General features: G+C 43.4%; 1 protein-coding gene across 1 annotated transcript; it reads right to left on the bottom strand.

Moving 5' to 3' along the window:
- Positions 1–68,078: 68,078 nt before the first annotated feature.
- BLVRB (biliverdin reductase B) lies at positions 68,079–124,020 on the bottom strand. Its single transcript, XM_069207219.1, has 5 exons — positions 123,787–124,020; positions 115,246–115,407; positions 95,932–96,021; positions 94,610–94,741; positions 68,079–68,433 (listed from the first exon to the last, which is right to left on the bottom strand). Exons 1-5 carry the CDS (start codon positions 123,869–123,871, stop codon positions 68,282–68,284), a joined length of 621 nt encoding a protein of 206 aa, XP_069063320.1. The 5' UTR covers positions 123,872–124,020; the 3' UTR covers positions 68,079–68,281.
- Between the last annotated feature and the right edge of the window lie 20,159 nt (positions 124,021–144,179).

The raw sequence follows: 144,179 nt of genomic DNA, 5'->3' as shown, positions 1-144,179 counted from the left end.
TTCGGGTTCTGTGTATCCAGAAGAGTGCCTGCTGCCCCCGTCGCCAAAAATGAAGTGAATAAACACTGTTCCTTGGTATTAAGATTAACGTTAGTTTATTGTTGCTGTTAACTTCATGCGTGGTGCTCTCGTCCTCGTCAAACGGCCACTGCCGATTCCGAGAACGTCTCTCGGTAGGCATTCCAGACTAGAATGACAACAAGCGTAGCAACACAGAGGAAGATTACAACATTCTCCTTTGTACATCACTTGGAAAATTACATAATCCTCATCTAACTGAACACACTGTAAACATCAACCAGTTGTCTAATGTATTATCATGACTTTACTTAAGATATACCTACCATACCAGTAGTTCATCCTCTACTACACAGATTTATTATAGTTTTTCTTTTTCATAACTTATGCATCCTTTCCATTGTACTATTGGCAGCTGCTCTTGTACATAAAGCTCACCAACGTCCACACTATGGGAAAACTTAGATAAATAAACAGAACCACACAGGAGGGCTGCCTTTTTCAGCAGATTTCTTCACTGCGAAGCACAGGATCAACTCTTTGATGATTGCAATAGATTGAGGAAAGCATGACAGGTTATGTAGGTCATGACTGGCCGACTGTTGCGGCTTCGGGAAGTTTTGATATGAAGCCACCATAGCTCCTTGTTGAGAAGCATGATGTGAGTAGTCCTACTTCCTCCCCAGGTGTGTCTCCCTTAGCATAATGGCAAGCATTTGGTACCCATTACTCTTCTAAGACGGATGCACAAGTCACCACAAAAAACTATTTAAAACAAATTTAGTTCAGCGCAGTCAGCCTCTCAGTGGGTATTAAATCCTTTATAACCATACCATCAGTGGAGTTAGGAGAGGGCTGGGGAAGTCAGTGACCCTGCTCCCCACTGCGGTTCTGTGTCATTCTAGCAGTGCCCTTTTTAAATCTCTTGATAATAAAAGCATTAAGCAAAATTAATTATATGGCGGGAGTGGCTTGTGGCCCAACGGGTAAAACTTCTTGCTGCATGGGTGGTTTTCCTTGATTCTGCCTGTTGTTTTCTACTCCAGAGGGAGAATCTAACGACTGATTTTATGGCCTTCATCAGCCCTGTTTTGTTATTTATTTACATAAAGAGCTTCCCTGGGTCTCAGCGCCCGTCCTCAGAGAGAAAGGCTACAATGGATTGTTCCTGCCTTCTTTTCACTCTCAACTGAAGCTTTAATTTGACGTTTATTCAGCTAGTATCAGTAAGTTCTCCTCAACACCCACTCTCTTACCTCTTAAGGTTTTATACCCATAAATGACATTTTGCCTGCAATTTAGCCTAACTGAAACGTTGCAATGAAAAGTCTGCAAGGAAAAGGCCCTGCCTTTAATATGGTCATTGCGGAGGTGTCATCCTGTTGTTTTTCAGCGTTTGAAATAAAGTCTTCTCCTCGGCTTATCCTTTGATATCAATACTGGACTTTAATTTTATAACTAGCATTAAACCTGCAATTCAGAGCAACTGAAAACTACAGCAGAACATCTTCAGTGCGCCATTTTGTCCTGCTAACTGTTGTATGGGCAGACTAAGAAGACTTCAACTGAACTCAAAAGCATTATCTGGCTTTCCTAGTTCATCTGATAGTCCATCTACTTCTCAGTCATCACATTTGGAGATGCATGACGCATCTTCCTTGGCCACTTGAGGTTCTTCCTCATCTACATCCTCTGGTGACATCCCTCCATTGCACGAAGCAGGAAAAACTTTGACAAAAAGGTTAAAAAAGGACCCTCCTTCTCCTACTGAATCTATTTCTTCAGTTTCTTTGGAGCTTATTTTGGAAGTGAGCAAAACTTCAAAGTCTAGATGAGGTGGTCTATGCTGGAGGAGAGAATGGTGTTATCTGAACAACACATTTCTCACCTCACTGATACTGTTTATGTAGTCCCTCTTCTTCAATCTCAGATCTCCTTCTTTTTAAAACAGGTTGGTGGATTTAGAAAACAGGAATAGCCGGAATAACTTACGCATCTACGGTTTACCGGAAGGAACATGGGGCTCTGATCATATGCCAAAATCACCTCCTTTTACCATAGAACATGCACATAGACTTGGCCATGTACCTCATTTAGTATCCACTTCCAAAAGGCCTTGGTGTGTTATACTTTATTTTCTTGAGTACACAGTATTGCTTGAAGTTTTGTCAGCTGCTTGATCCAGGAAACAGATTTTACGGACTGACAATAACATATTTTTCCCAGGACTACGCCAAAAATATGGCAGACAGATGCAAATCATTTCTTTTCATGAGACCAGCACTTTGGTTCCTTGGAGTCCAATTTGGTTTGTTTCTTCCATGCCTGTTCAAAGTCACCCTAAATAACAAAACCTGCACCTATGATGAATCAGCTCGTCTGAAGGATTTTCTTCAGAAGCACAACATAGAGTTCATAGATACTTCCAAGTCCACCAAGATTTGAGTTTGTTTTGTTTTATTTTGTTTCATTATTGTTGTAGCCTAACAACCTGCTTTGAGGCAATGTTTGGGTTTAATATACATACCATGGTACGTTTCACCTTTTCACTTTGCTTTAATCCTCACATCTAAGTGGTTTTGTTATACTTATCTTACCTTTCTCTTTGCAGGTTTGTGTTTCCCACCATTATCTTATGATTACCCTAGTGTGTCTTCCTCCATCATCAACTTTCTGCACCTTGTCTCTCCCTGTGATTTCACAAAGTGCATTGATAGACGCTTGGAGACTTTCCAATCGGACTTTGCGTGAATGCACTTACTACTCTCCTACACATGACTCTCAATCAAGAATCGATTATATATTTATTTTACACTCTCTATCACAAAACCTACATTCTGCTGACATAGGCTCTTTCTAATTCATATCAATGCCCCTGTATCCATTCACTTGGTCATTTGACTCAACAATGCTAAGTTTAATAGATGGAGATTCAACAATGCACTACTTCTGGACAGATCTTTCACTTCTGCTTTACCATCTTTCTCTCATGAATTCTTTGAACTGAATCATACAGACGGACTTTATTTTCATTCATTTCGGATGCATTCAAAGCCCCCGCCCGTGATTTTATTCTCAGATATGTTTCAAAAATGAAAAAACCCTGATCATACTCCCTCCGACTTTGTCTCTACTAATTACCTCTCTTATTCACACAAAGAGTTTTGAAAAAACTCTAGATTTCATGGACCTATAAAAGGATATTAACTTGGCTGAATTCCGTACTTGCTTATCTTCCCTTAAATTGGACAAAGCGCCAGGACCTGATAGTTTCACTGCTGAAGTTTTCATACATTTCTCCAAATTACTTGTTCCTCAATATCTCTTCTTATCACATCCTTCCTCCAATCAAGCAAATGATCTGGCTCTTGCCCAGATGCCCCTATTTGCCTCATTCCAAAGGAAGGCACAGATTTACATCAATGCAAACATTACAGGCCAATTTCCCTTGTCAACATTGATTATAAAATATTTTCTAAAACTTCAGCTCTTTGTCTGGAATCCCTTTTACCTAAATTACTTGGAAAAGAACAATCTGGATTTGTCAAGGGACGTTGTATAACTGATAACACTCATTATTTTTTGATGTTCTTTTCAAATCTCAACAATCACTTCATTCTTTAGCAACTACTACACTAACAGGCATACTTCCCCCTATTTGAATTTGGGTAGAGGTGTTCGCCAAGGCTTCCTCTTTCACCTTTTCTCCTTAATCTGGCTCTTGACCCTTTCCTCTCCAGAATCAGACACAATTCAATTATAGATGGTTTCTCGTGGATTATGCAACAATTGATAAAAGCAGTATCTTGCCCTTAAACAAATTCACTATCCGACACCTAGTTTTCCTGGAACACGTCCAAACTTAAATATCTAGGGTTATGGTTCTCCCACTTGCTTAAAACCTCAATTTCTCTGAGTCTGGAGGTGTGCAAATTAAAAATAACTACCCTGGTCATTCGTTGGCATCCGTTATTATCTTTCCTGGTCAGGTCGGTTAGACACCATTAAAATGATGATTGTACCTATTGTTCTGTACACTATTTCTAACATTCCCATTTCTATTCCTTTAAAAACATTTAAGCAAATGAATTCCATGCTTTCATCTTTCTTATGAAATGGGAAGAAATCTTGTATTTCTGATGGATACAACTACCTGTGGATTCCTCACCTAATGAATTCTCCCATGGCGCCAGCATTCGACGGAAATCTTCTTCCTAGCTTCTGCACGTCGACGAGGACGTCACATTAGCCCACGCGACGCCGTCTGACGTCATACAGGCAATAAGAGGTCCTCGCCGACGTCAGTTCCCTTTTTTCCGTGCATTCGAAACGGTTATCTTCGAGGGAGCTACTGTTACTTTCGTAGTTACAGTGTATTTTTATGCTGTGTGAATTTTCTCTGCGGTTATTATGTCTCAGAGGAAGTCGGGTTTCAAGCCCTGTCGGGAGTGTGGGGGCAAGATGTCCGTTACTGACCCTCACTCCGACTGTTTATGGTGCTTAAGCTCCGACCACGACGTTGCAACATGTGATTCATGTCAACACATGAATCCGAAAGCCCTAAAAGAACGAGAGGCTAAACTCTTCATGGCGAAGTCAAAAAGGAAGGAGAAAAAGCATCATAGGAAGTCCTCCTCGCCGAGGTCTCATCAGCGTCATCGAGACTCCCGGCGCCGTAGGGATTCACGGCGCCATTCCAGCAAGGAGTCTCGTTCGAGGTCGCCTTCGGCTCGGCGTCGAAAGACTTGGGAGGTCAGTCCCACAGTTACACCACATCCGTCGACGCCGTTTCCTTCTCCAGCTTCGCCGACTTCGCTTGGACAGACTTCTTCAGTGATTGAAGTGACGCAGCCTCAGGTGTTTTCTCCGGCGTCGCAGACGTCGAGGCTGTCGTCGGGGTCGCCTTCGATCCAGGCAACCCAGTATCCGGCTTTTCCTGCCCCTGGAGCCGATAATACCGCATTTTTTAATGCGATGTATACCATCTTTCAGAAGATGGCTCCAGGCGGCGCTCCAACGGGTCCTTCGGGGCCGTTGGCTTTTACCTTGGGTGCTCCGGCGCCGTTATGGCCGGCACCCTTTATGCCCTTTCTCCATTTAGGGAATGTAAGCTCGGCGCCGGTGTCGACTCCGGTGTCCGCTCCGGTGGTTCCAGAGGTTTCGGCCCCGGAGGTTTCCATCCCGTCGACTTCGGGATTTCGGCCAGTGACTCCGGCAGGACCATCGGAGACTCCAAGACGCGACTCTCTTCGTCCGGCTCCTACCTCGAAGCTGCCTGTGGCGCCGGACATGGCGTCGGATGGATCCGGAGATCGGCGCCGATCCTCGACCTCGGGGATGCCATGTCGACGCCGCGTCTCGAAGAAAGGCTGCATTCTAGAAGACTCGCTCTCCGTCTTTTGGAGGAGCAGGAATACCAACGAGTCTTGGAGGAAGGAGAGATTGAGGACTCTGGCGAGGGTCTTCATGGTCTGGATACAGCCAGTGGGTTGGATACTTCCCCTGAGTGGGACCTGTCATCTCCAGGGGAGTATACGGAGGAGGCAGCTACCTTTCACGCTGTGGTAAGAAAGGCAGCTAACTTTCTGGAACTGCCTTTGCCGGTGGCGGAGGCGAAACAGAATTTGTTGACTGAGGTTCTACATCCGGCCTCTTCTGCAGCGGAGCCTCTTTTACCATTCAATGAGGCTTTGCTTGATCCGGTATTGGAGGTGTGGAAGAAACCATTATCTTCCTCGGCTGTTCATAGGGCTGTGGCCAGGAGGTATCGGGCTGCGCCATCTGACCCTGGCTTTCTGTCCAGACACCCTACGCCGGAGAGCTTGGTGGTCCAGGCCTCCTGTTCTTCTAGATCTGCGCCTGGATCTTTTCCGACGGTGCTGGGGGACAGAGACTCCAAGAAGTTAGATTCACAATCCAAGAAGTTATTCTCGTTAAAGTCCACCAACCCGACTTGTATCTTGGGGAGGTACATTTATGCTCTTATGGACGACATAACATCATCATATACGGAGCTTCCCCAAGGACTTTTGAACATTGTTTCGGATGCCCAAGCTGCGGCAACCCAGATTATCCAATCTGGGTTGGATACGACTGACTCAGTGGCTAGGGCGATGGGCACGGCTGTGGTGGCGAGGAGGCAGGCTTGGCTCCGCAACTCAGGGTTCTCTGCGGACGTGCAGTCGACCCTGTTGGACCTCCCGTTTGATGGGGACAAACTGTTTGGAGCCAAAGCGGATTCGGCCTTGGAAAGGTTTAAAGAAAGCAGGGCCACAGCCAAGTCACTAGGACTGCAAGCCCCTTCTTCTGCCTCCTCCAGATTTTTTAGGAGGTTTCGTGGATTTGGACGTGGCTCTTCCTCCTCTTCCTTTCGGGGGAGATTCCAGCAACCTGCCTCTTCTCTCACCTTTAGATCAATTAGAGGGAGGGGTAGAGTCCGCACCAGGGGAGCCTCTCAGCAGCAGTCTGCCTCTTCCTCGTCCTCTGGAGGGGTGCAGCAGGGGAAGCAGCCTTAGGCTTCCACCAATCCCCACTCACTCCTCTCCTGTAGGGGGAAGGTTACGGCACTTTCTTCACAAGTGTCAGACTATTACATCGGACACTTGGGTTATCAGCGTTGTGGGGAAAGGCTACACCCTTCCCTTTCGGGAGTTTCCGCCCCCATCCCGCCCCGCCCATCGTATTGTTCAAAAGAACACCTCCTGTTGCTAGAACAGGAAGTTCAAGTCCTCCTATTAAAGGGCGCGGTGGAGTTGGTCCCAGAGCAGGGAAGGGGTCGAGGTTGTTACTCGAGGTACTTCCTGATTCCCAAGAAGGATGGTCGGTTAAGACCAATTCTGGACCTGAGGATCTTGAATTGGTTCCTCAAGCAGGAAAAGTTCAAGATGCTGACCCTAGCTCAGGTGCTTTTGGCGTTGAACAATGGAGATTGGATGGTGTCTGTCGACTTGCAGGATGCTTATTTTCTTATCCCGATACTCAAGTCGCACAGGAGGTATCTCCGGTTTGTGGTGGGGTCGCAGCACTATCAGTTTGCGGTCCTCCCGTTCGGTCTTACTTCAGCACCCCGAGTCTTCACAAAGGTGATGTCGGTGGTTGCGGCAGAGCTCAGAAGGAAGGGGATAGCAGTATTCCCTTACCTGGACGACTGGTTGATCAAAGCCAAGTCCCCGGAGCTTGTGTCGCATCATCTGCAGTCAACAACCCAGTTGTTGTTCGACCTGGGCTTTTCGGTGAACGTGCCCAAATCTCACCTGGAGCCCTCTCAACACCTCCTGTTCATAGGGGCAGTACTGGATACAACACTGAATCGAGCCTTTCCTCCGCCTCAGCGGATTCAAGATATTCAGGAGTTGGTTCCAATGTTTCGAAATGGAGCGGTCATTCCAGTCCTCAAGGTCCTTCGTCTGCTCGGTCTGTTTGCCTCCTGCATACTGTTGGTCACGCATGCTCGCTGGCACATGAGGGCTCTTCAGTGGTGCCTCCGAAGGCATTGGTCTCAACACAAAGGAGATCTCGAAGGTTCTGTCAAAATCTACAGAGATGCTGCTGCGGACTTGAAGTGGTGGATTGCGGGCAACGATCTTTCACAAGGAAAGCCGTTCGCGCAGTCACCACCAGTGACCACTGTCATAACGGATGCTTCCACTCTAGGGTGGGGAGCTCATCTGGGGGATCTGGAGATCAAAGGGCTTTGGTCTCCAGAGGAACAGATTTTTCATATCAATCTGTTGGAGTTGCGGGCTGTACGTCTGGCTCTCAAGGCCTTCCTCCCATCCCTTCGCGGTCAGTCTGTTCAGGTCCTAACAGACAATACTACCGCGATGTGGTATATAAACAAACAGGGTGGAGTGGGGTCGTACCTTCTCTGCAGAGAAGCTCTTCGACTATGGTCCTGGGCAAAGGACCATCAGATTTGCTTGGTAGCGAATCGTCTGGCCGGAGTCTTGAATGTACGTGCGGACAGTCTCAGTCGCCATTTCTCGGCCGACCACGAGTGGCGTCTCCATCCAGATCAAGTTCGTTTGATCTTCCAGATGTGGGGGTTTCCTCGAATAGATCTGTTTGCCACTCGGGAGAACGCGCATTGTCCGTTATACTGCAGTCTCCAGTATCCAGTGCAGGGGGCTTTGGGGGACGGGTTTCAGAGAAGCTGGTGCGACCAGTTGCTTTACGCGTTTCCCCCCCATACCCTTGATTCCTCGAGTATTGTGGAAGATTTGCCAAGACCGGGCCCTAGTAGTTTTAATAGCTCCGGATTGGCCAAGGAGGGTGTGGTATTCCGATCTTCTCCAACTCTCAATGTGCCCTCCGCTCCGTCTCCCTCTCAGGGCAGACCTCCTCTCGCAGTCGAAGGGGCAGGTTTTACACCCCAACCTCCAGAGCCTGCACCTTCATGCCTGGAGATTGAACGGGGCAACCTGAGTTCCTTCTCTCTCCCACCTGATGTAGTGGATGTTATCTTAGCGGCCAGGCGACACTCCACTAAAACTATCTACGCTAATAGGTGGTCTAAATTTGTGGTATGGTGTGGAGAGAGACAGATTGATCCCTTACGTGCTCATTTGTCAGATGTTTTATCTTTTGCTTTGTCTCTAGCGCAGAAAGGTTGTGCAGTGGCTACTATTAAAGGTTACTTGTCTGCCTTGTCAGCCTTCGTTTGTTTGCCAGACCAACCATCGCTGTTTAAATCTCCTATTGTTCTTAGATTCTTGAAGGGTCTTCTAAATAAATATCCTCCAAAACCATTTGTTATGCCTCAATGGGATTTGTCCTTGGTCCTGACTTTCCTTATGGGGTCCCCTTTTGAACCTATGCATTCTTGCCCCTTAAGGTACTTAGGGCCAGATGTACAAAAAAAGCAATTTGCGACTTGCAAATTGCGAGTCCCTGCGACTCGCAATTTGCAAGTCGCAAATTGCTATGCAGTACGGTGTCTGAGACACCGACTGCAACTCGCAATGGGGTCGCAATGACCCACCTCATGAATATTCATGAGGTGGGTCGCAAATTGCGGCCCCATTGCGAGTATAGGCACTAGCTAACATGGAGGCCTGCTGACGTAAGCAGGCCTCCATGTTAGCGACCTGCCTTTTAAATAAAGCATTTTTTTTTTTTTGAAGTGCAGCCCGTTTTCCTCACAGGAAAACGAGCTGCATTTCAAAAAAATCCGAAACCTTTAGTTTCGGATTTTTCAGGGCAGGGAGTGGTCCCTTGGACCACTCCCTGCCCTGAAAAAATAATATGGGGTCCAGTCACAAAGGGGAAGGGGTCCCATGGGGACCCCTTCCCGTTTGCGAGTGGGTTACCATCCACTTCAAGTGGATGGTAACTGCGACTCCATTTGCGACCAATGGAGTTGCATACCACTCCGACTCGCAAATAGGAAGGGAACACCCCTTCCTATTTGCGAGTCGCAAATGCATATTGCGAGTCGGTAACGACTCGCAATATGCATTTGTGCATTGCAAACCCACGTTTGCGAGTCGCAAACGGCGATTTTCACCGTTTGCGACTCGCAAAAGGGTTGCTACATCTGGCCCTTAGTTATTAAAACAGTTTTCCTGGTGGCCATAACATCTGCAAGGAGAGTGAGTGAGTTGCAGGCTTTATCAGTAAAACCCCCTTATACAACTTTTTATGCGGATAAGGTGGTGTTGAGGACCAAGGCTGCTTTCCTTCCGAAGGTTGTTTCACCCTTCCATTTGGCCCAGACAATCACTTTGTCCACGTTCTATCCTCCGCCTCATCCTTCAAAGGAGGAAGAAAGACTACATCGCTTGGACCCAAAGAGAGCGTTAAGCTTCTACATTGACAGAATGAAGGATTTCAGGCTGGAGGATCAGCTGTTTATCGGATACGTGGGCAAGAGGAGAGGAAAGGCAGTCCACAAGAGAACACTCTCCAGGTGGGTTGTTCTTTGCATTAAAATCTGTTACTCTTTAGCAAAGAAGGATCCTCCTGATGGTATTAGAGCTCATTTCACCAGGGCTAAGTCGGCCACTTCGGCTTTGGCTAGGGGTGTTCCTGTGGTCGACATCTGCAAGGCCGCAACTTGGTCGTCCCTTCACACTTTTGTGAAGCACTACTGCTTGGACTCTGAGGTCAGAAGGGACGGCCATTTTGCACGGTCAGTGCTGCAGGATTTCTTGGTTTGACCATACAGGCACCCACCACCGAGTGCGGTACTGCTTTGGGACTCTATTCATTAGGTGAGGAATCCACAGGTAGTTGTATCCATCAGAAGAACGAGTTACTTACCTTCGGTAACGACTTTTCTGGTGGATACATTAGCTACCTGTGGATTCCTCACGGTACCACCCGCCTCCCCGTTGCCTTTTTGGTCTCACCAAGTAATCCTTGAGTGTGCTCCTCTTGGTCCTTAGGACTGCAATAGATTTTGTAATATGGATATTTGCATATGTATATATTTCTTTGTGTATTTACATATTTGGTATATATAAATGTTTTGTTTTTAAAAAGATACAAAAGTTATATTAAATTGATAGCCATTTTATTGAAATGTTGTGTACTTTACAATGTTATGAGATGTTGCCTTGATCTTTCATTGCATAGGGTTATTGTTCTCATGCACGTAAAAAATGTTGGTACTGACGTCGGCAAGTCGGCGAGGACCTCTTATTGCATGTATGACGTCAGACGGCGTCGCGTGGGCTAATGTGACGTCCTCGTCGACGTGCAGAAGCTAGGAAGAAGATTTCCGTCGAATGCTGGCGCCATGGGAGAATTCATTAGGTGAGGAATCCACAGGTCGCTAATGTATCCACCAGAAAAGTCGTTACCGAAGGTAAGTAACTCGTTCTTCTTTAACAAAACTAAAAGGTCCTAAATCAGATGGTAGTGTTAATTTCCCTCATTTCCAGAAATATCATTCAGCCTTAATACTGAAATAATCTGTTCACTTGACCCAAGAGTTCAACAACTACTCTCCTTTATTGAAGAAATCTTTTCTTTCTCCCTTTTCCTTCTGTGAATATTTGGCCCTCTCCAAAAAACCTCAAAACATGTACTCACCATTTTTTAAACACCTTCGATCCCTATTAAAACCTTTAATGCTATATAACCCTAGTTGTGTTCTCTCTTTCCTTAATGTTCCCATATGGCACAATAGCTCCATATTGCATAGTAATTGATCCATTTATTGGAGGAAATCTAGACTAATCTGGGCCAGTCAACTTTTTATTATTACTGTTTTCTTACTTTTTCTCAGGTTCAATCTCTGTTTCATTTTCCATCATCTTTTCAGCATAACGTTCACCTTTTGCAATCCTTTACACAATAAAACTAAAGCACATGCCATGTATCATGTTTTGTGCCAACCTTCCAGCAAGAGATTTAAATCAGATATCTTTGGGATCAGATTGAACTGTTTCCTTTTGGAGATGAATTTGGACAAAAATATGGTCCTTCTCCAGTGCCACCAATACCACTCAATCAATATTCTATATCTACAATAGGTTTCTCTTTTCTCCCGTTTCTGTGCATCACATTTATCCAGATCACTCTGATAGTTGTTGGTCATGTCACTCACAACAAACAGATCTACAACACATGGTTTTACACTTGTACATTCTTTCTGGACACATGTATGGAATCAAATCAACATCATTTGTAACACCTCTGTACCTTTGTCACCCACTAACATCTTTTAGTTTATCTACTGATTGGGAACATCTCATCTCATATAAAAATCATTGCCCTTCTATTAGTAGTCGGATATCAACAACTCACTAAAAATTTGAAAGATTTTTCTAAACTGTCCTTCCAAGCCTGGTGGTATGGGTTTTGTTATCACCACAGACTTGGCACAACATACATTCACCCTATTTCACTTGCTATTAAACGTTCTATTTTATGAAGTCCCATTATACATTTTATAAATAGTCATGCAAATCTTTGCTTCACTGTCATCCTATTAGAGATGGGGTTTCTAATCCCCCTTGATGTTAACTTTTTGCTTTCACAACTAATGTGTCAGGTTTTGTTACCTTATATTGTTTTAATTATTTATAAGCATGCATTTTATTATTGTTATATTTATTTCACATTGGATCTTGTATGTTTTTATCACAAGATTGTCCTTTTACTCCTTTTCCCTGCCTCTCCCCATACACTTTTAACCTCTGTATTAATTTTAATGAATTATTATATATGTATTTGTTTCAACCTAATAAAGTTATTCTAAACTAAAATTTATTGTACACTTTTATAAAAACTGCACACTCAGTAACTACTACAACTGTAAAAGAATTGGTGGCCCTGCAAAGTGATAAGTGCACCAGTTGAAGGTTCAATGTGGTCTTGCAATGCAACCTTCCATCCTGCCTAACCAAGTCCCACATGTGCTTATTAGTTTTAAATAACATACCGAAAGACTCACATTCCTGTTGACTAGGTTTGCATCTGATCAGACCCTTGACAATGCAATAAAAGCACAATATGACACGATTTTTATTGTGTACTTGAAAACTGAAAAAGACACGCAACAATATACCAGCGAAGTCGGAATATCACAACAGTGATCACTTACCAATTTGAATCAATACCTCAGATTGACAAAGCCCATTTATTATCTTTGGCCGTGTGCATAGACATTGCTGTAATGGAACATTCTTAGGGTTCTCAAAATGTACATCAGTTTTGATTTGCATCAAGCATTGTGTAATGTCATTGGGCCCTAGGACCACATGCTTAATGAAAAGGAAACACAGACAATAGTTAGGTGCACACAACTGGCTATGAGTACATGCGCCCAGCCTCTCCTATTGGCAGGGTTACCCGATTTATGTTGCCTCTGATGGATGGGTGTGGAGTGCGTGTAAATGCAGCCCCATAAGAGGGGCTGCTTCAATAAGCATTCAGCAGGACACTACATTCCTAAACACAATCCAAACAAAAGAACAACAAATTAAACTTGTAGCAACAAAATAACATCAACTAGACACCGCTGAGCCTGTAGATCCATAGAGCCAATCAACAGGATGGCACTGGCTACAATAGGACACATTTAGTTGCCTTCTTAATTTAACCTGTATGAGACAGGACACAAATTCTGGTTTAAAGAAGTCCAAGACCATCTGGGAGCATACCGGCTGAAGTCAGGTGCATGATATAGAGCTGATGCACTCTTCTGATGCTTATATGATTTGTGGTTGGTGTCAACAGATCAACAGGAGTGTTGTTGGAGTCCATTTCAAAGCTTGCCTGGTAGTGTTGCTTGCCTCACTAAGAACAGTCTTTTGTCTATGAAAACAGTCCAGAAATTGTTGAGGCTGCGCTCTGAGGCCCCACTTCCTCCTGATATCCATTGGTGGGGCAGTGTCAAGTCAATATCTCGCACTTGTGGAGTCTCATCGGATCGATTACCACAGAACTGCATGTGGTACGTGCAGGGGCTATGTGAGGGCGTTGCATGACTGCTGAGGAGCCACTTCCTAGTCACTCATGCAACCACAGGGGTAGATGGATCATGGTGAAGGACTAGCCAACAGGGCCTTTCAGTGGTCAGCTATCTCTGTAGTCCAACCACTGGCTGCGGGTGTTGGGCTCTGACTTGGTGATGATCAGGACGGTTGCTGATGCAATTCTCCTTGTCTTGTCAAGGGCTGTGTGGCATCCGGCCACGTCTCGCATGTTCCTTCTTCTGTGACCTTCTTGGAGCTCCTAGTCCATGGTCTTCCCTCTTTGGTGACCATCTTCTGTGGGCAGTAGTGAGCTGTGGATCTGCCTCCTTTCTCAGGGTGATGCAGGACTTGCGCCTTGAGTTGTCGCTGCCATCAGGCATAGTTAGTTGGGTGTGGCAGGGTGTGCCTTTAGGGTGTGGCATTGTGTGCTTCTATCCACTTTCTGCTCTGGCCCTGCTTTCATTAGACCTTTTCCTGCCTGGGGCTGTTTCCTGCTTGCAGGCGTGGATGACCAATGTGGTGTCTCTGAGGTTCTCAGTCTCTTTAAGGGGGGCACTCAATGGGTTGCTACTCGCGCTCCAGGTGTCCTCCTGTGATGCCTTCACTCTGTCATGCGGAGGCCATGGAAGGAGAGGTCACCTCCCTTTCGCTGCTCAGTTTCTCTGGTTCTCTCTTCACCTTAGAGGTGCAAGGCTTGGGCAGAGTTATGGCAGGGCCAACAAGGACTGTTTGGTACTGTGGAGCTTCAGTTGCATGGCATCCGTGTTGTGCCACCTATCCATGTCTGAGCACACTCTTGCGGTGCATCTTTCCCTCAGGCAGAATGGTTTCTGTTCCAGTTGCGACCTGGTTGGACCGAAAGGCTCTTTCTTCTCTTACTCTCCTGGGTCTCTGTTGGCCGCTAGTCAAGCCTTTTGTCTTGGGCCTTTCACTGCCACGTCTTGTGCAGAGCTGTGCCCATCTGTGCTAAGGACTGTGTCAGTGCAGAGCCTCCCCTTTTTCAGTCTGTAGGCTCTGTGTCGGACAGACTGGTCCTGTAGCTCAGTTTAGAAGCTGTTCGCAAGTGGAAAATCGGTGCAGTACCTCTTCATTCTTGTGTTGGAGGCAACCTCCCAGGCCTTACAGTAGCTGATGGGTTGTGCAGAGTGCTGCGTGGCAATAAGGACATCTGTATAGCTCCCTTAGTAGGGGACTGGCCACAGCAACTGGAGCTGGGTTTTGGCCTCCTGTAAGTCAGCCTCTCATGTGTCACTTTTGCTGCTGGGCAGTAGGGAGTGTACTGTAAGTGATCCAATACCTATTGTCTTCTAAGTCTGTGATTGCTGCCTGTGACCAGATAAAACAGTACTGCCTCTTGCTTCGAGTGGGTAGCAAAACAATCAGCATGTCATTCATCCGGAACCAGCAAGAGGCATGTCCATGAATAGCTGCAGAGAGTGCATTGGGCGCACTTGCAGAACAGTGCAGGAACACACTTTCCAGCTGACAGTCTCCTTAGCAACTCCTGTGAGCCTCTGACTGTATTGTGAAAGTTATATGTCTTTTCCCTCCCTCTGCCTGCTATCTTGCTGCATGCAGGGTGATAGGTGGTTTAAGAACAGCTACTGACTGGGCTGGATCTCCAACCGCCTGGGATTACAGCTATGAGGCCGTTCTGTGAAATCTCTGTACTCTGGGGAACACTGGCAAAAGTAAAGTACAGAAGCGATCTCCATACAGTCTATTGTGCACAGCACCTCGAGGTCTCCTGCTTGCTGTGCATCTCGGCTGACCTGCAGGCGCACCTCACTGCTGGCTGTACACAGGGCCTGGTGTTTCTGGCAGCTGGCCCTCTAATCAGACTCGGAGGCCATATTCCAGGTGATGGCGCAGCACTGTTTGTCCAAAATGGACTGGTGCCAGCAATCTTCAGCATCGCCGGTTAGGCCCTGTAGGCTCCTCATCCTTTTCTCCTGAGGTGAGAGGGGTGCAGCACAAACCACTGACAACATAATTTTGTGGGAAAAAGGCCACTTTATTAAAACAAGAGCACATAACAATACTTTTTCCTAGTCACTTAGCCCTACAAACCCAAAGCCTCACTACACAAAACATCAAGGCCCGTATTTATACTTTTTTAGCGCCGCATTTGCGCCGCTTTTTGACGCAAAAGCGGCGCAAACTTACAAAATACAATTGGATTTCGTAAATTTGCGCCGCTTTTGCGTCAAAAAACCGCGCAAATGCGGCGCTAAAAAAGTATAAATACGGGCCTTCAAATATATATTGGCCTACCCCCACCCCAAGATGTCCTGCCCTCCGACATAACGTAACCCTGCAATTATCTGCTTCCCAACGTGCTGCAGGTCTGCAATTTGTAACCTTTAACTTCTACAGACTATGACTGCATCTATTAACAACAAATCAACTTAACTTCCTATAGCGTAATGTTTAACTTCCTGCCTTGTCCAGGTGTGAGGTTGTTCCCCTCCTCCCCTTCAGCATGGTTTGCCAATGGCAACAACAATAAAATGTACGTAAACCCATGAAAATTTTCCAGCCTAATGCTAAGCACTCGTTTTAAGTGATAAAAAAAACTTGTACAACGGATCCCTATGCACCTGTCCCAACAGAATCACCCTCTAACAAAATGCCAAACTCATGACTGAAACCTCTCAACTAGCTGAAATAAGGAGCGGGTGGGTAGGACAACAATTCTCTGCCCTACTTATCCTGCAAGCTAATCACCAGGTCAGCTACTCCAAAATGGTGTTGAAGAAGCCCAAACCAACCAAGCTATAGCCCCTGGGCTATTTCCTATAATGGAAAGCAGCCCAATATAAAAATGGCAGTCACCCGGACTTTACCTCCCTCCCAATATTTCTGGGAGGCATACCTCCCTCTGGTCAGCTGTCCCCCAGACCCCAAATCTGATACAGAAACATCAGTTAGCTTAGCAGGCTGTTGGAGCCTGGGGAGGCAGCTCATGGTTTCCTCAGCTTGACTGCTGGGTTTCCTAGTTGTTTTTGTTGATTTTCCTATGAGGTATGCATCTCCTCTAGTGGGCAGCTTCTGCCATATCACTGCCCATTTTCCAACATATTGCGATCGTCCGTTCCTCTGTTTGTGGGGGGCTGACCTGTACTGCCAGTCTTTCGCTGGGCTGTTGGCACCGCGTGCCTTGGGGCTCACTCCTCTGGGCTTACTCTGGTTCTCTCTGAGTTTTCCTTACTGGAGCGTGGTCTCGGGGAGCTCTGCCACCTCTTTACCAGGCTGGGCAGCTCATTCAGCAGTGCATCTCCTCACCTTGAGGGGCCAAGAAAGCGCTTCTTTTGCTCAATAAAGCCCCAATATTTCTCCACTCAGCAGGGCTAAAATACTGTGCAGTGTCTCCTGGCGGGCTGGCAGTCTTGTCAGGTAGGGCCCTATTAGGCGTATCCTTAGTCTGTGGTTGAGGAGCAGGAAGGAAAAATGGTGTCAGGGCACAGTGTGGGCAACGGTTCTCATCGCCAATGTAATCTTGTTGGGTTCTAGGCCCACAGGTTCAGATAAAAGACGACATTAATACTAGTGAGGTGGTACATAACTGGCCATGAGAATGTGCGCCTGGCACCTTTTATTGACAGGGTCACCAGATTAGTGACACCTGTGATGGATTGGTGTGGAGTGGGTGTTAGTGCAGCTGCGGGGAAGGGGCGGCATCAATATATGTCCAGCAGGACACTACACTGTGCTGTCCAGTGTTAAGGCAATCACAATCCTAACAATGTATTGCTTTGCTCTTCTGCACAGATAATCCAGGTACACAATATGTTTTTATACCACTAGTGTTCTAAACTTGCGTATTTGAATGTGCTTTCATAAGTGATAGTGAAGAAAAAAGAGGTTGGTGATATAAAATATTTGACTAAGATCACACAATTTGGTTAAGCAGGAGGATACAATTAACCCAGGCTTTCTGGTTTCTCTTTTTGAAAATCAGCCACTAAATGGATATCTATTTGTCTGTCATTTTTATTTCAAATGATAATGCTTCGTTTTTACGAGGATTGCAGGCAGAAGCCATTTGAAAGCTTGGCTCTTTAGGGGCTCAAGGTTTCAACGGTGAGACCCCAAACGTCACACAGCTACCTCATCTCAGGAAAACCTTCAAACGCCAGATCTAAACCTAAAAGTTAAATATATGACAACAAGCATTGGCAAAGCCAATAGGTGTCGACTACGTGAAATCTATTGGTTTTGTCAACGTTTTTTACATGTGTTCTTCATCACATAAACATTATGATGGGGGAAAGAATTGTTAATGAAAATAGCTGACAACTAAGAAGGATAACGTGGAGGAACAATGAAAGTATGCATAATCATCTTTAAAAAAGTCATTAACAAAGCCAAATAGCGCTGCGCAAGTTAACTGTCTTTGTTAATGTTTTTTTTAAAGATGTACACAAACATCACCTTTCCATCCTGAAGCTAAACTAAAATTGCAACTTTTTTAAAATTCCATGGTCAAAATTGTTACAAAACTTGTATTCAGATAAAGTCCACATTCTGAGGAAAGCAATTCAATTGCTGAGTTTGACTTTTTATGGGCGAGCACAAAGTGCTCCGTCCATTCTGAAATCTCTCTTTAGGCTTGAAACCACGCCCATGCCACGCCAGTCACTTACATTGGTTCGTGGACTTGCCTTTTAAAATCCGCTTGCTTTCATTTGTGAAAGGCATGCATACGTCATGCCTTTTCCGGTGTTTAGCCCACCTACACAGCACCGGTAAAGTACCAAAAACATACGAGGCTCGATGTTTTCAGCCTGGAGTCCGGACTATTTTATCTGTTTATTTTCCATATTACACAGCGCGATCGCGCTGCGTTTTATTTTGCTTTACAACGCTAATAGCTCTAACTAGAATAAATGCGAGACCCGTTGCATTGAAAATGCTTGTTTAAAGAAGCAAATAGACACACACACCACTCATGCACACTTGTGCATATGTTCCATTTCAGACAGACATGCACAAGTACTTTAAATAACGGCATGACCTAATATCCAGTGGAACACTAAAGTTTTTAGTAAGGCAGAAGGCATTGTACAGACATAGTACATAAAATGTGCGGCTGCAGGATTGTATGCTAATAGCGAGCTGGAAAAGGCTGCACGAGTCGCGTGAAATGCGCTCTTTCTCTGTGATTAATGGGGTTGTGAGCCAGGGCGAAAGGCCAGCCCTCAGTCACAACAAGCTGGCAAAGTGAAATTACAGAACAACAGAACGATGTTCGGAGCCAACTTCCAACCCCTCCCCGACACACTGGCCAAGGACAACCTAAAAAGGACAGCGCAGCGCACTGACATCATCTGTTGGTAGCACTATTTATATGTGCAATAAATAAGGATATCGCTACGTTTCAGACTGCAGGTCAGAGCACTGAAGGTAAATAAGACAGGAAGTTCAGTGCACAAATAGCTCTACACTTCCTGTCTGTCTTGGTCAGCCTAGACTACTGACATCTGTTAGAAACAGGGTCTCTAGTTGGCAGTCGATTTGCATCTGTCCTCGTCAGAGTAAGAGAGATACCCAGCTCAGATAACCCCTGCTCACCCCCCTTGGTAGCTTGGCATGAGTAGTCAGGTTTATCACAGAAGCAATATGTGAAGCATTTGCACATAACACACAGTAATACAGTGAAAACACTACAAAAGGACAAAAAACACACACATTTTGCAAGAATTAACTTAAAAAAACAGTTCCTACACGTCAATAGCTCTGTCTGGGGCTATCACGGCGTCGTGAACAACAAATCCAACAGTTCAGGCCAGTTGCAGTGTCGCAGGCCAGCTAGGGAGTTGGGAAGACCCACAAACAGTACCTTTGAAATGTAGGGCATAGTGATCCTCGCATTGAGATACAAAATGCGGCTTCCTGGCATTGGTTCCGGAGGTGGGTGCGGGGGTCGTCAGGCCCTTAAAGTCACATGTATTGCAGATCCATCTCCGGACTGATGACGAAGTCAGAAGCGCTGTCATAGATGGTGTCATTGTCGGGGATGCCAAGGCTACGGTGTGAGCAAGGTGATGCCGAGTGCAGGGCCCACAGGTCACGGTGCAAGCAGCGGCTCGGTGACGGCATCAGGTGGCGGTGGCGGTGAGACCAGGGTTGCGGTGCAATGTGGGACACAGCTTTGTGTGGCGTCATCAGGTCAGGGTGCAGTCAGCGGCGTTGTTGATGGCATTGCAGTGGTTTTTCTTCTGTTGCAGCACAAAACACACAGTTCCCAGTACTGTAGGCAGATGAAGCTCAAGCCTTATATACCCCTAAGACTTCCAACAGGAGGCAAGCTCTTCTCCAAGCCCTTGGAGAAACTTCCAAGCAGGATACTCAGCAATGTCCAGTCTTTGCCCTCTTTAAGGTAGAAGCAGCACCTGCAGGTCAACCCAGTGCTTAATTTGTGCTTGTTGTTTCCAGTGCAGAGCACCAGCACTTATTTTTAAGGGCCAGCGCTTATTCTTCTCCCTCAAGCATTTGCTGTGAGCAAAAGACACATGTGAAAGACAGAGGAAGTGAAAAACGAAAAAGCGTCACAATTGGAGAGAGCTGCAAGAGTGACCTGAAGGGGCAGGGAGTGGCTTTAAATGGATTGAAGAGGCCTGAGATGGCTTCAGGATTACGCTGCCTCAGTATTCCGTGTTCCCACACTTAACTGCAGCAGCCGCATGTTTAAATGGAAGACTTTGGGCACCTTCACGTTTTTATTTACAAATTAAGCACTGGGCCAACCCAGTAAAGCACATACAGCAAAGGAGCAGTACCCCTCCTCCAGCTCTTCAGCTCTTCAGCTCTTCGCCTTGGCAGAGGTTCTTCTTGATCCAGAAGTGCTCCAAATGTCTGGCGTTTTGGGCCCATTACTTCTACCCAGTCCTGCCTTTGAAGTAGGCAAACATCAAAGGAAAGTCTCTGTTATTGACAAGATCCTACCTTGCCCAGGCCTGGCCCCAGACACACACCAGGGGGTCAGAAACTGCATTGTGTGAGGGAAGGCACATCCCTTTGAGGTGTAAGTGACCACTCCTCCCTCTACTCAAACCTAGATGGCCCATCAGGTTATGCAGGCTACACCAAAATCACACAAGAAAGTATGGGGTTCAAAGGGAGCTCTAAGCTGTGGAAATTTTCCTAGTACCTCTCCATTTCTGTTGCTCCTCCTCTTTCTTCTTTTTGGTTTGATTTTGGTTTTGTATTTAGGGAGATCAGTACTGTGTTTTTCCCTTTGGATATATATATTTTTTATATCCTCAACTCTCCCTTACTCTCCAGTTGTGTTACGGTATGCAGGCTACACCCCAGCTCCCTTTGTGTCACTGTCTAGTGGAGATTCACAAACAGCCCAACTCTCAGTCTGACCCAGACATGGAATAAACCCACAGGCAGAGGCACAGAATAGTTAAGCAAAAAAATGCCAACTTTCTAAAAGTGGCATTTTTAAACTGTCAATCTAAAAACCAACTTTACCAAAATATGTATTTTTAAATTGTGAGTTCAGAGACCCCAAACTCCATATCTCCATCTGCTCCCAATAGGAAACTACACTTAAAAGTTATTGAAAGGCAGTCCCCATGTTAACCTAAGAGGGAGATAGGCCTTGCAACAGTGAAAACCGAATTTGGCAGTATTTCACTGTCAGGACATGTAAAACACATCAGTGCATGTCCTACCTTTAACATACACTGCACCCTGCACTTGGGGCTACCTAGGGCCTACCCTAGGGGTGCCTTACAGGTACAAAAAGGGAAGGTTTGGGCCTGGCAAGTGGGTACACTTGCCAGGTCGAATTGGCAGTTTACAACTGCACACACACACACTGCAGTGGCAGGTCTGAGACATGTTCACAGGGCTACTCATGTGGGTGGCACAATCAGTGCTGCAGGCCCACTAGTGGCATTTGATTTACAGGCCCTGGGCATACGTTGTGCACTTTAATAGGGATGTATGAGTAAATCAAATAAGTCAGTCATGGATAAACCAATCAACAATACAATTTACATAGAAAGCACTTGCACTTTAGCACTGATTGGCAGTGGTAAAGTGTGCAGAGACAATAAACCAACCAAAAGCAGAGTCCAGCATACCATAAAAACAGGAGGTCAGAAGGCAAAAAAACAGGGGAAACACATCAAAAGATGCCAGGTCTAACAACATCCCTGTGCCTAATCCTCTTCATTGAGCTGTCTAACTGCTTCTTGCTGCGGATGTGACCTGAGCAGGCACAGTGCTGCAGTCTGGCTACTAATGCTTGGCAAACTCTGAGCACCTTTTAAAATGTGTGCAGAAAGCTTCTTCTGGTTGAAAACCTTTCAGTGGGAGTGCGGCTTCCACGCCGAATAAGATGGCGATGGACCTCTAAACTCCGACAAGACTTGGAGCTAGTAACAAACAAATGAGAAGTTTATAGCTTACGCTCAGCTTAGCGAGGCACATTTCTGGAATCCTTATTCCTTGTGCCACTTCAGGATTGTTGTAAGAGCCTGCATGGAAACATTAACTTTCACCTGGGTTGCAGCGGTGAATCCCCCATCTACACGGCAACCATTTTAGATGCATGTTGCCCAGAGCTTTCCTTTCCTGAGCTGCATTTACGATAGGCTTACTTCAGATACCCTCATACATCACACTATTATAATTGCATCAAAGGTGAATACAAAGTCATATTAATTTTCACCTGGTCGCAGCGGTGACTCGCTCCTCTACATTTTCCAGCTCAACATGCTGACGTTCTGCTTTCTTGTCTTTCTCCACCTGTTACCTCTATTTACTTCAAAATACGATGAAGGTAAGCTGAATGTAACAGCCTTCATGCGTTTTTTGCTCACAGGGAAGCCTGAATTGTGCCCTTTTCTCATGGAACCAGTGGTATATTGATAATTCTATTGTTTCATGACTGACTATCTACAGGTCAAATATAATGTTATGATGGCCATATGACTTTTTAATTACAAAATATCACACAACCAGTCAAGAAAGCATTTCATTTATGGTTCACATAACTATGCAATTAGATTGATCTGCAACTTGTATACTACCACTGAAAATGAATACTGAGCTACAAGTCGTCAAATGGAGGTCACACTTTTTGATGTCTCCTTGCTTTTTGGTTTGCATTTACTTTTACAGTATAGGGGAAGGACTAGATGAAATCAGAAACATCGTCACTCTGTTTGTTTACTCCAAATGGTGTATGATCCACACACATCCGCTAAGGCCACTTTTTCTATCATTAAGCCTAAAAGAGAAAAAACGTACCCTCCCTCACCTATCTTGTCATCTCAAAATCCTCTTTTGGATACTATTTTAGATGAGGTGAGAGGCCTAAAGCCCTTTATGTGTGCTACCAGCGAGAAGCTTCAGCAGATTGAAGACCGCTGGATGGTTATAGAGTCTAGAATGACTGAAATTGAGCAACGTGTTAGTAACTTACCGGATGTGGCCACTAAAATACCTATTTTTTAACAGGAAATTCAAAAACTCAAGGTGCTTACGGAAGATCTTGAAAATAGAAATAATCTTCAAACAGATGGATTACCGGAGAACAGTGAACATCATGACCTCCTAGGATTTCTCAAGACATTTTTCCCAGACCTTCTCAGTATTCCCAACACAACTCAGCTTAATATTCAACATGCACATCATGGTAGTCCTAATCCACATGCTGCCAAACCTAGAGGTATCATACTACTATTCCTGCAATTCACTAACCTCTAACGTGTTTTAACAGCAGCTAAGGATAAGTGTTGTCTCACCTGGTCTGGCTACAACATCTTTATTTCTCAAGATCTATCAAATGCCAGAAGAAAATAATTTCTGAACCTTAGACATCAAATGCGTTCCTGAAATACTATGGCATTCTCCATCCATGTATACATGTAAAATTACTTATGAAGGCCGAACAAAATCATTTAAGGATCCTGAGAGACTGAAATCATTTCTTCAAACTCTTTCACCTCATAATATGGACATTAATGTGCCACAAACTTAGGAATTTGTAATACTGCATTTTTAGCCTCTCTTTTCTTATAGTCTCTTTATCACTTATGGCTTTCTTCTACTAATCTATTTCTCATTACTCTGTTGCATCTCTTGTTCTGGTTGTCGACTCATCTCAACGATGCATCTGCTAGTTTGTTCTCTCAGATCTGGATTTTCCTCCTTAATCTGCTGCTTACTTCTCTTTTACACTTTCCTTCTATTTTCTTCACTTTCTCACCTACATAAATGCTAAATGGTTGTTTGATATCAAGGTGCACATATTACATAGCCATTTCGATGTTGTTAGTCAATGGTGTCTTTTTGTTTACGTTTTTGTTTCTGCAGATTGTCATCCATGGTCCTGCTCCCCTATAATTTTTTCATTTTATGTTTAATATTGTCTTGTGGAACGTTCAAGGTTTGGGACATCCAGTTAAAAGACAAAAAGTACTGTCTCACTTGCCCAAACTAAACCCATATATTGCATTTCTACAGGAAACCCACTGTAATGATGTTGAATCGCTTAAAGTGAAACACCAATAGGTCGGTCCGGTATTTTTCTCCCCAGCAGTTAATTGCAAGGGTGGTGTCACTATTTTATGTCATAAATCATTAAAAATACAAATCTTATCTTCGGAAGCTGACACTGATAGACGATGGATATTGGTTACTGCTAACATTTATAATAAATGTATTTCATTTTTTAAATGTATGGTCCTGTCAAACCTGATCCTGCATTTTGGCATAATATCAAGGTAAAATTTACCTCCATTGATAATCCAAATGTTATTGAAGCAGGTGGTTTTTATCAATGGTTGGACCCATTTGAAGGCACAAAGTCTAAGTGCAAACTCATTCCAAACAAATCCTACAAAGCATTCAAATCAGCCATTACCACCGCCCATTATTTGATGTTTGGAAAACATGTAATCCTGATTTATGTGAATTTACGTTATTTTCCAACGTTCATCTGACCCAGTACAGAACTGATTACATTTTAATTTCCAAATAATTATTACCATCTATAACATCATCAGAGATTGGTACCATTTTTATTTCAGATAATGCCCCGTTTAATCAGCTTTTGATTTATCCATTGATAATTCCAAAAACCAGTTGTTGGAGATTCAACAATGTCCTATTATCTGACCCCAAGTTTATAAAAGAACCCAATACCTTTATCACAGATTTTTTTCCAAAACAACAACCCTATTGATACTTCTATTTCTAATAATTGGGATGCTTTTAAAGCAGCTTTCAGGGCGTTAACCATTGCTTTTTCTGTGACCAAGAAAAAGAAGCTAAACTCGCAATATCTCACTGTACTTCAACAAATTGAATCAATGGAACATACCTATTTTACCTCTAAAATATCTGTTTTACATTAATTGATTGCAGCCAAATCAAACACATATCACAATGAAATTGCCACTATTGATTCTTGTAATATTCTCCTCAAAGTTACATCTAAATATCATGGAGATCAAAATAAAGCAGTAAAGATGCCAGCAAATTATTAAAAAATTAAATCTGAAAGTAAAACTATTGGCCCTTTTTGTAATGAAACTGCCAACACTATAGTGACTTCTGATTCAGATATCTCTGCAAGTTTCCAAGCTTATTTTCAATCATTATACACAGAAGATACTTATCCATCAGACCCAAATATTCATAAATTATTCAGTGGCTTTTCCAAATCTTCCTCTCTCTCTCATGTATTAAAAAAGTTAGAAACTGATATTACACTTCCAGAAATTTTAGATGCCATCAAACTTTTAAAAAGAGCTAAGGCTCCTCGTCCAGGATTGCTCCTCTATTGAATTTTTAACATCCTTTTCCCCTTAACTTGCTCCCAGGCTACTAGAACCTTTCAATTATTTTCTTACAACTGCAAAAGCTAGTGATTGTTTTATGGAAGCCCTAATTGTTTTGATTCCAAAGCCTGATAAAGATCATTCCCTTTGTAAGAACTATCGACCCATTTCATTATTTACCCATGAGTGTAAAATATTTGCTAAGATTCTAGCATCTTGCCGAGAAAATGTTATTTCTTTACTTGTTAAAGCAGGCAAATCAGGGTTCATTAAAGGTATACTTCCTTCAGATAATGCTAGAATGTTTTCCAATATCCTTACATTAAAAACTATAACCAACCCCTTCAGCCCTGTCTCTTAATGCTGAAAAAGCATTTGATTGTATCAACTGGCACTTCATGTTTGCTACTCTTCAATGGTTTGGTTTTGTTCCCAAATTTATTTCCCTGGTAAAACTACTATATTCGGAAACCCCAAGCTAGTTTATTTGTTAAAGATAATTTTTCCCCTTACTTAAATTTACATAGAGACACTAGACAGGATTGTCCCCTATTCCCTTTACTTTTCATTCCTTGTCTAGAACCCTTTCTAGAAAATTTCTACTGTAATACATGCATCCGGATTCACAGATGATTCCCTTGAGATAAAAATCTTAGCGTATGCTGATGATGTACTCATTTACACGTCCAGTCCATCTACCGCTTTAAACCCTTTTTTACAAGATATTGATTTATATTCCAATATTTCAGGATATAAACTCAATGTCCAAAGTCTGACATTTTACCTTTAAATTCCTGCTACTAACAATACATATTTGTTACCACTAATTTCACTTGGTGCCCATTCAAAATTAAATATCTTGGTGTTTGGTTTTCACCGACTACTTCCAATATCATCAAATATAATTTTAATGTTTTAAAACTTAAGGTTCAGGCACTACTCTCATCCTGGTCTCCTTGGATACTCTTAAAATGATGATTGTATTGCATATAAATTTTACACTGTCTATGTTACCATTCAAGACCCCTAATTATTACTTCTCTCAAATGAATTCCAACTGTACAAAATGTCTTTGGAACAATAAACAGTCATGCATTGCTCCATCCATTAAAGCGTCCACAGAGTCAAGGTGGTGTTCGATTCACGGATTTTAAACTATATCAATCACTTTTTCTAATTAGACAGTTTTATGCATTAACCAATTATTTTACGATTCTTTTTGAAAGATTTTTCATTCAAAGATGTGATCTATAGGTCTAATTGCACTTTTATTTCTAAGCATCCTATTTTAAAATATTCCCAATACCTCTTACATAACATGATCACAGCTAACAATTATTTTCAGCAAAGTTTCTTCACCTCATTAATTTAGTAGAATGCGTTTATTAAATTCCTTCTATTTTAAACACAAATCCTTTTATTTTAAGCACATACATCCATTTCTTTTAAACACTGGAAAGAAAAGGGTATTATACTTATTCACCAGATGTTAAAGGATGGCTTGGTTATACCCGTCTCACAATTACAATCACATCACAATTTGCCAGCTAACTAGTTCAGGGACATTGAGTTAATATCATCTTCTCTTCATTCCTTCTTAAAGACTAACAACATGCACACTCAGCTATTCCGGCCTCTTTACAAGACACCTCTTGACAATATTTGACAAGACAACATCCCTAAAGCTGCTCATAAATATAACCTTTTACTAACATTACCTTATCAATGCACCTGGATCAACAAATGGCTGAGCCTGCAAAGCCTTGAAACAAGCACCAGAAAATAATTACATCTCATAGGAAACAGCCATCCACCCCATGGTTCTCTCCAGCACTTATAGTCATTAAACAAAAATGTTGTCGACTTGAGAAAGCTTGAAGACAGGACTACAGTGAGATAGGCAGAGACAACTACAGAAAAGCCATTGGTGAATATAAAAAAATAATTTTGGATGAAAAGACTAAATTTGATACTGACAAAATCTACTCAACTTTGAGTTCCTCAAAGGAACTCTTTACATTTGTCCAATCCCTCTCAAGTCCAATCCCCCCTATAGTTACCTTTCTAGCCAGGCATTCTGTGATAGGTTTGCTGCGTTTTGTAAAAACAAAGCCGAAATGATGTATCAAGACATTGATTCCACTCATTTTGTAGTTATTCCAAGTTAAGTGTCCTTGACTTTGGACTCCAGGAAATCTGAGTTACATGACTTTCCGTTATTGAGTACTGACCAAACGATTAAGTCTATTGGTCAAGTAAAATCTGAAGCTCCTTCCAACCCCTGTCCGCCCAAGCTAGTACAGGACATTGCAGACAGTCGTACGCCATGCCTGACGACCCTGCTGCATGTTATCATTACGGCAGGTATCTTTCCAGCCTCTTGGAAAACGGTCTCCATTTTACCTCTGTTAATAAAACCTTCACTGGACCCTAAGGAGGAGAAAACTTTCCGTCCAATCTCACTGCTTCCTTTCTCAGCTAACTTACTCAAAAAACACCTGAATGCCAGCCTATCTGGACATCTGGAAGAGTATAATCTTCTGGAGAATGCGCAATATGGTTTCAGATCAGGTTTCAGCACTGAGACAGCTTTGATCGCTGTCTTGGAAGAGACAAGAGCCATTGAAGACAATGGTGGGAGAGCACCGGTGGTCTTTTTGAATATCTCCGCCGCTTTTGACACGGTCAGTCACTCTGTTCTGCTAGAACGTCTGACTGAATTTGGGAGCACTGGATCAGTGTACAAACTCATCTCTTCTTTTTTAAGAAATAGAGAGCAGATGGTGGCTCTTGGGGAATTTTATTTGAAATCTTTCTCCCTCCCTTGTGGGGTTCCACAAGGGTCATCACTCAGCCCTACACGTTTTAATATTTATGAAGTGCTGCTGGCTAAGCTTATTCATTCGTATGGTTTTGCTACAGAGGCCTATGTCAATGATACCCAAATTGTGTTTTCAATCCCAAGTAATGTGGATGAAGTTGCAGACAGATTTAATAAATGTATGAATGCCATTGTCAAGTGGATGACTGTCAATTGCTTAAAATTAAATTCAGAAAAAACAGAGATTCTCATTTTTGGAAAGGAGTCCACCTTCTGGGGCCACTCAGGGTGGCCATAAGCCTTGCCAAAGAGCCTGTCCTCAAGGTAAGAAATGTTGGGGTAATTGTTTATGTCAATCTATCCTTTATAGAGCAAATTAATAAAGTGTAATCCTCTTCCTTTCTACTGCTCAGGTCCCTAAGAAAGGTGCTGCCTTTCATTCCTTTCCAGCTCCAAACATCAGTAGTCATCACTCTTGTTTTCTCAAAGGTTGACTATTGTAATGCTCTCTATATAGGCATTCAACAAATGGCACTGAAAAAGCTCCAGATGCTGTAGAACACAGCTGCTCGCCTCCTAAAGAAACTCCCCAAATGTAAGTTGGTGCTTAATGTTTTAACTGAACATCACTGGCTTCCTGTGAAAAACAGCACTCTGCCTGACCCACAAGGCCCTGTATAGTACTAGAGCCAACTATCTTACAAGTAAAATCAGGTTGTACCATCCAAATAGAATCTGAGATCAGCTGCATCTTTTTTAGTTTAGATAAACAAAGTCTCCGGGGGTGGTTACAGTTTTGTCTATACTACCTGTCAGCTGTGGAACAAATTGTCACTACACCTCAAAAATCAACCACACCTTCTTAGCTTTCGTAAACAGCTGAAATCCTGGCTGTTTTCTTTATCCCTATGACCTGCTGCACCTTGGATCAGTTTATCTTCAATATGCTTCTAGATTCTTAGCACCAAGACACCCTTGGGTATTCACACACTTTAGAATTAAATTAAAATTAAAATTCAAACACACCAAAACTCTGATTGAAGTATAATGGGAAACAGACCTTTCCATATATTTCTCTGTGAATTACTGGGACAAATTTTGGTCTAACGTTTTCATTACTTCTAAAGCTGCACGTATTACTCAATTCCTATTTTTTATTTATGTTAGAGCTATTATTACCCCAGTTTCTATTTCTAAATTCTATTAATCGATGTCCCCACTATTTGGATCATGTTCCCTTTCTAATGGTGCTTTAATTCATTTACTGTATTACTGTTCGAAGGTTTTGAATTTTAGGAAAGCTATTTGGTCTAAATGTTCAACATTCTTTCAATGTAATGTTCCACTAATGAAGCAAATTGTTTTTCTTGAATCAATGTCACTTGATTTGGAACATCTTTGTCCCAAACCATTGTTATTAGATCTTTAATTGCACTTGGCTTTAAAGTTATACTCGCCTGTTGGAAAGATACCTCTAAGTTATCTGAACTGACATGGTGGAATTTCATTTGTGAAGAACACAGAATATCCACTGTATCTTCACTATCAATATATCATAAAATTAAATCAGATCTATATTGGTTACCCTTTACGTCTTCCAGCTATGCATTTACTCTCTATTTCTTTCTGCTCTTCTCTCTCTTCTCCTCTTCTTTTTCTTCTCCCTCTCTCTTTTTTTTATACAACTATACTCTTCAGGCTTATCTCATGGTTGTTTCAATATTGCTTGCATAGTAAATGACTGTATTATCCATGATTACAATTATTCAATTTGAATATGTTACATGTGTCATTGTATTTCTTATTGTTATATTTTATCCTCAATAAAAATGTATTTAACTAATAAATACATAAATAAACATTTCAGTGAAACTGTCAGGGTGCCATAGAGTTTCCAGCTCTGATGCATGAGCACATCTCATTGTATTTACTGTATTCACGAGGAGGAGCAAGAGCATGGTGCGAAACAACACCAATAGTGTCAGGCAGAGGCACGGAGGCAGACAGACGCATGGACTAAGACTGATGAAGAGACACAGCCAGGTGCACTTAGATATGGAAGTGCATACAGGCTAACTGACATAAACTTGCAGACAGGCATGAACAAACTGGCATAAATAGATATGACCACAGACAAAAGAATGCTGTTCCGAGTCAACCACCAACGCCTCCCTTCCCTCAGCACACTGGCCAAGGACAATCTAAAAAGGACAGCGCAGGACCCTGACATCTTAACACTCCCCCACACCTGTGCAAGCTTATCAGTGGCACTCTCGCTGTTACCCTTTCACCACTTACCATCAAGCATGGACACCCAGACCTTTCAGGTGTGAGCACGGTCACAGTTTATTAACATTCTTACAAGCCGGTACATAATATATCACAATAGCGTCAGTCAACAATATGCTCAGCTCGGTGTATACATTGCACTTTAGTGTAATGCATTCTGCACATGATTGGTCATACAATGCACATCATTATTTTCTTGCATAATTATATTTCAGCACTTGCCATACATCTTTGTCACAGTCATCTTATCACTTTGAATGGTTGTCATAAATCAATTTTATCAGCTTCTATGACAGTTCATTCTGCCATTTGCATGGCACAGTGGGTCGCAGCTTCGAGGCTTCCCTTGCTACCAGATGTCTGGCATTCGTGGCAATGCCTGGGCTGTAAGTGCTGTGTCTGCTCTGCGCTGATAATTTCTTATCCATTTGTCCCTGTTGTGAGGCATCCCAAGGACCTCACTCTAGCAATTGTTCTTTTATGTCCTTGGGTGCTGGTATTTACTTTAAATCTATTGTCTTTCCTGCCACACTGGCAGAGGTTTAACAACCTCTGACAGCTGCCCCCACTCATTATGAGAAGCCCAGTAGCTCTAGCACCCCCACAATGTTCAAGAGGAACATGGCAATGTCCATATTGGATAGGTGCACCTTGTCCTACAGCCTGTCATTGGTAAATTGATGAGACCATGTCTGACAAATTTCCATCCCTTGTTTTTACAGAACTTAGGGCCATATGTACGAACACATTTTCCCATTGACACAGAATGGGAAAAACCCTTTGCTACATCTGGCCCTTACTCATTGCAATGTTCAGCTTTCTTCTTGATTTTACTACCAGCCCATGGCTTACAACCCCCCTCCATTTGGACCGCGCTATCACCTCTGACCATATTATGTGAGCAGGGTTCAGTAGTCGCGAGATGGTGGTCAGGTCTGCCTGCATTGTTGTTAGCAGGGCTTTTCTCTCCAGGGTTCCAAGGTTGTTACCGTCCCAAGTGAATCACAATGGCATGTGCCTGATTCATATTCATGCCTGATTTGCCCAGCCATACCACAGTGGTGTCTCGTAGCTATATGTCCCCCATACAGCTCTTGTGAGCCAGGCCATCTTCGAGCCCCTGTGATGTATGAATGTCCTACTATCCACACTGATCTTTTGCCAGCTCCATTCCCTGTGGCGAGAGATTAGTTCAGCGTTAGATCAATGTCGGCCTTATAAAGACTTTAAATGCACAGGGTTTCCTCTTCCCAATGCGCTGGATCCCATCCTCAACCATGCCATGTGCTACTGTGGTCGTGGCTGACGCTATGCAATAGGAATGTGATCCAAAGTGGACTGGTGAGATGCCCACCCTCGTTAGTACTAGGCGCAGCACCACATTAAAATGGAATCTGTTGGAGTCTGCTGAGAAAGCTGCCGTCTTCATGTATGTGCAGGGGGGGGGGTGCCTCTGTGCGACCAGACGTGGAGGTAGCCTTTGGTGATATATACTGGGCAGTGTTCCCTTGTTGTGAAGCACTCTAGCTGGGTATGTTTGCCCCTCCCTTCTTGGTTGTTTGTTCACCTTCTTAGGTGTAGGACTAGGTAGGTTTTCCCTACATAAAGGTCTTCCAAGTGGATACAGGCTGTCCCCAGATTAGCCCTGGATGGTGCTGTTAACTTGCTAATTCTGTAAGCCCCAAAGAATGCCAGGGCGAATTCAGTTTTGAACAGTAGGACCTCTCTTTCCAATATGACCTGAAGTACTGCTTTCTGTCTTGCAAAGTCAATTGGCAGCCTGATGTCTTCCTGTTTTGGTTGCCTATGGCCCCATCCCTTCATTGCAGTGCAGCAATAAAATGTGCTTGTCGGGTCCACCCCTCCGTACAGCTTTAGGTGGTAGGCCACCACGGTTCACTGTGCTTGTGTCCAAGTCTTGTGGTGGCGATAATAGGGACTGCTTTTCCCTCTCCTCTTTTGGTCGTTCGCTTGGTCCATTCCTTTCTCCTCTTTGGAGTTTTTGAATCAAAACCTCCCGTGGCTCTTGTCGCTCTTTTGTGCCACCCAGCTGCCCGGCCCCTTTTCACTGCCTATTTAGGCACCAAACCTCTAAGATCGGCTGGTGCCTTCTGGCCCATTGGATCTTGTGGGTAGCACTATTTCTGTGTGCAATAATTACGCATATCACTACATTTCAGGCTGCAAGTCAGAGCATCAGAGACAGGAAATCCATTTCATAATGGTCTGAAAATAGATTGAAAATCCTTGTGCATGATAGCAGTAGTAATAGAAAAGTAATAAAAGGGACCTTGTGGTCAGTCACCAAGGAGCGTTGTTATTCAACAGTTACTAACCAAGATGGATCACGTCCAATGGCGCCTTATTGTTATTACTTGACTCTGTCTCCAACATTACCTTTATTTATCGACTGGGGTAGCGAATGCTTGAATGTGTTAAGCAAGGGCATGCACGTGTGTACTCCAGGTAACAGCACACTGATGTGCTCTTGACACACACTGTGCAGGCCATATAAGTAATCATGCATAAATAGAGTGCACTTGGGAGTCAAGGCAGAGGGGAATAATTAAAATAAAAAAGTTCCACCAGAAGTATGCAGCGAGTGAAAGGCGACTGGTTACCGGGAGCAGTACTTGGGCCAGTCTCCACAGAATGAAGACAGAGGTGAGTAGGAAGTGTTGACTAGTAAGGAGCCATGTGGGAGCCAACCAATGGTAAGTAGAGAGACGTGGAACCATGTGGGAGCGTGTGGTAAGTAATGTGATGTAGGAGCCACGTGAGAGCCAACCAGTGGCAACAAAAGGAAAGTAATGGGCAGGCTCTAAGCCCCTTTCAAGATTTTTTTTAAATACAAAAGATTTCGCAAGCACAGGATAAAGGCCTATTCCATAGTGAGAATGCTGAAATTCACAAAAGCTTTTTGTCTCTAAATATGATCTTAACCAACTGCCCAGACCCTGAGTATATTACAGCTTCCTTCTGGGATTTGCCTTCTCACAGGTTTCCTTGCAATCGTTGGCCAAGCAGCAACCCAGAAGGATATTAAGAGACCAAATAAACATGATTCAATTACTCCAGCTCCAAAACAATTCTGATAGTTGCCTTAGAAGCTTGCTGCATTTGTACATCAGCAAGCATTATCCTGAAAAGCATGAAACTGAATGCGTCCACTTCTGCTGGAGGAAACCGAAAGATATGCAGCGCAAACACTCTGCTTGGAAAACCATGCCCACCCTAGGTTTGTAACAATACATCAAGAGAGATTAGAGTAGCCCCAATATTTCGTCCTTTAAGTACTGACTGAAAGGACACCTACGTTTTACACACTTCTCAATTAAATAATCCATCTCTCACTGCCAAATGTTTTAATCCTCTTGGCCACTGTAGGCAGCTCTTCAATTATTGTACCTTTCAAGCTTTTCACTCCTTCTGTTTTCAAGGGGATGTGATTTACAGATAATATCCTTTTGTGTGATTCTGCGAAATTTTAGAAAAACGATGTGGATTTATACAAAATGCAGTTCCTGCATTTAGCACTATATTTTATCTCCAAGTGTGTCCTTGTATCTACTTTGGATGCTAGGATGCATTCAGCCCTAATAAAAAAAGTTCAAAAACAAACAGCAGCGCCAAAAACAACAGTTACTTGTGTTATTTTTGTTAGCAATGTTACTATGCTCCTGTGAATGAAATGGAAGGAAATCCTTCTTTATTCTGCTTCGGAAAAACTCAAACGGGTTACCTTATTGTGTATTTTTATTATTTTACAGATGTAGCTCAAAGTGAAGCACACAAGTAAAGACGTAGCATAAAACACAATGTCAAGAAGCATTATGAGTGATCAACCAAAATGGCAAAGTTTAATTACCCAGGATTGAAATCCAGTACCACACTTGATTAAACAAATTCAAAATATTTGAATTTGATGTGACAGCAGAGTCGTTGTTCTAAGTCAAAGAGGTTTAACGATAAAATACACTGATATATTTAAAACTGTTTGTTTCACAGATCGCTTCAACTCTTGCATCACTTTTAAGAATTATCTAGTGAAAGTGTCAATCATTTTAAACGTACCGTTGAATCGGATTTCCGATCCCACTAAAATGCAACCGGACTTCTAGTTGTAAGACCTAAGCCTTGCAAATCTGTCTCTTATATGTAGATTTCACAAGTTCAAGCCGCCCTCAGAAGATGAGGGCCAATTGAGTCTCACAAGTGGCCATCAATTCAACCCGGGTTAGTTCTTTGCATCTGGAAGCCCTGTAGAGGGTACTCCAGACAAAGCGTGTGCCAAAGCTAGGCATTCATACGGTGGCCCTCCCAGAAGCCCGAGCACCTAGGGAAAGAGTGCAGGCTACCTACTAGCACCATACACTGCTGTCCCTCCAAGTCTCCCTTCACTTTGGGGTACCCAGGAATTAAACCGATTAGGAGAAGCAGCATGAAAGGTCTGACTCCAGAACCAATTAGGGTTCAGAGAAAGGCATCACACAACTTCCAAGAAGCTCACTTGCTCGCTACAGTACTTCTCTAACTACCTCTTATGATTTACACCTATCTATCCTGGCCAATAAAAGCAATACAATATCCCACTCTATTCACAAGACTCCTTCCTCACTCTGATTCTCTCATAAACCTGTCTTCTCTCCCAGACCCTCAGCACAATGAGGTCATCTTAAGGTGGCATGAGGAGCTACACAACCAGCCAATAAAATATTCCCATTTACTCTCAGGTCGGTCCCAGTGCCCAGGACAACGATGACGCATCCTGCCCTTCCACCGCTTTGTTGACATCGCTCTTATTCAACACATCCCCGACTATGACTTTGGGCACTGCAACCTCAGCTGGGAGTCGTGATGCATCTCGCACCAGCACTGTGACGTTGTAGCCTAAAAGATAAAAGCATACACTGTTTTAGAATAGTTTGCTCAGTTATGGACAGCATTTATGAAGAGACCTGGTATACTCAATAGGTTTCACTACCATGCAGTGCATGTTGACAAGTACTCGTCACAGTGAACATGCACAAAAAGTGCGTGCATGCAGACCATTATTGCATGCAGACATGCTTACCCATTTGCAGCAGGGGGCATAGGAAATGGTGCATAAATAGATCACAGGATGATATGCAGCAAAGAGCTGAAGAGAAAGCACAGCATCGAGTACAGGCTGATGCTTAGCAGAGAGAAGCACAGTGTGATGTGTTCCAAAGACATCATGCGGTGGTGCCCACAAAGGGAGCATAGGGTGTTGTGCTTCAGAGAAGCACAGTACAATGTTCTCTAGGGCAGGTGTTGGAAATGGCCCTTTTTGCAGGGTTATCTCAAACCTTTTGCTTCTGACCTCCTGTTTTTGATCCTGTGCTGAACTGGAATTTCCTTTTGGTGGCTTTAGGAGTCTGGGCACTTTACCACTGCTGACCAGTGCTAAAGTGCAAGAGCTCTCTGTCTAAATGTATTAATGATTGGTTTATCCATGATTGGCATACCTGATTTACTAGTAAGTCCCTAGTATACTGCACCATGTGTGCCCAGGACCTATAAATCCAATGCTATTAGTGGGCCTGCAGCACTGATTGTGCAACCCACAAGAGGAACCCTGTAAACATGTCTCAGACCTGCCAATGCAGTGTCTGTGTGGGCAGTTTTAAACTGCCATTTCGACCTGGGAAGTGCACCCACTTGCCAGGCCCAAACCTTCCCTTTCACTACGTGCAAGTCACCCCTAAGGTAGGCCCAAGGCAGCCCCATGGACAGGGTGCAGTGTATCTAAAAAGTAAGGCATTTACTGGTGTTTTTTTACATGTCCTGATAGTGAAATACTGCTAAATTCAGTTTTCACTATTGCAAGGCCTGTCTGTCCCATAGGGCAACATAGGGATTGCCTTGAAATATCTTTTGAGTGTAATTTCCCATTGGGAGCAGATAGAGATCTGGATTTTGGGGTCTCTGAACTCACAATTTAAAAATACATCTTATGGCGAAATTGTTTTTTTTAAATTGTAAGTCTGAACATGCCACTTTTAGAAAGTGGGCATTTTCTTGCTTAACCATTCTGTGCCTCTTCCTGTTTGTGGAATACTTGTCTGGGTCAGGATGAGAATTGGGCTGTATGTGAATTCACTCCAGAAAGTCATACAAATGGAGCTGAGGTGTGAATTGCATATCCTGATGGGCCTTCCTGGGCTAGAGTGGTGGCAGGAGCTGACATGGCTGTGCCTGTTCTTACACAAAGCAGTCCCCAACCCCCTGGAGTTTGTCTGGGGCCAAGGCAGGAAAAGCAGGGTCTTGTGCAAAGACATTTTTTTAAGTTTGCCTACTTCAAAGGCAGGAATGAGTATAAGTACTGGACCTCTGATAACACCAAGTTAGAATCCTTCTGGACGGAGGACATTCTGCTGGGAAGATGAGCTGAATGTTGTAGGAGGGACTGCTACTCTGCCTGTTGCTTTGCTGTGCTGGCCTGCTGCTTGCTGCTTCTGCCCTGGGAGTGAAAGGACTGGACTCTGCTTTCTACATCCCGCTGCAAAAGGTTCTCCAAGGGCTTTGACTGAGCTTGCCTCCTATTAAGAAGTCCCAGGACATCAAAAACTTCATCTGCCACCATGTGGGCTCTCTTGTTGAGAGTTCTGACTTGCCAAGTGGTGTCAAATCCAGTTCCTGGGCCTTGGGAGTGAGTTCTGATTTAACCAAAAAGAAACAAGCATAACGACTCCAGAGCGACTTCGGAACTGGCCCTACTGTCTGACTCCAAGGTCCCCGATGAGTGCAGCGACCAAAGCTGCAGGCCCGGTGCTGCCACAGGGCCTCCAAAATCCCACCACAGCATGAGTCCTAAATGCGTGTCACTGACGTCCATGACACCTGACTCCGCTGCAGGATCTGTGGTCCCAGGGCGTTGTTGCGTAGCCATTTTAGTTATAGCTCCATGCACGTTATTTTAACACACAAGGCCGTTGTGCACTTTAACCTAGATATATTTTATTCGGCTTTGCATTGTTATTTTTACAACAACCATTTTACGTTTTTATTTTTTATTTTTCATCTAACTGTTTTGCTTAGCCCAGCACTGTGTTCTCAAACAAGACATTCTTGATCACTCTGTGCTTCATTCAAGGCTACAGTTTGGTACATTGCCGGTGAACGTGGTAGAAGTTTAGTCTCCAACATTCGTAGAAAATACACATCCTTAGGTAGGGACATTTTCTTAGAACATCAGTTGTGTTATTATAAAAACACTTCCTAGTCCCACTATACGTTAAGAGGGAGATTCCAGCCAGGGAACCACGACTGTATGCTGATTTCTGAATGCTTCGCTACAAATGCTAACGCAGACTACAGGCCTTTGCTCAGGTATGAGGGGTGATGTCTTCCCAGGGGAACCTGAAAGGCAGAATTAGAGTTTAACATGCTGTGCTCAGATTATGATTTAGATAGGAAATAATCCATCGATCATAGTGACAATATGATAGCGTTATTCTTATGCTTCACTCTACTCGTCACCATTTTAATGCTGTCATGTTGTGTCGGCCTGGTTATTGCAGCTCATACTTTGCTATCTAAGATGCAGTTGTTTTATTAAACCAATCATCAAAACATATACTGCTTCTGTTTGTCATTTATATATGAGACTGAATTGTAAATGACAGAACCGGATGCGACCTGAGTGACCACGACTTCCCTGAGAAGCCTAATATGTCATGCGCTCAGCTGCCCAATCATCACTATCCCCTGGTAGAGATGAAGCACTGCTAGTTAGCCGGAGCAAAACCTGGATTTAGAGCGACAGGTGTCACCCACAGTGGGTCAGACTCAGTCTCCCACACTGTGGACGATCTTGCTGCTCAAAATCCAGTAGTCTCATTAGAATAATGAGAGCCTATGCGACAGCGTGATCGCAACACTGCAAAGTGGACGTCTCGTGTCTTGGCCTGTTGGATTCATCGACCCCACTGGATCGTAAGAAACCGATGCTTCGCCACTGATGCCGCATCACCTCCCCTGCAACCGTAAGTATCTTTGCTTGTGTTTTGGATTTTTGTCCTTTTGGTCTTGGTTTATTCAGATAAATATTGGCTATTTTTCTAAACTGGTGTGGAGTAAGTTTGCTGTGTTTTCACTGTGTGTGTGAACAAATACTTTACACATTGCCTTTGAGATAAGCCTGACTGCTCGAGCCAAGCTGCCAAGGGGGTGAGCAGTGGTTATCTTAGCTGTGCACCTCCCTTACTCTGACTAGAGTGAGGGTTTCTACTTGGACAGGGTGCAAACCACTACCAACTAGTGACCCCATTTCTAACAGAGCACTGGGTAATTTGATTCAGGGGACTGTGAGGTGATCCGCTTCAAGAGGAATCCTTGGTGTTCTCCCTCAGGGGAGCCCAAGCTGATACGCAGTCCATGCAATAAATTATTTCTAGCGCATATGCAAAAACAGGTAAGAAACTTGCTGAAGCTGACTGACACCTTTCAAAGCACATTCTTATTTTTAATACTCTCTGTAAAACATATTTCAAAACCAACGAAAACATAATTTGATGTAGGTCTGATTTGCGCAGGCACAAAACTCCACTTGGCAGATCAACCAATTGCAAAGCTAACAATTACACTTCTCATTTTATTGTAGATGTTTTCACTATTAGGCTTTGGCCTATGGGAATGCTGCTTTAAGAAATACATGAGCCAGACCTAAAATGAGTTTAGTGAAACAGAAATTGTTGCATCACAGGTCTTTGGTATTCATTGTCTCCAACTCAACCTGATTCTGTGGAATATTTATGCATGATGTGAGCGTGGAATTGCAGGCAGTTGTACGAGCTGAGTCAGATCGCTGAGCATCGAACTCCTATCTCATACAAATTTCTATCTTGCAGCCAACCTGTAACCTTGTCAAGAATAAAGAAGGTACCAAAATGAACTCCAACAGAATGGCCTCATCATTACTATTAGAACCTGTTACAAAAAGCCATCAAATTAAACAGAAAAATGGACAATGGGCTTAACCTGTTGACATGTTTAATTTAGAGAAAGGAGGCAGAAGAGGTACGGATTGGCCTGCACACGGACATTTAGTAGTGTCAGAACCGATTTTGTGTGCCACTGGACAAGCAGGGGCTACTGGGTCTCAGACATGTGGGCTGGGGTGGTTTTCCCCTGCCTTTGCGGGGTCTGTATTCCCATGGCTCTGCAAACTGGGCCCCGTTCAACCACTTCATTACTTGACTCTCTCTGGTATTAATAGGGAGCAATCACAGGCTTCTCAGGGAGGCAGTGCAGGAAAGTCTCAACAACCACACAGCAGCACAATAAATGAATGTCCCACCCTGTGCTATACTTAGATAAAAACATACTTTAATACATAAACTTAAAATGGAATATCATACAAATAATAACAGACGGTACAGTGATAACTCTGGAGCTTGGACTAGGCACCTTAGAACTCGGCATCCCACGTCCCCTTCTTTCCAGGTGTCCACTATCTTGTGAATCTAAGCAAGTCCCTTTTTTAGGTTTGAGAGTCCTGTGCACCATGAATCTAGGCTCAGGTGCAAACTCCCCAGTCCAATAAAGGTTGTACTCAGTTCAGTAAACACACGTCTCCGATTCCATCCTCTTCTGGAAGAAGACAGGCTGCATACGTGGCCCTCCATATGCCTTTCTATAGTTTCATCACTGTAAATCACCAGGGCTCGTCAGATGTACATCAGTGTTTATTTTTGTGTTTTGTTTTAATTGGGCACTAGAGCAAACACATTTTTACACAGTTAATCGCAATTGTGTCAACAGTAATAGAGCATCAATGCAGATACATGTCCCTTCATATAAATCAAAGTCATTATTCAGCATTACTTATTGATAACAATCATACAAACAATAGTCTCTAATTCCTACAAACAGCCTTTCCCCCTGGCCAACACTAATTGTTTGCAATACGGCTTCCATTTAATATGTATGGTAGATCAAATTCCACCATTTCTCGATATTTGGAGGGGCTGGTTAATCCATTCAACAGCTATACATAATCTTGCAACCGCGACTGCATTACAAATAAATTATTGTAATATAGACCTTTCATACAGCTCTCAGCCTATCCCATGTGATATGTGAGAAGTACAACCATCCCAGTCTTTTTAGTATACATACGTTTGGATTCCAGTATTTGTAAAGAGAAAAATAATACTACAAGTGTAAAAATACAAATATGTTGAAGGCATCGGCTGGGGCTTTAGGAAGATTTCACACCTCACATAAGACAATCCTGCATCTATTGAGTGCCCGTCATGAATTAAATTGTGTTTGTACTTCATTTCTCTTGCAGTTAATTGCCACTTGTGGAGTACAAAAGTGATAAATGGAAAATCTTGAATCTATCTGAAACACTTGTAATTACTACCAACACAATCTAATGCATGGTTTTAACAGCTTTTCTGTGAAATTTGAGAAAGGAATCAACCTTATGCAAAGCAAGAGGATTGATTGATGTGTTTGAACCTGTTAATAATGGCACCAGGGGTGCAGAACCCAGGACATTTTTGGGGGTCAAGACAACAAGTTTTCATGTTTATTTTGTCATTGGAACAAGTAGACTCAACCCCTTGCAGCACAAACCCCTTGGCTGTCAGTTTATAGCACCACATTAGGAAGCAAGAAAGCAAATTGTTTGCAGCTGAGGTAATATTTCTGTCAATTTGTTAATGCTGTTTGTATTTATGGATTATTAATGCAAAGCTTTTATTATTGTGGTGAGCTCTCCAAATAAATGTTGTAAGCTTAGACTGCACATGTGTGCACGCGTTTGCAAAGTCTAACAATATGAGGCTATGTATAATGTTCCCAGAATGTTCTCTGATTAGATGCAAATATTTGCAGAAGCTTGGAAACAAGATTGATCATTCGTTGCTTTCAAAATAAAATGTTCACAAAAAATGCAACAAGAAAAAAAAAGTTTTACTAAATTACTGTGAAATTTCAGGTACCATTTCTTTGAAGCATCATTTAGTAAAATGTGTTGACATGCTAGTATTTCTGAAAAATATTCCTAATGAAAAAACAGTATAGCTAGTTTCAACAAGAATATGGCAAACATAAAAAACAAACATTGACAAAGCCAATAGTTCCGACATTGGTGGTCAGTCTTTTGCATCCCGTTTCAACATGACTTTTGTAAAACTTTATTGTTGTGGGAGCTGTAGGGCCCTCACCTTTGTACCAAACATTGGCAAAAGCAAAAATAGTTTTTGGGTCTCAAAAAGCACACATTGCCACAGTAGTTCCTGGCACTGAACTAATCTACTTTGAGTGCCTGTATGCTCCTTGTGAAAGAGCAAATTGCTATCACTCACAGTGAAGCCGGCCAACAGATTGATAGAAACAGAATGTTAATAAAAACAAAAGGTCTTAACGCCAGACCTAAGTAGAGGCTGAATTCTTTAAAAAACGTCCTAAAAGTGCACCCAAGGTAGATGTCTTTGCATTAGTCCATATTTACATATTTCATAAATTCATACAAATTTACACAAGTAGACCAGGAAATTGTAATCCTAGAAATTATTTGTGAACTGTATTTTAGCACAAGCAAATATACATGTATAGGTTTGTTCATTCAAAATCCGTTCAGTGTTTATAAGTTGACTTTCCATCCAACCACTTTTTTTACAAGCCGGGAAGAAGTTTTACTTCTGCCTTTGTCAAGAGTAAATTTCCAATCTTTCTCAGTAAGGGAAAAAATTAGCAAAGAGCTGGTGAAAACCCTTAAACATGCAAGTTAGTAGGTGTGCATAGACTGAAAAAGGCATTCTGTCCCTGGAACTATTACTTACCGCTACTTCCAGCCACAGTATGTATGATGTAGATCTGTGAAAGGGTGGATAAATAAGGAAAGTGCTTGTATTCAAGCCCTACTATAGTATCAACCCTGGCGTAACCAGAGAGGCTATTATCAGAGCTCTAATATAATGGGATTGCTGCCTTAATTTGTCACTGCACTGCATGGCACCAAAGGGACATGTAGATTGTTTTACAGGGCAAGTAGATTTATGAAGTAACTGGCCACATGGACAAGTAGATTTTTTTTATTTTTTTAAAATATTTTTATTGCATTTTCTCTTTAGATCCATTTCCAACATTTGGCATTTACAGTTCAAAATATGATAGATCTATTACACTATTGACACACAAATTAACAATAAAAACTTAACTGAGGTCTCTTCATTTGCTTAAAGGAAATTCAAATGCGGTTCCTAAATGATCGCCATTACCATGTGTGCTTCATAGACTTGTGTGCCCCGGGTTGGGTATGTTCATTTATTGGGTCTTGTGGTTATACGCTATGGAGGGGGAGGCCCAGTTTGATAGCAGTGTGTGGTGTCTGGGTTTCATTGGCTTTTGTGCCTTTGTGGGGTACTAGGCCCACTCTGAGTAGTCACTGTAGGTTGCTTCGAGTGAAGGGGGCGGGCGTGGGAGCGTCGTCTGGCTATGGAATTCAAGTCAACAGGACTGCTCGAGGGGCGGGGGTACGCTTGATAAAAGAATGTTTGTCTTAGAGTAGCCATATGTTTCGGTTCATGGCGGTTTCTCATCGCTTTTGGCCTCTAGTCTACTTATTAGAGTTTCCCATACCTCGCTGCCTGCTTGCTGCTGGCCCCCCTGCTGAGTTCCGCAGTACCATTAGTTCTGGGCTAGCCCATCTCAGTGTCATGCTGTGCCAGGGTTTCAGATCTGGGGCAGTGGCCAACTTCCAGTTCATTGCTATCAGTCTTTTATACATTACGTAGGCTAGGTCTATAAATTTATGTAGGTGCTTATGTTTCTTGTCTCTCTGTCTCAGACCCAGCAGGCAGGATTTAGGGTCTGCTGTGAGTACCAACCCCGTCAGTTCTGATACTTTCTCCACTATCCCGATCCATTCCCCGCGCACCCGGGCGCAATCCCAAACCATGTGGTAAAAGTGTGCCAGCGGGGCCTGGCACCTTGGGCAGGTTGGGTCCGAGCTGGGGAGCATTTGTTTAATCCTAGCTGGTGAGAGGTACGTTTGGTGTGTATAATTAAATTGTGTATAGCGAAACCTAGGGTTTCTCGAAACCCCCTGTGTATGGTGTAATGCGTTCGGCCATTCCTCTTGCGAGATCAGGGTTGGAAGAACATCGTTCCACCTTGCCCGTGCCTTTTCCAGGTTGGGTGCAGGGTACTTGTTCAGAGTTTTGTATAAATTCGATACGATCTTCAACTGGCTATCATATTGCAGCATATGGTGCAGTGCTGGGGAGATCGTCGGTTCTTGGTTCCCTGTTCCCCACATCTTCTTGATAGAGTGGCATATGGCGTGGTATGTCATAAACTGCCCAGGATTCACTTAGGTGAGGTTGCGTATCGATTCAAAAGACATTAATTTCCCTTCGTCAAAGCAGTCACCTATCATCTCTATGCCCGCTTCTGTACAGGCCGCTAACGAGTGTTTTCTTTCTCCTCCTTCCCAACCAGGGAGTGCACCCAGCTGCACAAGAGGCGAGTAGGGGACTGCGCTGCGGCCGTTTTGAATGTATCTCTTCCAGCATGCATGCGCCACCAGCATAAGTGGTTTGCCGGTCGCCCCCCCCCGGAGACCTGGACGCCAGCCAGGCGACCAAGGGTGTGCCGCACAGATTCGTTAGTGCCCACGCCGATTCCGCCAGCGCGGGTCTGTGTATCCAGCTCAGTATCCACTGTAGCTGTGCAGCCGCGTAGTAGCGTTCGAAATTAGGGGCACCCTGAGCACCCGCAGTCACTGGGCGCTGCAGTGTGGTGAGTGCGACGCGTGCTCTGCCCCCGCCCATATGAGTTGCAGCAAAGCTCCGTTCAGGTCGCGGAAGAAGCTCCTAGGGATCAAAAGCGGCATTGCCGCAAAGTAATATAGAAGCATAGGTAATATCAGCATGTTTGCTATCGCCACTCTGCCCATCGGTTACAGCGGTAGTTTGCTCCAGAAACGTAGCGACCCTTTGATGGAGGCCAGTGCTCTCCCCAAGTTTCCATCTCTAAGGTCCTCTGGTCTGTGATATATCTGGACATCGTTCCGAATTCAGTCAGGAGTGTAATTACTAGCGGGATCGTCTCGCTTCCCTTCCGCAAATATATTAAGGCGTCATCTGCATACAAAGATATTACATGCTTCGCCCCATTCCTAAGTATGCCCCAACTGTCCTCCATCAGCCGCAGGCGGGTATCTAATGGTTCCATTGCTATTGCGAATAGTAGGGGGGACAAGGGGCATCCCTGTCTGGTGCCTCTAGCGATCGGGATGCTGTCGGACACAACTCTACCCGTTTTGACACGTGCCTGTGGCTTGGAGTACAGCGTTTGCACCCATTGTACATATTTAGGGCCAATTCCCATTTTCCGCATAGTGACAAACAAAAAATCCCACCCCAGCATGTCAAATGCCTTTTCGATGTCCAATGAGAGCACTATTTCCTCATGCGCCCCCGGTGAGGTGCCCCCCAGCACTCCCATTAGTCTACGGATATTTAGAAAGGTATTACGTTTGGGGATTAAGCCATTTTGGTCATTGTGTATCAAAGTGTGGATGACGGGCACCAACCTATTAGCCAATACTTTGCCCAGAATTTTACAGTCAGTGTTTAAAAGTGATAATGGCCTGTAGGATTTAACGTCTGTGGGGTCCCGCCCCTGCTTGGGCAGGACCACTATCATGGCTTCTCTTTGCGTGGGGGGCAGTGCCTTGTGGTTCCATGCCTCCTCATATACTTTCAGCAAATGAGGCTTTAAGTGGTTAGAGTATTTCGCGTAGTATTCTAGTGCAAGACCATCTATTCCCGGTGCCTTATTCCTGGGCATCTGTGTTAATGCACGTTTAATTCCGCTACACTCAGTGGGGCCTCCAATTTTTCAGTGTCTTCCTGCGATAATTGTGCTAATTGGGATCCTGCAAGGAAGGCTGTGAGCTGTGCAGGTGTACAGGCCGCTTGTTTGGCGTAGAGGTTCATATAGTATTCCCTAAACGCCCCATTTATCTCCGTTTGCGTGGAGGCCATCTCGCCATTATCTAGTTTTATAGCCCCTATCAGAGACTGCTGCCGGTCCCCTTTCAGGAGCCAAGCCAGCAGTCTGCCTGACATGTCTCCCTCCGACTGCTGCCGCATCAAATGATATTTATGATCGTGCTTGCGGAGGCGAGGACAAGTAGATATTTTATTAAATTCCACTCCCCTGTGGCACAAAGAGCAAAAACAACTATGGAATCTAAATATGCCCAAAATATATCTGCTGACCTGAAAAATATGTTTTTTCTAAAATGCCCTGTATTCTTGTAACACAAGAATGCTGGTCTCAGGTGTTTCATGTAACAGAATTTTACAGAAGTCCCAAACATTGCTGATCTGCATACATAAAATTAGAAATTTCCTTTAGAGAAGGGTGGGTTAACCCTTTTGCTGCTCCCCCAGAGCTAAGCCTTTTTTGGCTATTTGGGATACTTTGTGCTTAGGCCTCCATAACTCTTTTTCCACATAAGCTATCTGTGCCACATTTGTGTCCTTTTTACCCTGGGGATTCTAAGGGTACTCAGGGTTTGTGGATTCCCCTGGAGAGGTCAGAGAAAGTAGCTAACATGTAACTACATTTTTTATTTTGGGAGAAAAATAGGCAAAAGGGCCGCAGTGTTTTTTCTGGCAAATGGTATCAGCAAATGGTGTGTGGTACTAAAATCACCATCTTTCCAGCTTTCAGGAACAGGCTGACTTGATTTAGAAAATCCAATATTTTACCTCAGTTTTGGCATTTTACTGCGAGCTCATTTTTCCTATTTTTGTGTGCTTTCAATCTCCTTCCAGTTTGTGGTGGGAATGGGTGTGAACCCCATTGTAGATCACAGAAACCTGTACATTTCTGAAAACGAGACAATATTATGAATTCAGGATGGGTTCATTTATGTAGATCATTCAAGGTTTTCTCAAAGAAACTAGGTGCTGAAATACAAAATAATGAAAATTAGTAAGAAAAAATGTCCATTTGTGACAACATTTTAATTTGTAACATCTTGCAATGATGGCTAATTTACAAAAGCATTATACCATTACATCTGGTAGACCCTTCTGGTTGCTGGAATAAAAAGGTTTTTCCAAGAACTCGCACTACCCAGAGCCTGTAAACTGAACTGCTCCTTGCAATGGTTTTTCATTTGTTTACCAGGTGTAGAGCAATGCATATGGTAAAATATAATGAGTGAAAAATTAGTATCAAGGAAACCTGTGTATTTCTGAGATGGGCAAAAGATATGAACTTAGAAGAAGAGGATATTTGCACATCTCTGAATTTGTATGTACCCATTTTAGTAAGTGAATTAGAGGGCATGTCTCAAAATGTCTTCCTTTTTGCACACTCGCTTACATTTGGAAAGCATTAATGCTGAGAAATACAATTGGTATTAATGCTTGTTTTATCATTTTGTATTCTCCTAAGTCTCTTGATAAAAATGGTACCACACTTGTGTGGGCAGGCCTAGTGCCCGCAATACGAAAGGGACCAAAACATAACATGGACACATCACATTTTGCCACTGAAAAGTGGTATTTTTTTGCAATGTTCCTATCTGTGGATTTAGGGCCCTACGTCAGCTGACACCTAGGGAAATCTAGCAAACCTGCGTATTTTTTAAAACTAGACATCTAGGAGAATCCAGGGTAGGATGATTTGTGTGGTTCCCACCAGGTTTTCCTACCCAGAAGCTTTTGCAAACCTAAAAAAAAACACATTTCCTCATATTTCTGTGAGGGCATGTTCTAGAATCTGCAGGGAGCAACCGATTTTCTACCACGTACCATTCTCCTAAGTCTCCCAACAAAACTCACTTGTGTGGGTAGGGCTAGTGGCTATGACAGGAAAGGCGGCAAAATGCAACATAGACATATTACATGTTTGGACTTAAAACTGACAATTTTTTGTAATGTGTCTAACTGTGGAGTTTGGGCCCTAACTCAGCTGACACCTGCGGAAACCTAGCAAAGCTGCACATTTTTTAAAACTAGACAGGAGCATGCAGGGTAGAGTGACTTGTGCGGCTCATATCAGGTTTTCCTACCCAGAAGTCCTGGCAAACCTCAAACTTTGACTAAAAATACATTTTCCTCACATTTCTATGATGGAAAGTTCTGGAATCTATAGGGAGCAACTAATTTCCTACCACCTACCATTCCTGCAAGTCTCCAGATAAAAATGGTACCTCACTTGTGGGGGTCAGGCTAGTGCCCGTGACAGGAAAGACCCAAAAATGTAACATTGACACATCACATTTTTCCACTGCAAAATGACACCTTTTTTGCAATGTGCCTAGCTGCGGATTTTGGGCCTTAGCTCATACACCACCTAGGGTTAACCTAACAAACCTGCACATTTTTGAAAACTAGATGACCAGAGGAATGCAGGGTGGGATGACTAGTGTGGCTCTCACCAGGTTTTCTTACCCAGAAGGCCTTGCAATTCCCAAACTTTGTCTAGAAAAACATATTTTCCTCATATTTCTGTGATGGGAAGTTCTGTGACCTGTAGGGAGCCACACACTTCCTACTACTCAGCATTTCCCCAAGTCTCCAGATAGGAATGGTGTCTCACTTGTGTGGGTGACCATAGCACCCACGTCATGAAAGGGCCCAAAACACAATGTGGAGACAGCAACATTTCCTTTCGTAATTTGGCTACTAGGTTAGCTGTGGTAATTGGCCCCAGGCTCGGCAGCCATTAAGGGAAACCTACAGAATACAGACATTTTTGAAAACCATACAAACAGGGGAGTCCAGGGTGTGCGCCTTGAATGGATCCTACAAGGTGTTCTTGCCCACAAAGCCCCGCAAACTGCAAACTTGCCTCGAAACATCCATTTTCCTTGCATTTTGGTGATGTAAACTTCGAAACCACAGAGATCCACAAAATTCCTAGCACCTAGCGTTCAACCCCTCCAAAACTACTCTGTGCGGTCTAGTGTGGCTTCAGCCCTCTGCCAGGGGCAGAAAGACGTCTGATGATTTAGGAATGCATAGGCTGGGCTGCCCCCACCCGTATTTGCACACTAAAACAATCCCTGGTGTCTTGTGAGCTTTCGGAGCTATGCTCTGCACCGAACCAGTCAACGGAGTGCAGTGATACATGGCTACCACTCAGTTATTGTTGGCGATTTCTGCTGAGTCACTGTGCGCTCAGCAAAAACGGCTAACTACTCGGGCCACAAAGATTTAAACACCAGCTGGTGAAAAGTGATGTGGCATGCTTATTTTGTAGTTCACGCATATTCTAGCAGGCCCAACATTACAAACCAGCATACAAGGTTATGCCTTGGGTAAATCATGCAATAATGATTAGTTTCTTAGATTGCTGTCAATCAGTTCAGGAAGGACAGGTAACACAGAAGGTTTTTTTAGGCAACACCCAGCAGTGAGGCAACCAGAGGTCACCATAATACAGCTGTGGTCCTTGTGGGTTATCCTCAGCTTCCACAGTCGTGGTTCTAGGGACTATTTCCAGAAGCAGTGCTAGGTAGTCGGGAAGGACAGGCACTATCATAGTAGTCCTTCGAGCTATGCCACAAACAGAGTTGTGGCTACTCAGAAAGTGACCCCCCCTGAGATCACTTGAGGCCCCACTAGGGGGGCCCACCCCCCATTTTGAAGACCCCTGCCTTATGGGCTAACCCACAGTACCACAGTAATTATTTAGCTATAGCCTGAAGAGGTGCTGAAACAGTTTAGGAAGGACATATATTTCTGTAGTGTTTCTGGTATTACCACTAGGTCACAGGTTTGAATTCTAGTACGACCAACTTGGCCCTTCGTCCTTCGACGTTCGATAAAACTGAGTCCCATTAAATTAGGTATCATTAAATTAGCCAACTATAATGTCTGCCATTTACAGTGCATACAAACAACAGAAAATGTGAAACCGAGTGCTGCATTAAAGCAACTTATCATGGGCTCAGAATTTGCAGGGTTGGTGAAAACCAGCAGCACAACTGGCTGATCATAAGACAGCTGCCCTCCACAAATTTTGAAAAAGTGTCTTCTATAAACATCTGAAACTGTCCTACTCAGAAATATTGATAATAACTCTTTATGCACATACATTTTTCTGGAGATATTGGAGAAGGCAGACATACACCCATTACTTAACAAGAACACCTTAGGCCCACAATATTCTAACAGCTACAAACAAACCTACAATAGAGCTTTCTTTGGGAAACCTATTAACAGAGCTCCATTTAGCAAGTTCTCAGACTTCACAGGAGAAAAGCATCTACTCTCAGACTGGCAAACAGGATTTTGGCCAGGAAGAGGCACCAAATTTGCCCTAATCACAATTCGGGATGACATAAAAAACACACAGTAAACAAAACAGTGTAGCCGCATGCCTACGCCTGGACCTTTCAGCAGCTTTTAGCAAAGTATACCACAATACCATAAATCTAAGATTCAAAGAAGTCTGTACAGGTGGCATGATTCATACTTGGATTCTCTCTTACCCAAACAGGCCATACCTGATTCACATACTCCCTCTTCATCAAGCCTTGCTGCACAAAAACAGAGGTCCCACAAGAACCATCTTACCTCTACTTTTCAACATATACATGAAACCACTACTAGATCGTATCAACAGTTTTGAACCCCCACGGATACAAATATGCAGATGACACACAGATAATCCTCACATTTTGAAAATCCCAAGGACATCGGAAAATCACAACTCAACACCTGTCTCATAGTGCTAGACCAATGGATGAAGTAGCATGAGCTCAAGGTAAATGCCTGAAATGCTGGCATGCTCTGAATGGGAAAAATATGATGCTCTATTTTTTCTCTGGTTTTCTGGCTGAATGAACTTGGACGTCCGTAAAAAATATTTAAATAATGACAAAATCTTGAAATTCTCTTCGACTCTACACTCTCCATGAATCAAGTGGATAAGCTGTCTCAATCTCCTTTCTACGCAACAGAAACACCACAGGTGCTACACCTAGGTGCTAATGGACAACACCACAGGACCTACCTCAAAAGGATGGATGGTTTACTGTACCTTGCTGGAATCAGGCTTCTGATCTAATGATGACATCATTGCAGCATCAACTAAATGTTGTATCCATGCTACTTAATGCACATTATGAGCTTGTATATGTCTGTCCTAATGCACATCATGAGCATGTATATGTCTGTAGGCATTAGCGTATATTTATGGCTATATGTTCCAGTAATACACATTCTGCAGGGATTTACGTGTAAACAGCAGGGTTCTGTTTGATTCTCAGTACGGAGTAAGTTCCATTCCCTGCGCAAGCACCTTTGCACATGGATCAGAATTACAAGATGTGTAATAACTATATTGCCCTCGCAGTTTTCCCCTGATAAATTCTGACAACTGAAGCCTGATTAAATCCATTGAGGGGGAATGCAGAGAAGAAAGGCAAAAACATAAAAAATTTGGTGTGATAAACACTTCTGCATTTTATGCCTCATTGTCCTGTTGAAAACTCAGAATCGAAGGTATTTACCATAGGTGGTGAATATCTCACCCTCGGTTAATGGTATTAAAAGAGGTATTTACAACCTTGTTATTGTAAGTCCATTGTGTAACCTTAGTTGCTATTTCCCTGTACGTATAAAGGTAGTAGTTCACAGTCATATTTCACTGTATAGTATTACATTTTTTTGTGTAGAAAAAAATACTTTTTCTTTAGTTAAGATAAAGCACTGCCTTAACACTGATTTATTAAACAATATTTTGATACCTTCTGCTTTGATTGTGTAAGTCTTGTCACCTACCTGATAAAACTTTGCACTGCTCTGCCTAGCTGTGCTTGGGATTAAGTCCTAAAGGGGTGTACTTGATGTTCCGTTTTCATTACAACAGAAGGAAGACTCCAGGACAACACAGATAAGCGGACCCAATTGATACAACAGGAGCATATTAGAGTTTTTTTCAGCCCTGTGGCTCATGAATAGTAGCCACACAGGTACTATTCAACTCTAAAATACACTCTTGAGCTGGCTAGAGAGAGCCTCTATGAGGCCACATACTGTCCATCCATTCTACAAGGTCTGTAGTCTGACCTCACATGAGCTTCTTGCTGGTAGTTAGTTTTCGTTGTCCGCTCACAGCTGCAGATGGAGAGGGACTGAGAGAGGAGCTCTTAGAGGACAGACACCTTAAGGTTTAGAAATGCCACCTTTAACCATGGTTTAAGAGTTAGTAGGCGTGGCAGTGCCTAAAATAGAAACTATCAAATACAGGTTTTTCTCTCTTGGAGTATCAGAAGATTAGGGACCCAGGCCCTGAAAATCAGATTTCTAAGGCTACACTTTCTGGCTTTCCTTCTGGACAACTACAAATCATCCTAAACTGTTGCAAATCACACATTTCTCATAATTACACTTGTTTGCCAACAGCCTTTAATATGTTGTTTCTGTTTGGCCCACCACACCTACTGGGAGCCAGATTCGTAATTTACTACTCTTTTGGCAGGAGCTTTGTTATGACTCACTCATTGTATCCTTCTTGAAAATTCTCTATTCTGTCTATTTGTCTAGGATGAGTAAACCATCCTTAGAAATTCTACAGACACTATTTCTAGAGTTTTTCATCATGCCCTGTTGCCATGGATATGCTGAAAGTTTTGTGTACCTGTAAATGTACTAGGAACAGAATAACCAAAGAAATGTGCCAACTAGCACAATTTATCACAATTTTTCCAAAACACAACTTGGAGAACGGGCACCCAAATATCTTTTAAACTTTGTTTTTATTAAGCCATATTATGGTGAGTCTTATGCAGCTGTTTCAGTATGTTTTTAGAAGATACCATTTGCCACTGCTAGCCCACAAACTAAACCTAAAGTCCTATATCCTGTTAGCTCTACAAACTCAATGTGTTAGAATGCAACATTTCTCATTTTTTATTCTAAAGTGTAACACCATTTAACACAAAGTACCAGAACGGTGAAGAGTGCCCACAAATACTTTAATACTTTTGACTTGGGCGCTGAAGTTGGCACTGTTCGAAGTGTTACACCCCACCCCCCTTAAGTTTGAGTCTGGTTGCACCCCTTCCCAGTGGCCCACATTTGTAAGTCTTAAGATCTGTGTACAAGCATGTGGAGCTGAGAGTTGATGAGTCGCGATGGGCTGCTAGTAATGTAAGCCATCGCTAGTTTCACTTTTAGTAGAAATTCTTGGTCACGGACTGCCTTAACAATACAAACGCCACCTCGACCAGCCATTCATCCCCTGAAGGCTACCTGTGTGGTTGTGGCGTTGGCACCTTTGTCATTGTACCCACCTGGGTCTAACTGGTTCGTCACAGTTCATCATACGAAGAAGCCAATAAGCAACAATCTTTCCCTGTATGGCTTTGTTTATCACAGTTCATCATATGATGAACCCAAAAAGTGACAATCTGTGACAGACTGTATCTGAATTTGTTCTCTAAACACTTGTTTTTAACTCCTGTTACCTCCCTCCCTTCAGGCTGGTGTACTGTGTTTTACTCTCCTCCACTGCACCATGATGGCTGGAGCAACATGAACAGAATTAAGGCATTGAAGAAGAATCCATACCCGGGGCCACTGGAATTATGTAAAGGGATGAGCCAAATTATGCAGCAAAAAATAGCAAATTATGCGGCGCAAGGTGGCACATTTTGTGCTAGTATTACTTAATTATTTTATTGCTTTTACTCATATTAACACTATATGGGCAAACGTTTCACCCCATTAGTACCAGTTTAAAACTGAAAACACAACTGAAATGTAACCGGTCAAACGTTGTGAGGGTCCTCCACTGTGTGGCAACTGTGTTTTGAGTAAATCTTTGATCCACTCACGCTAGAAATATTTTTTTGTTCAAAGTCTACAGATTATGTGGCAAGTTCATAGCTATGCAGAAAATGCGGCTGCTGCAGACTCACATAAATCTAGTGGCCCTGTCCATACCGCATTCTAGTGCTTTTGCCTTTTCTTATCTCTGTTCCCCCGCTGTTCTGCCTGGCTTTGGTTGTAGAGCTGGGTCTGGTAGGAGCGGTTGGTGCTTCATCTGCACAAAGCTGCTTTGTTGTGCAGGCACGTGCTTGACTGGAGTAAAACTGCATCTGTCTCGCGACTGCTCTCCACAAGAAATATTGTTTGCTAATTTTTGTTTGTGGCAACTAGTCACGCAAAAAAATACACTGGTGGTTGTTGCTGTTTAAGGACCTTCTCTGAAGCATCCTTTTAACGACATACTATTTAATATCTAGAAACACTATTCTTTGTTGTATTGTTGTGCCCTAGTGTTAGTTCAACATTGTATTTGTTTTGATTTATCCAGTCAATATGAATAGGCTTATTTATTCCAAATGAGCATATTTGTAGGGTCGAGCAATAATAACAATGCTATATATGTACGAACGTCTGCACGATTGTTTCAATTACGGGTTATTTGATTATTCTCAGTCTCTGCTCCTACTCTCGAGGAGCCGGAGTCTGTTTCTGCCAACAGACTACCTTTTAGTCCTGCCCCAAGTACGGAGCACTTCCTCCCTCTTACTATTCAAGCCCTTAAGCACGGCCTGAAGTGCAACCCCAGGAGCGTGGGTGGATCTTAATAACGGGTGCGAGGAAGAAAGAATCAGAGTCTTTAGTTTTGAGGCATACCCAAACGTTTGTAATTTTGGGTTACAACACACAGAAAAATAAAAATATATGGAAATAAATACGATGTATTCCGCTCAAAGAAATAGCAACAGTTAAGACTTAACAGCTGTAGAAAGCACGATTGTGCCAAAGTCCCCATAACTCTCGGTACCACACTGGATTCATTATTTACAAATGCAGAAGTCAGAGCCTATATAGCTGCTATACAAATTAAAAAAATCAAAGCATCCTGACCCTCAGCCTAATACACGTACATACAGCTACTTAAAGAGGAGACAGACATTTTCAAAACTTTCCTGGCTGAACCAAAATTAACAAATAATCGGCCTTTCTAAAAGAAGAAGCCTACTGTAGAGACATCTCTTCCATGGTAGCAGGATCACAAACACATGCTGGTAGGATTTCTTCCTGCTGTAAATGGCACTGTAAGCTGACTTTAGCAAGGAGTGAGGGGTCCAGTACAAGGACCAGTTTGGCAATTTAAGGGCCATATTTATACTTTTTGATGCAAACCAGTGCCAGTTTTGAGACACAGGCCATTGGGCACAGTGGCATGTAGGGGGGCCCCAAGTTAGGCCCCCCTATGCCACTTAAAAAAAGAAGAAATTATACTTACCTGTATGGGATGGGTCCCCCCATCCATGAGTGTCCTCCAGGGGTGGGCGAGGGTGGCAGGGGGTGTCCCTGGGGGCAGGGAAGGGCACCTGTGGACTGGTTCCATGGTCAGAGACCATGGAAATGAGCCTACAGGTCCCTTAACGCCTGCCCTCACCCAGGTGTTAAAAAACGGCACAAATCAGACTGGGTGCCATTTTTTGAGCCCGCCCCCTCCTGTGCGTCAAAATGATGCAGGAGTATAAATAAGGCGCACAGGCCTTAAAGTAATTTATTGGATGGGAACGCCTACCTTGCATGTCATTAACACAAAGCAGTTTCCCGCATCCAGAAAATGACGCACACTGCTGAATTTTGACGTTCGCGGGGTCGGGCGTCAAAGTATAAATATGGTGTTAGGTTTGCGCTGAATTTGCGTCAAACATTTTTATGCAAATCCGGCGCAAACAGAGTATAAATATGCCCCTACATTTTTAAGTATGGAGCTTTACAGTACTAAGCCCACAACTCACCTAACCTTCTAGCAGATGGTATTACTACCAGGGGAAAAAAACTTTCTCGTCAAAGATTGGGCAGACTGTAAAGGCTCACAATGGTGTTTTTTTTTTTTACTGTAATCCAATACCAACAACAGATCCAGTCTCTAGTGACTTTCTTTAATGCTGGTTTTGCCAGAGAAAAGCTTCTTAGCATTCTGAAAACACAAGACTCTAAATCACTCACTCCACCTAGAGCACCCTAAAAGCCTTAAAAACTGACGTTTGGAGCCTCAAGGGTACAACCACCAAATCCAAGGAAAAATTCTCCTGAAAGAAATCCAAAATCTTCACCTCACAACAGGAAACCAGATCACACATTACTAGAACACCAGTTTTGAGACGCAGACCAATGATGAGCACAGGCTCAAAGTGTAGAAGGTCTTCTTGAGGATTGAATCACTAAGGCTGACTCTCAAGACAACCCCTTTCTTGCAGAAAACTACAAATGAGACTGAAGTTCTTAGGTCATGACGGATGAGAGTAATAGTGTTAGAGGTAGAATTCACTCCTGGCACCTCACCTTCTGACGCAGAAGAGGAAACCAGGATGAGCAGAGCCAAAGAAGAGCAACCCTCACTTTCTCCCCATTTATCTTCATCAGAACCTTTGCAATTAGGGGAAGAAGAGGAAAGGCATAAAGCTGTTTCCTTTGCCAAGAGCAAATAATGGCCTCCATCTTCCATGCCCCCCTCCGTTTTGAATCTTGAAATGAACATGTAGCAAATAGCATTTTTGTTGTTGTTAACACATTTACTTCTGTATAACCTATTCTCTCAGAAAAGCTGTTTAAAATAACTGAATGGAAGCAGAGGTTCTGGGATGAGGGACTGAGTCTGTCTTCCACCAGATTATTCACCCGCTTGATATGGATCACAGTCAAGTAGCAGAGATTCTGTTCTGCCTAATGCAAAATTAGGAAAATTAGAGCAGGTAGGCGACACAAGTGAGCATCCACTTGTCTATTTATATAACTTTGGCAGTCAGACTGTTTGCTCCTACATCCACTGATGCCTCAGATCATGACCGAAAACATTAGGAGGGTCAGTTTGATTGCTTTCAGTTTTTTCCTGTTTGCAGTTATATATCTGGCGAGAGCTGATCATCTGACCTGTTTTCTCACTGCAACCATTATGTCCCTCCAGACTTATTCCCTGGCATCTGTTATGATCAATTTCATTGGAGGTGGAAAAAGTAGAAACCCTGTTCTCAGATTAGTTTGCTCCAATCACCAACGAAGCTCCTCCCAGATCTCTTAGGTAAAGCAGATTTGTGACTGGAGATCTAATATCTTCTAATTCCATCAGAAAAGAAGGTGGCAAATTAAGCTTCTTAAGTGGGCCCTCACCAGTAGAAGCACTGCTGTAGCCCCTCTCATGCCCCCTGTAATTGTACCCAGATATTGGACATTCCTGAGACATCATGGAATAAACATGAGACCGAATCCTCCAAATGATGTTTTCTAGAAGACATACCATGTCCCTCTATTTCTGTAATCTTGCCCCAATTAATTCTGAATTGGTGAGAGGGACGACTCATCCCAAAATATCAGGAACCCCTGTCTCTACAGTAGAGTGATTACTAATTCCAGATGATGTATAGTCACTGACTTTGATGGATCATGTACCAATCAATCATCAAAGTATGGGTGCAGATCAATCCCTTTGTTGTGCAGCTGAGCTAACAGCAGTGCCATCACCTTTGTGAATAACCCAAGAGCTGACTATAGCCCGAAGGGCAGAACAAGGCATTGAAACTGTTGTTCTGAACTGCAAAACAGATATTTCTAGCGCTCCTTCAAGATTGGTAGTCATATCGTATATTGAACTTCATTGTTAACTCATCTGGTTGGACTAGAGGATAATCTTCTACAGACAATCCAACTTAAATTGAATGGAATCCATCCATTTGTTTATTTGTTTCAGGTGTAAAACTGAACAGTAATCTCCTGATGATTTATCCAAAAGAAATACAATGGAGAAAGTGTCCTATTTCTGCTCACATTCAAGCCCTGGTATTATAGCATTTTTTTATAACTAATCATCTATTCCTTGCCACAGAGTTGTTTCCTTGCTAAATTCTTCAGGACAAACGAGGGGATGAATACTAAATCTGGGGGCGAATTTGATTGCCTAGCATTGATGCACAATACTCAACACCCAAAGATCCAAGGCATCTACCTCTCTTGTGTGAAGAAAGTGTTCCCCCAGCAGCCAGGTAAAGTGCCTCCAATTCAATTACACTAAACATATAGGAGGAATCTGAACTCCTGCTCCGTGTTGGTTAGAAGTTCCAAGCAAGCTCCTCTGCCTTGCATTATGTCTGCCAAAGTTTCAAGATCATTAACTAAAGATTTGTGTTAAGCAGACTGAATAGGCACCAGCTCTATTTGCCAGATTTCTTGCTGAATAAGTGTTTACTTTAGAGCTGCTTCTGTCTTCCTATCTACAACGTCAGAAGATGACTCTTCATGGCTCACAGAGGTATTCCCCGACAGAGTAGTCAGTATCACATCCAACTTAACAGCATAAGGCAAGACTATATCTGCATCTACCAACAGATATATATATCTTCTGCATAACCATAGGAACAAATTACAAGAAAAAGGTGGCTGGGCTTAGATGTTCGCACATCTTAAGCACACAAATCGAGAAGTAAGGGGGAAAGGTATATCATACTCTTACGCAATGTCCATAGGAAGCCGTACCGGTGTTCACACCCAACCACCAAGGGTGTGGCTGTCCTAACTAGAGCACCAGTTAAGACTGAACAGACTTTTTTTGCAGAAAAAACTATTTTTTTCTTGTTGATTCTTTTAACCGCAGGTTCCGGGGTCACTCACCACATATGGGAGTTTGTAACAAAGCTTCCCTAATCCAGACATGATTTTCTGATACCGTGGTTTTTAGTATCATTTTTTTATCATTATTTTTATCATCTCAGAAAATGACAGTGAACTGTTTTGTATTTATATTAACTTTCCACAGCCTTGAAAAAGTCTAGATGACAAACATGTGTCGGCTGTTGTTAGTGGAATCATCATAGCGTGGGACGAATAAACTATAACCAACAACAAGACGCATCTTGGACTTTCTTTGACTTATTGTACATACTATAAATACCTTGGACTTATTTGGTGTGCCTTCGTTTTTCTGCGACAAAATAAACATAGGATCAAGATCAATCTACTCTCTCAAGATTAAGGACTTTATAATAGTGAAGAGGCAGGGCTGATCCTGATTGCTTACTGGACTGAGGAAAAAGATTCACAACAGTCTGCTCCTCAACTGCACTAAAGGGAAGTCCAAATTATTTTCTGCATGACCCAGAAGACAGCTTTGCTTCTTCTAAGATGAATGAGAAAAAGAGGAATCATCCCCCTTCCTTTCCCTTTGTTTCTTCCACTTATCTCTTTCAGCTGCCAACTCCTCTTGTACAGCTTCCCGAATCATCCTCTCAACATCAGGCTTACTGTATTTCTTGGCATGAACTGATCTTCTGCTTAAAGATCTACTATCTCTACTCCAACAACATGATGAAGAAATGCCACATACTTTCATTTCGCAGTTCTCATCCCTCCATCATGAAACAAGTACAGAGAAAATAATAACACTCTCAAATGGGTACATATACCTCCACTGAGCCATGTGATCTGCTTAAAAGCATATTCCTCAATTGGTTGTGTCCCTCCAGTCGAAGTAAAATGTAATCTTTGTCTTAAAATCCAACCAAATAGCCAAAGGGTGGCTCCAAAGCAGAAGCAGGGTCCCATGCTACTCCTCTGTCATATGACTCCACTTTGATTACTTGATGTTGGTTCCTCATGCCTTGAGAACCTTTCATGACATGGTAAAAAAGAGGACTCTCTCCATCTTCTTGCCTGATGGAACAGCCTCACCCGACACTGCATCGCCAAGTAAGTCAGAGCGAGATCCAACCTGCACCTTTGTACGGTCTCCACAATGACCCATATTTTGGGTTGCACAACAATGGCACAAGCAGGTATGACAGAAGCAGACTCTCTGCACCACAGAGAAACACTTTCCTTTACTGAGCCTTCCAAATAAAATCACTCAGAGGATGCAGAATAGTAAGAATAATGATAATATTTAAAAAAAACAAAAAAAACGACACCATCCCCCGACTGCCAGTGGAGCCTACTTTGGAAACAGACTTTATATAAAGGGTGGGTCTCTTCTTCCTTGTGGAAAAAGAGGTGGGACTAAACGGTTGTCTGTTGAAGTACATGGGCTCCTCAACAGTACGGACTGAAGCAAGTGTAGGAAAGTACCCTCTTTTTGGCATGGTTACCCCCACTTTTTACCCGCAGTCAGTGTGTTTTGATTGTGTTCAATGGGATCCTGCTAACCAGGAACCCAGTGACTATGCTCTCTACCTCTAAATTTGGTTGTCCCTGACTTAGTATACCCCATAGTTGGCATACTGGTGCCCCCATGCAAGTCCCTAGTATATGGTACCTTGGTACCCAAGGCATTGGAGCACCAGGGCTTCACCATGGGCTGCAGCATGTATTATGCCACCCATGGGAGCCCATGCAAAATGTGTCTGCAGGCCCGCCATTGCATGCACCCTTTCACTACAGGCCACTGCAAGTCACCCCTATGACAGGCCCTCCTAGCCTGGGTGCAAGTACCTGTGTGTGAGGGTACCCCTGCATGAGAAGAATTGCCCCTATTAACACCATTTCAATTTTCCTGGACTTCGTAAGTGCTGGGAAGCCATTTTACCTGTGTACTGGACACAGATTACTGTGTCCAGCTACATAATGGTACCTCCGAACCTGTGCAAGTTTGGTATCAAACATGTCGGAATCATACCCCAATACTGTTGCCAGTATTGGCTGCACGATTCCATGCACTCTGGGGGCTCATTAGATGACCCCCAGCTCTGCAGGGTTTTTCTGGGCAGCCCGTGCTGCTCCCATCCTACAAACTGTTTTCTGCCCTCCTGCTGCTTGACCAGCTTGAGCCCAGGAAAGCAGAACAAAGGATTTCCTTTGGGAGTGGGAGGCAGCACCCTCTCCCTTTGGAAATAGGTATTACATGGCTTGGGAGGGGTAGCCTTCCCAAGCCACTGGTATGCTTTGAAGGGCACATTTGGTGCCCTCCTTGCATAAACCGGTTTGAACCAGTCTAGGTACCCCGATCCCTGCTCTGGCGTGAAACTGGACAATGGAAATGGGAGTGACCACTCCCCTATCATCACCCTAGGGGTGGTGCCCAGAGATCCTGCAGGTGGCCACTTGATTCTGCTATCTTGAATCCAAGGTGGGCGAAGGCCCTGGGAGCATCTGAGTGGCCAGGTCAGGCAGGTGACATCACAGCCTCCTCCTGATAGGTGGTCACCCTGCTCGGTGACCAATCCCCCTTCCTGAGCTAGTTACGGTCTCCCTCTTGGGTGGGTCTTCAGGTTCGACGAGCAAGATTCTAGCAGGACTCCTCTGCATCGTTTACTTCATTTTCTGGACACCGGGACTGCAAATGGACCCTCCTGGACCTAACAAACTGCAACTCCAGTGATGATTCTGATTTGCAACACTGTTTCTCTGGCTCCTTCCAGCAGCGGCAACATTTCTCTGGCTGTGCATCCTCTGACGGCGATGAGTCTTGAGCCTGCACAAGAAGCAGGAAGAAATCTCCTTTGGAGTGAAGGAATCACTCCCCTGCATCTGCAGGCACCAAGTGCAACAACAGCCAGCTGCACGGATCTTCTCTCCTGCAAAGCTGCGTGGATCCTGCAACACAGGCGGTGGTCTGAGGTGGTCCCCTTGGTACTCTCTATCAGCTGTCCAACTTGGGATACATTAAGTCCTTGCCTTTCCTTGCAGGACAGTACTACTGAACACCGTGACTCTTGCAACTACCAAGGCTTGTTGGCTCTTTTTCCAAGGGAACTTCAGGCTCTGTGTAGCCCCGGCCTCCAGCACTCTTCCCTGCAAAGCATAGTCTCCTGCCCGTTGCTTCAGTGACGTGGGACTCCTCTTCAGGTGTGCAGAGTGGGCCGCCTGTGGGGGCTGCATCCTCGACGTCTGTCTCTCCCTACTGCTGAGGGTCACCTCGGACTCCCCTCCATGGGTTGAGTCCCCCTGGACCTTCCTGGTCCCCGCAGCTCTGCAAATCTTGATCTGCGACTCTTGCCATTGCCAAGGCTTGTTAGTGGGTTTTCCACACCACTGACAGACTGCAACTCTTCTTCCGATGCCTTAGAGTAATTTTTTGCCTGGGAATGCCTACCTTGCATCTCATTGACGCAACGTAGTTTTCTGCAGGCAAAAATATTTTGATGCTAGACGGGTCTAGCATCAAAATATAAATATGGAGTTAAGTTTGCGCTGAAATAGCGTAAAACAAATGATGCTATTTCAGCGCAAACAGAGAATAAATATGCCCCCTAGTGTCCAGACCAGTTCTCCAAGGGAAGGTATGAAGACCCTAGATGTTCACCCTCCAATGGTAATGTTTATGAGGAAATTTTCAAAGCACCCCTAGAAAAGGCCTGCCTGCACTTTCTGTAGCTGCCAAGATAAAATGCTAGACATGACTGGGCTATTAATAAAGATTCTAGAGATCGCCTATCAGTCAAAAGTCACAGTGGAACCCATAGACTCGGACTGCCTTGCGGGTTGGGTGCAAAGGGCAATCTGCTAGTTGAGAAACACCAACTGGGCAATTTCAACTGAAAGACGACAATCAATACTAATGAGAATTGTTCTCCAACTGAACAATCTATCAAGCTCAGATGCTGACCCAGTAGGCTATGAATTATCATTTTGTGCTCCATTTATTTAGGAACAGAGTAAATTTGCCTCTAATTTCAGGATGTTGGACACAGCATAGCTGTCTCTAAAAATTGTTTTTCAGCAGGGCCTTTTTGTCAATGCAAGGTCATTTATAGATTGATCATGTGCCATGCACTCTTATAAGGACCTCACAAAAGTTATACCCCTTGATGGGGAAGAGGACGGTACAACAGTTCAAAGGGAGGTGCCTTCTTCCCTTCCCAGTCAAGACGAGACTAGGAAGACCCAACAGAGGTGCAGCCTCAGGAGGATCAAAACTCTAGTTTTACAGGTGAGAACTGTACCTTTGGCTGAAATGATACTAGGGGGACATGTGAAACATTTCTTGAGCAACTGACAAGCAGTAATGCAAGTTGCTTGATTCCTGGAGACAGTCCAGGGGTACGAACTAGTTTTTATGGAACCCGATTCCTATCCACCACCCCTTCCTCCCCAAGGCAACTGTGTATTTCCCTACACAAAATAAATTTTATAAATTCTGAAAGTCAAGTGATTTGGGACAAGGAGGCAATCTGCTGATCCTTTTCTCACTCCAGAGGTTTCATCAACACCATAATCTTGGTTGAAAGTAAGGGTGAGTGGTAAGATTGATTTTGAACTGAGGAGACTTCAATGCATGGATAATGTGCTGGCACTTCAAGACAGATGGTGCCCATCTACTGAGACTCCTGACGAGCATGTCTCAATCTCAAGGATGCTTACTTGATAATACAGATTTTTAAGCTGCACTGGAATTTATTCTTTTGGCTAGGCACATGCTACGAAATCACAGCTCTCCCTTTCAGATTTTGGTCAGCTCCATGGTGCTTCATCGAATTCATGAGGCTGGTAGTGGAGACTCTCAAAGCAAGGGGGGTTTGCTTGATCATTTCGCTGGAGGATCTAAATATTATTAACCGGGATCAAAAGATAGTGATTACCCACCTGGGATAAGCAATAACCTTACTTCAGGATTTGGTATAAGCATCCAAAAGTCAGTTTTAATTTGAGTCAGTGCATAGATTTCCTAGAATTTCAAGTGGACTCAGTGAAAGCGCAACTTCAGCTACCCTCACAGAAAGTGAAGATGATCAGGAAAAAGTTGAGGTTAGCATTCTCCAACCAGAATGTGTGATTAAGATCCTAAACCAGGATAGCAGGCTGGAGTCTATTCTGATATTGTTTCATGGACCACTTCACCAAAGAGCTCTCCAGAGGCGGAAATACCAGCATCTTCGAAAGTGCCTGTCCTATGCGAACCAAGTGGCATTGTCACTAGAATCTAAGACCAAGTGTTTGGTGGCTAGATCAAATGGAGGCTTGGAAAGGCAGGGCCATATCTGGTGGCTCGCGAAGGTGGTGACTGAATCAGATGCCAGCTGATGGCGTTGGAGAGCTAGGTGCTGTCCAGTGACCATAGGTGGTCTCAGACGGAGTGGAGTCTCCATATAAATTGTTTGGAACTTTTGGTGGGGTATTTCACCATCAGGAGTCTCTCTGCCCTTACGACCAATTGCTGTATTTTACCGGAGATGGACAACATATCCGTCATCCAGTATATCAACTGGTTGGGTGGGATGAAATCATGCTTCTTAGTGTAGATGGCCAAGGATTTTTGGTATTACTGCTACCAACAAAAAAATCCGTTTTGGCAGAATATATTCTGGGACAACGAAATATAATTGTGGATTAGAACTCGTAATACTTGACAGACAACAGCATTTGGCGGTTGCATTCTCAAGTGCTCAAGAGTCTGGATCTGCTCTGGGGCCCCTGTGTTATGTAGCTGTTTGCATCACAAATGAACAAACAACTCCTGATTTTCTACAGCTGGAGACAGGATCCCAATGTCCGGCATTTTTTCCTGGACTGGTAGGGGAACAGAAACTATGCCATTTCCCTGTTTGTAATGATCCCCAGAGACTAGACTTGGTTAATACGTCAAACAGTGAAGCTAGTCTTAGTGACTCCAATGTGGAAGGCTCAACCATGGTTTCCAGTGTTACTAATAAACTTGTGCAAGCTGCTGATAAGGTTTGCATATTTTCAGGAACTCCTGGTGGACCCACATGGAAACTTCATCAGATGATCCTCATGGGGCAGGTATCTCTTGTAGCATGGAAGGCTTAAGAGAATATTGGAACATGCCAGGCATTTTCCAGCAAGCCAGTTATCACAATCAACAGGCCTGGCCAGCTAATACCCATATGCAATATACTTCAGCATGGTGGAGTTGGGTTAGCTGGTGCAACTAATGGGGTGTGGATCCCTTGGAATCAGAGTGGCCTATGGAAATGAACTTATCTTTAAAACTGGTGGAATGCAGACTTTCTTACAGGTCATTAAATAATTTCCAGTCAGATATTGAAGTGGGACATCATCCTTTGGAAGGTAAGCCAAAAAGGGAACATACACACGTATGCAAGCTACAAAGAGGCTTTAGATTAGCTAATCCTGCTTCACCTCCTTACATGGTTCAATGAGATGCGAATGTTATTCTTGAATTTTTGGAGAATCTGCCATATAATGATGATTGATCCTGCAAACAGCTGTCCACCAAACTAACAATGTTGCTATGCCTCATATGATGTAGAAAGGGATATACGTGTTCTCAACTTAACAAGTAGAGCATTTTCTACAAATGGAGTTTCTTTTTCAGATAAGAATTATTCTAAGAATAATTAATGCTTTGTGCCCTATCCACCCTTTCCTGAAAACCATAGGTTATGCGTAGTCCGATGTTCAAAAGTCTATGAGTCATGTACTTGAGATTTAGGCCTAGATATGTCACTAGGGGTGTTTTGTTTTCTCGAGCATTCACTTTTCATATGTTTTTGGCAAGGGCTGAATACCAGTGCTGCCGCGCAGCTTGTCCATAGAAAACAATGAGACCAAAACACTCCTGCAGGCTGATCCAAAAAGAGTTACCAAAGGTAAGTAGCTTGTTCATCTGATAGAGACATATAGCCGCAGATCCCTTACTTTAGAATGAGATATCCGAGCAATAACTTCTTTGGAGGAGGGAATATGAACTGAGACCTTCCAAAAAGGTCTCTAAATGTAACAAAACCAGTCTGGAACAAGAGAAAAGACTAGACACTCAGCAAGTTAGGTGAGTAAAAACATACTCTACTACACAAGAAACCTGTGACAGGGACCAAAGGTAAATAAAACTATGGTGGTCATTCTGACCCTGGCGGTCTTTGACCGCCAGGGCGGAGGACCGCGGGAGCACCGCCGACAGGCCGGCGGTGCTCCAATGGGGATTCCGACCGCGGCGGTAAAGCCGCGGTCGGACCGGCACCACTGGCGGGGTCCCGCCAGTGTACCGCCGCCCCATTGAATCCTCCGCGGCGGCGCAGCTTGCTGCACCGCCGCGGGGATTCCGACCCCCCCTACCGCCATCCAGATCCCGGCGGTCGGACCGCCGGGATCCGGATGGCGGTAGGGGGGGTCGCGGGGCCCCTGGGGGCCCCTGCAGTGCCCATGCCACTGGCATGGGCATTGCAGGGGCCCCCGTAAGAGGGCCCCTACATGTATTTCACTGTCTGCTGCGCAGACAGTGAAATACGCGACGGGTGCAACTGCACCCGTCGCACAGCTTCCACTCCGCCGGCTCGATTCCGAGCCGGCTTCATCGTGGAAGCCTCTTTCCCGCTGGGCTGGCGGGCGGTCTGAAGGCGACCGCCCGCCAGCCCAGCGGGAAAGTCAGAATTACCGCCGCGGTCTTTCGACCGCGGAACGGTAATCTGACGGCGGGACTTTGGCGGGCGGCCTCCGCCGCCCGCCAAGGTCAGAATGAGGGCCTATATGTCCTTAAAAACTATAGTATGTCAAATATATGTCAGACGTGACCCAACAAAATATGAGTGTCTCTAACCAGAAAAAAGAACAGTCTAGCAAAAGATAAATAGACCGTGATTTATAAAAATGTAAAAGAGGAAGCCTATACTCCTTACGAAAAGGACTGTATAGAACCACAGTAAGAAAACGTTATAAGAATGCTTAAAATAATCGTTCCCCTAGTGGGAAGCAAACCTACACATTAGGGCAATAGCAATACTGTGGAAGGACCACAGCAAGGATATTAAAAAGATAGAGAAACCATGAACAATAAACTCCAAACCTGCAAGACCAAACTCAATGTCTTATGGTTTGTAAGATGATATTATGTGGTTCATAATGTAGTCAATCTACCAAAAGTAGAAAACTGATACTACCATGTCCTTAACAACATAAAACGTACTGATAACTGCAAGGGTCTGAGACCTTAACCATTATGCTGCAGGTGAATGTGTAACACCAATTGAGAAGGACATATGTAACAGACACTGTCAGTGCTGTATAATACCTTTAATAAACCTAAGGGTGCCCAACACCAATAGAAGAACGACCCCCAATAATAAGAGGTGGGTCTTATACTGATGCTCAAATAGAGCTGTTAATATACATGTTCCCATAGGGAACAAGTCTCTTTTGGCTACCTTGAAGGTTTGTACGTTAGCTAATGACTGAAGCAGGTATTAATGATGTATCAAAATTTGGTGCTCGTTCGGTGAGAGGAGCTACAGCCTCTAAAGCATATGCCCTGGGATCCGGACTTGACAATATATTGAAAGCTGCTGATTTGTCATTTACCATAAACCAATCGTGGATGTTGCTTCTGTTGCTGTGGGACAGCTTTGAACAAGCATAATTTGAGCCTACGGTCCTGAAATAGAAAATCAGAGGTGCCTGATGTGTAAACAATGTTTCCAGTGACAGCACGACCCAGCCTAACCATGGCCTTAGGAAAGAAACTCTTTAAGTTAAGATTTTAAAAGATGCAGTTGCCATGTCGGCAAGCTGGAACAGTGGACTGGGCTGTTAAGATGGCGGATTGGTTCCATTAAGCTTGTTGATGACAAGTTTGTTGTTTATTGGATGTTCTACGGTTGAGCAATGAAAGAGGAGGGAAGATGTCTTTCATACTTAAGGACATATGTACTACCTGATTGGTGGATGGGGGCCATGACAAGGTAGAAAATGGCCATAGGAAACAGAGTGTGTAAAATGTAATGTTTTCTTTGGCTGCTGGATGTTTGCAGTAAAGACAGAGAAGCATAATTCTCACCTCTGTGTCCCTAATAGAGCTGAAAGTAATTGAGTCAGATAGAACATTTTTTACTGTATATTACAAGCCTAGCTGAAAGGCGTTGGAGCGCTGTACATGCTTGAAGACTGAGATGCAGTCAGAGAGTGACTGTTGGTGGTGGGATGATGGCAAATAGTTGCAGGATTCTGAGAGTGAAGGAGGTCTATTTACAACGCCTAATGTAATAATTTAAAGGAAAATACAAAGGAACAATGTCTGATTACTTTTTGTGACACTTCTATAAACGTATAATACTAGGTGTAAATGTGACACTCCTTATGAGCTGTGCTTTGCCTATAAATCAATAAAACATGATGATCAGCGGCCAAGATCATGAAATGGCTTGAGGAAGTGCGAGTCAGTGTGAAATGCATATCTCCGAATGAGTACCACTCTGGTTATCTGTTATGCTGTCGACCATGTTCTGAACTGTGAACTGTGATGAGCCAGCAAAGAAAATAAAGATAAATGCTACACACAACAGTTCAATATGACTTGAGTGCAGAAAAAATGAAGAATTACATTTTGATTACACTAAACAATGGCCTGTGAGACTGAGATGCATATTCTCAACAGCAGACTCTGCAGTCTTCAGTTATGGTCCAGCTTGCACCTCACTTCAGCTAGCTAGAACTTGCCCGTTGTCCAGGTCACAAGCATCTCGACCATGATTTCTGAAATCAAGAGGCAAGTGTCTGAAGAACAAATCCTACAGAAACGCAATACCAATATGTTAAAAACTCACGTTTTCCCAATTACTTTCCTCGTTACAGCCACCAAGGAATGGAAGTCTGCTGTTTTTAATCCAGTAAATGACTCAAGTTGCTAAAGCCGGTAGTAATTCTAAAAATATTTGAACACACATTCCAGACTGGTGCATACACAGTAGAGGCAAGGACACCATTTGCTCAATTTTTCAGTTAGATCTATAAATTGGCAAGAGAAGCTGAGCAGTTTGAGGTATCAGAACACAGCTTGAAAGTTTGGGAGAATTTTTTATTTATTTATAAGCGCAATTGCTTGCTGCATGGTAGGTAAAAGAGAAAAGAACAATAACAACCCTATGTCTAAAGACCAAGTCTGTAAAGGCTGGACCATGATGAAGAATGGAGTCGTGAGAAACAACCGCTGCTGGTCCCTTAGTCTGGATTGGAAATGTTGCTGCTATATCCGACATTTCAATAATCTCTGGAGAGTGTGACTTGCTTCCCATCATACTCCGATGTGGTCAGGCACTTGAGGAAGAAGTGAGCTAGGTCATGCTTGGAGATGACATTTCCACCCCGGGAATCAATCGAAATATTGTATTCTCCTGTGAGCGGCTTGTCGCCTGGAGAAACATACAAAAACAAAGGTTACAGACTTTTCCAGATTTCCTTTGAATTAGTTTTGAAATGTATTTTTGCAAATAAATCCAATCTATCTTGTTTTTCTCCTCTCTGCCTGCACACTACCAGCTGTATTTGGATTCTGTGGATTTATAGGAAACCTATTCTACAGGCTCTCTATGTCTACAACTCTCTCTACATCTTTACCTATTCTAAAACAGCAGCAGGTCCTACTGAGATTTCTGAGATGGGGCATGCAAGTAGCAGACCTTATTTGGAAGGCTCAGCGAATGCTATGACATTGCTGCCCATCAGGAGCCACTACATGAAAAGCTTCTCTCCTTTCCTACTGGCTTCTCTTGTGTACTTCAATAACTCATATTTAAATCAGGTACAAAGTTATTTACAGGCTACACGTTTTTTTACAGGCTACAGCCAATTGTATACTCGGACAGGCCACTAGATGTAAGTATTACTAATTCACTTGTCTATTTTTTCTCTAGTAAGGCAACGTCCCATAATCTAATCCACCTCTGGGCATTTAAACTGCACTGTTTCCTGCAATCCGACATGTTAAAACAAGCACTGGCAAAGCCAACAGGTCTTGCCTATACAAGAGCTGTTGGCTTGGCAGTGTGTTTTTACCATGTTGTACACCAGTGTGGTTGTTGTTCAGCATGGCTAAAAGTTTGTGGTGTGGAGGGGGGGGGGGGAATAGTGGATTTGTTGGAGTAGAGCATCAGAGTGGAGTAGGGGGAGAACGGTGTTGTAGAGTTGAGTAGAGTTCAAAGTTTCAGTGGCAAAGAGTGTCGTAAAGTGCAGTGTCGTAGAGTGGAGTGGGGTGGAATCAGATGGAGTGGGTTGGAGTAGATTGAGGTAGTCTGATGAATTGGACTGGAGTAGAGTGCTGTGGAATGGACAAGGGTAGAGTGGGGTGGATTTAATAGAGTGGGGTGGGGACTGGAGTGGGAGGACTGAATGGGGTGGATTAGACTGGACTGGGGTGGGTCGATTAAATTGGAGTGATAGGACTTGGGTGGTTTGTATTGGGGTCCGGTGGACTGTAATGGGGTGGGATGGATTGTGTTGGGGTGGGGTGGACTAGATTGGAATGGGGTGGTTTAGAGTGTGATGAATTGGAGTGGAGTGGATTAGACTGAACTGGAGTGGGGTGGACTGGATTCAGTGGACTAGAGTGGGGTGGACTGAACTAGAGTGGTGTGGATTGGACTATTGTGGTTTGGATTCACTGGGCGAGAGTGGGGTGGACTAGAGTGGGGTGGATTAGAATGGGGTTGGCTGGATAGACTGGACTGGTCTGGACTGAATAGGGCTGGGGTTAAACAGATTAGGGTAGAAAGGGGTGGACAGGAGCAGACTGGATTGAGTGGACTGGGGTATTCTTGAATGGGGTGGAGTGGATGGGGTGGATTGGAGTGAGGTGGATTGAAATGGGGAGAGGTGGACTAGAGTAGGGTGGATTAGATTGGAGTGTGGTCAAGTGGGGTGGATTAGATTGGGACAGTTTGAGTGGGGTGGACTGGACTGGGGTGAAATGCATTAAACTGCGGTAGATTGGATTGGAGTGGGGTGAATTAGATTGGAGTGTGGTGGATTGGAGTGGGGTAAATTTGATTGGAGTGTGGTGCATTAGATGGGAGTGCGGTGGATTATATGGGTTGGGTGGATTACATGGGCTGGATTAGATGGAGTAGAGTGGACTAGAGTGGAGTGAATTGGAGTGGGGTAGATTGGAGTGAATGGGATTGCAGTGTGGTGCATTGGATTGGATTAGGGTGGGGTGGGTCATGGTGGAGAAGATTGGATTGGGGTGCGTTTTTATGGGGGCTGAACAGCAATGGGGTGCACTGTAGTGGGGTGGACTGGATATGGGTGTATTGAATTGGGGTGGAATGGACTGGAGTGAGTAGATTAAGGTGAAACGGAGTGGGGTGGATTGGAATGGAGTGGGTGAGTGGATTGGGTTGCAGTGGATTGGAATGGAGTGGGGTGGATTGTACTGGAACGGGATGAAATGGATTTGAGTGGGAGGATTTGTTTGGACTGGATTGGAGGGGTTTGGGTGGGGTGGATTGGACTGGTGTAGATTTGATTGGTCTGTACTGGATTGGTGTTGGGTGGATTAGAGGGAGGTGGATTGTGGTGAATTGGAGTGGGGTGAAATGGGATGGAGTAGGGTGGATTGGACTGGGGTGGATTGGAGAGGGTCAGATTGGGGCAGAGTGGGATGGATTGGAGAGAGGAAGATTGTTTTGGATTGGAGTGGGGTAGAATGTTTTGGATTGGAGTGGGCCAGATTGCTTGGGAATGGAGTGGGCCAGATTGTTTTGGACTGGAGTAGGACAGATTGTTTTGGATTGGAGTGGGGCAGATTGTTCTGGATTGGAGTGGGGCAGATTGTTCTGGATTGGTGTGGGGCAGATTGTAGTGGGGTGGGTTGGAAGGATTGGAGTGTGGCGGATTGGGGTGGATTGTGGTGAGCGTTTTTGATTGAAGTGGGAAGGATTGGATTGGTCTGGGGTCAACTGGATTGAGTGGGGTGGACTGGCCTGGATTGGAGTGGTTCAGTTTGCTTTCGATTGGGGTGTACTGCACGATTATGCGTTAAAGCATAATTTCAGAAATTACACATATGAAAGAAACATGGCTTTGTAATATTAAGAACAATGGTCATCTTTTGAGAACAGCGCCCAGGAGCAAAAACATGAGAGCAAAGTGAGAAAAGAAGATTTGGCAAAATATGAGAAAAGAGTTAGCTATAGAAAATAAAACTTAATTTAGTTTGTCCTGCTAAGCATGTTAATGACAGTCACACATCATTTGTTTGCAGGGCCCTGGAAGTTAAAGAGAAGTACCTCAATCAGGTCAGGAGCAGCAGATGGGCACTGATAAAGCTGAATCAATCATTGCTTGGTCCCTGCTCCACAGACTGGAATGGAAATGATGCTTGGCCAGCAGTGAAGCTTTAAAAAAAAGTGCCACGCAAGCCAACAAATGGTAAACAACGGCCGGGCTGGCTCTAAGCCCTTTTTAGTTAATAACAACAGAGCCTCAGAAGCGAGACGCATGCCCTAGCGCAGGCTCAACCCAAAAAAACCCAAAGGGAAGTGAGATTCCACAGCCTGATTCAGAGTTTGTTGGTTTCTGAAATTACTCCTTTTCAAGGCAAACACTTAATACAAAGTAGATTCGACCAGCTAAAATAATTCACAATAATTAAACCAGTGGATTTTGCTACCACTACTCGCATTTGAAAGTCATTCCATGCGTTTAATGCCCATACTATGAAAAATAATATGTTCCTCTTAAGCCCACAAACCTTATGAGTACAGGTGTGCTAAATTGGCTTTTGCCTGATTAAACAAAAACAAAAAAAAACACAAAATATATATGAAGTTGCACGAAGGGAAAAATAGCATTTAGCACTGTATTTTAGATGGTGTAATAATGCATTCCATGTAAAAAAAACAATGGTGCAAAATACTGCAAAAAGTGCTGTATACAACATCTGCTCGCTTTCTGGTTGTTTCTTTTGGTCCAGAGCTCCTTTGCATAATGAAGTCATGTGGTGTAACATCATAATTTGGGGAAATTTTAATAACAAGTGTATTGCAAAGTTCCCTAAATTACAGAATATTATGCTGGCATACCAAAAATTACTTACAAGTCCTTGTTGCAGAACCATGACAGTGCTGGATTCACTACTCTCCCCGTGTTTTACTACTAAAATCTACAGGACACTATAGGATACAATAAGAAAACAAATCTTTTAAAGCAGAACCTGTCTTTAAACTACATCACTGTAGGAATTTCTTCTACCATCTCAAGACTAAACAGAGGCTCCTCAAATAGGGAAGACCACTCTAAGGCCCATGTTCTCGTAGTCTGCATACAGTTGAAACCTGCCCACACCTCACTTGTGGGGGAATACAGTCTTTGGGACTATGAGAGGGCTAAAAAAGGACACCCCCAGTCAAGTGTTCGCTTTTATTATTCTGCTGGTACCACTTCTGTACTGATCCCCCCCTCCCCAAAAAAAAAAAACACATTCACTTATCACTCGCAGTCTCCACAAAAGGAAAAACTCTGAAACAGATACCAAATGGGATATTAAAAACTGGCCTGAAAACTGCTGGATTGTTGAAACTCTTCCTTATGTATCACTGATTCTTTCAACGAAAGGGGTAATAACTCCCTCCCCCTCCACCAGTTTTTTATATTAATTGGGAAAAGAGAAAGGATTATGCTACTTACCCTGTAAGCATCTGTTCGTGGCATGTAGTGCTGTAGATCCACATGCTTTGCATACTCTTGCTATCCAGTGTTGCGACCAGAGGTGTGCAAGTTGTGTAAGGAAAGAGATGTCCATGCTAACAGAAAATGTATAAAGTATAACTGTAACAGCCACAGGCGTCCGTGGAGGAGGGAGGGCGCATGTGAATCTACAGCACTACATGCACGAACAGATGCTTACAGGGTAAGTAACAATCAGTTTGATGGCATGTGTGGCTGTAGATGCACATGCTCTGCATAGACTGTAAAGCAGTCCCCTCTTAAAAGCGGTGGCTAGCCTGTGAGATTTGCAGTAGTCTGAAAAATGGTACATAGCACTGCCTGACTTACACTGGCTTATTGTCGGGCTAAGACATTGTAGTGAAATGTGCGTTTTGACCACTGACTTTGTGTTGCACCACTTTGCACCTGGCCTAGCTGTCCAGTGATCATCAGTAACAGATTGCACTTTGTATTCAGTTTAGCCCTAGCTTCATTCTGCTGTTGACTTTATCGTAGCATTAGACACTGCCATGTTAAAGGCTGCCAGTGATTTTCCACGTTGTCTGTCTGTTTTCGTGCTTTTTCTCACCAAGGGCTATTGGTGGGTACTCAGACAGCAGGGAACGGCCTTACTTTGACTTGACATATTGGGATTGTGGCCAAACCCCAACGTGTTATTTTCAAAGCATACCTAAACTAGCCAGCATGTTTGAATACTTCTTGCTCAACAGGGGGGGGGGGGGTTTCCATAAAGCTCCTTCTTTGTTTTTTTAAGATATAAAAGAGACCTAGTGCGTCAGTGAGAGATTCAGAGACCTCAGTCAGGATTCAGTTGTCGGATGCCTGATATAGATTTCCCGTGAGGGTAGCGATCTCTCTTTCTTTTTCGCAGTCGAACGGGGTCATCGGCTTGCTGGCAGGAGAAAGATGAAGCGCCTGACAGGCCCTAAGGTGATGCATTTTTATTAATTATTTGCTTTGCATTATAATATAGATACATATATTTGCTGTGTATATTGCAGTGGAGAATGTATGTTTTCATTTAATTGTTGTGGTTATTTTTAAACGTGTGCTTTCAACATGCTAATCTCCTTTTAGGAACCTTGCGTAGTGAAATAATAAATGTCTTCTTTGGACTAAGAAGTGCATTCCAGAGATTTTTGTCAGCTTGATCATTAGTGAAAAGCAAAAAAGACATCCAAACAATAGTGCTTAATGGAGGTGTGTGGTGTAGACCATGTAGCTGCCTTACAAATGTCAGCTATAAGAATGTTTTCAAGAAAGGCCATAGTGGTTCCTTTTTTAACTAGTGGAATGAGCTCTGGGAGGAACAGACAAATGTCTTTTGGCCACAATGTAGCATGTCTGTATACACTTGATTATTCACCTGGCTATGCTTGATTTGGATATAGTGTTACCTTTGTGAGGAGAAGAAAAGGCTAAAAAGGGTTGTTTTGTTTTTCTAAAACTTTTAGTTCTATCTATGTAGAATGTGAGCGCTCTTTTGACATGTAAGTTATGAAGAACTCTTTTTGCAACAGAATTCTAGTGCAGAAAAAAATGTGAGCTCAATGGATTGATTGAGGTGAAACTACCTTGGGTAGGAATTTAGGATTAATACGAAGAACCACTTTGTCTCTATGTATTTGGAAAAAAGGTTCTTCTAAGGTTGAAGTCTGGAGCTCAATAACTCCTAAGTGAGGTAATGGTGACCAAGAATGCCACCTTCCATGATAGAAATTGAAGTGGGCATGAGTGAAGAGGCTTAAATGGGGGACCCATGAGTCTAGTAAGAACAATGTTAAGGAGGGTGCTGGAGGAACCAAGGCAGAATAACTCACTTGAGTCTTTCCATGAAAGCTTTAATATTGGAATTGTGAACAATGATATATGCTGTCTATTTTGAAGTTAAGCAGCTACTGCAGCTAGGTGTAAGTGAATGGAAGTGTGAGCTAAATTGCTTTCTGCAAATGAAACAGGTAGCAGATAATGTTCTGCACCGTGGCTTTGACAGGATCAATTTGCTTGGGCTGGCAGTAGCAAATAAAGTTTCCATTTTGCTGCATTACATGCTCTAATGGAAGGTCTTCATGCTTCCTTGAGAATGTGCATACATTCTTGTGACAATCCAAGGTAGCTAAATGCTATGACCTCAGGAGCCAAATTGCAAGGTTGAGTGTCTTGGGGTCTGGGTGTCTGATTTGCCCCTGATTCTAAGTGAGAAGGTCCGGCCTGTTGGGGAGCCTCTCGTGAGGGACTACTGAGAGATCTAGAAGTGTTGTGAACCAGGGAGACGTCTGCCTGAGCTTCCAGACCAGAAATGGAATGAAAGGGAGAATCGGAAAAGTGTAGGCAGATATCCCTGACCAATTTATCCATAATGCATTGCCCTTGGATAGTGAGTGTGGATACTTGGAGGTTAAGTTTGGGCATTTTGCGTTTTCTGGTGTTGGTAAAGGGTCTATCTGAGGGAATCCCCCGTTTCGGAAGTGTGAATGGAATACTTGTAGGTAGAGTTCCAATCGAGGACTCTTTGCTTCAAACTGCCGAGCAGGTCTGCAAAATCGTCATCCGTTCCTGGAAGAAATTCCGCCAACAGGTGAATATTGTGGTGAAGAGCCTACTTCCATATGGTCTGAGACAGATATGATAGTTTTAAAAACCGTGTCCCCCTCTGTTTTTATAAATGATACATGGCTGCCATATCGTCAGTCTGGACTACGACAACATTGTGCGAGGTGAGGAAAGAAAGCTTTCAGTGCCAGGTATACTGCCTGAAGCTCCGGGTAGCTGATGTGTAGAGATTGATGTCTGACATCCCAAAGACTTTGAACTGTCAGGTCTTGTAGGTGAGCACCCCAATACATCTGTGATGCACCTGTGGTGAATGTGATGTGAGGAACCCGATCCAAAAAAGGCCACCCCTTTAACAGGTTGCTGGTGTTCCATAATTGCAGAGAATGGTGAGTATGGCGGTCTATCAACACTAGAACTTCCAGGTGACGCTGTGACTGAGACCACTGGCAAGCTAGACATTTTTGCAGAGGAGGAATGTGCAGTCATGAATGAAGAACTATGGTAATGCAAGATGCTATCAGTCCTAACAGGTGCATAACTGTTCTTACTGTGAGTGTTTGGTTTGATTGGAACCGGGGCAGATTTGCTTGGAAATTCTGAATTCGAGCAGGATTGGGGTAAGATAACCCTAGCTCTGTTTTTTGGATTTCTCCCAACTATGGTTGGACCTGTAGAGGTTGTAAGTGAGAGTTGGGTATGTTGGTGATGGAGCCTAAGCTGTGCAGATCTATTGCCATTTGAGTGTGTAGTTGGCACTGGTAATGAGTGCTGGCTTCAGGCAGGGGAATATGTGGACGCTCTGTTTTTGCAGATGCGCTGCGACCACCGCCAGGAATTTTGTGAACACTCTGGGTGCGGTAGTCACCCTGAATGGAAGGACTTTGAATTGATAATGTTTGCCTGCTATGACAAATCTTAGGTATTTGCGGTAAGCAGGGTGTATTGGTATGTGGAAATATTGTCTTTGAGGTCTAGTTTAGTCATAAAATTGCCCTGTTGTAGAAGTGGGATGACATCCTGTACAGTGACCATATGGGAGTGTTCGGATTGGATGTGCTTGTTTAGAGGTCTGAAATCTAATATTGGTCTCAGAGACCTGTCTTTTTGGGGGATCAGGAAGTAGAGGGAATATACTCCTGAGCCTTGGTGTTGCAGAGGAACAGGTTCTATGGCCCCCTTGAGGAGAAGGGCTTGGACCTCTTGCTTGAGATGTGACTGGTGTTACTGTGATAGTCTGGGGGTGCGAGGGGGAATGTTACAGGGCATGGTAATGAACTCCAGACAATAGCAACGTTGGATAATGGCCAGTACCCATTTGTCTGTGGTGACGGTATTTCAGACTGGATGGAAGTGCTGGAGTCTTCCCCCGACAGGTGTTGTGTAGTCGGGGAGGAGGAGTAGGTAGCCACTGCTTTGCAGTTGATACTGGTCCGCATGCTGCAGTGCTCTTTCCCCTATCCTTGTTGTTTGCACCTCTAAAGGAACCTCTGAAATAACCCCTGGTGAAGGCTAACTGGGGTTACTTCTCCTGTGATGTGGATGCGTACGTGGAGGAAGACTGGTATGTTCCTCTGTAGCCTGGGCAATGAAAGGAGCTCATAGGAGTGGAAGTTTCTAAATGATCCCAATGCCTTCGCTATATTGGTGTCTCGTTTCATTTTATCCAGTGTTGAATCTACCCGTGGTCCCAACAGGTACTCCTTATCAAAAGGCATATTTAAAACTGCCTGCTGGACCTCTGGTTTGAAACCAGAACACCGTAACCATGTGTGCAGGATGCAGGTGCTAATTCCCCTGGCCGCTGTATCTGCTGCGCTGGGTGCCCTGGAGGGAGTTATTGATGATAATCTGCCCTTCAGTGACACTGCTGCCATCTCTTGCGGTGTTCTTCTGAAAGGTACTGCAACAGTTCCCCATCTCATCCCAGTGGGCCCTATCATAGCAGGCCAAGAGTGCCTGCGAATTGGCAATGCACCAATGGTTTGAGGCCTGTGCTGCCACCCTCCGCCCAGCAGCATTGATGCGCTTACTCTCCTTTTCAGGGGGAGGAGAGTACCCAGTGGCCTGACTGTTTGCTCATTTGCAGGGAGTGGTGGCAACAACAGAGTCAGGTGGAACTCCTAATAAAGAGAGGATCTGAAGAAACTGTCTTGTATATCTTATCCACCCGGAGGTAATAACCATGGCACTGACTGGCTCCTTGAAGATCTCCTCAGCATGTTTCATCATGCCAGGAAGCATGGGGAGAAATTGGGTGTCCCTGTAGGTGGAAGAAATCATGTCAAATAGGAATTCCTGCTCTGGGGGTACCTTATGGAGGTCAATGTTATGGAACTCTGCCATTCTGGAGATAACTTGCTGGTGTGAGGTGGTATCTTCAGAAGGGGTGGGATGAGCTGGATAGAGGTCCAGATCATTAGTAGGGGGATCCGTGTCATATGTCCCCCATGGGTCAGTGTCACCTAATGGTCCCCTGTAGCCCCCCACTGGCAGAACCTTGAGAAGTATCATTGAGTGGGGCATGTATAGGGGATGGTGGTGGTGGAGTGTGAGGAGAGGAATGAGGCGGATGTGATGGTGGTGGATGAGGAGGAAAAGTGTGATGGGCAGGGCTGGTGGCCTTGCCTTTTGTCTTTTTTTGTTTTGGAGAGATAGGTACGTCCAAGGCCTCCTCAAGCTTCAGCTTCCTCTTTGGAGGTGTAGGAGAGGAAGGAGTTGCAATAATGTGGCCAGTCCCCTCTGAATGTTGTGTTTTCTCTGTCTGGTGTCCACCTTCTCAAGGATCGACTCAACAGGGGAAGGATAGGCCGAAGACAGGCTGGAGTCCTTCGGCTCCGAGGCTTTAGGTAGCGAAGGCTTGGACTTGGACGGGTGAAGCTTCGTCGGCACCGAGGTGGAAGGAGGTGGTTGCCGGCTCGATATTGAGGGTCGGTTCAGTGCCAGAACATGCTGTTGGTCCGATGTGATCAAGGTCGGTGCAAAGGGCTTAGCTTTCGTGGCACTTTTTGTCTCTGAGACCGAAGGCAGGTGGCCAAGACCGTTTTGTGGAACTGACTATGGAAGTGAGGCAGTGGTGGTCCGGCGACCCCTAGTAGCAGTGGGGATTTTGTGGTGAGCTTGGGTGGAGGAGCAGGGGCCACAGTACTCACATGCTGGGTAGGTGGTAGGTGCTGCATTTCGAAACTAAGCTCGAAGTTCGAGACAGAGCTGTCTTGGAGAGAGAAGGCCTCTTCTGCGGTCGGCTCCACCTGGGCATGCTCCTCTCCGAAAATATCCAGAGTGTCATCTGAGACCTTGTGAGACATTGCCAGTTGTCGAGCCCTCCAGTCCTGAAGTGTCTTCTTGGACCGGAGTGATTTGCAGCCGTCGCAGTCAGCTTCTCTATGGTCCGGGGAAAGGCAGAGGTTGCACATGAGATGTTGGTCAGTGTGCGGGTATTTCGCATGGCAACACGGGCAAAATCGAAAGGGTGTGCATTCCATTAGGAACACATCCTCGCTGGTGCCGAAGACACATGGGAAGGTAGGCCCAAGATGGGTGCTGGATTCCCCCCTCTCCAAGGACAGTCGGTCAGAGCCCGAATCAACGAAAGTCTAGAGTAGCGCAATAGTGGGAAAAGCACAATCAAAACAATACTGTGGAAGACAGTAAGAAGATTGAAGAACTGGACTGAATGGAGTTGAAGAAATGGAGCAGAGGCATACACGTCCAAACCAGACGGAAGAGAGAAAACAATCTAACAATTGTGTCCATGCCCATGCGCAACATCACTGAGAGGAGGAGTCACTCGACCTTGTGACTCAAAATACTTCTTTGAAGAAAAACAACTTGCATAACTTCGGACCCAACACTAGATGGCAGGAGTATGCAGAGCAAAAATTTCTACAGCCACATGTCATCGAACAGAGGAGTTACTGACAGCATGCCCATTCTGATTTTTATGACCTGAACAAAAAAACATACCTGCAGCAGTCAACTGCTCTAGTACGCAGCATTCCCATGCTTATGCACATTTCACTTCTTACTTGCTGCTTTCTCCATTACCCCTGTCCCTCTCACTTTTATTCTTGACAATAAGAGGCCCCCACACCTTTCTCGATACTTTTCCCCAGCATAAAAAGCCCCCCATACTGCCTGTTTCTTTCTGTCTTCTCCCACGGTGGGTGCAACACTGGGATCTCTCGCCAAGGAAGACTCTACATGGGCAGGGTCCTGGGGGAAAATGCTGTTCTTTGCACAGGCGCTGCAGAGTGAGCAAAGATCTCCCAAGTGGTTTGGAGCAGTGCCTGCACTCTGTATCAAGTGAAAGTGTTTCTTCGAGTCAGCTATTCTTTGGTTTCCTAGTGGAGAGAGCAATGTCTCTCTAGGGAAGAGATTGAGCAGTGCTTACCCAAGCTACTAGGGCAGAATTCCAGGTAATTAGGCCATTCTTATTATTCTGTAGCAGTGCTATGGGTTTATGGATTGATTCCCTTTTCTGTTCTGTTGGTCTATTGGAGGGTTTGTGTGTGACTTTCCATTTGAACTGGGGTCACTTACAGGTCTTATTTTAAGGGCTGTTTTTAGTGTATTCTGTTTCGACATGGAGGGAAAGAGGTGTGAGAAGCAAAGGCATTCTCCTTCTCCCTTTTCTGAAGAGGAGGGGGGAGAATTATATTTGTACCGGCCCTCGTGAGGCCCAGGAGAAGTTGACGGCGGATAAACCCAGTACCTCTGTAGGGAAATTTATTTCCAGGGAATAATTGGGAGCTATCCTGTTGCATATCCAGGACAATTTGGGTTTAGAGCCTCCCTCATTTGACAAGGATGAGGGAGGTGGGAGGGTCTGGACTCTTCCATCAATATGCCAAACCAGCTGCAGTGGCTTTTCCTTTTCACCCCAAGATCAAAGAGTCTATATACTGAGGTTGGATGGAGCCAAATTCCAAGATTTCCGCAAAAGTCCTATCTTTTAGTGGAAGCGGATGCTCTACTTCCTCAACCCATTAAAGTGGATTCTCTTTTGACTCCCCTACTTGGCAGATCGTCATTTAATCCTGATGACTGTTCTCCATTGGATCCAACAGACAATAAGGTGGACTCTGGCTTGAAGCGCTGTTTTGTGACTGCAAATTTGGTCTTGCAGATAGCCTCCTATGCTGCTCTATCTTCGCAATCATTGGTTAAGGATTTCAACTCTCTTGCATAGGTTATGCAAGTGTGTGTGGACGTTTCAGACATCCTAGTACAAATGGAGCAGCAGTCAAAACTCTTGACGGATATTTACTCAGACATCATCAAAGTGGCCTCGGTTGCTTCCAGTTTGATGGTAATGGCTCCTCGAAATTTGTGGCTCTGGGAGTGGAATGCTGACTTCTCAGAGAAAGCATATTTTCTGAAACTTTCTTTTGAAGGAAAGACGCTCTTCTGCGACCGGGGGGTGACATGATGAGATCTTTCAAAGACATGAAACATTCCTGGTCACATAAATCACCTGCTGGGAAGGCCTCCAGACCCTGGTCCAGAGATGCCACAGATTTTCCTGAAAAAGACTCCAAGCTTTATTCTGCTAAGCACTGGAAATACCAACCCCGTAAATCAGGGAGGTCGCAGGGGCTCCTGTCTATGCCAGTCCTCTAGCCTTGGATGTAGTGGGAGGAAGGCTCAAGTACTTTGTCCCTCATTGGAAGATCTCTATCACAGATCATTAAGTTCTGAACAACATTCATAATGGCTACTTTAAAGAGATCAACTCTCTGCCTCCATACTTTGGGTTCATTCCTACTCCTGTCCCCAGAGACTCTGTCCAGAGAAGGACATTGTGGGATGGGATTTCAACTTTGCTGCTCAAAAAGGCAATACTATGTTTTCCCCAGGACGAACACAGTCAGGGAGTATATTTTGTCCTCTTTTTGGTGTAGAAAGTCCCAGGAGGCCCTCGTCCTGTTCTCGATTTAAAGAGGCTCAATCAAGGGATCGGGAATGTTCATTTTTGCAAGGTAACTCTAGGTCATCACTCCTCTGATTTCTGCTCAGGACTTCCTGGCCACAATCGATTTACAGGATGCTTACTTGCACGTGCCTATTCATCAAGCACATCAAAGGTTTCTGCTTTATGAGGTGGGGAAATCCCACTTTCAGCTCTGAGTCCTCCCATTTAGGTTGAAATCAGTCCCAAGGGTTTTCACCAAGGTTCTGGCCACTTCGATGGCTCTGCTTCACCAGAAGGGGATTTGCATCCATCCCTACTTGGATGATTGGCTGGTGTCTGCCAGTTCTTCCCTTCAAGCATCAGGGCACGTGAAGCAAGTTGTTCATATGTTGACGTCTTAGGGGTTCCTGATTAACATCCAGAAGTCTCAGTTGCTCCCAGAACAGGATTGTGTGTTTATCGGAGATACATTTATTATAGATTGGGGTGTGATAACTTTCCCAGACAGCAGGGTTCACAAAATTCAGTCCCATATTTTAGATCTCCCGAACGATCCTTCTCCCGGGGTGTCGGACTGATGAAAGTTCAGCTGGATATGTATTTTTGTATCCCTGGGCTCGCAAACACCTGAACAAGATTGTTTCACTTTCTGCTTCTGTTCTGGGTTCCAGCCTTGCAGGATATGTCCCTCCATTTCTCAGGGACAGAGCAAATGAGACAAGAGCTGGCCTGGTGGCTGGGTCAATTGCATTTTCTGCAGGGGATGCCCCTATGTCCTCTTCTCCCTCTGCGGCTAGTACAGATGCGAGCAAAAAGGGCTGGGTGCCTAGAGGTCTTGGCAGCAGGCCAGGGTCTATGGGCAGTCTCTAAGAGCTCCCGCTCAGCTAACTGGAGCGAGCTCGAGGCGATCCATTTGGCTCTCCTGGCCTTCTCCCCTTGGATTCAGAACCGCCCTGTTCTGATCAGGTCAGACAATACTATGGCAAAAGCCTACTTCAACTGGCAGGGAGGGACGAAGACCTTATCTCTGTCCCTCATTTTGGATTGCATCCTCTCCTGGAGCCAGACTCATCTCCTGTCTTTAACGGCGATCCATATTCAGGATCTGCTGAACACCTGTACGAACTTGTTGAGCAGGGTGAATCCCTTCTCTCAAGACTTCTGTCTCTTTCCCCGTTTGCTCAGTCTGATCTGTCAGAAGTGGGGGTGTCCAGTGGTGAACCGGTTTGCATCCTCTTGGAAAAATAATTAAAAATAAAAGAAAATTAATTCCCATTGCTGCCACCTCGCTCCTTTTCTTCTGGTGTCCCTGGAGACACCAGCACAGGCTCCCCAGCAATCCTTGTGCTGTTTTCATGCTAAAGCTTGCATGAAAGCAGCATCAGGATTGGTCTGAGGGGCTTGGACTGATGTCCAGAGATAGCCCTGGGGTCTGTGCAGTTTCTCTGGGGAAACCTAAGTGCGCAACACACATGCGCACTTAGTTGCACTCTCTCATCCTTCTCCTCCTCTCTCCCCCAGCCCTGCATCCCTCCCTTCACAGCCAGCAGCTGAAAGATAAAACGATAAATAATGAAAATGTCACTTACCCAGTGTACATCTGTTCGTGGCATTAGTCGCTGCAGATTCACATGTTTTGCACAGTCCACAGTCCGCTGCCTGGTGTTGGGCTCGGAGTATTACAAGTTGTTTTTCTTCGAAGAAGTCTTTTTTGGTCACGGGACCGAAGGACTCCTCCCTCTTCGGCTCCATTGCGCATGGGCGTCGACTCCATCTTAGATTGTTTTCCCCGCAGAGGGTGAGGATGGAGTTGTTTGCTATAAATAGTGCCCATGCAATGGAGTGAATACGTATGTACATAAAAAGTTTATAATAATTATTTACAAATGTACAAATGTTTAAGATTTAAGATCTACTTCTAAACGGCTACAGGCTTCCCGGGGAGGCGGGAGGGCACATGTGAATCTGCAGCGACTAATGCCACGAACAGATGTACACTGGGTAAGTGACATTTTCAGTTCGATGGCATATGTTGCTGCAGATACACATGTTTTGCATAGACTATAAAGCAGTTACCTCCCCTAAAAGCGGTGGTTTAGCCTGTAGGAGTTGAAGTAGTTTGGAATAATGTTCTTAGTACAGCTTGGCCCACTGTAGCTTGTTGTGCATTTAGTACGTCTACACAGTAGTGTTTAGTAAATGTATGAGGCGTAGACCAGGTTGCAGCCTTACATATTTCGCTCATAGGAAGGTTTCCTAGAAAGGCCATTGTAGCCCCTTTCTTTCTGGTTGAGTGTGCCTTTGGTGTAATAGGCAATTCTCTTTTGGCTTTAAGATAGCATGTTTGAATACATCTGACTATCCATCTAGCAATGCCTTGTTTAGAGATTGGATTTCCTATGTGTGGTTTTTGAAAAGCTATGAACAGTTGTTTTGTTTTCCTGATTAGCTTTGTTCTGTCAATGTAGTACATTAGTGCTCTTTTGATGTCTAATGTATGTAGTGCCCTTTCAGCCACGGAATCTGGTTGTGGGAAGAACACTGGCAATTCTACTGTTTGATTTAAATGGAATGGTGAGATTACTTTTGGTAGAAATTTTGGATTTGTTCTTAGAACTATTTTATTTTTGTGTATTTGAATAAAAGGTTCTTGTATGGTAAATGCCTGTATTTCACTTACTCTTCTGAGGGATGTGATTGCAATGAGAAATGCGACTTTCCAGGTTAGATATTGCATTTCACAGGAATGCATGGGTTCGAAAGGTGGACCCATGAGTCTTGTTAAGACGATGTTAAGGTTCCATGAAGGAACTGGTGGTGTTCTTGGTGGTATAATTCTTTTTAGCCCTTCCATGAATGCTTTAATAACTGGTATTCTAAATAGAGACGATGAATGAGTAGTTTGTAGGTAAGCAGATATTGCTGCGAGGTGTATTTTTATAGATGAAAAAGCGAGATTCGCTTTTTGCAAATGTAGTAAGTATCCCACTATGTCCTTTGTAGAGGCATGCAATGGTTGGATTTGATTGGTATGGCAGTAGCAAACAAATCTTTTCCACTTAGATGCATAGCAGTGTCTAGTGGAAGCTTTTCTAGCTTGTTTTATGACCTCCATGCATTCTTGTGTGAGGTCTAAGTGTCCGAATTCTAGGATTTCAGGAGCCAAATTGCCAGATTCAATGATGCTGGGTTTGGATGCCTGATCTGTTGTTTGTGTTGTGTTAACAGATCTGGTCTGTTGGGTAGTTTGACATGCGGTACTAGTGAAAGGTCTAGTAGAGTTGTATACCAAGGTTGTCTTGCCCATGTGGGTGCTATCAGTATGAGTTTGAGTTGGTTTTGACTCAACTTGTTTACTAGATATGGAAGGAGAGGGAGAGGGGGAAAAGCATATGCAAATATCCCTGACCAACTCATCCATAGAGCATTGCCTTGTGATTCGCAGTGTGGGTACCTGGATGCGAAGTTTTGGCATTTTGCGTTTTCTTTTGTTGCGAACAAATCTATCTGGGGTGTTCCCCAAATTTGAAAGTACTTGTTCAGAACTTGGGGGTGAATTTCCCATTCGTGGACTTGTTGGTGGTCTCGCGAAAGGTTGTCTGCTAGTTGGTTTTGGATCCCTGGAATAAATTGTGCTATTAGGCGAATGTTGTTGTGAATCGCCCACTGCCATATTTTTTGTGTTAGGAGGCACAATTGTGTTGAGTGTGTTCCTCCTTGTTTGTTTAAATAATACATTGTTGTCATGTTGTCTGTTTTGACAAGAATGTATTTGTGTGTTATTATGGGTTGAAAGGCTTTTAACGCTAGAAATACTGCTAACAGTTCTAGGTAATTGATATGAAATTTTGTTTGGTGTACATCCCATTGTCCTTGAATGCTGTGGTGATTGAGGTGTGCTCCCCACCCTGTCATGGAAGCATCTGTTGTTATAACGTATTGAGGCACTGGGTCCTGAAATGTCCGCCCTTTGTTTAAATTGTTGCTGTTCCACCATAGAAGCGAGAGGTATGTTTGGCGGTTTCCCAACACCAGATTTTGAAGTTGACCCTGTGCCTGTGACCATTGTGATGCTAGGCACTGTTGTAAGGGTCGCATGTGTAGTCTTGCGTTTGGGACAATGGCTATGCATGATGACATCATGCCTAGAAGTTTTAGCACAAATTTTGCTTGTATCTTTTGGTTTGGAAACATAGCACTTATTACCTTGTGGAATGCTTGCACTCTTTGTGGACTTGGAGTGGCAATTCCCTTTGATGTGTTGATGGTTGCTCCTAGATATTGTTGTGTCTGACACGGTTCGAGGTGTGATTTTGTATAGTTGATGGAGAAACCCAGTTTGTGAAGGGTTTGTATGACATATGTGGTGTCGTTTGTGCACTTTTTTACTGTGTTGGTTTTGATTAGCCAATCGTCCAGGTAAGGAAACACATGTATCTGTTGTCTCCTGATATGTGCTGCTACTACTGCTAGACATTTTGTGAACACTCTTGGTGCAGTTGTTATTCCGAATGGCAACACTTTGAATTGGTAATGTATTCCTTTGAATACGAACCTTAGGTACTTTCTGTGAGAAGGGTGTATCGGTATATGAAAGTACGCATCTTTTAGGTCTAATGTGGTCATGTAATCTTGCTGTTTGAGCAGTGGAATGATGTCTTGTAGTGTGACCATGTGAAAGTGGTCCGATATGATGTAGGTATTTAGTGTCCTGAGATCTAATATTGGTCTTAATGTTTTGTCTTTTTTTGGAATTAGAAAGTACAGGGAGTAAACTCCTGTGTTTTTTTGTTGTACTGGTACTAACTCTATTGCATCCTTTTGCAGTAGTGCTTGAACTTCTAGTCCTAAAAGTTCTAAATGTTGTGGTGACATTTTGCGTGTTTTTGGAGGGATGTTTGGTGGGAATTTGTGGAATTCTATGCAATAGCCATGTTGGATTATTGCTAACACCCAATTGTCTGTTGTAATCTGCTGCCAAGATTGGTAGAATTGGCTTAGTCTTCCCCCCACTGGTGTTGAGTGAAGGGGTTGTGTGACTTGAAAGTCACTGTTTTGGTGGAGGTGTTTTTGGAGTCTGGAATCTTCCCCTACTCCTTGGGAATTGACCCCCTCTATATCCCCTGAAACCTCCCCTTTGGAATGAACCCTGATATGGTGTGGTTCTTGTTTGTTGGCTGGTGGTGTCTGTGGGTTGGCCACGAAACCCCCCTCTAAATGGAGTTTTTCGAAAAGAGCCTCTGCTCTGCGGGGAGTAGAGTGCGCCCATGGCTTTGGCCGTGTCTGTGTCCTTTTTAAGTTTTTCAATGGCTGTGTCCACTTCAGGGCCAAAAAGTTGTTTCTCGTTGAAGGGCATATTAAGGACAGCCTGCTGGATTTCAGGTTTGAAGCCTGAAGTGCGGAGCCAAGCGTGTCTCCTTATGGTGACAGCAGTGTTGACTGTTCTCGCTGCAGTATCGGCTGCGTCCAGTGAAGAGCGGATTTGATTGTTTGAGATCGTTTGTCCCTCTTCAACTATTTGCTGCGCCCTTTTTTGGTATTCCTGGGGAAGATGGTCTACGAGAAGTTGCATCTCATCCCAGTGTGCGCGGTCATATCTGGCCAGCAGCGCTTGAGAATTTGCGATGCGCCACTGGTTGGCTGCCTGTGATGCTACTCTTTTTCCTGCCGCATCAAATTTTCTGCTTTCTTTGTCCGGAGGTGGGGCGTCGCCAGATGTATGGGAATTTGCTCTCTTGCGAGCTGCCCCTACTACTACGGAGTCAGGTGGTAACTGCGAAGTAATAAACACTGGGTCTGTGGGTGGTGGTTTGTATTTCTTATCCACCCTTGGGGTGATGGCTCTTGATTTTACGGGCTCTTCAAAAATTTGTTTTGCGTGCCGTAACATTCCTGGTAGCATTGGGAGACATTGATATTGGCTATGTGTAGCCGAGAGGGTGTTAAATAAAAAATCATCCTCTATAGGATCGGAATGCAGTTGGACATTGTGGAATTCTGCAGCCCTAGCCACCAGTTGCGAGTATGAGGTACTGTCCTCTGGCGGTGACGGCTTTGTGGGGTATGAATCGGGATCATTGTCCGGCACTGGGGTGTCATATAGGTCCCAAGCGTCTTGATCCTGATTATCTTGACTTATGGTAGTTTGCGCTGGTGAGTGCATTTGTGGCGGTGTTTGTGCCGGCGATGCCTGTTGTGGTGGAGAGGGCGGAGGCGTGACTTTTTTAACCACTTTGGCTTGTGGTTGTGCGTCATCCTTGAGAAGTCCGATCCTTCTTTTCCTCATTATTGGGGGAAGGGTTGATATCTTCCCTGTGTCTTGCTGGATGTACAGTCTCTTTTGTGTGTAGTCTGATTCTACACTTTGGAGCTCTTGTCCAAATCTGTGCATCTGGCCACTTATTCCTTGTTCCTCTGTGTAGGATGAAGGTGTGGAACTTTTCGGCGCCGAGAGAGAATCTTTTTTCGGCTTCGGCACCGACAGAATTTTTGTGGCTTTCGGCAGTGTGTCTCGGTGCCGATGTTTTTCGGTGCCGGCATCTTGTTTTTGCCTCTCGGAGCCGCTCTCTCGGCTCCGAGGTTGCTCCATGGCGGTCCCTCGACCGGAGTCGGGTGTCTTCGCTATGGGCGTGCCCTTTTTCGGCGCCTTCGACGGGTCGCCGGTTTTATGGGTCGAGCCATGGCCTGTTGGCAGTGGCGTCCCCTGGACTTTTGTCTTCTCGATGGTTTTAATTTTCGACGTCTTACTCACTGTTTGTTGCTGTTGTTCGACGTCTGAGTCTCCGGATTCTGATTCCGGAACCGAGAATGTTTCTTCTTCGTCGTCGAAACGTTGTTTTGTTGGCGTGGACGCCATTTGTAGACGCCTGGCTCTTCGGTCCCGGAGTGTTTTTCTGGACCGGAAGGCTCGACAGGCCTCACAGGTATCCTCCTTGTGCTCGGGGGACAAGCACAAGTTACAGACCAAGTGCTGATCTGTATAAGGATACTTACTGTGACATTTTGGGCAGAAACGAAACGGGGTCCGTTCCATCGGCTTCGATGTCGCATGCGGTCGGGCCGACCAGGCCCCGATGGGGGAATCGAAGCTACCCCAAAGTCTTCCGATGATCGGTGTCGATGTACCTAACTATCCCGATACCGAACGGAACAATACCGACGCTTTCTTCCGAGATTCTGACTAACTTTCCGAACCGAAACACGGAGCAAAAAGGAATACGTCCGAACCCGACAGCGGAAAAAAACAATCTAAGATGGAGTCGACGCCCATGCGCAATGGAGCCGAAGAGGGAGGAGTCCTTCGGTCCCGTGACCAAAAAAGACTTCTTCGAAGAAAAACAACTTGTAATACTCCGAGCCCAACACCAGGCAGCGGACTGTGGACTGTGCAAAACATGTGAATCTGCAGCAACATATGCCATCGAACATATTGTTTTATTTTTTAGCTCTTGGCTTAGCCGGGGAGAGTGTGGGGGGTGACGCTCCTTCGCCATTGCGAAGGAGCTGTCCCTGGTAAGAAGTAAAGCGAAGTAAGAACCTTGCAAAGAAAAGAGATTGATCGCTCCTGTGTGGCCAATGTGGTACTGCCATGCCAAACTACTACAGCATTCTAACACTCTACAGTTCACCTCAAAGTCCACCCAGCACTTTTGTACAGGCAGCAGAATCACATACACCATCATGCTCTGAAGTTCAAGAATCTCAAAGCCTGGCTCCCGGTTATCAAGAATTTGGTCACTTAGAAATTCCACAAGATTTCAGAGACGTCTTGGTGCGAATATGCACACAATCCTCTTACAAAACATACAATCCTAAGAGGAAGCAATTCTGCCTCTGGTGGGTGGGTAAAGGCCTACAACCATTGTCTGTACAACTTCATTGGACACTGCTGTGTGTGCCACACTTGACAAAATCTCATCTCAAGCATGCCTCAGTAAAAGTTCAACTGCTGGTTATTTCAAGATTCAGATCCTCTTTTCATGGACAGTGCTTCTTACAAAAGGAGATCAAGCAGCAAGAAGTTTATGAAAGGGCTGTTTCATGCCGTTCCAGTAGTGATTCAGACACCTGCTTAGTGAGAACTGTACGCAGCTCAAAGCACCACTGTTTAAACCAATCCACAAAGTGGATTTTAAGTTTATCTCCCAGAAAACGGCTTTACTTCTGTTGCTAACCTCTTTCAGAACAGTAACTGGAGTTCCTATAGCCAAGGCCACTGGAATTGTACGATTCGATGGTCGCAGCTTTTTTTGTATAGTTATGGATTTGACACATAATGCACCATCTGCTGCACTACCTGCAGATTTTAACAAAAAAAGTGTTTCTAGCTCAAACGGGTCAAAAGTTATTAAAACATGGTGATGTGAACTCATGCACAGTGGATGGCCCTTTGCAAAGGTTAACTGGTCACATTTTGGTTGCTTTTTCCTCTATTTTGTTGTCAACTTTGCTGAGACAGTATTACCATGCGTACAAAATATGGTGCATTATGCCGCATACTTTGGTGTTTCCCTGCCGCATAGTTTGGTGCTCCCCTGCAGCATAATTCCAGTGGCCCTCCCAATAGCACAGACCATCCTAGCGAGATCACTGTCTCTCGTATCGGTCTCTTTCCCCTTTCCTTGTGCAGGTATTTCTCACACCTCCTCCATCACACTGCAAGGCGTGGCACACCATCACAGGTGAACCTCTGTGGGTCACAAGGCACAACACCAACATACTTCCCAATAGGATCACAGCAAATACATTACTCTTCCAGCCACGCACTTCCACGCAGTGAAGCAAGGTACCTCCCTGAAAATATAATTTAGTGACACATGTAGGGGTATGAAACACTTTATTTAACGTTATATTACAACACAATTACATCAAGAAACCCTTCCTCTAGTCCTCAAAAGACAAACTGTTAATGCATCCGAGTCAAAGGTTCATGCCCAAAATACACTAAGGCCTCTATGAACTGGAGGTACTCTGTTCTTTTTTTCTGAACCCTGCTTCACATATAGAATGATCATTACACTCTCTGGAGCTAAGCATGCTTCTTACATTTTTATCTGGTAAAGACTAAAAACATTATAGGCACTGGCCAGATTTTCGTGGTCTTTGGGTATGCTGGGAAGGGTTGGCTGGTATCTAAGCAAGACTTTCAGACCCAATGAACCAAGACTGCTACACTCACTCACTCACGTGATGAAAGACTACAAGGCGGGAGAATGATTTAAAATGAATAAACCTTTATCTATGATTAATTAGAAACTAAAATCATTACACGTCAATGAACATTAATACATCAGCTCAACATTCAGATCAACATTTCCGTTAAACTGAATTCCTCTGAACTCGATTCACAGTACCCCTTTCCTTTAAACGTGGCTCTCTGTGTCCAGGATCTAGTCACGTATATTGTTTTTTCTACTTGAAGGGTATACTTGTCAACCCTCTGTCCAAGATTAAAGCCCGTGAAGACTTAACCTGCCCTGGTGTGGCCGGTGCGCATAGTTTGAGAAAAGGACTCAAAGGAATTACAAGATAAAATAAAGCCATTCACTGCAAAGAAATTCCAAAGGGATACTTGCTTTTTTCGTTTCTCTCTAAAATGCTGGGCTACGTTCTTCTACGCTTGCACTCTTTCACACTCAGACTAAAGAGATTTAGGTGGACCTAGCGCCTCCTTGCTCCACATTAGCGTAATTTTGTATGACGCTAATGTAACCCAACGAGGCCAAATTCGCTGCACCATATTTACAAGGTGGTGCAATGCATGCATTGCGCCACTTAGCAACCCCTTGGTCCACATTATGCCTGCTCCAGGCATAATGTATGCAAAGGGTTGTTCCCCCGTTTGGGGAACTTCAAAAATGGCGCAGTGGAATCTAAGAGATTGCACTGTGCCATTTTTAGCTGCTATTTTTAATGCCAGCACAGAGCAGACGTTAGAAGAGGGCATATCATTGTTTTCATTGGGCCCCTATCGTCACTTTGGTCTCTAATTTTTAGAAACTGGACCACATCTTTTCTATTCTAGCAAAAATAGACTTGCTAGCGGCTGAGAAGGGAATTCTATTCACATCTACATGCATCACTCATCGTGTTTATATGGATGTAAACTTGCCTTTATTGACTATGAATGAACTTGCTGTTCTCTGCTGCAATCAGAGGCCCACTTGGAAAATATTGCTTACCTTGCCCCAGGTCAATAGAAAGAAGTTATGTGGCTGAGTTCAATTGTGGTAGCAAATGTAAAGAACGTCCTCTTTTAACAAGACGCTACAGAAAGTCTCCTGACCTACTCTTGAGACCTGTCTTCCATCACCTGTGAAGTGCTTGCACTTCGGTCCACATAGTCTAAGACTTGCCCCATCTTTTATTTTCCAGTAGTAAAAAACTCAGTTGATCATTTTATTTTTCCAAAGACTTTCCCCAGCAGTGAAACAGCAATCAATGTTAAGACTCAGTTTTATCAGTCTTGACCTGTTCCCATGGGAACAGTCCAGCCCGAACTGCCAGGCCAGGTCCTCCTTGGACAGGAAACAAGCATCCTGGGACCAATTTTGGGGTATCACCCCTCATCAGCCAGGCTAGCTTGAATCCAGTGACACAATGAGCATGGGACCCACATCTGGGCACACCCTTCACACTTAGGGCGACAAATGCAAAAAGAACAGATGATGGACGGAATGCTGAACAATGCAAGTGTTCACCCCCAGTCACAGAGATCTGGGATTAATCAATCGTTTTTTGCCCACTGCGCAAATCCAGTTGGGAACAGTCCAGCCTGAACGGCCAGGTCAGGTCCTCCCTGGGCCAGAAACAAGCATCCTGGGACCCACTTTGGGGTATCACCCCTCATTAGCCAGGCTAGCTTGAATCCAGTGGTGCAGTGAGCATGGGACCCATGTATGGGCATGCCCTGGCCACTTTTAGGGCGACTTTAACAAACTCAAAGATTATCCTGCATAAGAAACAGGAAATGCTAAGTTAACATTATTTATTAAATGCACATCATTATCTCACCTCTCAGACTTGAGAAGTGCAGACTAGAAAGGTCTGCATTCACCATTTTAAAATGCGGAAAGCAGGAACTGATGTGCTGAAAACACATCAAGATAATGAATACTATATGAATTGACTCTGAACTTGAACTAACCAGTATTCGATTTGCACTCCTCAAACATATTTTAAATATATTTTGGACAGACTAAGGTTATTTATACACTATCCCTGGGAATATTGTCAGAGTCTCTTTGCATAGAGGAAAATTCCTGGATGTAGGTTCAGACCTTTCTGGAGGGGTCTTTCATTTATACAATGTTAGAACCCAACTTTTGAAGTCGTTTGCCTATTTTATTCATGTCTTCTGTACACTGTTCAGTGCAGGCGCCCTGGTCTGAGTGCGCGAATGGCAGTTGGATTTAGGAATGCATGGCAGCAGGATGTGTAGTGCTGACTGCCCAGATAGATTTTATTTGGCATATCCAGACAGCCAAGATCACATGGACCTAAAGTAGTACTTACGTAATCTCTTATCTCATGCTACTAATTGGTGGGGGGGGGGGGGGGGGGGGGGTCTGGAATCCCAGCTTCATGGCCCAAACTTGTGAAGCCCACCATTTCCGGCAGTGAGAGAATACTGACTCCTTAGATACAGAATTGGATATAAACTGTCGAGAACCATTTTGCAAGCACTATCCTTGCGTGGACAGAGAATTGCAGAAAGGTAGGACAGAAAAAATGAAAGATTAAATAAGGTGGTTGAATGAACCAAGCGAGTTGAAGAACGTCGCTCATAGAATGGAACAGGGTGAGAGAATCCACAGTCTCACAGTCATCTTGCAGTCCCAAATATATTCATCTGTTTAGGAATGCAGAGTTCAGTGTTTCAGAGTACCACCTTGCAGATGGACATCTGATACTCCTACCTAGATATTGACTCCCCAATTGTAAAACGTAAAGAACAAAGCTCAAACACTGTATTAATGAAATAAGGGCACTCACGGCACTCTCTAGTCTTCCCAGTTACATTAAACAGTCTAACATTTCAGGAACTATTCAGAGCATTGGGTTGGTGTAAATTATTTCCAGTGTACTAGAAAGGTGGAAATGTAATTTTTCCAATGGCTTTGAACCCCCAAACGTTTAAGTGAATGTCTATAACTTGTGCATATGAATTTTTTTAGAAACAGACTTTTCTTAAGGGAATAATTTGTGTACATTAGTCCAGATTACCTGATTTGAGACTAGGTTTTCATGTGACAATTATAACTGAGGTTGTCGCCTTCATTGATTACTACACCTTTAGACTTTGTACTTAGACAGATGTTATAATAAATAAACAGAGTATTGCACTGTACTAAGCAGACTTGATTTCTTTGCTATTATCGATGCCTTGTTTTTGGAAAGAAATTTCCATATCAATCTCCTAAAGGAAGACAAGGTGAGGCCACCTGATAAGAAACAAACCACTCTGTGAGTTGTTTTATTTTTTTGACGGAGCATTTTTAGTACACAGCATCCGTCTTTATTCCAGGTGGTCTTTTTTCGAGTGACATGTAGGATAAAAGGTGACTGACCCTCAATCTCGTGGCCCTTCCTTTGTTACACCATATAGCACCTTCACTCATGTGCATCGTGAACAAAAAGGCGAGATCGATATGGTGAACAGAAGGACAAAAAAGTGCTATGGATGGTGTAGCTTTTTACTAATAACTGTCGGTAAGCGGACATAAGCTTAGTGAATACACAATAGGTACAGTAGCTGCGTTGTTTGAATCATATGTAACACTAACCAGAACAACACCAGTGGAAGATGGGTGTATTGAATAGTAAACATAGATGCAGTATTTACAAATCACCTTGGTCATCATTATCTTGGATGTCGATAAAGAGTTCTGTGAGGGATTATTCGTTCGAGAGCAAGGACGGATGGAAAGGATGACTGAATCACTGAAAAGAGCACGTCATCTACTAATCAAATTCATAATTGTACTGGCAAACTGCAGTATGAGTCCACAGTGTCTGTCCAATTTCACCATAACGCATCACAGCAAACCAATGGCACAGTCTTTATTTCTAACGTGTCTTTGTTTGAGGAAGGCAATTTTATCAAATGCCCTCTACCTCTGGTTAGGTGAACTTGCCTGGGAGCTGCTGAGTCGACCAATTCTTCTCGGAAGGCGTGTTCAAGAACACAAGATCTCTAAACACAACTACAAATAATTCCTGTGCATAAAATATACCTTTGAGTGATCTAATAACCCAGTGCATCCATAAAACATCCAGACAACTAAGAAACCTAAACAAATCAAGCTTTCTTGTCTCCAGATCTAACTCTCATACTTACAGAGGTAGTCCCCCAATGCTAATAACGAGCTCCCCTGACCGAGAAGTTAACGCACCTGCAATATGAGGCGGGAGCACGGCGACATAGTCCAGTCCAGATCCCTTTATGACTTCATACATGCGGATGTGGTCTTCGGTCACAGGGACAAGGCGAGGTGGAACCTTGGCGATATCCCACAGCAGGAAAGCTGCAAAGATCAGTCAGAATTAAATCCTTTTGAAGGGTTGTGGAAGGCTTCAAATCTGAAGTTAGAAGAGTACATGCTATGGAACAAAGAAGGGAGGAGGTTTGTGGAACCTAAATATTCTTAAATATTCTGAATTGAAAGGAGAAGGAGAGGCGCAGGAGTTGGAAAGGAGGCAGCCAATGAGAGTGAGTGGAAAAGGTGACAGGGTTACAGGCAGTAGGAACCATCCCTTTAAAGGCAATGTGGATCTACAGGCTTTGCTAATAAACACCATGATCGGTAAGTGTGCATGCATCTTCGCATATGCACTCGCTAGCGTCATGATGCCTCGGTAGCTCTGCATGATGACCTATGCATGTGCATGCATCACCATGCTTGTGTCTGTATGATGATGAGACTGTCATTTTGATTTTTTTAAATTTACCATTCTAGGAAAGTGGATGGTGGCACAGAGCTGTAAAAAAAAAAAATGAATAAAATGTATATGAACGCACGCATCAGGAAAAAAAAAGTCTGGATGGTAATTGCTGCTGGCAGGTCCTACAAAACAAAAAAAAAGTAAAACAAAAATAAAACTAATACTACTGGGATTGCTGAGGGAGCGAAGAGTAGGAGGTAGGTGAGTGAGCTGAGGGGCAATTATGAGAGGATTTTAAAGTTTAAAACAAACCCTATGGGAGGGGCAACACAGATGAAGAAATAGAAGGGTGGAAGTGGCACCCTTAAAACATAACACACTCAAACTCCCATGGAGTGGTTGCAGCAGAAAAAGAAAAAAAGTACTTTTCTGAATGCAAGCATGGGAAGGACAAAAGTCATCCTATCAACAAAAAAATAGTACTGAAGAAATACTTCAGAGATGGGTCCAACAAAGATTAGGGAGGAAAGCCATCCAACAAAAAGTAGGGAAAAGATAGACAAGAAGTTGTCAGATTAAGAACAAGGGGCTGATTCAATATATATTATAATAGTGACTATTTAGCATTGACAACAGACAGTAAAAGCAGACTGTAAAATAATCCGGTGCATTACATAGAGAAGAAAAACAGATAACCTTACATAAAAATGGAAAGTTAAACAACAATAAAAGAAAGAATGAAAGAAAACACGAATGAAAGTTAATGCGACAGAAAATACAATTAAAAAAAGAAATAATCCCATGCATTAAAAGGTGCCTTTCCGGGACTTACATGACATGCAAGCGACAAGTTTTCTGATGCTGTGTTTCTTCATCGCTTCCACTATATTCTTGGTGCCCTCAGACATCACTGTGGTGGGACCTGGATTCAAGGGAAAAAGGTGTGAGTTCATGAGATGGACAGGACTGGAAACACATTTCTGATAGTCTTAAAAAAGTCACACAGATCAGTGACTCAGGTTCAAGTTCTCAGGGTCCGAAGGTGTGAACAGTCTTCCACTTAATTCAAGGCAAATTAGCAATAAGCCGAACTCCCGTGAGAACTAGAAACATTTATATTTTGCTAATAAACAGTAAATAAGCAACTGACTAAAATTCCGCAAACGCTAAGACACCTAAGGTTTGGAGCACACCTTAGAAACATACAAAACCTAAAAAAAAAACTATTAAAGTGTACCGTCCTGTTGCGGACTATTTTTTTTATATTGTTAGACATTTAAGCCGTCATTTTTAATTGTGGTCACCTCCATACATGAACAATACACAGAGCAACACGTGCAACGGGTGGTTCTCCATAAAATATCTCATTTTTATTTTTTTAAATGAACTATTTAATAGCAAAGTTCAAGCACTTTGGGTTTAACAATTAAAGGTACAGTACAGGTTTCGCTGTGTTCAGTTAGATTAAGCAGGTGATAGCTCTGCCCCCCCCAACCCACCTGACTTACTTGCGTCTGGTCCTCTCACTGGTCTGGTTCCTTGTGGACCCAGCTCTTGCCTTGCTCATTTCTCTAGCCATCTCATTCTCTCTCACTCGCTCCTTTCACATCACTCTCTCTTGTGCCACTGTTCTTGGGCCTGTTTGGCAAGGTCTCTCTTCTGCATCTTTGTTTCACCAAATTATTCTCTTTTTCTCCTCTTTGTCTTGCCGTTGTGTTGCACCGGTTTTGTTTTGATACTGTTTTGTGCCTTTTGTTTTGCAGTCTTTCTCTTTTGTGACCCTAGTTTGCTAGTCTTTCTCTTTTGTGCCCTTTGGTTTGCCACTGCTTTGCGCCTGCTCTTTCCCTCTCTGTCGCCTCTCACTACTCTATCAGACCTACCCATCACCCCCTGTGCTTCTCCCCCATCCCAGGACCTACTTAGGTGCAGCGTGAACACACAGCAGGCGGGCCAAAGGTAGGCCCATCTGTGCCATTCTGCACCAGGACCTCTCCCACTGTCAGCAACCCTAGTCCTCCAGCGACCGAATTACAAAATGGCACTGCAAGCAACTAGAACGCAGAGCAAGCTAGGAAGAATCGGACAAGCACGTTTTCAAATCTGCCCTAAGGCACCACCACCAGCAAATCCAGGAAATCAAGAGGACGGTCCTAGCCAAACATATCAACGCCAGTTCCAACAGCAGCAAAAACATTTCTGCAGTCACCAAAGACTTCACCACACCCACAGCAACTGCCAGCAACATCACCCCAACTCAAGAATTGTGCAACAAACTCTCAGACTTTTCCAGCAGCAAAATTGCAACATTATATGCCACATTTTACCAGCAACCGTAACCTAACAGCCTTGGAACAAGTCTACCGATATTGGACAACGGAAATATCTTGACCGAATGGAACTCTATGACTAAAGAGGAAACCACAACAATCACAAACATGTTTCCATTGCTTGGTGCAGAGGGTTGTTGATAAATTGGATGCTAAATAACAAAAAAGAAAAATAAAGTATGCTGTCCAATAATAACTAAAGTATTATTGTTGACAGATTCGTTCTATATATCTATCTCTTACAGGCCATTAATGTCTCTTTCTTGGTTAAATGACCCAAGGCATGAGAGGGTGGATTTCAGCAACCCCTATTGTTGATGGTTCTTTCCCACACAAAGCACTACACAACAAAGGCTGAGCCTACCTAAATTGCTGCATACATTTCCACCAACCCCACAGGCACCTCTGCTCAGCCGGACTCCGACTAGCACACAATTCATGCATACACAACAGGAGGTTGAGACATTTCATACATCGCTCCTAAAATGTGGAACAGCCTCCCACATCACATTAGCGCCTCCTCTCTTTTTGAATTCCGCAAGAAGCTGAAAACCAGTATCTTTGAAGTACCATTGAGGCTAGCCTCACACACCTGCAAAAGCAATAGGGTACTTTCAAGGGTGATAGGATGCTATAAAATACACACAATATAATATATATAAAAGGGGGAGAATGAGATGTGGCAATGCGGTCAAAGCTGCCGACTTTGAATGTGGGGAACCAGGTTCAAATCCCAGCTCAACATGCTATGATCCTTGGCAAATCACTTAATTGCACAGTACCTAAAAAAATTTTTTTTTTTAAAGCGTAAATCATTCATGTGCTCTTATGAAGTGCTCTCGGGCCAGGTTTGTGCTATATAAAAATGAAAAAATTAATAAAAGTAGTGAATAGGATAGGGGATACTCTTCCAAGGATTTTTCGCAGCAAAAGTCCAGATCTTTTCTCCTGAAAGGTGGGTGAGTAAGGCAGTAGCAGCTATGGCCTAATTAAAAAAATGTCTGGTACATTACACTGGACTCGCATGTTAACACATACTCAATAATTTTTTTAATTAATTTTGTTTTTTTATTAAGAGCATAGTGTACTAAAACATTACAAAACAACACATGTTGTTCTGGACAAACACAGTATTGCTTTACTCTGTATCTTGGAGACCATTTTGTAGAGCTAATTAGGATCAGTTGTTTTGTGAAGTGGTCATGTGGTCTGAATCATGCAGTCATCTTCATCCGATGCGACAATATGAGTGTTCCAGGCCACAGTGACAAATCCATGGTCCTCCTCCTTTCTGAGGCAGCCGCTGGCTTCATAAATCACTTTCTGTGGCCCATATAGGGAAGCCAACTTTCTGTTATCATTTTGAGGTCACTTAGCAGTTGTGGAGACACACTGCATGTGAGGAGATACTTTTCACACACTGAGATATCGGAAGACGTTTCTTGGGAAGCAGGGGGACTAGGGCCAAGTTGCACACTTTTAGAGTTTCACTCAACATCACCTGCATATAAATTAGGCCATCTTAAAAGATATAACTCATCGGGAGATTGAGCTCATCAAGTGTGAATACTACTCATGCTGTATTTGAGCTCTAATCCTTTTACCACTGCCTGGAGTAAACCTCGAGTGTGCGATATTGCATTCTTGACAGACAAGTTAACAAAAAAAAAAAAAAAACACCAAACTGAATGAAACTGGCTTTTGCACTGAAACTCTAATGGTAAATATCAGTAACTACTAAGCATACTACCAAGTAACCACTTACTGCCAGAGGACCTGGTTCAGTGGGTATCACAGCCTTATGACTTCACCTGAATATGCTGGAAATAAACACTGTATTCTAAAGCTGGGCACAGACTACAACTCAGTGACATTTCCCTGGGAAGGACTGCCCCTTGGCCTTGCCATCAGAATCATTGCCACCCTAGTTGTAATCCAGTGGAATAGATGGAAATGGGGAACCAGGAGACACTGTTTAATGGGTGCTCTTGGGCAATCACTCTTTGAACTTATTCCTCTTCTCTCTTTTTTGACAGAACGGGGAGTATTTAGAATCAAAGGAAAGCTGCTAGTGTGTGGTTAAAAATGTTCCGGATATTGCCTGGAGGAGTGGAGAAGTACCCAGTCTCATGGTATAGTCACTAAACACCAATACTATACATGCCAAAAGACCTGATGATTCAGATGGGAGTCTCCTGATTTGTAAAGCCAAAAATGGTTCTAATTGAGCTTGCTCCCACCTGAAACGTCAATAAATACATTCTCACAATTATTCTTTTTTTAAAAGCTCCCTCTTTTTTCTTTCAAAATGTTGGCACGCATGCAATATAGTGGTAAATGTACAGCCTTTGCAGCAAGCAGAAGTCTGCTTTAACAAACTGTTCCTGGGTGACTCACACTCTCCCTGTGCGTGGGTCCACTGAGCTGACAATAGGCCAGCACTCTGGAACAGGCTTAATGGAAGAAATAATTCGTACATGTAGGGCTTTTTATCAGCAGGGGTTAGATTTGCATCGCAACAGCTGAACGTGCTCTTGAAGCTGCATTTTGCTGGACCCCTCCAATACTATCTACCGTTACTCCCTCCCAGCCATCAATAGGTAACTCTTTTGTAGCTAGTTACAGCTTGCAGTGTTAGAGTTGCCTGTTATTTCAGAGGATTCAAAGAGGTGGGGAACCAAGATGCGGACAATTGGTGCCCCAGAGTGCCTCTCTGTGGGCAGCGAGATAGGAGCCCCAATTGTAGTACAAGCCTGAAAAATCTGGTATAGTTGGCCACACCAGCCCCAAACACCAATTTTATGGTTTGCCCACAAAGGCACTAGGTGCCTCCCACATTGCAATTGCAACCCCTAAATTCCATAGTATTTTGGAGTACCTCATGGGTGGGAAGCTTTCCCCAAAATCACTAGTATCATGTTTACCTCCTCCATCAACGGGTTCTTGAAGGGAGGCCCACACTTTTTTTTCCAGAATAGAGTGATATGCAAAGTGGCAGAACTGAGAGAGAATGATTGGCTAAGTTATAAACAAGCGTCTTCAACAGAAAAGTGGGGCTTATTTTGAAAAAGGTCTAATTGGGTCATAGAGAGTAATTTACATGTATTTCAGCTGGCTAAAGGTGAAAGTGGCAGATGCACAGCAAGGGTGTGAGATGGTCCAACCAAGGAAACAGTGGGAGATTTTTGGCAACATAATGCTGTACATATTGCAACAAATAAACGTGTTTCTCCGGAAGTCTGAGAGAGCTACTCTTTGAGTGCTCAAATTAAGCTAGTAGAAGAGCATTAGCAGCTGTCACCAAATGTGAAAATAATCAATCGGGAAATATTCCCACTTCATCCACCACAGCGAGATGCAGAACTGATGGGAGAATACCGCACCCCATGTACTGCACTTAACCAGATGTAATCTTTTCTGTAAATGGTGCAGGAAGTTTCGTCTTCTTTAAACTTACATTTGTGCTGCTGGCATTTTAGGTCAAGTTTGATGCACTGCATTGAATGACTTTGCTAGATTTGTGTGAATCAATAGCATCTTGTGAGGTGAAGTGTTAATTTATAGGTTATTCAACAGGAATGCAGGGCTGGTGGCAGGATTTTACCACTGACATACATCTGCTCAAAGACTTATAAAGGAATATTTCTAAAGCTTCTGTAAAGGCTTGGTGGGGTCTTCTTGTTGGTGTTGTGGATGTGAAATAAAGTTGGTCCGGTTACCAGAGTAGAATTCGGGCCAAGGTTTCCATTTGTTGTTTTATATAACAACACAAGTCTCAGTGGGTTTCTCCGTGGTTTACATATCAAGCAAAAATACTTTGTGCATCAGAGGTACACAACAACATGGTGTGACTGCAGAAGGCATTCCAGAGCAATGGCAAAGAAGTTCGACTAACCTGAACAGCTGCAGGAGTTTCTGATTTGTGGAGCATAGTGATGTGACACATGTATGTCTGGAGTTGGTGGGAAATATACTGCAAAGTGCATCATTTTGAGTACCATGGCCTCCCTCCTTGGCTTTGCTAAAAGGCTGACTGCCTGCTGTCAGGCAAGACATGTGGATGAGTGTTTGGTAGGTTGTACACTGTTCTTAAGGACATATAGGGCCTTATTACAACCTTGGGACAGATACCCCTTCTGCCCTATTACAATCTCCACTGAATATAATGGGATCATAATATTTTGGTTGGGATATCTGCCACATTTGTGATGGAGGAAAAACCTCAGTCAAAGTCGTAATAAGGCCCATAATCTTGTTGACGAGGACAACTAGCCAGCAGTTCATTAGAGTACTCCAATTTACTTATGATAAAGGTGTTGATTACTAACTTGTTGGGTTTTAGAGGTAGAAGTACATCATTTTTCCTAATGTTGGTATTTGTCAATGGTTGTAGTGTATATATAGTTACTCAATGACTTTCATCAAACGTGATAGTAAATTACTCCGTAGATTGCTGGGTGAGGATGTCAGAGTATCATGATGAAAAATGATCAGTGAGAGCAGAGACAAAGAAGCAGATGAGATGGGGAATTAAATAGTTTTAGTTCATGAAGTGTTTAGCAATAGAGAGTATAGCACCGTGTGTGGGACAGACATGGATTTTTGTCTGGGACTGAAGGGGTAAAAAACAGAGAAACAATAATCTGAATACAGCTGGAGTAAAATTCATAGCACATAGGAGAAAGCTTGGATAGAGTAGTTGAAGATAGAACATGGCAGATTAAAAACTCTTGAAGATTATTTTGGGAGAGAAGTGTTTTGTGAACACCTTTTGAACTGCACTGGAAGAGCAGTTCAGCGGAAGCTGATGTGTTTGTGAAGAAGTGTGTTGGAGGGAATTCAGATCCATTCAGACCATTAACTCTAAGAAAAGAGAGAGAGTACAGGATGAGACCTGCAGTTGTAGGCAGAAGTCTGGTTGTGGTGGAGTGATGTGCTGAATGTGTGAAACTAAAAGGTGATAATGTTCACTCAAAAGGAGGGCACACTAGTCGAGAGGATAACACAAGGGTAAAGTTCATCGAAATGTGGGAGGGTACAGGCCAATCAAATGTTACAGTGGGTGTAAGAGGCAGATTTCTAGGTTTTTGAATAGTGCATTGAGCGTTGGAGACTAGCATCTTTCAGGGGTTTGGACTGGCCACATCCCTTTTACCTAATTGTGATGTACAAACTAGTCCTGCGACTAACAAACATGACACCAATAATGCATCAATTTCTTCCCACACAGCACTGACCAGTACAAAAACAAACCTAATAATGCCACTACAAGGACTACTCTAGCTTCCAACCATCACCCCCAGATGGTAACTCCCAATCTCCAAGTTACCTCTAGCAATATATGTAACCCCCAACTTCTCACCGCTCATCGTCTATGTCACATCCCTGGAAATGTTAATTTGACTTCCAAGCCACTTCCTTTAAAAGTCACTAAAGAACGTGAAACCTGCATCATACTCACTCTTCTTGCACACTCCTTTAACTTACCTACAAGTTCGAGGACTCTAATGATCCACAACTACCATCTCAGAAGAAGTCACCTCTTGAAACATTCTAACAAATGCACTAACACATGAAACAATCTAAAACTGATATAATGTATTCATTGTACATACTGGTGCTATTGAATCCTTTGAAATTAAACTAGACAAAACTCTACGTACATTGTGCCAGGCGTCCGCTCAAAGATGTAAAGGTATGTACTCCCTGTACCTAGTTCATAACTTGCCATGTTACAAACTGACAATATATTACCAATCCTGAGGTTTGGAGAACCACTGAAAGGGCAACCTAGAACACCCAACCCCATGGCAATCAACCCATGTCATCATAACCTCTCTAGATTTACACAAATAAATGACACTGAAACCATCAGAGTGAATAAGCAGAGGGGAACAATCAATTGTGCCCTACTTTACTGTTGATCAGGTCTTGCAAATGTTACTTCAACCTAATATGACCATCCTAGCGGAAACCAGACTCCCCCTCTCAGCTCACCATATCTTAATTCTGTTAGTTGCTAAAGAATATCAAATCCTATGCAAGAAGAGACAACAGGGGCAAAGAGCAGGTGGCTTAGTCCCAATCCATAAAGACAATATTAAATGCCCTCCACAGCTCTCTTGTAATACATACATTAAAATGCTTGCATTTAAACATTTACATCTCTCAAACTAACCAAATCAACATCTTAATTAGGTACCACCCTCCAGATGACAACGCATTCATTCCAGCACTAGAAGACCTTCCCTATAATATGCAACTCTCTTCCAAAGATCTCATGCTGCCAGGTGATTCCAACCTGCAGTGGGATTATAATAAAGATGATGTAGTAAATGCTCTAAGCTAATTTCCTCAAGACAGCAACCTTTCCCACCCATCACTATGCTGACGGTAATTTCTAAAGCACAGACAGGAACCACCGTGACTTGTCAGTGTTGTTTACAATTTGGTGCATGGCTCTTTCAATCTGGCGGAGCCACGCACCAAACTGTTTCCTTTTTTTTTTTTTTTTTCAAAAAGGAAATCCCAAAGTAGTATTTCCTTTTTGAAAATAAAATATAAAAACGTTCCCCTCACCATGGGAGTCCTTCCCCATGGCAAGTGGAGCATTTAGCAGTTTTCACTGACCCATACCGCCACGGTTTTCCTGCAGGTGACGGCAAGTGAAAACTAACCTCTAATTCTGACCATCTAAATTAGGCGCATGGAATTAGAGGTCTGCCTCTGACAGTCCTTATTCCGCAGGGCCTTCGGAGGGGTGAAATCACGGCAGAGACAGAGTAACCTCCCAGTTACTAAACCTAAGATCTGCAAGCTTTTAAAATTGTCAGGAGGACAGTTATCTTGGTGGCATGTATACTCTATCACCATTGCAAGATATAAATCAGACCCTTGTTTACTACTCCATAGTATGTCCATTCTGTTCGATATTGGAGTAGCAGAAGTGAAAACTTTCAAACCATATTTTAATTAACATTATGAAGTTGTGGTAGGGTGACGATGTGTGCCAGATTTTTAGGGACAGCACATTTGGCACGTGTTCCAGTTTCCAGACAGGGTCAACTAAACACAGGGAAAGCAATTTTTGATATGTTCCAGTGCAGAATTAGTTAGCAGACCTTATCAGAAAGCAATTTAATGAACACAAACAATTCTGCGTATAGTAATTGCATTATATTTCTCTCAATGCATCGTTTGCATTTTCTGTTAGTGAGTGCTGCCAGCAAAATCATTATGTGCCCTTCAGTAGAAGGAAACTTGAGTCCTAGTTCTGTTTTTTGTGGAATGTCCCACTTTTTGGTTTTCAAAATCTGGAAACCATAGGTTTTTAATGTCAATAACACTATTACAACACTACTAGATCATAGGGCATCATAGCAAGCCCCCCCCCCCCCAAATCCTTTGTAATCTTAATCTAGAAAGCCTAGGAAGCGGGGCTTCATAATCTGCCTCTGCCTATCCTGCCGCCAATAACAAGCGACATACAGATCTACGTGAAAGTCTAATGACTTCATAAATGGCTATTTGGCTAAAATACAAAACTAGCGGTACACTCAAACTGAACCAAAACAAAACTGGGTGCTTTATCGTCACCTCTAATACTAACAGACCAATTGTACTAACAGAAACTAAAACATTATGCTTAGCAATAACTCATAATGCTAAATCCCCCAGTATCACCCTGGACAGTAACCTCAACCAAGATATGGACATAAAAACACTGCAAAAGAAGTATATCCATCAACTAAACTTACGAAATGAATCAAGTACTTTATAACTGTGATGAGCTACAACAAGTGGATCAAGCGTTAGTTTTTATTTAAATAACGTACCGGGAGACTTGCATCCCTGTTGACTATGGTTGCGCCTGATCAAACCCCCTACAACGCATTAAAAGCGTAATGTAACAGCAGAAAATGATGTTTATTGTGTGCCTGAAAACACACGCTGCAATCAGTGCTCGACGTGGGCAGGATAGGAGGGGCATGATGTGCCCATATTTTTCTGATTTATGAGAAACCGTTCCCCTACTTCTTGTATAAAGACAACTGCCCGGGACGGTTAATTCCTATATTTGAAATGCTTCAACCGTCATGCAATTACTTTCCTGTGCTGTGAAACTGAAGCCAGCAGACGGCTAAACAAACCTTTCTGCCTGTGTGTCTGCTTCCCTGATAGAAATGCAAATGTGCGCAACAAATTAATTTGCAAATGTTTAGGATAATCTGCAAATGTAAAGGATGCTTGGGAGCTGGTACTATCTTTAACTGATGTAATCTCTCAAAGCTTCGTGATGACAAATATTTCTTTTTTGAGTGGTAGTACAAAGCAGTAACCCCTGAGCTGTGAAGTTCATGCTTTAAATTGAAATTGTAGTTACATAGTTCACTACCCGTGACGAGGTGTTGAGGGGACAGTTATGTAAAAAACAAATTGCATTACGTTCAGTCTGGGTATTTCAAAAATCTATATTTTGGAACCAACATTATATATCTTAAAACCTTTTGTGCATTTTGTAGCAGTCTATATCATACTGTGTATAGTGCAAGTTTAAAATAATGACTTACATATTCACACAGGCTCTGACCTTGCAGCACTAAAAATATACAAGTCCCTATCCTCCCCTGCACCAACCAATATTCTGTGGCCCTCCAGTAACACACAGACCTCTGTAGCGCATTAACTTATGGAGGTTTCATACTATACATTGTGCATTTCATACTGAGTAACAACCAAATTTTTTCACTTATCTTTTAAGGTACGTGCTATTTTATGAGTAGCTACCTGATGGTGAAAGACCAAAAGAACTTGCAGAATATTTGTTTTTTTAACCATACCTTTGACCCCATCCCCATGCTCACTGACCATGCCCCTTTGCATGCCGCATCACGGTTCCCATATTTTTTTTTTAATACACTGGCTACAATACCTCCTACCCCCCGAAGACGGACTATCACAGCAATGATCACGTTACAACTTGAATCTACGCCCCATATTCACAAACCCCCCTCCCTACACTGGCTTCGCTGCACTGGAACATTCTTAGGGTTCTCTAAATGTACCTCAGTTTCGACTTGCATCAAGCACTACTGCCTCGTGTTAAGACAAACACGATTCTCACAATGCATCGCCTTGCTCCTCTGCACTAACCCTGCACAGATATCCCAAAAAACAGACATTCACAGAGCCATTTTGTCTTCCATCGTGCACTGGCCGTGACATCATGAACTGAGGCACTGGCTGAGCTTTCATAATGCGCATCCTTTCTGACCTGCAACACGTCCTGCTACAAACTAATTACACAGCTTCTATCGTGTTCCACCGCTGACAAGCCTACAGTATACTCTGTGACTATATTTATTTTGCTGATTGTCTTTACTAACCACACAGCCAGATGTTATGTCTAAAGCTAGTTAATTCCAATTTAAGATAGGCTACACTTTCACTGATCGGAGTCTGAGCTTCGGGTACAAATTTACTTCTATTTGTGAGACGTTGGTAAAGTATACATTATATTTTTTTTAATTGTCAGCCTGTTTTCAATGTTGACGGCTACAGATTAATGATATAACAAACTGCAGAAGGACGCTGCTACATTTAAGCACATACTTCTACTTTTACTGAATAATTAGTGCCATCTAGTGGTGAATTTAAATATTAACCATCTAAAAGGCAAAGTATCGCGCCGAACACATCCAAAAAAATACGACAGAAATCCAGGACAAGTGATTCGGATCAGGGGTAAGAACATCGGTTTTATTTTCTGTATATCGTTTTGTGGAAAACTGTCCCAGGTCAGGTTTATAGGGTAATAGGCACATTTTACTACCAACCGCTCACACTAGGAAAGAATGTCAAAAATCCTCCATACGCTTAATTTATGATACTGATTAAAATGAAGTAAACAGTGACATGTGAAAACCATCAGGTACTGCGGCAGGGATGTTGGACCCGTCGAGTGATCGAAGGTCATTCGACGTGTTCAGCATCCCTGCCTCGGCACAGCTGCACTAGCACTGTCCGTATAGCAGGCAGTGGTGGAGGCCAAAGGGCATGGCTGAATGTCATGCTTAGTGCAAAATGGTCATGGGACACAGCTAATGGGTATGAGCTCTTAAGGAATGGAACACCCTGTAGCATTCTGTGGGGTGAATCTAGAGGTGGGCGAGCCAGCAAGGTAACAGGGTGAGCGAGCCAACGGTCTGGCATGGTTCTTAGAGCCCTGAAAATCTTTGCCATGTAACAACAAACCACGTAAAATGTGATAAAGTTTCTTCAAGATTAAAAATAAATGTATTTTGTTAACATCTGGAAGCTCTGACATTATTACAACACATTGTATCACTGCACTGAGAATTAAAAACCATTCCTGCCCCCGCTCCCACTCTGCCAACAGTGCCATTAGTGACCTGAGAGGCAAGACAATTGTCACATTAATTCTTTATGCGGCCAAGCTTGCTATAGAGTAACATTATAGTTTATAAATTCAAACACAATATGTTTTTGTACAGCTAATATGCTGAACTCACATATTTGAAGGTGCTTTCATATGCTATAGTTAAGAAAAAGAAGGAACGGAAATATAAAACATTTGGCTAAGATCAAAAATTCGGTTAAGGGGGAAGCCATGACTAATCCAAGTTTTCTGGTTTCACTTTGTACAAATCAGCCACTAAATGTGAGTCTATCTGCCTGTCCTTTATACTTAAAATATTATTGCTTTCTTTTTCCCTCTTTGTGCATGACAGTAGAGTGAGGATGGCAAGCAAAAGCCATATGAAAGCTTGGCTCGTTATAGGCTCGAGGTTCCAACAGGACCTCGAGCTGAGCCTTGGCAGGCTTCAGTCTTGAGCCAGGCTCAAGCTTTCAGTGGCTCGCTCACTTCTAATTTTATTAAGGTGACTACTGCTGCCATACGGTTCCTACGACTCAAGTAGGACTGTGTATTTGGTCAACATAAACCTATGAGGGTAGGGACTCAGTCCACATATACCACCAGGAAATGTGGCCCGATTACTGGCTAGCACAAGGTGCCCCAAATGGACCCCCTAAACACACCAGGGTACTAGATGGGTTTTGCACCCTCGAACATGGCTACTCAGGGTCCCAAGGAAATCGTCTAAACCAATCTATCCTTTTCTTGCATAAAAAGCATGAGCTGCGATTATTAGGCAAACTTGACAAAGCATGGTAACCGGCTTTACAAAAATGGTGAAAAAGATAAATAGTTCAACCATGGTTGTGTTATTGTGTTGGTACACTCCTATCTGCTACTACCTACACTATCAAGAGCATAGTGGGAGTACCGCTTCCAGACCTAATGGGACAACCTGACCCCCTATTCCTGGATGAGAAGTACTGGGAAGCCAGGAACCTGGTCTGGTGTTATTCAGGCGATTATCCTTTGCAAGGTAGAGGTCAGAATCGGGATCAGCATTAGAGTTAGCCAAGCTGCAACTCAGGCACTTTGTGCTGCATTCCAGGATAATCTCAGCTGAAGTGCTCCTCTGCTGAATATGGCACAGAGGCGTTTTTTATAACACAAGCGCCATTTGTGCCATACACTATGAGAGGTGCAGGCTTGATGTTATGGTATGTCTGCAAATGTGGCGCTGTCTCCACGGACAATCAGAATACTTAGGGCATTTTATTCCGGTTACTTAGCATTGGACAGAGTGTACAGACTAGATGGCATCAACACTTACAAGAAACAAGCAACATGTACAGTGATTTGTCAGTACATTATTGCATGGTTGAAAAGTCATGTAAACGGTTACAGCAGAAAAGAAATGCTAAATTAAAATGTCCATTTTAAAAGGGAGGCTCTAAGCGGGCCCTAACGTGCTTTACCACACTACACATGTTCAGATCATGAGCACTGGCCGTTTGTGACAGCTCATTACTAATTAAGGGAGCAAGGCCACCCATTTCTGTCTGGACGACCCATCAACATCACCTCGCACTTGACTGTGTCCTCCACTGGATGAAGAAGGAGCCTCCCCAACCCCTCCGGCTCAGGATATTGCAACACCAATTAGTTAATTTTCTTGTACAAAAATAGATCCTTTTCAGCACACAATTACACTTTTGCAGCATTATTGTGGCCACTACTTTTCTCACAATCAGTCTAACCGAGTGTTGCACTTTTAAACAGACATGTTTAAACTACCTGGCACGTTTGTTTACTATAACTTCCTTTCTGGTAACATTCTAGAGGAAAGGTGAAGCCAAACACAACTATAAACGGTGTCCAGCCGCCCAGTTTTCGGTGGGCTTAATTAAACTGCTGTGGTGCAATCTGTTCTGTGTCCCATGGCCAGCCAATTGGCAGCCTTCAAACTTGCAAAGAAGCATTCAAACAGAGTTTGCTTTCAGATTGAAAAATATGAAATATTTTGACTGGGAATTTTTTTTTGGGGATATCAGAGCTAAATCCTCTTAATCTTTGTGGGCTAAATGAGCATTTAACTTTCACTTTATGTGATGCATTATGGCAGAGGTGTTTTAATGGACCTTGTATTTATCCTGATAGCCTCGTCACCTTTTAATGGGAGAATCTTAGAAGAAATTATAACACTTGAAATGTTAGATAACTCTGAGTTAGATGAAGGAAGCATTCACCGTAGATGCATGGCACTTTTTTTGTCTAACACAGACTTGTTTGTTCCTTAGAATAGAACACTAAGCTTGTGTAGTGTAGATATAAGTTTATATTCTAAGCAATCAAATGCCAAATACACTATTATTCAGAAACATGTGGTTATCAATACTCCACACACCCACCTATGGGAATGATTGTCCCTAAGTCTTTTCAACTATCATACAAGACAGGAAATATAGCTTGCAGTGGCAGTACCTTACAAAGATCACACCAAATATTGGTGAACACTTAACAAGCATCTTTTAAATGCCTACAGACCAGTATATCCCCTCCACAACAAGGTCCATCACCATAAGGCCAATAGCCGCTCTCCAATACCACAATGCATCACAAGGAGCCTAATATCAATTCCCAATACCAAGACCCATCACAACCAGCCTACATTCCACTCGTCAACAAGATCCATCAGGAGTCTCATATCTGCGCCTCAACAATAAGATCCATCAGGAGTCTCACATCTCCTCTCCAACAACAAGTTCTATCAGGAGACTCATATTCGCTCCCCAATAAGATCCATCAGGAGTTACAGTTCTGCTCAGGAACAAGGTCCATTACGAGGCTTATATCTGCTCCCCAAGAACAAGATCCACTGCAAAGAGCCTCATACAATCCTCATCAGGACTCCACCAATTATCTGTAATGCATAACTATTCTCTTCCCAGGAATGCCTAATCCTGGGTGACTTTCACCTTCATTGGAATAACTAAAGTAGTAATTCTGGGAAAACCTCATCATCATTCTTCAACGATAACTAAAATCAACTCACTTATAAATTGTGTTGCAGATGCACATTAAAGTGGCTACCCTACAAGTAATGCTCCCACAAACAGCGTTTGTACTGCATAGCTCATGGTATAAAAGGGTTTAGGCCAATTTTTCAATCTATTGTTTACTAAAACATCTAACATATCACACAACTAATGAATGATGTTTTTTTTTCAGAGCTTCAATTGTGACCGCCACTGTCCATACTAAATTTCTTTTGCTGTACTTGTGCTGCTCCTGTGTTCAGCCTCCAGTTTCATATTACCTTCCTCGGCGCATTTTAACATTTTCAAATTGTTTTTTAAGTATACATACTTCCTCAAGCTGCTAATATTTAATTTTCTAAACAGTTGCAAGCCCTAAAGTTAGTTTTCGAGAACACCAGGGGTCCACAGACCACAGGTTAAGAATCACTTCTCTAGTTTATCATATATAAGTGGTATCTGTGACCTTCATGTTATACACCTATCTGCAGTTGATGTGTTATCCCACGGAGGGTGTAAACTGCATCAAGCATAAAGGATGTGGAACAACGGATATTATATTGGCTACGTTACAAGTGAGGCAAATGGATTAGAGGTATTGCTATCATGCAGCCAGAAGCTGGATCACAGCATCAAAATCTAAATTTACGCCTCTAGCACAAAAAGTGAATCATCAGTAACTTGCATAAACAAAACTCCTCTGATACCAGCAAGAGAGTGGTTTGAGCAGAGAATATCACATGGTGAAGCATTTTCTGTGCAATGTTTCCCATGGGCAAAAATTATGCAAAATTGTGTAATGCAAAATTTTTAAAAATTAACTAATTTTGGTGGTATAATTTACATTTTCCCAGGCCTAGGAATAATATACAGGCAGAATGTATACTTTATGTGCACTATAATTATTATGTCACCCAAAGCATAGGTTGAGAGAAACTGGGCATAGGGAAGAGGCTGGAAGTGGGAAGCGAGCAGTTGCCTACAGAGGAACGCACAAATGCGAACTCAGATTGTTCGTGCAGTTAGCACCATATCCTTAGCAGGGGTGGCGCGCAACAAGACAGGCATTGAGTGCCACAAACCTGCACAAGACAGTCATTTTCAGCTAAATACTGCATTTCTAGGCTGGCCTTCACTTGTTTTTCTCTCCTTAGAGACGCAACAGTAATCACCCAGCTATAACAAGAGAAGCAGAGTAAGCATTTCCAAGGTATACATGATCCCTAACACCACCTCCTACGAAGACAACACACATCTCGTATTCTCTCTCTCGGACAAGACCCTCAACTCAAGAAACAAGTTCAGCGCCTGCATGACCAAAATCCCTAACTGGATGAAAGCCACCTGTCTCAAGCTCAACACTGACAAGACAGAAGTTCTGATCTTTGGCAAGAACACCTCAACATGGAACTCAAAGTGGTGTCCAGCTGAACTTGGACCCACACCCAGATCCCAAGTCAGAAGCCTCACAATAATCATCCACAGAAAACTGGACAAGTCGATGCTGTCACTGCATCCTGTTTCCACACCCTGGAGATGCCAAGGAAGATCTTCAAATGGTCGAGCAACACTAGAAAAACTGTCACTTGAGCTGTAGTCACCAGCAAGTTGGACTACAGAACACCCTCTTTGCCGGGATTGTCAATCAACTCTATTTACAAATACAAAAAAACAATAAGGAGTACACTTGGATCTGGTGATAGATACTCAGAACTGAAGTGTACGAGGCACTGAAAATAAAAGGCAATGGGACAAAGCTGAAAGCAGCAGCAGATTCGAGAAAGAGGTGAGGCTAGTGCAAATGAGGGAAAAGATGAGCACCGGCACTGTCCCAGCTAGTATCAGCTTTTCATCTTGCCAGAATTCACTTAAGGCAAAACCACCTATATATTCAGTAATTCAATACCTCACTCTATGTCTCCAGCTCTCTTACAGTTCCTGCTGGTGTCCTACAAGAATCAATCCTAGTTCCCACAATCTTAACCTAATCTGGGACTCCTGAGAATCCTACTTTCGCCTGGACTCTCCAACCAAAAATATAAAGAGGACACTCAAGTTTATCTTTGCTTAAAACAGAACACATCAACTGAGCACATCAACATCTGCCTGCATTAATAAGTGACTGGATGACCCAGGGTACAGCGAAACTGAATCCTGCTAAAAATATAGGATTCTGTCTCAGAGGGTGAGACCCCGAAAGCAACACAACTACCTTATGGCAGGAAAACCTTCAAATGTCAAATCTAGACCTAAATGTTAAATCCATGGCAAACAAAGGCCTATTCCAAAGTGAGAATTGCTAAATTCCCCAAGGCTGCCAAGACTCCGATTATATCACAACTTCATTCTGGGATTTGCCTTCTCACAGGTATCTTTGCAACCATCTGCCAAGCAGCAGCCCAGGATACCGGAGACCAAAGACGCATGATTAAATTACTCCTGCACTAAAACAACACTGATAATTCCCCTAGACGCTCGCTGCATTTGTACGTCAGTAAGCATTATATTCAAAGGCATTAAGCTGAACATGCCGACTTCTGGAGTAAATCGAAAGCTACACAGCGAGAACACTCTGCTTGGAAAACCAATGCCCACTCTAAGATGTGTAATAATACCCCAAGAGATTAGAGTAGCCCCATTATTTTGTTCTTTAAAAACAGACTTAAACGACACTGGCGTTTTACTCCCCTCTCAATTAAATAATCCCTCTCTCAGTGGAAAATGTGTTAATCCTCTTGGCCACTGTTGGCAGTTCTCCAGCTACTATACATTTCAAGTTTTTCGCTCCTTCTTTTTTTAAAGGGTTTCTGAAATACACATAATATCCTTTTGTGTACATGTGCACATTTTTAGAAAATTACACAAATGCATGCAAAATGTAAATCTGGCATTTAGCACTACGTATGCCTTTGTATCTATTTTGGATGCGATTATGCATTCTGCACTAAGAAAAACTGCAAAAAAACAGAGCGCCAAGAACTGCCTGTGTTCCTTCTGTTAGCGGTGTTACCATGCTCCCGCAATAGGATTTTACCAGAACAAAGCATCACATGACATAGTAGAACAGCGTACTTTTGGGAATTTCGCATTACAAATGTAACAGGCAATTCCAGAAATTATGCGACATTACAAATTTGCTGGATTAATGAAATATGCATATTTTCCATACCTTTCTAAGCAACGTGCCTCCCTAAATGTAATACCATTTTGTGACAACCTCTCGGACTTCAGTAAGTGTAATGACAGCATTCTTTCTTCTGCTTCGGAAAAACTCAAATATAAATAAAACAATTTACCTAATTTTGGATTTTTATTTTTTTATAGATATAGCTGAAAGTGATGCACATAAAGAAGGATGTAGCCCAAATCATACATGTCAAGAAGCATTCTGAGCAATCACACAAATCTGAGAAGTTTAATTATCCAGGATTGTAATCCTTTACAATACTTGATTAAATAACATCAATATTTGAATCTGCCGTTACAGCAGAGGAGTTATTCTAAGTCAAAGAGGTGTGATGATGAAAGACAATGATATACAAGATATATAAAACGAATTTGCAGATAGCCTGGATTTCAAGTCCTGCATCCCTTTTAAGCATTACCTAGCGAAAGAGTAGATTATTAAAAACGTACCACTGAATTCGGATATCCCATCCCACTAAAATGTAACCAGTCTTGTAGTTGTAAGACCCAAACCTTACAAATCTGTCTCCTTCATTTAACCAAGAAATTCCTGGGAGAAAAGGACGAGTCCATGCCCCCACATTAGGCAGATTTCACAAGTTCAAGCCCTCATAAAATGAGGTCAATGGAGCCTCACAAGTGGCCATCAATTCAACCCAGGGTTAGTTCTTGATATCTGGAAGACCTGTAAAGGCTACTCCAGCCAAAGTGAGTGCTCAAGGATAGGATTTGTCATGCTGTGGCCCTCTTCAGGCCCTGACACCTCCCCCTCCCAGAAGCTCGAGCACCAAGTGAAAGAGAGGAGGCTCCCTTCTGTCCCCTTAGGCTGCTCTCACTCCAACTCTCTCTTCAGTTGCGGGTGCCCAGGGATTAAACTGATTAAGGAGCAGCAACATGAAAGGTCTGACTCCAGATGCAGTGATAGGCAGGGGACAGCATCACACAACTTCCCAGGAGCTCTCTTGCTTCCTATAGCACCTCTCTAACCACCTCTCATGAGTTACACTTCTCCATCCTGACCAGTCAAAGCAATACAACATCCCACTCTATTCACAAGACTCCTTCCTCACTCAGATTCTCTTGCAGCCTTATCTTCTCCCCCAGACCCTCCTTTCCATCTCCTTCTGCTGTCAGCACAATGAGGTCATCTTAAGGTGGCATGAGGAGCTACACAAACAGGAAATAAAACATTCTGATTTACTCCAGCAAGGCATTCTTACTCAGGTCGGTCCCAGTGCCCAGGACAACGATGACCGCATCCTGCCCTTCCACCGCTTTGTTGACATCGCTCTTATTCAACACGTCCCCGACTATGACTTTGGGCACTGCAACCTCAGCTGGGAGTCGTGATGCATCTCGCACCAGCACTGTGACGTTGTAGCCTAAAAGATAAAGGCAGACACTGTTTTCACTGTTTTAGAATAGTGTGTTCAGTTATGGCAAGCATTTATAAACAGAACTGGCATTCGCCATAGATTTTACTACTGGGTAGTGTATGCAGACAGGTCCATGCCATGCTGGTACACAGACACAGAAAGAGCACGTACGCAAACTAAAAAGCATACATGCATCATTGCATACAGACTAACAGTCATGCATAGCCATTTGCAGCAGGGGGCCTAGGACATGGTGCATAAATAAAGCAGAGGATGATATGCAGCAAGGATATGCTGAAGAGAAAGCGCAGCACCGAGTACACACTAATGCGTAGCACAGAGAACCACAGTGTGATGCGTTCCAAAGGCATCATGCGGTGGTGCTTGCAAAGGGAGCATAGGGTGTTGTGCTTCAGAGAAGCACATGCAATGTTCCCTAGGGCAGCACTGGGTGGTTTGCTTCAGGGGACCATGAGGTTATGTGTTTCAAGGGGAATCCTGGGTGTTTTCCCTCAGGGGAGCCCAAAGCGATGCACAGTTCATGTGCACATGGCTCTGTGCGTTACGGATGCACGGTGTGGCATACGGTGAAATGCAATCATAGGGAATACAATTATGTGCTCTATGTCATGAGTAAAAGACAGCTTCAGTCTGTCATTTGTTTTTGCACAGCAAATTGTGCATGGTGCCATTACTAAGCTTATAATGGTAAATGCAATCTACAAGTCCAACAAATTAATGTCCGGACACAAACAGCCTAGGCTATAAATTATTTTTAGAGGATATACAAAAACTGATAATAAACTTGCTGAAGCTGACTGACACCTTTAAAAGCACATTCTTATTTTTAATACTCTGTAAAATACATTTTAAAACCAAAGAAAACATAATATAATGCAGGTCTGATTTTGAGCAGGGACAAAACTCCTCCGCTGATGCCTTGTCTTTGGCAGCTCAACCAATTACAAAGCTAATAACTGCACTTCTCGCATCACTGTCCATGTTACCTCTATTAAGCTTTGGCCTATGGGAATGCTTTTTTGAGACATTCATGAGCCAGACATGAAAACAGTTTAGTGTAACAGAAACAGTTGCATCACAGGTCTTTGGTGTTCAGTGTGTCCTACTCAACCTGAGGGTTGACAATTTTGTGGAACATGCATGCATGATGTGACTGTGTAATTGCAGGCAGTTGTACAGTTGAGTCTGAGGGCTCAGCATCAAACTCCTTCCTTACACTAATTCCCATCTGGCAACCGACCTGTAACCTTGGCAAGAATAAAGGAACCTACATGACAGCATGGCCTCATCATTACTTCTAGAACCTGTTGCAAAAAGCCCCAGATGGGCCACCAAGTTAAACACAAAGATGGACAACGGGCTAAACCTGTTGGAGTGTTTACATTAGAGAAAGAAGGCAGAAAGGTACTGATTGCCCTGCAGACTGACATTTAGTAGTGTCAGAACCCATTTTGTGGGCCATAGGGCAAGCAGGGTCTGTACTCCCATGGCTCTGCAAACTGGGCCAAGTTCAACCACTGCAGCACTTGACTCTCTCTGATATTAATAGCGAGCAGTCACAGGCTTCTCATGGAGGCAGTGCATGAACTCAGAGCTCAACAACCATCCCCAGCACAATAAATGAATGTCGCGCCCGGTGCTTTACTTAAGATAAAAATCATACTTTAATATATACACTTAAAAACGGAATACCACACAAATAATAACTGTAGGTACAATGGTAACTAACGCTTGGACTATGGCACCTTGGAATTCAGCTTCCCCCCACCCAGGGGCCCCTTCTCTCGTGAATCTAAGCAGGTCTCTATTTAACTTAGAGAGTTCTGTGCAGCATGAATCAAGGCTCAGGTGCAGATACTCCAGTTCAATAACTGTTGTTCATAGTTCAGTAAATTCCCCTCCATACAGTGTCACCAAAACGCAGGCCTTCTTGTCTTTTCAGCACATCTGGAGACCGGCAACTAACGCCTGCGATCCCACCCTGGTTTGGGAGGAGACCGGCTACAGACGTGGCCCTCCAGATCTCCATCTACAGTTTCCTCACTATTAATCCCAGGGCCTCTTCAGATGTACACTAGGGTACACTTTTGTTTTGTTTTAATTTGGCAAAAGAGCAAACATGTATACAAAGTTTTATCGAAGGCGTCAGCAGTGATAGAGCATCACTGCAGATGTACGTCCCTTTAAATAAATCAAAATCGTTATTCAGCATAATTCACTGATGATAATCACACAAACAATGGCCCTCATATATGAAACAGAATTTTCTACTGGCCGACGTTAATTGTTTACAAAGCGGCTTCCATTTCAATGCTCATAGGCCAGATTCCACCATTTATCGATATTAGGAGGGTGCTAGTTAATCCATTCGAGGGCTATACATCATCTTGCAACTGTGATTACATTACAAATAAATAATGCGGTTATACAGGGAGTGCAGAATTATTAGGCAAGTTGTATTTTTGAGGATTAATTTTATTATTGAACAACAACCATGTTCTCAATGAACCCAAAAAACTCATTAATATCAAAGCTGAATATTTTTGGAAGTAGTTTTTAGTTTGTTTTTAGTTTTAGCTATGTTAGGGGGATATCTGTGTGTGCAGGTGACTATTACTGTGCATAATTATTAGGCAACTTAACAAAAAAAATATATATACCCATTTCAATTATTTATTATTACCAGTGAAACCAATATAACATCTCAACATTCACAAATATACATTTCTGACATTCAAAAACAAAACAAAAACAAATCAGTGACCAATATAGCCACCTTTCTTTGCAAGGACACTCAAAAGCCTGCCATCCATGGATTCTGTCAGTGTTTTGATCTGTTCCCCATCAACATTGCGTGCAGCAGCAACCACAGCCTCCCAGACACTGTTCAGAGAGGTGTACTGTTTTCCCTCCTTGTAAATCTCACATTTGATGATGGACCACAGGTTCTCAATGGGGTTCAGATCAGGTGAACAAGGAGGCCATGTCATTAGATTTCCTTCTTTTATACCCTTTCTTGCCAGCCATGCTGTGGAGTACTTGGACGCGTGTGATGGAGCATTGTCCTGCATGAAAATCATGTTTTTCTTGAAGGAAGCAGACTTCTTCCTGTACCACTGCTTGAAGAAGGTGTCTTCCAGGAACTGGCAGTAGGACTGGGAGTTGAGCTTGACTTCATCCTCAACCCGAAAAGGCCCCACAAGCTCATCTTTGATGATACCAGCCCAAACCAGTACTCCACCTCCACCTTGCTGGCGTCTGAGTCGGACTGGAGCTCTCTGCCCTTTACCAATCCAGCCACGGCCCCATCCATCTGGCCCATCAAGACTCACTCTCATTTCATCAGTCCATAAAACCTTAGAAAAATCAGTCTTGAGATATTTATTGGCCCAGTCTTGACGTTTCAGCTTGTGTGTCTTGTTCAGTGGTGGTCGTCTTTCAGCCTTTCTTACCTTGGCCATGTCTCTGAGTATTGCACACCTTGTGCTTTTGGGCACTCCAGTGATGTTGCAGCTCTGAAATATGGCCAAACTGGTGGCAAGTGGCATCGTGGCAGCTGCACGCTTGACTTTTCTCAGTTCATGGGCAGTTATTTTGCGCCTTGGTTTTTCCACACGCTTCTTGCCACCCTGTTGACTATTTTGAATGAAACGCTTGATTGTTCGATGATCACGCTTCAGAAGCTTTGCAATTTTAAGAGTGCTGCATCCCTCTGCAAGATATCTCACTATTTTTGACTTTTCGGAGCCTGTCAAGTCCTTCTTTTGACCCATTTTGGCAAAGGAAAGGAAGTTGCCTAATAATTATGCACACCTGATATAGGGTGTTGATGTCATTAGACCACACCCCTTCTCATTACAGAGATGCACATCACCTAATATGCTTAATTGGTAGTAGGCTTTCGAGCCTATACAGCTTGGAGTAAGACAACATGCATAAAGAGGATGATGTGGTCAAAATACTCATTTGCCTAATAATTCTGCACTCCCTGTAGTACTGTATTGTCGAAGACGAGGAAGGTCATTTTCGTTTAGCCCAATGTTTATCTTTAGTAAGTCAGAAATTGCTACAGAGATTTTAGTCCAGAATTCTGTCAGGCAATTATAACTTACGAAGATGTGCAATTCATCAGCATTTTCTACATCAGTGTGCATTCAACATTTATTATAATATGGTACTTTCATGCAGTTCTCAGCTTATCCCATGTGATATGTGAGAGATTCCTCCAGCCCTGTCATTTTAGCATACCTACCCCTGGAGTCCAGTCCTGTAAATAGAAAAATAACAGCAGAAGTATAAGAATACAAATATGTTGAAGGCAAAGACCAGGGCTTTAGTAACATTTCACAACTCACATAGGACGCTCCCAACATCAACTGAGTGTTCAGCAAAAATGAAATTGTGTCTACACTTTATTTCTTTCACTTAATTGCCACTTAGAGGGTACAAAAGTGATGGATGGAAATTCTTGAATTTGTCTGAACCACTTGTAATTACTCAGGGCACAACCTACTGTATGGTTTAAGTAGCTTTTCTGTGAAATTTAAGATAGGGATCAACCTTGTGCAAATCAAGTGTCTGCAGACCGGCCGCATGCGTTTGTCCCCGTTTATAATGGCACATCGAACAAAAAGAATTATGGAATCTAAAGATACCAAAAATATATCTGCCAAACTGAAAAGTATGCTATCCCTACAATGCCCCGTGTCCTTGCAAGGCAAGAGTGCTGGGCTCAGGGGTTCCTGTAACAGAATTTTACAGAAGTCCCAAAAATTGCTGATGTGCACGCTTGAAATTAAAAACTTCCTTAAGAGAAGGGAGGTTAACAGAGTGCAGTGACACTTGGCAAGCGCTGAGTTAATGTTGGAGATTTCTGCTGAGTCACTGTGCGCTCAGCAAAAATGGCTGAATACTCGGGTCACGTGGATTTAAATACCAACTGGTCAAAACCTAATTTGTGGTTCAAGCACATTCCAGCAGGCCTAAAGTTACAAACCAGCATGCAAGGTTATGTCTTGCAGTGATGAGTTCACAATTTCTCAGTTTTCTGTCAATCAGCCCAGGAAGAATAGGTTCCACAGTAGGGTCTTTATTGGCTACACTCAGAGGTAGGGATGAAGCAACCGGAGGACACCGTCCTACAGTCTCTAAGGCTTATCTCCAGTTACCACGGTTGTGGTTCTAGGGACTATTTCCATAAGCAGCGGTAGGTCGCTCAGGAAGGACATGCAGTGTCGTAGTGGCTCTTTGAGCTATGCCAGAAGCGGCGCTGTGGCACTTCAGGAAGTGACATGGTACCACAGTAGCGGTTCCTGTGGGCTATAGCAGGAGACAGTTCAGGAAGGATGGATATCACTGTAACTTTCTTATGCGCTAAACCCAGAGTACGACAGTAATGGTTTGCTTAGCGATTCCCTGAAGCAGTGTTGTAACTGTTCAGGAAGAACATTTATTTCTGTAGTGTTTCTGGTATTACCACTAGGTCACAGGTTTGAATTCTAGTACAATCAACTTGGCCCTTCATCCTATTAGGTGAGCTAAAATTGAGTCCCATTAAATTAGTTATCGGCAAATTAGCAAACTATAATGTCTGTCATTTACCGTGCATAGAAACTGCAAAAACTGTGAAACCAAGTGTTACATTGAAACAACTTATCGTGTGCTCAGAATTTGCAGGGTTAGTGAAAAATAGTAGCACAGTTGGCTAATCAAAAGACCTATGCCCTCTAAAAATATTGAAAAAAGATTTTTCTATCAACATCTAAGGCTATCACAGTCAGATATATTACTAATAACTCTTTAAACACAGAGATTTTTCCAGAGATATTGGAGAAGGTATACATACACCCACTAATTAACAAGAACACCTTAGACTCATAAGACCCTAAAAACTACAGACCAATCTCCAGTGAGTCTTTCCTTGGCAAACGTATGGACTGAGCAGCATATAGCAAGATTTTGGACTTCACTGAAGAGAAGCAACTACTTTCAGACTGGTAAACAGGATTATGACCAGGAAGAGGGACCAGAGTTGCCTAATCACAATTTAGGATGACATAATAAAACATACTTGGCAAAAATAGTGTAGCTGCATTACTACCCCTGGAGCTTTCAGCAGCCTTTGACAAAGTATACAGTGTTACCATAATTCTAAGACTCAAAGAAGTCTGTAAATGCGGCATGAATAGTACTTGGATTCTCTCTTACCCAAACAACAAGCCATACCTGATTCGCATAGCCCTTCTTCATCAAGCCGTGCTGCATAAAAACAGAAGTCACACAAGGACCTATCTACTTTTCAACATAAACATGAAATCACTAGTAGACCGTAACAACAGTTTTGAACTTACCGGATACAACTATGCAGACGACACACAGATAATCCTCAAATTTGAACACCCTAAAGACATAGGGAAATTAGAACTCAACACCTGCCTAATTGCCGTAGATCAATGGATAAAGCAGAATGATCTCAAGTTAAATGCTTCAAATACAGTTGTGCTTTGAATGGAAAAATTATGATCATCTGTCTTTCTGGCCGAATGAACTGGGTACTCTCTCAAAATTATCTAGAGAATTACAAAATCTTTAAATGGTCCTAGACTCTACACTCTCCATGAATGCTCAAATGGACAAGCTATCCAAATCAACGTTATACACTTTATAGTGTGAAAACACTTAAACAGGTCTTTTTACATATTTGATTTCCCCAATAAGTACAACCAACACCATCACTCATCCTCTTTAAATTTGATGATGTTAATGGGCTATCCCACAGCATTCCACTTCCAACCATGAGAAGGCTGCAAAGAATTCAGAATTCAGCAGCAAGTCCACTTCTAAATTTGAATATACACACCTGTATCTCTCCAGCGCCCAACTGTAGGAAGATCCTCTTTCAAGCTAGTAAGCATTGCTCATAGAGTGATAAATGGCAAACGACCTGCATTTCTACAATCAAAACCCATGAAATACTTGCAAATTGAGGAACTTACATTTCAGGCTGGCACTGTGCTTAATAATTGCTGCTTACAAGAAGAAGACTATTGATGGTACTTTCTCTGTTCAAGCCATCAAACTATGGAATTCCATAGCTAACAAAAATTCAATCTGAAGAATACCTTAAAGTTCAAAAGAAAGGTTAAGATCTGGTTATTAATGACTTGATACATCAGAGAATCTATATGATCTCAGTCACAAAAACAGAGTGCTGTCACAAATTTTGGACTTTCTCCTTACCACCAGATGCCTCTGCGGGACCCTCTGTCATCAAGGGAGAACCAAACGAACTCAAACAACCAAACCGAACCACCAAAGAAGCAACAACGTATAGCACCTGCCCACATGTGACAACCATCGGCCCTTGTTTCTATACTGGCAATTTTCTCAGATTGCATGGCATCTTCCTCCCACTAGCTCCCTCATGCCTTCTGCATGCCATCATCTGAGGTGGCCGACTCTGTCACGTGCTTGTCTGCTTCGCTCTCTACTATATTTTTGTAAAGTGGTCATGCCTCTCACACACCACAAATCCTCCTTGTGTGTAACCATTCCTTGCAATCTAACAGTATCTGATACCGTTTGGCTCATCTACTCATCCAACCTTCCGTTTACTACAACTCACATTAATGATCTCGCAACACCTAATAACTTAATCTACCATTAAGAAAAAACAGTTTCATGGAGGACAAGGCTAATACCAATAACCAAAAATAATCAACAATAACCCACTACCACTGGAACACCACTAATCGTAGGTTCTGGGGTAGCACACTACCCACCACAGCACGCTTTCACACCTCATCGGTGGTAGTAAGCGCTATAGAAATTCAATTACAATACAATCCGTCCTCCCTTAAAGATACAAACTCTGTCTGCAGCTGCTTTGTTTCAGGAATGTAAGCTGTTTTTCGTCGAGGGAGAAACGAGCTCGCACAGTGTTTCCATGTGCGCTACAATCAGCAAAAATTAGTTTGGGGTTCTGAACTAAAGTCCTAGCTCAGCCACTTGACACACTGTGTGCTCCTGGACACATCACGTGATCTTCCTGGACAGCAGAACAGTTCATCGGCAGGTAACTATCGGGTGCTGAAGTATACGCCGGATCTTCATTATCAACCAACGTGCACCTCAACGGCTTACATCCCTCTTACGTGCACTCCCTATCTCTTCTTGTGTAATGAACGCTGCACCGTACCCAGTCTCTGGGCGTCGCATATTTTTTTTTACATTTAAGACATTGTGCCGATGTTAGAGGACTCTTAAACCTCACGTCACACTTTGTTTTCATTAACACGTGCATGCGCGGCTCCCACCGCGACGCGCCCCCTTCGTGTGCTAAGTAAGGTCCCTGCAGCTTCTCACCTGCCTGGACGGCCTGCGCAAGCACCGCCTTCCCCGTCATTCCGGTGGACCCGAAGATGGCGATGTTTTTAAGAAGGGATGCCATGCTGAGCAGGTTGGAGGTGACAGGGTTCGGGCAAGGACTGCGAGCTGCCGGGTGGTACCGTTACTTCCGAGATGAGTAACACCGCAATAGCAGACACCCTCGTTAGTGTGGCAGGAGCGTGCTGTGAAATGTACTTCCTGCTCAGTCAGAGACCCGCCTGCAAAAGGGGAGAGGCGTGTTTAGGGGTGGAGTTAGATTCAGCGGGCTGGTTTGGACCCAGGGAGAGTTACGAAACCTGCTTCCAAAGTCCCACATTTGAAAGCTTTAGTGTAAACCCAGGGCAATCTACAGAAGCGCGTTGGAATATTTGGGGGTGTTTAAAGTACGTGTGTTTGGCATCATGACTCGTACGATGGACATTTTAGATGATAAATGAATACTAATACTTTGGGCCGATGTAGGCGCCAATTGCAACGTTCTTGGTTAATGAGCCAGCACGCCTGAACTTGCTAGTTGCAGGGTCTTCCCCAGACCTGGAGCATGCATATGAACGACGCTGCACGGGAGCTGCGTTGAAAACGTTACTTTATTCATGAGCATACACTAAGGTACTGCAGTCGCGGCTGGTTATTGGGAAAAGTGGAGTGGGGGGGAACAAAATAAAAAAATAGAATAAAAAACAGTCTTACCTGAACGTTGCCGCCGCACCGCTGCGGTCCGCCACACTCCAGGCACCCAGCCTACGCAGTGGCCAATCACGACGCTGGCTGGCGTGCCCTGGCTGGGTGCTCCAAGGCAGACTGGGAGCGTGGGTTTGCTATTTCCATCCGAGAGAGCCCTTGTGCGCATGTGTGTTTGGCCGGCCGAGACGGCTGGCCAAACACACATGCGCACTGAGGGGACTACTCTGTGCACTCCCCTCAGTGCTCATCACCCCCATGGTCCTGCCTCTTTAAAAATAAAACAATAATAAACAATGTTTATTATTGTTTTATTTTTAAACGTTTGCAGCTTCTGCTGCTGGCTGGGGGCGAGGAGGGGTGACACTCCTCCGCCATACACCTCCCCTATACTTCCAGTTCAGAGTCCGCCCAGAACCACAAGGGTTCTCGTGCCCATACATCATAGCTGCCAAGTTTTGAGATAGCTTATGTGTGAAATTTCCATGGCTTGAGTGAGCTTATGAGTGACATTCAACTACAAATGTGTGACACTTAGAGTGACACTTTTTGTGAGTAAGATGTGTTTGTAGAGAAGTGTGAGTAAGTTTATAAAGCTGTATTTGAATATATGTTGGGGATCTGTGTGTTTGTAATGCATGTTTCAGAGGTACTTTTATGTATGTTTGTGTCTGTGTGCAAGGGGCTTGTAGTGTACTGCTGGACACGTTCTAGTGTTTCCACCAGCCATTTTGCTGAGGGCTGACTTCCAGATTCACCCCACCCCACACCCATCCATCACAGGCGTCACCAGTCAGGTGACCCTACTAATAAAGAGGGCCGGGCGCATGTGCCCTGGGCCACTTACACGAACCCTAACTATGTGTCTGTGTCACCCTATTTCAGTAGCATGAGGGCCTAGGGCCTCCAACACTATAGGGCTGTTCTTGTGGGGATGGTGTTTGCCTAATATGCACATATAAGCAGTCTGTGGCTTTTTGGATAAGAGAGACTGAGAAAGAGAGCGCATGAGAGAGAGACAACATGATTATATGTATCTTAGGCTGTGGGTTATAAGTGTCCGGTAGTCTTCATTTTACTCCTTGTTGGTAGTTTTCATAAATGTACAAAGTCGCTGTTAAAGCTTGCAAAGGAAGCAGTTAAGGAGTACATGACTGTCAGTGAACTGCTTTTAAGATGCTGTATAAACTTATATAAACAAGTGGAAATTATTGAATGCTTTGGGCAAATACATATTGCTTTCGTCAGCTAAAGACAACTACTTACATATATCGAGCCAGTGGTGGCAGACTTATTTTAAAAGTAGTGGGGCGAGTGGAGGGAGTACGGGGGGGAGCACATAGGGGAAGCACACATGGGGGAGTTAATAGTAACTCCTTTTCCTGGTCCCTGCAGCTTAAGACTCTATGTGCAATCCATGTGCTACTCTCATGCTATTACCAAGCATGCGGAAATTGGACTGTACGGGCTGGGTTACTGCTCGCTGTTTCTCCAACCCGGCTGGCAAATACAGCCGGTTTGGAGAAACCTAACTGCAGACGTCTGTTTGACCAGCCTAAGACAGCTGGCCAAACAGACATGCACAGTTAAGTGCACTCCACTCCCGCCTCCCAAAGGCCCGGCCTCATCCCTCCCTGCAAGAGTGGTTCAGCCAGCAGCTGAGCTGAAAAATAAAACAGTAGTAAAATATAATTTTATTTTTGAGCTGCTGGCTCTGAGCCAGCTGGGCGATGCTCCTTCACCATTCTGGAGGAGTTGCGGCTGTATTGAGCTGCTCCTACCAAAAGTGGTTCTGAACAGAGGGGTGGACAATGGCTTGCAGATAAGATAAGCAGTCATTTTCCCTCCTGTTGGGTTCGTTCTCTTCCAGGAGACATCGTATGCCTCGTGTGGGGTGCCAAAGTATAGGACTTGGACTCTTACTAAGAGAGAGAATGCTTGTTAAGGTGGAAGTAACTGAGGAGTGAATGTTTTCTTCTGCCGCAAGTCGATTGCTCTTCTTTATGTATTTCCACCCTGTAACCAATTCTACCGATTCTATTCAGGTCAGGAGAGAGGCATCTTTATGCTTTTTTTAAATGTATTTATAGGCTGTGCAAAATAGACCGAAGGCAGCGTGAGAAAGAATTGCAGTAAGTTGTAGCCTTACACCCCAATTAGCAACCCCACCTGCTCAGTAAAATCCAGTAGCCACATGGATCTCAGAGAGGCCAGTGAGGCTGATAGACAGAGAACATTCTGGTTTTCTGCACATGGGAGAGATACAATGTATTGCTGTGTCACTGTGACAATGAGTCCTCAAAGCCCAACACAAGCAGGTTTAATTCCTTCCCAGGCATAGCTTTTGTGCAGACATTCAGTGCTGCACACAAGGTAATTTGTAGAGTGCCTCATGACCCCCAAATCATGTCAGGGAGCTTTATATGTGTGACCAATCCATTTTAATGTGGTGAAGCGGACACCAGCAATAAAATGTGTAAGCCTAAATCCTGATGTGTAGTACTTGACAGGGCTGATACCTGCAAGATGCTTCATCTCCCCCTTGTTAAGTGATAGATATCACCAAAATCACATTTCCTCAATATTTCCTCAATTAATTAGCGAGGTGCTCTTACTAGTGTGCCAGTTCAGGTGGTTCGAGATGATTGAGGTTCACCCTGATCAGGCAACGGCGTCATAGGCTCATGCACTTGAGCCGGACTGGATGGCTGGGTTGTTTCCCATACAGTTTCAGTACTCGAGGAGTGTATTGGTAGGTGTTGGAAATGTGATGTGCCCCAAGTGATGGATTATCCAGGACGACATGCTGTCACCATATGTCCTTTGCACGCTACAACCTATAAAGGATCAGCAGCAAAAGGTGTGTCTGTTTTCCATCTGTGTTTCCGCTTTACCAATACCCATTCTCCTTTGTCTCATTGGCATGGCAGTGCTGTGTATGTTTTCATTTTACTTTTCCGAACTGCGTCTGTGTCTTGAATCTTGTCAGTATTCACTGATTTATCCGATGTCCATTGAGGTAGTTTTGTTCAGATAGCTCTCCTAAAAACAAAACTGTCTGGACCTTTACCTGCTGTGGCGTGAGGACTTGATTGATAAGCCCGAGGGCTTGACACAGGGCTTGGTTCGAGTCAATTCACTCCATGGATGCTCGCTGAATGCCTCTCTTGAGGGTGCCCATAAATCATTCAACTACATTATTGGCTTAGGGCCATAGAGGCATTCTCTTTTGGTGTTTGACATTGAGTCGGAAGAACTCCTTGAACTCTTTGCTGTTTAAGCAAGGGCCATTATCAGATTTGAACATTTTGGGGATGCCCCAAATTGCAAAAATGTCATCAAGCCGTTCTATCACTTTGTTATGGGTTGTCGAGAATAGGTCTTCCACTAAAGGAAAATGTGAATATTCGTCTATGACTACTATGAGATGGTGTCCATTTCCTAAAGGACTAAAACAGTCAACTGCAACTCTCTCCTATACATGGGCAGGAAGATCAGACGTTGTTACTGGGTATTGCGTCACTTAGGGTGATAGTTGCAAACGTGACATGCCTTCAGCTTGGATGTCAATTCACCAAAATGCCAGAGGTAGTGGAAGTAACATCACGTGCCCTTGGACCTCCACTTTCGCTCACACACGCAAATTTACATATACACACAAATTCACAGTTACACACACTCGCTCTCTCTCACATAAACACACTCTAACCCACAAGCACACACACAACATACATTTAAACGCATTTTTACTTACTTCAGGTGCCATGGAAGAGCATGTTCCCAGCTAATTGTACCCCATTCGTATTACACTAATAGTGAATAATATGTTGTTATTCACTATTAGTGTAATAAAAATTGACCGAAAACGAAGAGAGTGCAGTCCCAACTGACGTCCATAAGGACGAGCTGCCAGTATGTTCCTGGCACTAAGGGGGTCATTACGACCTCGGCGGTCTTGCACAAAGACCGCTGAGGCCGCGGGAGACAGAATACCGCCATTGCCGGCGGTATTCCTGGCTTCCCATTATGACATTTCCGCTGGGCCAGCGGACGGTAACAGTGTCACATCAACATTGCTGCCGGCTCGTAATGGAGCCGGCGGCAATGCTGATGTGCAGCGGGTGCAGTAGCACCCGTCGCACATTTCACTGCCCGAAATGCGCGACGGGGCTATGCCTGGGGGCCCCTGCACTGCCCATGCCAAGTGCATGGGCAGTGCAGGGGCCCCCAGGGGCACCCCAAGTCCCCTTACCGCCAGCCTTTCAATGGCGGTGTTTACCGCCATGGACAGGCTGGCGGTCGGGGACTCATAATCCCCAGGCAGCGGTGCTTGCACCGCTGCCCTGGGGATTATGACCGCCAGGCGGAATCCTGGCGGGATATTGGAGGAGCGGGCAGTATGACCGTGGCAATTCCGCCACGGTCATAATTGCTGGCGGAACACCGCCAGCCTGTTGGCGGTGTTACCGCCACCTTACCGCCGGCCGCCAGGGTCGTAATGACCCCCTAAATGTGCCAGCCTCTGAAGCAAGGGGTCACAAAGGCAGAGCCAGGGATCGCAAAGGGCAAGCCAGGGGTCACAGCTGCAACTCCTAGATGATGTCCATGGCCTTTAGCTCTTTCTCAACCCTCTCATCCAGCCGAGGGACCCACAATCGGTCTCTTAGTGCTCTTTTAGTGGCCACAACACCAAGGTGTCCTTCATGGACCTGCTCAATGACCCACTGCCTGAGGCTTTCAAGTATGACATTTCTCAAGCCTCGCAGTGTCACACCTTCTTTGGTGACAGCTAACTCATTCTGTACATTCTTGAACTTTTGGAATTCAACATTGTTGGCCGGGGCTGGGACTTTCTCGTCCATGACTGTGTGATAGTCAGTTATTTGATTGTGTCGATGTCTTTGTCTGTATTGGTTGCAGCAATTATTTGTTCCACAGACAGAGCTACTGGTGTGCTGAAGTTCACAATAAAGTTGAGATATGCTCCAGCCATGTTGGATATAAAACTGTGACACTGCAGCTGCACTTGTGGAAAAGAGTCTGTTGGGTTCTGATCTTTACCCGGTTTGTGTACAATTTCATAGTCATATTCTTGGGGAACCGTCCTCAACCATACATTGTAAACAATGCGGATGTTTCCCACGCAAGCGTAACCACGCTTGCCTAAACAATCCATGGCTGTTTCTGTGGCTTAACCATGCATGTGCTGAACTACGCATATGTGTGGTTAAGGCACAGAAACATTCATGCTTTGTTCGGAAGAGGAGGCGGTGAGGTAAGTGGGGATGGGGGAGGATTGAGAGATTGGGGTGGGTGGGGGGCAAGATTGGGCTATTTTTTTTAAGGGGCAGGGGTGTTTATTTTTTTTATTTTTTAAGGGATTAGGGTGGGGAGTGGGCTAGGGGCGGGAGTGATGCAGTGAGGTGAGTGGGGCTGGGGCAGGGGTGGGGGTGGATTAAGGGATTGGGTGGGCTATTTTTTTTTCAGGGGCGGGGGTAGGGGATTTGGGTATTTTTTTAAAGAATTAGGGTGGGGTGTTGGGCTACCGGCGGGAGTGACAAGGTGGGGTGAGTGGGGCTGAGGCGGGGTGGGGGTGGAGAAAGGGATTGGGGTGGGTGGGGGCTGGGTGTGGGCTATTTGTTTTAAGAGGCAGGGGGGTTTGGGTATTTTTTAAAGGAATTAGGGTGGGGTGAGGCTAGGGGTGGGAGTGATGGGTGAGGTGAGTGGGGCTGGGGCAGGGGTCGGGGTCAATGAAAGGATTAGGGTGGGTGGGGGGCTGGGGCAGGCTATTTTTTTAAGGGGCGGGGATCGGGGGGTTGGGTATTTTTTAAAGTAATTAGGGTGGGGGTTGGGCTAGGGGCAGAGTGATGTGGTGAGGTGAGTGGGGCTGGGGCAGGGTTGGGGGGTGGATGAAGGGATTAGGGTGGCCGGGGTTGGGCTATTTTTTAAGGGGTGGGGGGTTTGGGTATTTTTTTTATTTCGGGTGGGGGCAGGACAGTTTATTTTTAAAGGGTTGGGGGAAGGTTTAAGGAAGGGAGGGGGAGGTAGGAGAGAAGGTGAGGAAGGATTGGGAGTGGATGTGGTGAGGTAAGTGGGGTTGGGGCAGGGTTGGTGGGTAGTTTTTAGCGGTGGGGTGGATTTAAGGCCTAGGGTGGGTGGGAGTGTCAGTGTACTTAGCTTTAGTTTTTAGGGTTTGGGGTATTTTTTTATTTACTGCTCAGGATGGGCGGGGGGTTCGAGGTAATTTAGTTCTTAGAGGCTGGAGTGGGGGGTTGGGATAGTTTATTAGTTTATTTTTTTTAGGCCTTAGGGTGGGTGGAGCGGTCTTGGGGTAGTTTACTTATTAGGGACAAGCTTGTAAGGCTCAGGGCAGGTGGGGGATGTCGTGGTAGTTTAGTTTTTAGGGGTGGGGGTCGGGATGGTTTTTTATTTAGCGCTCAGGGCGGGTGGGGGGGTCAGAGTAGTTTATTTTAAGGGGTGGGGGAGTCGAGATAGTATTTTTTAGGGCCCAGGGCAGGTGAGGAGTAGTTTACTTTTGTGGGGTGAGAAGGTCGGGATAGTTCTTTTTTATGTTTAGGGCAGGTGGTGGTGTTGGGTACTTAATTTGATGGGGTTGAGGGTGAGGGTGGGGGTGTTGGGATAGTTTTTTTTTAGGGCGGGTGGAAGGGGTCGGGGGAGTTTAGGTATTAGGGGTGGGAGTAGTTTTGGGCCTTAGGGCGGGTGGTATGATAGAACCATGCATGCCATTTCCACACATGCCTTTACTAGGCATGCTTTTACAATGAAAATTTGTTGTAAAGGCATGCGTGGTAAAGGCATGCTCGGAAACAATGCGGTCATTGTTCCAACTGTGTTGTTAAGGCATGCATGGTTCCATCATACAACCACATTCTTGTAGTCTTAACCAATGTTCCTTGTAAGGTGCGAGCGTGCATGCACCCTTCCTTCCCTCACCGCGCAGGCACCTTTGTCAAGCGTGCACGTTTTTGCAACATCACGTCGCTGCCTGCATCATGCAGGAGAGAGGATGTCAGCGCTGCGTTTACAAAATAGAAACATCGCAAAAACAGAGTCACTCTTCACGGCCGAGCAGGAAGGACATCTTCAAAGACTTCTGTTGAGCAGGCCGAAAAACAAAAGTGAAGCCACCCGAGGACAGATCACCGCATTCAAGCAGGTACATGTATTTAGAGGGCCTCAGGGGCACAGAAGGCATCTGCTCAATCTGTGAAAGAAAAATGTGCTGAGAACACACAAGGCACTGCAGCGTTTCATTGTAGTGTTCCGGGATGTTTTAGGCGTATGAGCCTTCATTGTAGGGCCCTGTTGTGTCCAACTCTAACTCTCTGGAGGCGAGTGACATCATCTTCAAGTTCTTCGGTGGTTTCTTGTATTTTACACCATAACTGACCCCATTGCATCTCTCATACGCAAGCCAAGTATTCAGCTTCCACAGAGAATGTGGAGCTATACATTTAAAGCAAATGTATGTAATTTGATTCAGGGGAGGAGGAAGGGCCTCTGGGATTCCATTTTTAGGTCGAGCGCTAGCGTTCGGCCTGCTGTATACTAAAGTATACAATAGAGTAAGTTCCAGCGTTCTCATTTGTTAGTTGCAGTGTCATTCAAAAATCTTTGCTTGCTAGTGGTCAGTTCTGCCTCTTTGTCCTGCCTTTTTTCACTTTGGGAGCATCACAAAGTACTTTGTAATTACGCTATGTCCTGTTTATCTCTTCTGTAAGGGACTTTTTTTGGATATTTGCCTGTTTCACCTCAACAGTATGGGTGCTTGTTCAGTTACTCCTCCCCACCAGCATCCTCTGTAAACATAAACCAACAGCCGAGGGGGACTTTTCCAGGGCCAGCTCACCCTCGCTCTCTTCCTTTTGTTATTTTCAGTCTGTGTGCCAATAAAAGTCCAGTCAGTAATTTAAAAAGCTATGATCGCTAACTGGAGCAAACACGATACTATTGCATTCCAAATGCTTGTTTTCCTGTTGATGTTTTGTTCTATGTGCACACTTTATTTGTAGCTCCTGTGTTTTTAGCTCCTGTTTGCTTTGTTAAAGGTGTGTATGTTTTTTTTGTCGGCTTATTCTATGTGTACCATGTTAACGCTGTTGTAATGTAATAGCCAGAGTTATAGGTTCGCTTTATTCTAATTATTTAGGGCATTTAAAATCATGCTTTTTTGCTGTTTGTTTGATGTGCCAAAAGTGTTTTTTGTAATTGGCTTTGTTGTTGAAGTTGCTGTAATTTTATGTGTGCTTATATGTCCGTTGCATTGTCATTTTTTGGGGGGTTTAAAGTCACGCTTGTTTACTGTTTATTTGATGAACCTGCTGTTTTTTTTTGTAATTGCCTTTTTTGTTAAAGTGGTTGTACTTTTATGTGTGTTTATTTGTTGTGAAAAGTTCGTTAACGAAATTAGGAAGGTTGTGTGTGTTTTTTTTGTGTAATGTCTTTTGTATGGGTGTAATTAAAATGTTAACATCGTGATCAATATTTAATGATTTATCAGCTTCTAAATGTTATGATTTTCCTAAAAAATAAACGATTGGAAACACTCAAATGCAATGGTATTGCTTAAAAATTAATGAAAACGTTACCCTTGATTTTAATATATAATGATTTATTTTCTTTGTAGCAGGATAAAAGATTAACTTTATTTTTCAGTATTTTTATATGTTGTTGAATGTGTTTAATTGGTAGTTGAAATTCTGTGTGGCTTTGTATTTAATTTATTTATTTGCGGCATAATGTATTATGTTTAGGCTTGAAATACATTTTGCTGTAAATAAATAAATTAAAGAAAAATGCCACGCAACCTTCTGAAGGCCAAGGTAGAGCTTTTAAAAACAAAGTTATTTTTTTATCCTGCTAGAACACAGGTACATTATTGACTCTGAAATGCGATGTTGACGTTTTCATTGGTTTTTTTTTTAAACGCTGATGTTGCATTTGTGTGTTTCTAATATTTTGCTTCTAGGTAAAATTAACATGTATTTGCTTTGTAGCAGGATGAAAGATAGACTGTACTTATAGGTATGTTTATATGGTGTTAAATGTGTGCTATTGGCATTAGGTAGGTCACTTGGCTATTTTAATTTATTTATTTATGGAAAAATGTGTTACAAACTTAACCAAAACATATTATGCCTTACAAAATTAATTAAATACAAAGGCACAGAATATTTTCACTGTCAATTAAACATTTCAATATCTTATAAACATGCCTACGAACAAAATTCTACATTTTATTGTGCTACAAAGCAGTTAAATCTTACCATTTCCCTAGAAAGATTAGAAACTCTTTAATGCAACATTTATGTTTAGAAAGGAGTGAAAACATCAACCTCGTTTTTTCACATTTACTGATGTATCTGTATTGTAGCAGGATAAAGGGTGAACTTTATTTTGAGGTGTATTTATGCAGTGTTAAATGTGTCTAATTGGCAGTTGTGGGCTTTTACGTGTTTGTATGAGGCTCAGCATCCATGCATTCAGCCATATCACTCACAGTCTTTCTGAAAGAACATTCACAGATGCTGGTTCTAAGAAAGATATAAATCTTTATGGCTGTGTAAATTCTCTCTTTGTTCGAGATTATTGGTCTGCTACTGTAACACATTGACAGACTATTGAACTATTTCACACCACTCCAGACTTCGTGTTTATTATTTGGTGTTGTTCCGTGGTTCGTTTCAAACGTAAAAATACACACAGATAAATGATTCACTTTTAAATGCGATGTTGTTTTTTTTATTGTTTTTCAAACATTGGCCTTGTCTTTGTGTGTTACAATAGCTTTTTTTCTAGGTAAATATTAACATTTATCTGCTTTGTAGCAGGATGAAAGAGAGGTTGTATTTATAGGTATGTTTATATGATGTTCAGTGTGGGCTATTGGCATTAGGTAGGTCGTGTGGCTATTTAATTTAATGTATTTATTTACTGCAACATTTGTTACAAATCTAACTAAAAGACAATATGCCGTAAAAACATAATCTACCATTTATGCTGCTATAAAGCAAATAAATGTTAAGAGTTTCCCTAAAAGAACAAACATTAGATACACTCAAATGCAACTTTAACGTTTAAAAAGCATCAAACACTTCAACCTTGCTTTTCACATTTTATGAGTTATCAGCTTTTTAGCAGGATAAAACATGAGCTTTACTTTTAGGTATCTTTATACGGTGCTAAATGTGTTTAATTGGCAGTAGAAATGCTGTGTGGCTTTCTGTTTAATTTATTTATGGCATAATATGTTATGTTTAGCTTTGGATCAAATTTTGACGTAAATAAATAAATTAGAAAAAAATAATGCAAGCTTTCGAAGACTAAGGTTTAACATTTAAAAACAGAGTTCATCTTTTATCCTGCTATAAGGCAAATACATTATTGACTGTTAAACGTGCCGCTCTATAACTTCCAGCAGATACTCCCCTTTACACGGCAGGGGAGACATTGATACTTGGAGCTTACAGCTATATAAAAGACTACCTGAGTCTCACTCTCAACAGGACAAAACTTTAATTGGATGCTTACAAATATTTGCTTTGTAGAAGGTTCCAGGGGAGCTGATGAGAATTCTTCTTCTGTAATGTATTTACTGTCCAGTGGCTGGGAGCTTGAGGAACTATAGTGCCTAGAAACGGACTTCATCTATAGCTGAACAGTATATGCAAGTTTAGTTGCAATAAGTTTACATATATGCATTTGCTTGATATGTATAGTATTTCGAAACAGGACAAACAAAAATGGCTTTTATAAAAGTTTGCATCTAAATTTAAGTCCTGGGCACGGCTAGCCATTGTAACTAACTAGGTGGTATACTAAGTACTTGGGAGAGTGTAATGTAGGCGCTACAGGGAAAAACGATGAGCGCTGTAATACTTGCCTTTGAGGAGCTGCAATCTCTGTGCTTCCCCAGTAGCTGGAGGCTTATACTCCCTTCTCCCTGGTGAGTTAGGCTTGTCAGGAGCTAACTTTCACTTTTCATCCTCAACTTGGGCTGCCCACTGCATCAGTATTGCCATAATGCTTTACAGGGCATTCCTTTACAAAATATGTTCTCCCATAACTCATCACACAATGTGCTCTTTATGTATATATCATCTCTGGATCCCTCGACTATAGTAAGAAAGACTCCAAAATAATAATATAAAACAATAAAATAAATATTGGCAACATTTTCAATTTGTACTTCAGATAGAGGAAAGAGGTAAATTGAAATGCTTTAGTTATATACAGGGCCACTAACTTTGTATGGCAAAAGGACCTAATTATGCAGCAGAGTTGACCAATTTACATGTCAAGAAAAGTCCTCTTATGCTTTTACAACACCAATAGCTCTAACTCGAAAAAATGCGAGACCTATTGCATTGCAAATACTTGTTCATTTTACGGCTTGCACAGTCTGGCCTCTCTCTTTTTAAAAAAATTTCCTGTTTGCCATCTCGTGCTGGTTTCCAGTATAATGAGGCTGTTTCTCAACCTTTCACGCTCAGCCTCTGCTATCTTTCTTCAAAGCAAAGGTAAGTTAGACTGAAGGAGGTGTTGTTTTTACGCCGGGTTAGTCAGAGTGTGATCCTGTGCAGGTTATTGGTACTGGAGATAGAGTCGGCTCTTGCTCAGATAGCGCTTTGACGGGAACTAATGTGGCGTCCTTGCCTGCTGCTTGTGAATAAAATAAGGCATTAAGGCCCTGGCTGATTACTTTAGAGCAGTGACTGGCCTCTGAGCACAAACATCTGCACAAACTCCCTCAAATCACTCCTCTCTCACAGCTTATCTTTGTAAAGGTGGTGCCAAGGTATTTGTTGGGAGAGAGGTTGGTGGTCTGAGGTGGCACTGAGGCAGGGGTGAGCGCGAGATGGAAGTACAAGGAGTCTCACAAAATCACAAATTTCAGATGAAAGGTCAACACCTTTTAGGGCTGGAACTCATGAATATGCATGATGGTGTTCTACAGCTGGGCAAAAAATATATTGCTACAACTCTCGTAACAAATAGGTGACGGTGAAGGCAAGACTGCCTTAAGAGCCAGGCAATCCATTCTACATTGCAGAGTGATGTCCTCTATTAGCAGGCCGATCAAACACGGCTGCAGTACTGCACACAAAAGCATGAGTAGCTCTACGATAAATTAGATGTGGACCCCATTAAAGAAATTTCAGTATGCAGCCCAGTCCCATTTCAACTGGGTAAGACTTTTTGTTTTGACGTACAGTATGACCTCAACCCTTATTTTGCATTTCAGAGTGAGCCGCAGAAAGAAGCAAAGGAATCACAGTTTTTCTTTCAGAAATCTTTGAAAACCTTAATAAATGACAAATAGCATCTCCTAAAAGGGCAGAATCTTGTCTACAGCCATGTGATATCACACACAACAGTATGTCGATGCCTTTTAAGGAGTCGAAGAATTCCTTGCACCCTTGTTGAGCATATGAAGTCCAGCCTTTTCTTTTATTGCTTGTAGCAATGCAAATATTCCCGAGGGAGAGGGAAGAAATGCAGATTTTATTAAAGGCAATGAGGCAAATATCATGCTCAACCTCTTCATGGCCAGTCACCATAGCAGCAATAACTTACAGCCCTTTTTCTAAGAGACTGAAAGACTGTGTGTACATGTATACATTGCACATGCACAGATAGCACATAATCTGTAAAGATGGTACACAATCTGTACATCTGGCTAGAAAGATTGCTGACAAATGTATGTGGAAGAACCGGTTGGGCCTACAATGTCTAGCCAAAGTTGTGTATTTTGATTTAAGCTAAATTGCAAAAAATGGGAAATGTTAAAAATTCTGAAAGACATTTTCTGCTCGAGCAAGTGTAATTCCAGTATCTTATGTGAAAATTGTACAAAGGCACACCTTGCGTGAAATTTTCACACCTTACCGTTGGCCAGCTAGGGCTTGTATAGCTAATACATGTATTTACCCAAAATTCTGCAAATATTTGAAAACCATTATAGAAGACACAGGATAATACGTTTTTTCCTGTTGCTGTCAGCTTGAATATTAAGGTACAGTGAACCCCACCAGGCGCAATGACTTCAGGATGCTTGCAGTGCTATGTCTTGACTCCAAACAAACCCCCTGTCGAACCCTATTTAACACTCTAGAAATCACACGTGGTATCTTCACATCATCAGGGCACATAGTCATAAACAGCAAGGCCACACAGAAAAGGACATATGCACATGCACAATGAAATCCAGAACCATACATGCAGAAACTCTGCCACAAATGCAGTAAATTGCAGACCTGCTGATTCCCAAAACCTGAAACACACACCTCAAGTCAATGAAATTATCAAATACATCTCTACAACTTTGGAGTAATTTACACAACACATAGAGACCACAGAGAGATAATACACATTATGAAGCGCAAACAAACATAGTGATACCACCGTTTCTCTGAAAAAACATACACATTTCACTCAATAATAAAAGACGTGACTCAAACTCCTCAATGTCAATGTCAATCATGCCTGCCACTACTGTAAAGAATTGGTCTACTGACAAAGCCCAAAGTTAGTAGTGATGTGCTAGTTTATGTTTATATTTATGTTCAAGGGTCATGTGTCAGAAGGAAAAACACACCTGAGCCTACCTATTCATACAATAGAGAACGTCAAACTGTACACCAAACTAGAATCACCATGGCTCAGTTACCACGCAGGGACCTCAATGAAACACCCACAACCCAAATCAAGCCAAGAAGTCTTTGCTACTATGCTCTGATCACCAGGAATAGGAGGTGGAAGGATGGAGACCAATGTTCCCTGTAAGGTGCGTGCAGGCCCCTTTGTCAAGTGTGCACGTTTTTGCTATGTCACATCGCTACCTGCATCATGTGGGAGAGAGGACGTCGGCGCTGCGTTTAAAAAATAGAAACATCACGAAAACAGGGTCACTCTTTGCGGCCGAGCAGGACGGAAAACAACAGATAAAAAGGACCAGAAGCCTGCTGTACATTAGAAGGGGTTCTCATTTTGTGCAGAAATTGCTTTCTAACATTGCTTAAATTGTTAATAAAAAGGTGTTGGTGCTCAAAGCCCTCCTCTTAAACATGCGACTGCTGCAATTAAAATGTGTGAACACGGAATACTGACGCGACGTAATCCTCAAGCCATCTCGGGCCTCTTCAATCCATTTAATGCCCCTCCCTGGCCCTTCAGCTCACTCTAGCTGATTTCTACTTTCTCCCTTTGTGATGCTTTATTGTTTTTTCCCTTCCTCCGTCTGTCCCATATGTGTCTTTTGCTCGCAGCAAATGCTTGAGGCAGAAGAATAAGCCCCGGCCCTCAAAAATAAGTGCCGGTGCTCAGCACTGGAAACAACAAGCACAAATTAAGCACTGCTTTCTAACTGTGAAGGCATATAACACTCAGATAGGTACACTCACATATTTGTTTTTGGCCATCTTATTGGTATTTATCCATATTTATTTTGTGTTTTGAGAATAAATGGAGTCATAAAATAGTATATTGCCATATATATTTAAGAGATAAACATGCCCTCATACTTTGACGCCTGTCACATTTTAGCAAACTAAGCTTTAAGATATAGCAAAAACTACACCCACAGGTCAATGGCAAAATGAATACTCTATAGAAATGTCTTTGTATCATCATGTCTCTAACTCCACCCAGTATCCACGCCCCCTTGTTCAATTTAATTAGTACCACCGCTTCAGGTAATTGTTCGGTGGAGGATGGACTGCAAAAGTAGAGTGATGTGAATGTAATCTTTTTTACACTGGTTTCATGGGGGACAATTTGTTCAGAATGAAACCAGATTTGTGTTTTTAACCTTCTACCGCCCACGCACATTGAATCTGGAAGCAATGTATAGCGAAATATCATTAATTACTGTAGTGTTTTATATCACATTGTTGTGTGTCTCATCAATGCAAAAAATAGAAGGTGGTGTGCTATTGCGGGTATGTAACTGAATGCAGTGTCACTCACGTCAGAGCTTTACGGATGTAGAATGTGAATGCTCATGGTTCCGCCAGATTCTTCCGCCTTAGTGATGAGAGCTCCCAGGGGGCTAGGTAGCTCTCCCCACTTTCAGCTGGGTGGGGGGGGGGGGCACATGTTAGACCTGACAGCCTTTGGGTGGTCATCCCACAACTTTTTGCCTGCCTCCCTCTGCTTTTTTGACACTGTTTTTGCTGGTTTTAGGACTCTGCGCACAGTACCACTGCTAACCAGTGCTAAAGTTCATATGCTCCTTCCCTTAATCATGGTATCTTTGGTTAATTCCCAATTGGCATATTTTATTTACCTATAAGTCCCTAGTGAAGTGCACTACATGTGCCCAGGGCGTGTAAATTAAAAAAGTAAAAGGCTGGACTCTGTTCGCGTCATTCTTTTTACGCTAATTTGTCGCAAACATAATTCCACTGCACACTTTATTAAATTCTCTAAGGTTGCAGTCAGAGCAGAAAAGTAACCATTAATCTCCAGGATAAAACAAGCAGCAAATTGTAAGAAGACATAAGCTGGCACTGGAATTCTGGCGTTGAACCCACAGCAAGTGTGACAAGACAACAACTTTCCAGAACGAGCCAGTAGCCTAAAAATGGCTCACCCTTATATATCCGATTAGTCATAGCCAGTGGCTGAGCAGATAACTTGAGGCCTGCATCATCGAAGGTCTAACGCGTGATGTAGGTTTCCAAACAGATAAAAATATGGAACCAGAGTTCATCTAAACTGAAAGCCCAGGTAACTACTCAATTGCTCTGGAACTGTCATGCATAATGTTTTTGTAAATTCTATAACATATGCTAAATATCTTCTTTCCAATTACAGCCGGTCACCATTTGGATTTGAACGGCCAGGCGTGAGTACCAAGGAAGACCAGGTAATTCTGTAGACAATCCATGTGGGATTAAGGGTCTCTACATAAATCACATTCATGATCCACACCTTTGCTTCTATTACAGGTTTGTCGGACCGAGCAAGTTATAGATTTGGATGGACCGACATGTGTAGACCAGGTAATAATTTGGTAGGTACCCCATCTGGGTCACCTTGCACATTATAATATGACAACATGCTGCAACCAACTGTTAACCATCTTTTCTTTTGCTGCAGGCATCTCAGACAGTACTGGTCATAGATGAGGACAGGCAGACCGGAGGAGCAGCAGAAAGAGCAGGTTATTATTTGCTAGTTTTTCCTTATGGTGCAACTGAGAAATTGAAACATTCAGGTGCTTCAATCATGTTTTCCTCTTGTACAGGCATCTTAGACCCTGCTACACAAATTTGAACAGGCACACGTAGAAGCAGAAAGACAAGGTAATAATGTAGCAGACTTTCATTGTAGTGCACCTAGTACAGTGGAATATGAAATCCTACTTTAACCACCTTACCCACCTTTTCTTCTGTTGCAGGCATCTCTGACAGCACTACTCATATATTACAAAAAAGCGCATATGAGTAGAAGCAGAAAGACAAGGTAATTATTTGGTAGATTTCACTTGTGATGCACCTAGTACATTATAAAATGAAAACATCCTTCAACCCTTTTTTTGTTCTTTTGCAGGCTTTTTAGACAGTGCTAACATTGGTTAGAAAAGGCAGACATCACTACAAGCAGAAAGACCAGGTAATTATTTAGTAGTTTTTCCTTGTAGTACGTCCTGAACACAAGCATGTGCTGTAACCATTATGTTTCTTCTATTGCAGACATCTTAGACCATGTTACATCTACAGGCAGGTGTGAGATCAAACAGAAAGGCCCAGGTAATTACTTGCTACATTTTCCAATAGATAGCTCAGTCTTGTCTGGTAGATTGCATTCAATAGCCTAAAAAACAACTTTAAATAATGTTCCTCACGTTAAATAATGTCCTTTTTTTGCAGGCTTTGTGGCACAGTAGGCTCAGACTGATCCACAAAGGAAGAAATGCTGTCTTGTGTTCAAAGAAGAATGGCTGAAAGAAATTGTGGAGACTGAGACCAGAAGTCCAGGAGCAAGGTTCGCGTACAACTGGAGATATTTCTATACAATCCAGAAGTAGGCCTGATTTGCAAAGTATGTGCAGAAGCAAAGATCGCAGGGGACTTTTCTACTGGGAAGAAATTGAGTGATAGCTGGAAGCTGGACTACTTGAAACGCCATCTATGTAGCAAAGTTCATGAATCTGCTTTGGTGACACTGAGAAATAAAAGTGCTACTGCCAGGCTGGGTTTTGGAGTGCACACCATGCTAATGGAAACTGCCAGTGACAGAGCAAACAGACTAGAAGTGGCTGAACGGCAAAGATCTCTGCCTGAGGAGATAAAGATTCTCATCAACAATGTGTTGCTAGCAGTCACAATTAACACGTCAATGTTATCTGTTCAAGACATCCATGACCAGGTCGCATTGTATGTGAATATATCAGACAGCTGGAGGAGCAAGAACTATGGGCCATATGTACAAACACTTTTTCCCATAGACACAGAATGGGTAAAAACCTTTGCTACATCTGGCCCTGTGTCTTTAATTTTTTGGAGGCCATCAACAACGTGATACGCTCTGACTTCATGGCAGGACTTCGCAGTGCTCGGTATCACACATTGATAATTGATGAGAGCACAGATATTTCAGTTACAAAAATGCTCATCCTCTACTTCAAGTTCCGATCTGTAACATCAACAGAGCACAAAACAATGCTTGGGGGAATTGTAACTCTGAGTGCATGCAATGCGGAGGCTATCACTAGAGCTGTAAAAGACTTCTACACTGCCAATAAACTGGATCTTATGAAAATGGTCATGTTCACATCAGATGGTGCATCAGTGATGCTGGGAAAGACCAATGGTGTTGCTACCCGCCTCAAACAATCCATTCCCCATCTATTTGAGCAGCACTGTGATGCGCACAGAGAAGATTTGGGAGTTGATGATGCTTGGAAAAAAGTGCTGATGATCAGGAAATGGAAACATTACTGAGGACTGTCAACACTGTGTTTTCCCGCTCACCTTTACGGAAGTCCAAGCTGGATGAAATTGCTTTGGTCACTGAATGTGAAGCGGTATCCTTTCTGCCACTCAATGAGGTGTGGTGGCTTTCAAGGCATTTTGCTGTTGGTGCACTATTGCGTAATTATGAGGTTGCTCTCAAATACTTTAATCATGAAAGAATTGAGGAGAATAACCCAATTGCTAAATATTGCTACAAAAGAAATCTGACTCAAACTACCGTATTTCCTTTGCAGCACTAACTTACATTCTGGGTGAACTTGCATCTTTGTTCAAGTTGTTTCAGAAAAGCTCTTTGACCACCTTTGAAGCTGTACAGTATGCAAGAGCAAAAATTACCCAAATAAAGGAACAGTGCTTGGGCGACACTGTCTTTTGGAGCAACACAGTAAGAGATCTGATGGCTTTGTGCAGAGAGGTCCAAGAGTATGATAGTGAACCGATGTTATCTTTCATTAAACTTCTTTGTGAGCACATGGAAAGAAGGTTCCCAGAAGATGAATTGAAGGAATGGACAAGCTTTGATTTCCATACAGTAACAACACAATCACAGTTTGATTTTGGGACTGAGAATGTACAAAGACTTGTTGAAAAGTATAAGAAGGTCTTGGTCCTGGATGACTGTGACACCCCTTATGATGTTGTTCGGCAGTACAGAGATTATAAATAGGTGGTGGCAGCGCATATAAAAAATGGATTGTTTAGGACCTTTCAAGACATGGTGAATTTCACTCTGCAGAATGCTGCACAGTATAGTGTTATATCTCAGCTTGTTGATATCTGTGCAACTTTCCAGGCTTCAAGTGCGGACTGCGAATGAGGATTCAGCCTCATGAACTCAATCAAGTCCAAATTAAGAAACAGACTAGAGGAGAGTCACATAGAAATGCTGATGAGGACAAAGCCTTACCTCTCAAATGGGAAAGTTGACTTAGACAGAGTTTATCAGCACTGGAAAAATGGCAAGGACCGGCGAGAAAAACAAACATGTCACACATTTAATGTTGGCACCTGACTTGTCTAAACTCTGATGCAGCTTCTCCTACAGTCCATGTGTGGGTGGGGTAGGAACATTTCTCAGCCTGTTTCTTGGCAGGGGCATCATGGCATTTATCAGCAGCGTGTTTATCAAATTGTAAATGTTAACTAATTGTACAAATGGCTGTATTTGATGTGCAGGGCCCTATGCAGCACTCTGAGAGTATTCATTAATGTTTCATAATGGTTCAGCCTCCTGATTTCTGTTTTCTCTACCTGGGGTCTAGGTGGCACTTAACAGGTCATATCCTTGGGGTGTGCAACCAGGTCACTGCCTTAATGCCCTATTGCATGGAGCAATGTTTATACAAATATCCCTTTTTTGCTTTAGTGATATGGAGAGCCTACTGCCAAAGATCTTGGTAGATATGCGCTGCACTCGCGTGAATGGTCAATTTCCTGGCGCACGTATCCTTGGCTGCAGCGCACAGAGACCTCACACTGCCGCACACAGTGGAAAAAAATTAGAGGGAACATTGGCTTAATCCCCACCTCACTGTGCGAGGAGCCATCTTAGCCTTTGGGTTCCCAAACATTGTAAGCAACGCATGGGGATCTGTGATGATGGTGAATCATTTTCGGTAGAGGAATACATAAAAGTGTTTGCAGGACCACACCACAGACAGACTCTCTTTTTCTGGCTGAGAGTAA

This window comes from Pleurodeles waltl, chromosome 9 (genome assembly GCF_031143425.1).
Source record: "Pleurodeles waltl isolate 20211129_DDA chromosome 9, aPleWal1.hap1.20221129, whole genome shotgun sequence".
NCBI lineage: Eukaryota > Metazoa > Chordata > Amphibia > Caudata > Salamandridae > Pleurodeles > Pleurodeles waltl.
The sequence above is the reverse complement of the archived record's forward strand: the minus strand, read 5'-3'. Positions and strand labels throughout refer to the sequence as shown.

Bases quoted from the DNA above. Each gene is read 5' to 3' on its own strand.
- BLVRB (XM_069207219.1), bottom strand. From the start codon at position 123,871: ATGGCATCCCTTCTTAAAAACATCGCCATCTTCGGGTCCACCGGAATG. The intron at 96,022-115,245 runs GTAAGAATGCCT...CCTTGAATCCAG, and splicing joins GGGCACTGGGACCGACCTGA to GTCCCACCACAGTGATGTCT. The intron at 94,742-95,931 runs GTAAGTCCCGGA...TGATCTTTGCAG, and splicing joins ACTTGTCGCTTGCATGTCAT to CTTTCCTGCTGTGGGATATC.